At 42.3% G+C, this 144179-nt stretch overlaps 1 protein-coding gene across 2 annotated transcripts; it reads left to right on the forward strand.

Moving 5' to 3' along the window:
- The first annotated feature begins 48258 nt into the window (after window positions 1-48258).
- LOC147613571 (Protein kinase superfamily protein) lies at window positions 48259-115426 on the forward strand. 2 transcript variants are annotated; one of them, XM_086781567.1, is made up of 11 exons: window positions 48259-48715; window positions 52295-52354; window positions 52447-52528; window positions 52746-52817; window positions 52997-53352; window positions 53477-53715; window positions 54773-54899; window positions 54987-55058; window positions 55319-55505; window positions 55644-55776; window positions 114860-115426. In XM_086781567.1, exons 1-11 carry the CDS (start codon window positions 48610-48612, stop codon window positions 115118-115120), a joined length of 1695 nt encoding a protein of 564 aa, XP_086637693.1. In that variant the 5' UTR covers window positions 48259-48609; the 3' UTR covers window positions 115121-115426. The 2 variants fall into 2 exon arrangements, with proteins under 2 accessions (XP_086637693.1, XP_086637694.1); XM_086781568.1 differs by having other exon boundaries at window positions 48417-48715; window positions 52457-52528.
- The last annotated feature ends 28753 nt before the right edge of the window (window positions 115427-144179 follow it).

The raw sequence follows: 144179 nt of genomic DNA on the forward strand, positions 1-144179 counted from the left end.
GACCAAATTGATTTGGAAAATTCTAGAATCAATTTGCTTGGTTAGAGGCTCACTTTTTCCTATAAATAGAAGCCTCTCCCTTTGTAAAAGCTTAATGGTGTTTATGCAATGTTACTCTGCTCCTGTCGTCCTGAGCCATTTACATTGAATTATATTTTTTAATAATTGGCCTAATCCTCTCCAAAGTGAATTGGTGGCCATTCTTGCTTCAAACAAGAGTAGAATCCTCAATCCCTCAAGCCAAAGGAGAGCTTACAAGCTCTATGTAAGTGAATCTTCTTACTTGTTTAACTTTAAATCTAAGGTTTTCTTGATTTTCATGTTTTACAGTTGATTGAATTAAATTCAAATTCTATGCCTTTGAGGAAAAGGCCACCCCCTTCTCTTCTTTACATTCTAGCCTTTCTTAATCCTAGAAAGATTAACTAAGGGATTAATTAAACTCTTCTTATTGTTTACTCTCTTGAATTTAGAAAATTGTGTAGATTAGAGTTCTATGAATCTAAATTGGATTAATTTAAGTTAAAAATAGAATGATAAAAATGAGAAATGGTCAGCCATACAAAGGAGGTTATGGCAAAATTTTCTAAAATTTTATAGAAAAGAAAGTTTGTTTTTATGTTATTCCAAAAGAGTAATTCCCACCATTTTTTGCATCTAAAAGAAATGTTCTAATTACTCCATATACATATTCACCTATGAATATGCATGGATATCACTGATATTAATTATTAAAATTGATTTTTATGCATAGAAAGATGCATAAAGAAATTATTTTTATTTCAAAAGTGTTATTCTCATTAAAATTGATTTTTATGCATAGAAAGATGCATAAAGGAATTATTTCTATTTCAAAAGTGTTATTCTCATTAAAATTGATTTTTATGCATAGAAAGATGCATAAAGGATTTATTTCTATTTCAAAAGTGTTATTCTCATTAAAATTGATTTTTATGCATAGAAAGATGCATAAAGGATTTATTTCTATTTCAAAAGTGTTATTCTCATCATTAAATTTGATTTTTATGCATAGAAAGATGCATAAAGGATTTATTTTTATTTCAAAAAGTGTTATTCTTAAAGTTGATTTTATGCATAAATAGATGCATAAAGAATTTTTATATCAAAATTTGGATTCTCTTAAATTCTATGAATAGATGTGAATAGAGGTGATGAGATGTGAGGTGAATAGATGTGATGTGATGAGATGTGAGGTGAATAGATGTGATGAGATGTGATGTGAATCAGATAGATGTGAATGAATGGATGGATGGATGTGATGTGATGTGAATAGAGGTGATGAGATGTGAGGTGAATAGATGTGATGTGAATCAGATAGATGTGAATGAATGGATGGATGGGATGTGATGTGAATAGATGTAATGAGATGTGAAGTGCTAGGTGACCTGCGAAGGATCCTAGAGGGTGCTGACCATATGGTGCTCGGGCTTTGGGTCGCCAAAGATACCCACGCGTGCATCGGGGAAGATATTGGAACAAGGAGTAAGAGTTGTTTTCTGAATTTGGGCATAGATCTGGTTGATTGACCTTGCTGGTCCTCAACGGATGAGTCCATGGCTCTTTTATATGGATCTGCTGGTTGATCTTGCTGATCTTCAACAGAGATTCCATTTTGATTTTTATAAGTGAATATATTACCAGGTACTATGAGCTAGGAACTATCTAAAAGGCCCCTGAGTGGACAGGTGGTGAGCGTTCTGGTTGCCAATGATGCCATAGGTACACCGATGAAGGTTTTAAAGACAACTGATTCTGTGAAAAAGGCAATTTCATATTGGGTGTGTAAGTGGTGTGACTAGTTTTAAATTTGCATGAATATCCGGCTAGGGAGCCTGGAAACTCTTTTCCCTAGTACCCGGGACAAAACCTAACCAAATTCTTAAATGGATCCCATCACTACAGTGGTTGGTCAACCCACGGGAGTGGATGGGGTTAGGCTGGACTGATGGATCCCTAAAATGAGACTCAATTCTGTTATGGTACGATAGATGAAGTAAACCCCGGATAAAACTTGTTCTATAGAAAAGAATCAACGGCTGTGCCTCTCAATGAGGAAAAAAGCATTGGTCTCTATGATCCAAGTGCAATCTTTTCCTTGATCTGACTATGGGACTTATGGGTTTGGTCAGATTAGTTCAGTTAGTTAAGGCTTTTGATTATGTTAGAGTAAAATTATCTTGGAGGAATCGCCCGTGCTTTTCGGGCGAGGGAAGTTTTTTTGAGTTCGCCAGTTTTGGAAGAACCGATGGATTAGTCTCTTGTCTGGATATTTGTGGGCAAGGCTCCGAGTGAGGGACCTTGACCCGTGCAAGAAGTGCTACTTCCGTTGCTAGCACCCCTGAATTCATTGCGTGGTGGGGATAGGGATCTTTCAGTGATGGTGGAGTTGCATGCATTACCTTTAATAGTCCCATACACCAACACAAGCAAAGACAAAAGATGTGTTCCCCCCCCAAAGGCCAATAAGCATGACTCAGAGGCTAGTGAGTGTGGCACAAAAGGATCAAAGGCTCAACAAGCATGGCTTAGAGGATTAACAAGCATGGTCTTGGTAAAATACTCAAAGGTAAGCAGTAGAGTAGGTCCTGCTCGGGTGAGAAAGACTGCCTTACATTAGCATACCAAAACAACCCCCCTCGCCTAAAGCAGAGACAAAAAGGGTATGATGAAGAGGAGACTTTTATAGAAGCAAGACATTAAAAAATCCAAAAGGATCCAAAATAAATAACTCAAATTTTGGGGGACTATGCGAGCAAAGAACCCTTGACTCATATAAAAAACTAAATTTAGAAATAAAGGCAGAATCCCCCCTCGATGAACCAAAATGCTAATAAAGATCTTCTTGATGTTGTTGTAGTCTTTTATCTTCTTTATGTCGATGGTAGATGTAGCTCTTGGCCTTCTTCATCCTTGATTTCATTGTTGTAGTCTTTTATCTTCTTTATGTCGATGGTAGATGTAGCTCTTGGCCTTCTTCATCCTTGATTTCATTGTGTAATGAAATCCATGTAGGCAAAGATGGATTATTTTCTCAATGTGTTCATGAAGCCTAACATGAAGAGGATGCATATCCCTTTCAGATGATAACGCATTAAATCTGCTTAAGGGGGTGTTAGCCTTATCAATTTCTAGTGTCTTTTCCTTCTTTTATAATCTATCTATGAGCATGATAGATGAGTTACATAAAGCAAGCTTTAAAATCCCATTGTTTCAAATAATGCTAATGCAGATTTATACCCGATTTTGGATTAACAAATTGACCACTCAAATCAAGGGAAAAATTATATTTGATGCTTTACAGAGGTTTAACAACATTTTAATGTGAGATATGAACCATTAATGGCCCTAAAAACCTCATATGATTAACACTAAACAAGGTATTAGTAGTGAAAGGAATTTTTTTGACAAGTATGTAAAGGATACCCTGACTTATAGATATTAATCCCAGCTAGGATTAACAATTATGCTCCTCCAATTGAGGACATTAATAAGTGTTATGCAAAGGCACTATAAAAGTTGTAACATTATGAGATATTGGCCACCCAAGGCCTTTATTAGTAAGTTTTGGGTGCCCAAGTGTGAATAAAGGCTAATTGTATGGAAGGTATTTTCTCATAATGAATGGACACAATCCTTCTTTGTGCTATGAGAGTTCTTGCTTTTGTCTTGAGTGAGAGAGAGTACTCTAGCACATGTGCCTTCTCTATACTTGTATGCTTGTATGCTTGTGTGGAGAGGTAAGAGAGAGCAATTACTTTGTGTGGTGGTTTGAGCAACTCTACGGTGAAGCTTGGAGGATTGGAGCTTCTCAACAAGTGAGCTTGGAGACCTCAAGGGACACGAGCTCGAAGCATTGGTAAGTTCCCTGCAATAGTTGTGTTCTATTGCTTCTTCTAAAGGTGAATGCATAGAGTTCCTTCTTGGAGGTGTGGTAGCCCATAACATTTTTGGCGCCACTACCAGGAAAACACCTTTGTTTCTTCCATCGTCCTTGAGTTTCAGCTCCCATTACACAAGTTGCATCATTGCCTTTGCATTTTGGTAGTGCATTGTGTATGGAATGAATGGATAAGGTTTGAGTGGAAGTGCAGGTTTGTGAGAAATTGGTTATTTTTGTTGTGTGGGTGTGTATTGGAGTGACCTTAGAGGAAAGCTCCACTGTGTTTTCCTTTCAATTTGATGTTTGTATCACCGAATTCATGAACTTGAATGAGTAGGGTGATACTTTATTTTTGTTTCTTTGAAAAAAATCACAAAAATAAGGAGCCATTAGTTGTGTTTTGAACCTGCATTACATTCCTTATGTCTAGCACAATCATTTTGGAGCATCTGGATAGGTAATTTGCACCCAAACTCCTCTCTATCGACACATGGACTTCACCGTGAAAGTGCAAGAAAATGGTTCATGATGTGAACTACTTTCTGCTATCTCACGGTGTGAACCACTCCTGTAATCAGCGTCTCAATTAGCATCGCAAATCATAGGATTACCTTGCTAAAAATAGGTCGTCTTATCCTGACATCTCTGACACCATGGGTCCACAAAATTGTAATTTGTGAACTAGAAGAGAATGCTTCACGACATGAACGATTTAGATTTCATGGTGTGAACCATTATAGCTCACGGCGTGAACTACATAGGATCTCATGACATGAACGGTTTCCAATTCACGACGTGAACTATTTCTGCAGTTTCATGACATAACCAGATCTAGTTCACGAACCTAGTATTGTTAGATAAAGGCTAAGGAAGTGTCTTAATTGAGCACATTGAGAAAAATAAAAATAGATCAAGGTAAGGCTGATTTGTGAGTCGGAAGTAATTATTGGAGCACGTGAAAGTATATAAATTAGTTCATGATGTGAACTACTTACCATCTCACGACGTGAAGGATTCTATGACATCTCACAATGTGAGTTGTTATCTGCAGTCTCATGTTCCAAAAAACAAAGAAAATCAAATCAACATTATCTTACCAAAATTTGATCATCCCACGTTCTTATAAGACATGGAGCTCTTGATTCTATAAAGGTGTACGGAGGTTGCTAATGATGAACTAGTCCAAAATGAAGTGGTCGGACCAACCTATAGACCAGAAATGCCTAGAAGAGCCAATGTTGGAAGAGGATGAGGTCTAGGTAGGGAGGAGTGGCTCCTCAAAAACCATGGGCAGAAGAACCGACCCTTGAGGTGTGATTTTGGACACTCGAAATGGGCCTAATCCTCTGTACTTGAGTTTCTTTTTTCTAGTGCTTCCCACACCATACATGAGGACAAGGTCCCTTGTTTCTAGTTCCTTTTGTTTCAAGTTATTGTCAAACCAACGTTTTCTTCGTAATTTTTCGACCATAAGACCATGTGATGCAATTAGTTAGGTTTCATCAAGTTTCTCTAAGTCAACTAGCCTTTCGGCTAATGCATTCTTAGTCAATCATTCTTGCACTACAATTCTCAAGCTTGGAACTAGGTACTCCATAGGAATTACCACTTCAACACCATAAGCTAGATGGAAGGGAGTATATCCTGTCTACCTTATACAATGTTTGATATGCCCAGAAAGATGCCATTAGCTTATGTTCCCAATTCATTTGACTTGCTTTTAATTTTTTTGTCAAGATAGTACACAAAATCTTGTTTGTACTCTCCGCTTGACCATTATAATAAGGAGATGACTTTCGGTGGCCTTTAAGAAACCTAGCAACAAGTAAGTGATCAATCACCTCATTAATGAAGTGTGAACCCCGATCACTGACTAATTCTAATGGGCAGCCAAATCTCAAAATGATTTGTTCATATAAGAACTTAGCTGTTGTTCGTGCATCAGCTCGCTTAGAGGCTCTGGCTTTTGTCCACTTCATGAAATAGTCTGTGGCTACTACGATCACATATCGGGCTTGTGATGGATGCACAACTAGACAAATAGGTCCAACAAAATCAATTTCCCATTTCTCAAAAGATTGTCTTACAATAACAGGGGTAAGTGGCATCCTGTCCCTTTGTTGTTGTAGAATAGCAAGTCGCTGACACTCTTTGCACCTTTTAACAAACTCCACAGTGTCCTTGAATAACGTAGGCCATGAAGCACCTTGTGAGTAGTAATTTTCCCAGCAAAATTTCCTTCAGCTATCCCTGAGTGTGCTTCATCTAATATTGTGACAAATTTGTCTTCCTGCACAAATCTCCTTGAGACATTGTCCTTACCTAGCTTGTATAGTTCTCTAGCAATTAATTGATAAGGTGTAGCCAGCTTAACAAGCTGACGCATTTTATATTTGTTCAAGGGTTGTTCTTGTGGAAAACCATAATCTAGATAATCTGATATTTCTTCGCTCCATTCAGGCACCATGTCTAGTTTGAATAAACAAGCATCTAGGAGGTCATCATGAACACAAGTTGCCAGTTTCCCATTTGGAATTATTGACATATAATCAGCCAACACATGCTATGTTTCCTTTCTTACCGCGTGACCATAAAGTTGAATTCCAATAGTAATAACAACCAGCGTGTGATTCTTCCTGTGGTGCAAGGCTTGTTCACCAAGTATAATAAGGCCTGATGGTCCACAAAGAATATAAATTTTTTGGCCAATAGGTATTGTTGATTCCTCTTGATAACATAAACCATGGCCAAACCTTCTCGTTCTGTGGTGATATAATTCACCTCTGCATCATTCAATTGGAAACTAGCGAAGTAGACTGGGTAGTCCAGTTTGAACTCACCAGGCTGTGCCAATACGCATCCAATAGCAAAGTTCAAGGCATTGATGTGTACATGAAATATAAGGTCCCATTTAAGTGGTCTCAAAATTGGTGCACTGCCTAGTTCTTGCTTCAATCTATCATATGCTTCCTGGCATTCTTCAGTCCATTCAAAGACAATGAGTAGCTTATATAATGGTCTAGAAATTTTAATATAAAATATTAAGAAGCGATGATAATACCCAACGTGGCCCATAAATCTCTACACACCTTTGTAATTAGTGGGTGGGGTCAATTCCAAGATCAACCTGACTTTGCCTTCGTCAATGGAGATATTGTCCTGAGAGACCATGTGTCGTCCCAATATCACACTATGTTTGACCCAAAATTGGCACTTTAAAGGGTTTAAGGATATACGATACAATCGACATCACTCAAACACTTTTCTTAAGCGTACAAGTAAGTACTGGCATGGCATTAGGTGGTGCAGTCAATTTGAGTTTGAGGCGTATGAACCACATTCTTGTTAGGACACTCAGCTATTCGATGAGGTCCACTGCAACCAAAACATTGTAGTACCCCCTCCTCATATTTGTGTTTATGTCCTTACCTTTCCATTGTACTGTGGTTTGAAACACAGGTACTCGCGTGTTATTCTGTAAGACATAAAATTTTGGTGCAATCTCCACAACTTCCTCATAGTAATCACCATTGATTTTGGTGCAATCTCCGCAACTTCCTCATAGTAATCACCATTGATTTCTACCTCACACACCATTTCAATATCCTCTGATGGCTCCTCAATCAGTACTTGGTTGATTTTAGCTTGTGGTGGGGTTGTGGTAGAACAGGTGTGCGACAGAGGTGAAGTGTCCTATATTCGAAACATCCCCCTAGGTAAATAGGAAGGGTTTGGCTATCCTATAGCTGTAGTGATTTGCAAGGGTGGTGCTGGTAAAGCTAGTGGTGCTTTGGGTGCTGACAATTGTACTACGGTTTGGAACCTCGGATACCTACACATGGAGGTGTCATGATTCCCTAATTTTACACAATGGGCACAATAGAGTAATGGCCTTGCTCTTGACTGCAGGCATTTAGTGGTAGTGTGATTCAATTTGTACATAGAACACCATACCAAATCTCTACAAGGGTAAATATGGATATATACGCCAATGCCCAGATGTTTCTCTTCCATCCTTCACCTTCAATTTGTCCAGTATGGAATTACTGAGTTCATCCATAGTCATGTTCTCAACTTGCTTGCTCCAAGTTCCTGTTTCTTGGTGACTCGAAACTCGCGAAGTCGTTGTGCTGCCCGAAGATATTTTGACATCTTCAGGTTGTGACAATTCCAGCATATTGTCTTCATATTCAATTGCCAACTTACAATATGCATCCAAAGTAGCCGGTCAGCAGGCTAATACTAGATAATAATGCATTTTGTGGTCTAGGACTCTCCGGAAGCATGGCAGAGCTGATCATCAGTTAGCCTCTCCTGCAATTTACATCTTGAATTCTAGTGCCTTAGCCGGGACACATAGTCTCACATAGACTCAATTTCTTTCTGTTTGATGTTATGCATTTGTGCCACAGGACTCCATCTATCGCCACTTCGGGAAAAGCTTAGTACAAACACATTCTTGAGCCGAGTGAAATTGATCTTGTCTTCTAGCTTAAGGGTTAGAAACCATTGATGAGCTTTTCCTTCTAGGGTTAGTGAGAAGGCATGAATCATGGTTACATCACTTACTGGCCTACAGGTTTCACATGTGGACTTAAAGATCTCCACATGTTGGATCGGATTCCCATCCTGTGAGAACTTTTGTATGAGATTTGAAATGATGTGTGGCTTCATTTGGGATGGTGTGGATTCTAGAGCAGTGCCTAGTTCCTTGACCATTCCTAGGCCCATTTCGAGGGTTACATCAATGGAAGCAAGCTTAAAAAAAACATTTTGGACCACTGACCCAAGAAATGCTCATGCAAGAGCATCTTTTAAAATAACGAAAGCAGCTATCAAAAGAAAAAATTAAGCAAGCTCAGGAAGAGGCTAAGGCAAGAGAGGCCAACGCCAAACAGATACTCCAAAAGAGAGTATTCCATTTGAACATGGTTTCACTAACCCTCCTTGATGAGGATGAACTAGACATTGAGCCAGCATGGCTCAGGGTGAAGGTCTCTATGACTAAAAGTCATACGATGAGCATTGCATTAATAATGTAACATACCCATCTTCACTAATAAAGAAATGTTCATGTAATAGATAAATTTATGAGTTTTTATGGTATAAAAATCAATGATTTCATTATTTGAGTCATTTCTACTTAGAATATTCAAATTCTAAGCCCAAATTTAGAATTTGCATGTGATTTTACCCTATTATAGGATTTTACAGCATCCAAAACGGACACCGGATCAAGCTTACACGCAAATTTCAATCATTTTAGTTAAACAGCGATGACCTTTAAACCTTAATAAATGCACGACCGGATGAATGGTCTGAACCCCAACGACCAAGAGAACCTCCCGGACAAATTTTTTTTTTGCCCCCGGGGCGGGGTCTGGCACGCAAATCGAGGCGAGCGCCCCAAATTTGGAAACCCTGCACCAAAATTTGGGCCGTACACACTTACTAGGGCGCCCGTACGATGGTCGCACAAGAACCAAAGGATGGCCGCCCACTGTGTGGTCCACACGTACCCCTACGTGGACACCCATGCTATCCCAGACCAGATAAGGTACATGCGTACCACTCCTTTCCCTGCAAAACTGACACCGTACCTTTTCCCTAGATCCATGCAGGCCATTGATCCATAGCCTTTGATGGTACACCGTCCTTTCGTCCTTGCTTTGCGCAGTGCCCGTACCCATACCCCTCAGCTATATAAACCCCAGGGGTGCTCCACAGGCAACACGCATCTCTGTGCAGCGTATGCCCTGTCGTACCGCCGTTCGTCCCTATGCAGTGTACTTGCTGTAGTACAGCCGCCCCTTGCAGCCACCCCTCTCACACCCCCTCATATGCCTCTTTTTAGATAAGCCAATTTTTCTCCATCCCCCTCTTGCTAGGAGGCAGTGTCCTTAACTCTTCTTCCCTCCCCCCCATGTGAATAGACTTACAGCAGCCCTCAGCCCTTCTCCCCTTTTGCAAAACGTTTTTGTCTTAAGGACATCTCACAATCCCTCCCCATTTGCGTAGACTTTAATCGTAGACTTTAATAAGGGATTTTTGCCTTAAGAAAGGGTTTATGCGCTATAGTCTTTTGCTCATACGGTGAGCAAACGATCTTAAAATTGAGATCGGACTGAAGCGTTTCGACCGCGGTAGCAAGCCCTACAAGTCGACGTCCAAGATGGCCCCATCCCAAAAATGTTAGAATGTTGTCTCGAGAGGAGCACGCAACAACGAGATTAGGGAAGATGCTCCCGATGCGGCTCCAACCCTCCCTCTTCAAGCTCCTCAAGGAAATGGTGGCCAGGTTAGCTTGGTTATATTTTAAAAAAGAGTTTTTTTTATATTAGTGCTAATAAATGTATATCTTTTCCTTTTTGAAATAATGACATAAAATTGTATGAAGTTACGAATTGTGTGATGCTGTATTCAATAAATTGCATTGAGATTGTTATCTTTAAAGAGTGCAAGTTTTTCCTGGCTTCAACGCTAACTCCGTTCCGTGCTTGTGTAGCTAGGCGGCGTCGTTAGCAAAGCCCGGGAATGGCCCAAGGTATCCCTCGTACCATTGGGAGAATAAGGTTCGTCGTCGATTGAGGTGAGAGGTTATGATGCTACCTAGTTCTAAGGGCCCAGGCTAGTGCGGCAAATAAGCCCACCCTAGTGTGTAGACATCCGTCTGAGGGGTAGGAGGATCGAGCGATGGAGACTAAGAGGGCGATAGGTTGGCTTGAGTCTAGCGACCGACAATGAGGTGTATGGTCTCGTAGGGTTTTGCCCAACATGTAGAGGCTGGAAGGCCGAATTCTAGATCATCGGTAGAATAAAGGAAAAGAATAAGAGAGCCAGTTTGGCTTGTATGGAATTGATTCATGTATAAACTTTATATATATATATATATCTTGTCTTTGGCATGATTGTATTGTGTAAAAAGGTTGTCTTAACAAACCTTGTGAAAAGGGCTTTAATTAAAAAACATGTTTATTTATGTCAAATAGTGTGGTAGGATTAATTAGAAAACAAATTGACGCATGAGTAGGGTGGAAAGTGGGAGGATGGAATGCCCCGATGGCACCATCCTACGGACGGGTGGACTTGATTAGTCGGGTAGCTTTCCAACAGATTAAGTGAAAGCCCTACGCTATTAGGTTCTTGGGCAACTCTATTCTAGAAGACTAGTTCAGCGGCTGTGCCTTGCATGGATGAGGAAAAAAGCATTGCCTCTAGAAATGAAGTTTAGTAGTTGCCCAATTTATGATAAATTACCCTATGGGTGATTTGACTTTTAGAAGATCACGCTTCCCCTACGGGATAGGACTAGGTCTTACGTATGAATCGTATCCTTGAATCTCTACATGGTTAAGGTGTCGATAAATAGGAAATTTTCTCCAAGTTAAGACTTAGTGGACTATCTTAAGTGTTTCTCCTATTTTAGAAGGGGGAACCTTACAATTGGTATCAGAGCCGATTTTAGCTCCTAGGAATTGCCATTTAAGGAGTGTTTTGCAATGAATATTTTACCTAATATAATGCTAATTAATAAAAACATCCTACTAAAGCAAACAAGTTGAATTGATGTTTGAATGATTGTAGGAAGAGGAAGATGCCTACTCGAAGTTTCTAGTTTTCCAATGCATCTTCGAGACTGCTAGTCACTCCTCAAATTTCGAGTTTCGTGACACCATGGTGCAGATACTAGAGAAGATGTCCCTCCCTCATTTCTCTCGTATTGAAAGAGGATGGGGTAGAGATTTTTGGAGTCGTGGACCGAGATATTTCTTCATCCGAGCAGATCGAATTGGGAACCTTACCACCGACCTAAAGCAGATTCGTTGGATTGAAAAGTTGAAGATGATCCGTTTATTTTGGTTTGTCGGTACCCCCACGGCTGACACCTCTGTGACTATAGATGGGATTCGCATACCTCAGGATTGCTGGGTGTATGACCAAGTGATGCAGATCTTACCTACTGATAGAGTAGCTGTGTTGGGATCTACCCCAATCCAGAGTCTACCACCCTTACCATCAGTCTTAGAAACTACAGCGGAACCCCCATATTTCACCTATGTGGACCGCTCTACCCTTATGTCATAGTCAAGCTTAGGAATTTCCCTTGATGGTAAATAAGACTAATTATATTAGTCTCAGATCTTTGTAATAAAACTCGTCCTTGTAAATATTTGGAAATAAAATGATTTCAATGTTTTACTCTCCAAAAATAAACGTTGTGCAAATATGAATCTTGTAATCTTAAAATTGTTTTTACAATGATGGCCAGGACGATCACCCTCCACTTCCCAATGTGCTTTACACTGATACCCAGGAGAAGAAGCTCCTGCTCAAGCAAATGCAACCTCTCTCCTTCAAAGGAGAAGGTTCAAAGGTTGAGAAGGATGCTGAAGTCTGGAGTGAGGAAATGGACGATTATTTCTCTATCACCGGTACTGGAGTAGCAAATCAGTCTATGCTTGCACGGTTTTGCCTCATCGGAGATGCTAAACTCTGGTGGAAACAGTGGTGTCGTGACAAGGAAGTCACCCAGCATTCTCAAACGTGGAAAGACATCAAGCAGGCAGTGAAGGAAAGATATCTTCTCCCATCCCATGAATCCATAAAGATGAATGAGTTTTTTAGTCTTAGGCAGTGCAGCTTAACTCTTGAGGACTACTATTCCAAATTTATCACTCTTTGAAAGTATGCCCCAACTATGACTACTTCCCAGCAAGTGGCTCGTTTTTGCCAAGGGTTAAATGAACCCTTAGTCTCCCGCCTTGAAGCAATGAGGCCAAGCACATTACAGGATGCTCTCATACGAGCAAAGCCCCTTGTGAAAGAGATGAAGACTGACAAACCTAAGCATAAAAAGAGATCTTACCCTGAGGCAAATCCTAAAGATCAACCCTACAAGAAACCCCAAGAGAATTTCCCCTACTACAATAGAGGCCGACAAGACAACACTTTTGTCCCCCGCTCCTATGCAGCTTCTTCCAGAGAAGGCCCTCTGTGTTTTGAGTGCAATGAGCCGGGACACTTTAGACCCAACTGTCCCAAGATGGCAACATCATTCCCCCAAGGTAGCAGAGGAAATCAAGGCCGTGGAACCCCCTATCCACCAAGGTGCAAGAGGCGGTGGGCGTGGCAGAGGCTGCGGAGGAGCAGTTGTTGCTAGGACCGCCTGTATTATAAGTGAAGAACCGACCTTGGAAATGGCTGAAGAAGAGCGCGCCACCGTCCATGCGGCAATAGAACACCAAGGTCCGAATAAACAATTTGGTGTAATCCAAACCCCAGCCACTCATCATGGTAAGCCATTTCAGCTTTTGATTGATTGTGGCAGTACCCATTCATTTCTTTCTCCTAGGTGTTTGCAAAAATTAAACTTGAGTCAAAAAATAGCTAGAAGGATGGTTGTAGAGTTAGCCAGTGGGAAAGAAGTAGTATCTCGCCACTCTATAGGAAACCTTGATTTTGAGCTGGGTAATGAACGAACTCATGGCCACCTTAGAGTCTTGCCATTAGGAATTTATGATGGAATCCTTGGGATGGATTGGTTAATTGCAAACAAAGCTAGCATTCATTGTAACCAGGGGAGTATCACTTTTGAAAATGAGCATGGCCAAGTAATATCTATTCAGGGGATAACAGGAAAACCTAAATCTAGGGTAGTCAAGGCAAAACATCTTCTCAATGGAACACATAAGGGTCAACAAGTTTTCTTAGTCAAACTCAACAAAGCCATTGAACCTAGTATGGAGATAGAACCCTCTTGGCTCCAAGAATTCTCTGACATCTTCCCCCTGACAAGCTTACAGGGCTAATGCCTCCTCGAGAAGTCGATCATGAAATCGAGGTGATCCCTAGAGCTCAACCCGTCTCAAAAACGCCCTATAAAATGTCCCTTCCTGAAGCCATTGAACTTAAAGAGCAACTTTCCCAACTCATTGAGCAAGGATTCGTATGCCCGAGTAGCTCTCCTTGGGGGCACCTGTTCTTTTCCAAAAAAAAGAAGGACGGAACTCTCTGCCTCTGCATAGATTATCGAGGACTAAATCAAGTCACTGTCAAGAATAAGTATCCTATCCCTCACATCGATGAACTTCTTGACAGGCTTCATGGGGCCAAAGTCTTCTCAAAAATAGATTTGAGGTTTGGTTACTATCAGATCAAAGTCAAGGAAGCAGATATACCCAAAACAGCCTTCAATACCCGTTATGGCCACTATGAGTTTATTGTAATGTCATTTGGGCTAACCAATGCTCTTGCTACCTTCAACCGCCTAATGCAAGATATATTCCGTCCTTACTTGGATGAATTTGTGCTTGTTTTCTTTGATGACATCTTAATCTACTCCAAAGCAATGGAAGAGCATGAGGAGCATGTGCGTAGAGTTCTGCAATTGTTGTGCAAACACAAACTCTATGCCAAGAGGAGCAAATGTACCTTCTTTACTCATCAAATTGAGTATCTTGGATTCATCGTCTCCAAAGATGGCATTTCATAGACCCCGCCAAGGTCAAGGATATTCTGGAGTGGCCACCCCCCAAATCAGTTTGTGAAGTTCGTGGGTTTTTGGGAATCACGGGATGGTATAGGATTTTTATCAAAGATTATGCCTTGGTAGTTGCACCTTTGACGGATCTTCTTAAGAAGGATTGCAAAATAGTGTGGCTGCCAATCCATCAAAACAGTTTTGATCAGCTCAAGGTCATTATTACTTCTGCCCCAATCCTGAAACTTCCTGATTTCACCAAGGAATTTGAAGTGGTTTACTGATGCTAGTAGTCTAGCACTTGGTGGTGTCTTAGGCCAAGAAGGAAGACCAGTCGCTTATACTTCCCGTAAGCTGAAGCAATATGAAGCAAATTATGCCACCCATGATTTGGAGCTCTTAGCAGTTGTTCATTGCCTCAAATTATGGAGACATTATCTCTTGGGGGACAAATTCTAGCTTGTAACTGACCACAAAAGTCTAAAGTGGATCTTCAACATGCGACAAAGGAGATGGATTGAAATTCTACAAGAATATGACTTCGACATCAAATTCTGCCCTGGGAAAGATAATGTGGTAGCAGATGCACTTAGCCGCAAATCTTTCTTGAGTGCAATTTCAATGCCAAATAATCCCATACTGGTCAAGCTGGAAGAAGTCTCATCTCATGATCCAGATTATCAGAGGATGATGAAGTTAGTAGAAGAAGGGGGAAATTCAGAGAAAGAGAAGAATCTAATCAAGGGATACTCCACTCATGAAGGAAGCCTCTACTTCAATCACAGGCTATGTATCCCTAAGGATCCTGCTTTAAAGAAACTAATCCTCCATGAAGCTCATGATAGTCCTGCTACGCGACACCTAGGCTATGCAAAAACATTAAATGTCGTAAGAAGGAGCTTTCATTGGGCAGGCTTGAAAAATGATGTACTTCGATACTTGAAGCAATGTCTCTCATGCCAAAGGATCAAAGCTGAAAGGGTCAAGATGCCTGGAAAACTTCAACCCTTGGATATTCCCCAAATGAAGTGGGAGTGCATTAGTATGGATTTTGTCACGTCTCCCCACTGTTCAAGGAGGATATGACTCCATTCTGGTAGTAGTGGACTTACTTACCAAAGTAGCTCACCTTATACCAGCGAAGAAGACCTTCAAAGCTTCTGATGTTTCTCGAATATTCATCAAGGAAGTCCTCAAACTTCATGGTCTCCCAAAAAGGATAGTAAGTGATCGGGATTCTGACTTCACTTCATTTCAAGCCCTGGGAACTCAACTTTGCTTTAGCACAGCTTATCATCCAGAGACCGATGGCCAGACTGAGAGAGTGAATCAAGTAATTGAAGACATTCTCAGAGCATATTGTGGACGGGAACCAAGAAGGTGGATTCAATACCTTCCTCTGGTAGAATTTGCCTACAATGCATCTTATCATCAGTCTCCTCTAAATTTCTCTGATCTGACCATAAGAGTGGAGGCATCCAGAAAAATGCTCGAAGAGATGGAAGAACAAACCAAGGCAATCCAAAAGGATATTAAAGCTGCCCAAGATCGACAAAAGCATTATGCTGACACCAAGAGGTCTGAAAGGATCTTCAAGGAAGCAGACAGAGTTCTTCTATGAGTGCGACCCAAACGAAGTTCTCTATCACTTGGGAAATATAAGAAACTCAGCCCTAGGTATTGTGGTCCCTATACAGTTATCAAGTGTCTAGGTAAAAGTGCCTATAAACTCCAGCTCCCGGCCCATATCAAAGTCCACAATGTATTTCATGTAAGTTTGTTAAAACCATATGTACCTAGTCTCGATCATATTCTTGATGATGAACAAGTTGTAATCCCTACTCAAGGAGTCCTTGAATTACAGCCCAGTAGCATCATAGATTCTAGGGAAAGGCAACTCCGGAATAGAACTCTTGTAGAACATCTAGTACAATGGAAAGATTACCCTAAAGAGGATGCAACTTGGGAAGATGAAGCTACACTCTTAAAGGATTATCCCCAATTCATGATGAGATGAGGACATCTCGATTTCTTTAAGGGGGGAAGGATGTAACATACCCATCTTCACTAATAAAGAAATGTTCATGTAATAGATAAATTTATGAGTTTTTATGGTATTAAAATCAATGATTTCATTATTTGAGTAATTTCTACTTAGAATCTTCAAATTCTAAGCCCAAATTTGGTATTTGCATGCGATTTTACCCTAATATAGGATTTTACAGCATCCAAAACGGACACCGGATCAAGCGTATATGCAAATTTCAATCATTTTAATTAAAAAGCGACGACCTTTAAACCTTAATAAATGCACGACTGGGCATCCGATTGACGAACGGTCTGAACCCCAATGACCAAGAGAACCTCCCTGACAAAAAAAATTTCGCCCCTCGGGGCGATCCGGCACGCAAATCAAGGCGAGCGTCCCAAATTTAGGGACCCCGCCCTAAATTTTGGGCCGTACACACTTACTAGGGCGCCTGTATGATGGCCGCACAAGAACCAAAGGATGGCCACCCACTGTGTGGTCCACACGTACCCCTATGTGGACACCCATGCTACCCCAGACCAGATAAGGTATATGCGTACCACTCCTTTCCTTGACAACTGACACCGTACCTTTCCCCTAGACCCATGCAGGCCACTGATCCATAGCCTTTGATGGTACAATGTCCTTTCGTCCTTGCTTTGCGTAGCGCCCGTACCCGTACCCCTCAGCTATATAAACCCCCAGGGGTGCTCCACAGGCAACACGCATCTCTGTGCAGCGTATGCCCTATCGTACCGCAGTCCGTCCCTGTGCAGTGTACTTGCTATAGTACAGCCGCCCCTCTCACACCCCCTCATTTGCCTCTTTTCAGATAACCAATTTTCCTCCATCCTCCTCTTGCTAGGAGGCAGTGTACTTGCTATAGTACAGCCGCCCCTCTCACACCCCCTCATTTGCCTCTTTTCAGATAACCAATTTTCCTCCATCCTCCTCTTGCTAGGAGGCAGTGTCCTTAACTCTTCTCCCTCCCCCCCTGTGTGAATAGACTTACAGCAGTACTCAGCCCTTCCACCCTTTTGCAAAACGTTTTTGTTTTAAGGACATCTCACAATCCCCCCCATTTGCATCGTAGACTTTAATAAGGGATTTTTGCCTTAAGAAAGGGTTCATGCGCTATAGTCTTTTGCTCATACGGTGAGCAAACGATCTCAAAATTGAGATCCGACTGAAGCGTTTCGACCGCGGCAGCGAGCCCTACAAGTTGACGTCCAAGATGGCCCATCCTGAAAACGTCAGAATGTCGCCTCGAGAGGAGCACGCAACAACAAGATTAGCGAAGATGCTCTCGATGTGGCTCCAACCCTCCCTCTTCAAGCTCCTCAAGGAAATGGTGGCCAGGTTAGCTTGGTTATATTTTAACGAAGAGTTTTTTTTAAATATTAGTGCTAATAAATATGTATCTTTTCCTTTTTGAAATAATGACATAAAATTGCATGAAGTTACGAATTGTGTGATGCTGTATTCAATAAATTGCATTGAAATTGTTATCTTTAAAGAGTGCAAGTTTTTCCTGGCTTCAACGCTAACTTCGTTCCGTGCTTGTGTAGCCGGGCGGCATCATTAGCAAAGCTCGGGAATGACCCAAGGTATCCCTCATACCATTGGGAGAATAAGGTTTGCCGATTGAGGCGAGAGGTTATGATGCTGCCTAGTTCTGAGGGCCCAAGCTAGTGCGGTAAATAAGCCCACCCTAGTGTGCAGACATCCCTCTGGAGGGGCGAGAGGATCGAGCGATGGAGCCTGAGAGGGCGACAGGCCGGCTTGAGTCCTCGCTAGCGACCGACGATGAGGTGTATGGTCCCGTAGGGTTTTGCCCAGCATGTAGAGGCTGGAAGGCCGAATTCTAAATCATCGATAGAATAAAAGAAAAGAATAAGAGAGCCGGTTTAGCTTGTATGGAATTGATGCATGTATAATCTTTATATATATATATATATATATCTTGTCTTTGGCATGATTGTATTGTGTAAAAAGGCTGTCTTAAACAAACCTTGTGAAAAGGGCTTTAATTAAAGAACATGTTTATTTATGTCAAACAGTGTGGTAGGATTAATTAGAAAACAAATTGACACGTGAGTAAGGTGGAAAGTGGGAGGATGGAATGCTCCGATGGCACCATCCTACGGACGGGTGGACCCAATTAGTCGGGTAGCTTTCCAACAGATTAAGTGAAAGCCCTATGCTAGATAATTAGGTTCTTGGGAAACTCTATTCTAGAAGACTAGGTCAGTGATTATGCCTTGCATGGATGAGGAAAAAAGCGTTGCCTCTAGAAATCAAGTCTAGTAGCTGCCCAATTTATGATAAATTACCCTATGGGTGATTTGACTTTTAGAAGATCACGCTTCCCCCTGCGGGATAGGACTAGGTCTTACCTATGAATCCTATCCTTGAATCTCTACATGGTTAAGGTGTCGATAGATAGGAAATTTTCTCTAAGTTAAGACTTAGTGGACTATCTTAACTGTTTCTCCTATTTTAGAAGGGGGGAACCTTACAAATAAATACGGGATCAAGTCATAATATGATCTCTTATGAGACATGGGTAGCTCTATACAAACCACACCTTGAGACCACCAATGCACAAGTACAAAGTGTGCACTTGTCAACTATGAAAGTTGAGGGATTTCTAAGTGTTAATGTTTCCACCATAAAAAATAATCCCTTGGTTGGAAAGGTGTTTGTTATGCTTGCATGATCTATGGAGGAAGAAATGATCTTGGGACGATCTTGGATTTGCACTAGTGATTGTAATATCCAATGGGAAAAGAGAACGACACAAATAAATGAGGGCAACAATGTCATTACCATGCCCTTATGGAGCCCAATAAACAAAGGAAAGCAAGCTATGATTGATGGTATGGAAACACCAAGGACGGTAATAGTAGCTCACGTACCAGAGAAGGACGGTAATAGCAGCTCACGTACCAGAGAAGACATCAACCCCATAATCCATATACAAAAAATAGCCAAAGTCACCAGGTACTCAATAGTGGGCGCCTAAGGATCAACTCGGAAACCAGCTATACTATGATGCAAAGGGAGTAATTAAAGAATAACGGAAAAAAGTTTAAATTATAGACAAGGGACAAAGATGGCCTTCAAATGTTAGCTGATAGTATTCCAAATGAAGCCGCAATCCACAAGGCACTCATAAGCAATGGATTCAAAAGAAATTGCTAGCGACACAAGGCTATTACCATGGCAATACAATAATATGGGTACCAAAATCCCACCCAAAGTCCATCGTTAAAGATACCTTAAGAACAAATAAAGGAACAGTAAGAGCAACCATAGCCAATTCCTGGCTAAAACAAATGCTAGGAATGCAAAAACATTGGTGTGGAGAAGGAAGCCAATTTAATAGGATGAACTAAAGATAGCACTTCCGTCACTTGCACCCACCACAATAGAGGAGCTGGGCAATGTTTATTGAATGGAGACAGATACGAATCCCAATCAACAAGATTCAGTAGAGGCACTCTTTAGTTGGATGGAGGGAAAGAACAAGCACTCTCACACGAACAGAGGATTATTTTGCTAATTAGTGATTAATCATCACTATTCACTATATTTTGGTGCAATTGAGGGTTCAAATTAACCATTGGGTATCTGATACAGATCCCTATAACTTTAGATTATAATTCGGAGATGGTTTGATACTCCAACCATTCAGTATAGATTTGTTACCCTTGGTTTAATATAATTTTTGGTGAATTTATGCTGATAAATCTGTCATAATCATCACCTAAACACCAGATTAAGTTGTAAAAGGGTAGAAACTACCCTTGAATCTTGAAATTGGATCAAGAGGTAAGATCCCCTTCACATCATCTCATGAGCACGGCACAAGAGATAGCCAAACTTAATGGGGAGCAGTTTTATACATGGCAAACAAAAAACATGTATTTGCTCATGAGGAAAAATCTGTGGGGGGGCTAGTTGAGGGAAGAGATGAATGCCCAGAGGTGAGTGGGGAAAATGAGTGGAAGAGCAGGAATGAGAAAGCATTAGGACTCATTGCACTCAGTTTAAATGATGAAATCATTCATCACATCATAGGGATACAATAGGCAAAAGCAAGGTCTATGCTCTTCATCTCCCTCTCCTATAAATACAAGATTTCCATGAAAGCTTTGTCTCTATCTCCATCTTTCTCTCCTATGCAAAGCTTTCCATGAAGGCCTCTCTTTTTCCTCTCTTGTAAGCTATTCCCCTCTCTCTTGAAGTTTAAACCTAACCCTAGCTTCTACATAGAAGGGTTAATAGAGAGCTTTGATGTGGAAAGCTCTCTATTAGGGTTTCTATTTAAAAGCTAGGGTTAGGGTCTTGCATAAGCCATAAGCTTTCTATTAGGGTTAGGGTTAGAGAGACTTCTTCTCTTCTCCTCTTCTCCTCTTCTCCTCTTCCACTTTTCATGTAATAAAATGTTGTTTACTACTAATTTACTGTTGTATACTCATTTTTTCATCTTGGCTTAATTTTGTAGAGTCTTCTTCTACATCTTCAAGTGAAGACTTACAAGCCTCATAAGGTAAGAGATCTCTCTCTTTTATCTTGTGTTTTTTTTAAAGATTTTTATATGTATTAAGACTTCTTTATGTTTTAGGGCTTATGCATATTAAGGCTTAACCTTATGCATGAGGCTCATGTATTAACCTAATGCATGTGGCTTAGGCTAATGCATGAGGCTTAAGCTTATGTGTTAGCCTCATGCATGAGGCTCATGGATTAGCCTAATGCATGTGGCTTAGGCAAATGCATGAGGCTTAAGCTTATGTATTAGCCTCATGGATTAGACTAATGCATGAGACTCATGCATTAGGCATGAGACTCATGCATATATAAAGCTAATGCATGAGGCTAATTCTTGCATAAGATTCATCCATTAGGTTAATGCATGGGGATTATGCAAGCATTAGCCTCATACAGTATATGCATAAGTATTATGCCTCTCATTTTTTTGCAATAAGCTTTATGTTTATGGCTTATGGTTCATGTGTTTGTAGATCTTCTTTTTTTGGTATAACACCATGCCTTCCTATATATTTAGGTATGCTCTAAACCGTAAAGAATTTTTATTAATTGTACACCCTTGCATGCTATGGGAGTTTTTTTTCCATGTTACTAGTGCTCTATAAAGAGCCCTCTATAAATAGAGGGCTCTATGCATAAAGATGCCTCTATGCATAGAGATATTATGTATAAGAGTCCTATATGCATACTTATTAAGCCTCATGCCTCTCATTTTTTTATAATAATCTTTATATTTATGGTTTATGGTTCATGTGTTTGTAGGTCTTTTTTTTTTTTTTTTGTCCAACACCTTATCCTTCCTATATATTTATGTAAGCTCTAAACACCTTGTCCTTCCTATATATGTATGTAAGCTCTATACCCTAAACCCTTTCTATTAATTGTACACCCTTGGGTTCTATGGGAGTTTTTTTTTTCATGTTACTAGTATGCATAAAGGGCTCTATGCATAAAGAGGAACCTATGCATAGAGGGCTCTATGCATAAAGGGCTCTATGCATAGAGGGCTCTATGCATAAAGAGGGGCCTTAAATAGAGTTTACACTATGTTTTTTCTTCATCGAAGAGAGCTCCCCAAGGTATGACGGTGTCCCCTCCTTCTATGCATACTCCTTGAGAAGTAACTACGTATAGAGATTTGCTCATGAATCAAAGGGAAAGAGATAGAGTTACCCTTATCCATGTACCGCTTCCTTTACTTGCCTCTTATGCAAACAAACACTTTAATACCCTGGGAAAAGTGGGGGAAAGGGTGAGGTAGAGCTCTTTGCAAGCAAACTTCTTTAAAGTTCACACACACAAGAGTAGACAAGCACACAAGAAAGGATAGTTGAATTTTCCACTATCTTCTATAACCATAACATAGCGATAAGAGTATATACTATAAGGAAAAGTACTCTAGTATTAAAGCATACAAGGTCCATAGTGTGAACCTGACTATATGAGTTGGCACTATAACTATGCCATAACTCTAGTAAACCAAAGTTGCTATCACTTAAACTATAAATCACTGGGGTGGGATATCAACCACCATAAACTCACTAGCTATGCTAGTTGCATAAGTGTAAAGCTGTTATTCACGTGTGTTAACCATATCCACACTAGTATCTAAATAATCTTTTGTTGTGAAGGGGCATGAGTTTAGGCCTAGATAAAGGCTATTCTCACCCTAACCCTTTTACACAAAATTTAAACCTTGACATCTCTATGTCTATGCAACACAAGGAGATGTAGGTAACTAACTCTTCACACAAGTTCAATCTTAGTTGCATCTCTCTCTCTCTCTCTCTCTCTCTCTCTCTCTCTCTCTCTCTCTCTCTCTCTCTCTCTCTCCCCAATAAAGTAACATAATATTATAATAAAAAATGTATATCTATAAACTTTATGTGATATACTCTAGGATATTAAATAAAAAATTATTAATTGTCTATTTTATTTATATAATAATAAAACTTAATTTCTTAATTATTTATTGATAAAAATAAAATAAAATAATTTACTAATATAATATTATTATTATTATTATTATTATATTGATAATATAAGTTTATTTGAATAAAGAAGTAAAATCATTTAATAAAAACTTGACATAACTTGCATTACAAATTGAGATTATAAAATATTATCATTTTTAAATGGTAACTTTGCAACACATAGTAAAGCAAATGGTAACTCTACAACACATAGTTAAAAACAAGCAAACTTTCAAGCAAGTTCTCACCACATAAGTATCATGTCATACACCATATGGCTTTATTACAATTCCCTACAACACATATTGAAAAAAATAAGCAAGGGGAACACTTTCATGCAAGTGCTCACCACATAAGTATCATGGCATACACCATATGGATTTATTACAATTCCTTACAACACATAGTAAAGAAAAACAAGCAAGGGGAACACATAGCAAATGGCAACTCTACAACACATACTAAAAAACAAGCAAGGGAAATACATAGCAAAGGGAAACTCTACAACACATAGTAAATAACAAGCAAGGGGAAAACTTTCACACAAGTTCTCACCACGATGTCTACTTATAAGAGCGCTTTAACATAATAAACTTGATGAGATGAAACAAGGCTATCAAACTATAGTATATATAGTGTCTAGGGTCCACATGGGTGTGGGCAAACCTACAACTTGGTCGTTCCGTGAGCATGTCATGCCACACACTATATGGCTTTATTGCAATTTTCGACAACCTACAATAAAAAACAAGCAAGGGGAGCACATAACAAATGGAAACTCTACAACACATAGTAAAACACAAGCAAGGGGAACACTTCCAAGAAAGTGCTAACCACGGTTGTATAGGTAAAGAAATTGGGGACCCTATAGCATTGGTCAAGCATATTGATCTTGGTGATGATGAGGATGACAACAATCTTCTTATTAAATCTAGTGTTCAATTGGTAGGATGAGGGGATGTTATTACACAATGTCATGTACTTAGTGCAGATCAGTGTCCAAAGATACCACTTTGTAGGTTAATTCCATATGCTCGTGTGAGAGGTGTATAAGAAAGGAGATGGGTCCCTTAAAGCTTACCTTTCAATATGAGACATACTTGACAAAGAAAGGGGCATTCATTATTTCCCTTTGCAAAGACCAATGGTGAGGAGGTCAGAGTCATAGATGACATCAAATTAACCTAGTTTGAGTTGTGGAAGGAAGTGAATAAGTAGTTTGAAAAAGAAATTTCATCCAAGAAGGAATGGAAATTTATGGTAAAAAGATGTTCTTTGCTTGGGAAGGCAACCACCATACCACAGCATGGATGCAAGTCATCTTGGAGTTATACTCTAAGGACATAGATAAGCATGTCAGAGTAATGTCTACCTTGATTGATCTAAGGAGGGTTCCTAAGATCTCTTTATTCGCTTGCCTACAACAATGGACACGCAAGTTGCTTTTATGTGTGATTGTTTTGAATATTTAAGAATGATTTTCTATATTGTGAATCTAAAGACCCACATATTGGATGTGCTTGTTGTACGCTTAATTTGTACGCTTAATGAACATGTTATGATCAAGCCTACTTTGTGTGATGTTTTAAAAAACACAAATAATATATGTGAATGTGATGAAAAGACATACATCAGCTCTTTGAACCAAGAAGAGATTAGGCTACTTAAAAAAGGGGAAAGTAAGGCTGGGCAAACATGGTTTCCTTTTACATGAGGTTACTTGGCTAGGCTAGCCTTCCAAGTATGTTTTATAATATATGTGCTTTTCTTTATATGAAGAGGTTACAATATGCAAGATTACATGGCCAGCCACATTCTTACACAAAGTAAATAACATTATGTTGATGAGATTATGTAAGGAAGAATGTGGCTTACACAAAGGTGCATGAGTTCTTCCTGGAAGTGGCAACCAAAAGGACAAAAAGTACTACCGATTGGGTGAAAAAAATTGCTTGGGCTACAAACTTGATAGTCTCAGATTTCCCCACTGGATTCAAGGTGAGTCGAGAGGCACTGCAAGGATGGAATAAGCTCACAAAAGAGCCTGTTCAATATGGGCTGGCAACAACCACTATGCAGCTACATTGTCGGATAATGGCTGGCTAGTGTTATTGTGTCCTTTGGAAGGTATACTTTATTGATTTTAAATTTTATTGACACTTATTATTAGTGCATTGTTTATGTTTATTCTAATTTCCATCATGTGTATACTCTTCTTTTTATGCTAGGAGAGTGCATCACATGGGTAGAGAGGTATGTTTATGTGCAAGGACTAAAGATGGGGAGGAAGGTTATGATGGGTAGTAAGCTTGCTTATGAATTATATGCTCGTGATGGCACTACCTACATGGTATTTGATTAGTACTTTCTCTTTACTTTGAATATGCATGTCTAGTTGGATCTTTGTTGTCTTCTTTATGGGTCTATAATGTTTTTTATTCCTCCCTAAATGTCTTCTTTGATTGCATTCTTTTATGTAACTAAGGTTAACTATGATACTATTTATACCTAGGGTTGGAACATTGTCATCCTTCTATACCAAAAAGAGTAATCCTCTCTTTGATGTGCTAGAATTGAATGTAGGGACAGACTATTGGACCCATTACATGCTAGAGAGCAAGTTCACAATGGATCCCAATTCTATAAGGTACTTGCGTTGTAGGCTGGAGAGGTTTACTTTCTTTACGGATTATGTATTAGGATTATGTTGTGCTTGGTGTGGGATAGTTCTAAAGATGGGTTGTGGCTTTGTGGCTTAGCACCCACCATAATAAAAGCATGCATGGTTCAGGGAATGCAAGTTACTCATTTGATAATGATCCTGGTGTGATTGATGATGTGGTGAAGTCTCTTATCACCTCTCATAGCATGAAGATGTTAGTGAGAAAAACATTTGAAGATGAGGGCACTTTATAAGAGTTCTCGGTGGAGCCTATAGAAATCCCTTGTGACACATAGTGAGTTACTTTACACAATTACTTTTATACATGCTAGTATTTTTTTGGTTTTGAAGTTAAGGACATTGTATGGTAGTAAGTTTGTTTTGCAACATAAACTTTGAAATTCTAGAATGAAAATTTGTTATTGTTGCATATCATACTAATACATGTAGATCAATCCAAGATTGTAACTTTAATGGGTGCATTGGTATTACCTGTAGCATTCTACCTTGCTATGCTAAAGCGGAGGCATAAGCTATGGAAGAAAATAAGATGTATGATAACATGATAAGGGAGAAAAGGTCTGCTAAGAACCTCTTTGTTGAAGATGAGTGCATGGAGGAATGACCCTAGACTCTATAATTTTAGGTTATCTTTGAAGAGGTGTTTTAAGCCCCTAGTTTGGATCAAAGAAGATGTTATACTATGAAAGAAGACCCTACTTTATGAATTATGTGCATCTTGTTTTTTTTCTATGTTCTATATCTTTAAGGCTACGAGAAAGAGATTTGAACTATGCTATAATTTTTATGTTAGCTACACGAATTACTTGGTGAACGTGGGTTTCAATGTGATGAATGTAATAAGATTGGTTACTACATTACCAAATTGATCTCCTTGACCTTCAATCATCAACAAAATTTCTATAAGGCTAAACAAATTTTCTATCCTACATATCCTATTGCACATATATTAGTAAGTGCCATTATCTATGTAGGATGGAAAAATGTACCAAGCTAATGTACTTCATGTATGAAACATTACAAAGAACCTGGTTTTTTTTGGATAAATGATTGAGCAGGGCCTACAAGTGAGGTTTAACCTTTATAGATTATGTATAAGATTTCAATTACCAGTGCTGCGTGGCTGCTGCAAAGGGGAATAGAATTGAATTTTTTTTTACATTGGATGTAAAATTGCCTCAAGTGAAGGCTACAATCTTTGCACATAGTAGAAGTATGATTACAAACATTGACATTTGGCATGAATGCATTGATCATGTCAATTCAGCAGATAAAAAATATGTAAGCCCAAAGTCTTATGTTATAGGTTCAAATTAGATGGAATGCACAAAGTATGCAAAGCATACCAATTTGTGGAAAATAGTCTAAGGTGCATTTCCACATGATAAAAATATGAGTCAAAGACCATTGAATGTAATGCAACATGGCATTAATAAAAAGATGCCACTATTATGTATCTTTCATTGATGATCACACTAGGAAGGTGTGGGTATAATTCATGAAAGAGAAAAGCAACGTGTTTATGCATTCTCTGAGCTTCAAGTCTATGATGGTTGAGAAAGACAAATGCGTACACATAAAATGACTAAGATTAGATGGTGGGGGAGAATATTTCTCTAATGAATTTAGTGATTATCTAAGAGAGCATGGAATAAAGAGGCACTTTACTTGTAGGTATACCCTATAGGCAAAATGGGGTTATAAAAAGGAAGAACATGTATATTGTAAAAGGTGCACGTGTATTTATGGATGAGAAAGGAATGCCTCACTATTTTGGGGATGAAATAGTAGCAACAAGTGAAATTTATATTATGGATAAAACTTGCATTGCATGATGTTTGAATAGAGATTTACTAGTAGAAAACCAGATTTAGCACACTTTAAAGTGTTGGTGTGTTGTGCATATGTACATGTACCATCCAAATGAGGTGGGAAGAAAATTGGATCTCCCAAGATAGAAAAATGTATCCCTTGAGAAAAGGTTATAGATGTTATAACCCCACTACACATAACATGTGAGTGAGCAGGGATGTTGTATTTGATGAGATGAGTACACTAGTGAAGGATTCCCTAGTCTAAGAGGCTAATGTAAAGAACAATATGGCTACAACAAAAATGACTGGAGAGTAGTAATCACATGTCTTGAGTAGAATTAGAGAGTCCTTTAGTGATGGGTCTATTATTAGACCTTGGTTAGGAAGGTTAAGATAGAATGCTAGGAATTCTAAAACATCATTTGGTGGTACTATAGGTACTAAAAATTCAAAAAATTCACATGCATCACAAAAGAGAAAAGAGAAGGTGGGTCCGCCTTTCATAATGCCTGATGTTTCAGCAAGCCATTCCTTTATTAATGGGGTTAGCTACACCTAGTGTATAAAGAGCCAAAGTAATGTTGAGAACACATGGCAGTGATCTAAGTATATGCACATCTATGAGAGTCGGATATGGACAAGTTAAGATATGGGTATACAACAACCCATCATTAAGCACATATGGTCAAAGAAAAACAAGAGATAGAGTCCACATGTTTTGAGAAGGCACTTGGACATAAGAATTGGGAAGATGCCATGGATGAAGAGATGGTTACATTGGATGCAAATGAGACATGGGAGTTGGTGCCTTTGCTTAAGGAGAAGAAGGAAATTAGATGTAACTAGGCCTATATAGTAAAGTAGAATTTAGATGGGTTTGTGAGCACGTACAAGGTTGCCAAGAGAGAAGAAGCAAATTGGATGTAAGTGGGCCTATAGAGTAAAGAAAATTGGATGCAAGTGGGCATATAGAGTAAAGCATAATTTATATGGGTTTATGAGTAGATACAATGTAAAATTGGTAGCCAAGGGATATGCACAAACCTATGGCATTAACTATGAGAATGCTTTCAGCCCTGGTTGCTAGGGTGGCAACTATGAGAGAAATCATTGTTGCTATGGTTATATCTAAGGGATGGTGTTTACATAAAATGGATGTAAAGAATGCTTTTTTACATGTTGATTTATAGGAGGAGGTCTACATGGTGCACAACCACTAGGATATGAGGACTATACACACCCAAATTTTGTTTATAAGTTGTGCAAATATTTATATGGCTTGAAATATGCACTTTAGAGCATTGTAAGTTTCCTCCCCAGCCTCTCAAGATGTCCAGCATCTTCCCGTGTAATTAAATTCCTCTTCAGAAATATAAAATATCTTGTTTCTAACTGGTTTAACATAGAGAGAGAAAATATTCTAGAGAGAGAATATTCAGATGTTTAATATTTTTGGATAGAAAAATATCTCATCTTATTAAAATGAATTCCCCTGAAACAGAAATTCAGAAAAAACTTTCTAATGTGCAATTGGAATTAATTGGAAATGGGTATAAAGGACCTTAGCCTAAGGATCTAGATTTTCAAAAATTTTTGGATTATGGTCCAATTAAGGTTCCTATGGGCCAATAAGATCAATCCATGTGTGGGGAGGAGATAAATCCAATTTTGTAAAAGAAGATACCCAAAAACGAGTAAATGCTCACATAAGATGAAGAGTTGACTATGTACAAGGTTTATTAGTGAGAAACTATGAGTGATATTAAAAATATGAGATATTTTGGGTATAATGATTCCATTTTGACACATATGTAAGGAAGGGGAGTCCCTTCAATGCTCACATAAGATGAAGAGTTGAATATGTACAAGGTTTATTAGTAAGAAACTATGAGCAATATTAAAAATATAAGATATTTTGGGAATAATGATTCCATTTTGACACATATGTAAGGAAGGGGAGACCCTTTAATGAGGCGCCTACTTCACATGCTTGATTGAGTTTTAAATCTTCAAAAATTGAGATATTTTATCTCTCCTCTCTCCTAATTCAAGTCTAGTTCCAAAAAGTTAGCTTAACTGACATAAAAATGGTCAAAAATTGACCAAACTGATTTGGAAAATTCTAGAATCAGTTTGTTTGGTTAGGAGCTCAACTTTTCCTATAAATAGAAGCCTCCCCCTTTGTTAAAAAATAATAGTGTTTTATGCACTATTACTCTACTCCACCCAAGCCAAGAACTATGAATTTATTAATAATTCACTAGTTTTTGACATTTTCCTCTTCCAAAGATTGGTTGGCCACTCTTGTTCAAACAAGAGGTGAACTCTCAAACCATCAAGCCAAAGGAAAGCTTTCAAAGTCATTAGTAAGTTGGTGATTCTTCTTTTCACTTATTTTATAGTTTTTATGGCTTTAAATGGTTTTTATGCTTTATGTCTTCTCTAAAAATATTACAAAAAGACATTTTTCTCTCTTTTCTAACAAAACCAACCATTCTCTATTTTAGGTGAATGGTTAATGTCAACCAACCATTCTCTATTTTAGGTGAATGGTTAATGTCAAGTTTTTATAATGTTTATTTCAATTAAGTGGAAAAATGTTTACTTAGGATAATTTCAATACTTTTGGTGCACTTTTAATTAGTTTTAAAGACTTAAAAATTTGAAAAATGGTCAACCATACAAAGGAGGTTATGGCAAAATTTTTAGAAATTAGTGAAATAAAATTCATCTTTTATTATTCTAAAAGAGTAATCCTTATGGTTTCTATATTCTAAAGTATCATTTTCAGGCATAGAAGATGCATTTTGATTAAGTGTATAAAAGATAAATTTTTATTATAAAAGTGTTACTTTTACCATATTTAAAATTCATGCATAGGGGTATGCATAAAAGATGATTATTTTATTGTAAAAGTGTTACTTTTATCATAATTGAAATTCATGCACAGGGGTATGCATAAAAGATGATTATTTTATTATAAAAGTGTTACTTTTATCATATTTGAAATGTATGCATAGGAGTACCCATAAAAGATGATTATTTTATTATAAAAGTGTTACTTTTATCATATTTAAAATTCATGCATAGGGGTATGCATAAAAGATGATTATTTTATTACAAAAGTGTTACTTTTATCATATTTGAAATGCATGCATAGGGGTATGCATAAAATATGATTATTTCATTATAAAAGTGTTACTTTTATCATATTTGAAATTCATGCATAGAGCTATGCATAAAAGATGATTATTTCATTATAAAAGTGTTACTTTTATCATATTTGAAATTCATGCATAGGGGTATGCATAAAAGATGATTATTTTATTATAAAAGTGTTACTTTTATCATAATTAAAATTCATGCATAGGGGTATGCATAAAAGATGATTATTTTATTATAAAAGTGCTACTTTTATCATATTTGAAATGCATGCATAGGGGTATGCATAAAAGATGATTATTTTATTATAAAAGTGTTACTTTTATCATATTTGAAATGCATGCATAGGGGTATGCATAAAAGATGATTATTTTATTATAAAAGTGTTACTTTTATCATATTTGAAATTCATGCATAGGAGTATCCATAAAAGATGATTATTTTATTATAAAAGTGTTACTTTTATCATATTTGAAATTCATGCATAGAGGTATGCATAAAAGATGATTATTTTATTATAAAAGTGTTACTTTTATCATAATTGAAATTCATGCATAGAGGTATGCATAAAGATGATTATTTTATTGTAAAAGTGTTACTTTTATCATAATTGAAATTCATGCATAGGGGTATGCATAAAAGATGATTATTTTATTATAAAAGTGTTACTTTTATCATATTTGAAATTCATGCATAGAGGTATGCATAAAAAAATGATTATTTTATTGTAAAAATGTTACTAAAAAAATGATTATTTTGTTGTAAAAATATTACTTTTATCATATTGAATTTCATGCATAGAGGTATGAGAAAAAAAAATTTATTTTATTATAAAAATATTATTAAAAAATGATTATTTTATTGTAAAAGTGTTACTTTTATCACATTTGAATTTCATGCATAGAGGTATGCATAAAAGATGATTATTATATTGTAAAAATGTTACTTTTATCATATTTGGATTTCATGCATAGAGGTATGCATAAAAGATATTTTTATACTAAAAGTGTGATTTTCATCATAAATGGATTTTATGCATATATTAGATGCATAAGAGAAATTCTTTTATTGTAAAAGTGTAATTCCTACTAAATTGAATTTATGCAAAGGAAGATGCATAAAAGATTGATTCAAAAGTGTCATTCTGATTTAAAATGAATTTATGCATAAGAAGATGCATAAAAGATTGATTTTTATTTCAAAAGTGTTATTCTCTTTAAAATGGAATTTATGCATAAATAGATGCGTAAAGAAATCTTATATCAAATATAAGAATTCTCTTGTATTCTATAAATAGATATTGAGATGTGATAAGATGTGATAAGATGCGTATGGAAAGTGATAGGATGTGATAAGAGGTGTATGAGATGTGATAAGATGCGTATGGGAAGTGATAGGATGTGATAAGAGGTGTATGAGATGTGATAAGATGCGTATGGGAAGTGATAGGATGTGATAAGAGGTGTATGAGATGTGATAGGATGTGATAAGATGTGTATGAGATGTATGAGATATAATAAGATGCGATAAGAGGTGTATGAGATGTGACAAGATGTGATAAGATGCAATACGGGGTGTATGAGATGGGATAGGATGTGATAAGATATGTATTAGATGTGATAGGATATGATAAGAGGTGTACGAGATGTGATAGGATGTGCTAAGATGAGTTTGTATGTGATAAGATGTGTCTGGGATGAAGTAAAGAGTGTATCTGATGGGATAAGATGTATATGGGTTGTGATAGGGCGAGAATGGATGTGATGTAAAAGATTAGATGTGAAGGTGCATGTGGATGTATGAATGAGGATGTGGAAATAGATGTATGAAAAATGGATGTGAATGTGGATGTGGATGTATAGATGTAGATACGGATGTGGATGTATGCATGTAGATGTAGATGTATGGATGTGAATGTGAATGTGGATGTGGATGTATACATGGAGATGTGGATGTATGGATGAGATGTGGATGTGGATGTGAATGTATGAATGTGAATGTGAATGGGGATATGGATGTATGCATGGAGATGTGGATGTATGCATGTAAATGTAGATGTGTGAATGTGGATGTGGATGTGGATGTATGGATGTAGATACGGATGTGGATGCATGTATGTGGATGTGGGATTGGAGGTATGATGTGGATGTGGATGTGGATGTATGGATGTAGATACGGATGTGGATGCATGTATGTGGATGTGGGATTGGAGGTATGATGTGGATGTACGAACATGGAGGTGTATGTAGAATAATGAATGTGAATGTGTATGTGAAATAATGTGTTGTCGATATGAGTGAATGGATGAGAATGAGTACACATATGAATGGAATGTGGATTAAGTAATGAGGACCGAGGAGGGATAATGTGGAAAGATGAGAGTTCGGTACAGAAAGTGTATTTTGTGAACTGTTTGTAAATGACTGTTTTATGTCAAGAATGCTGGGGAATCATTATGACCGTCTTGTGGATTAAGATCATGGGAGACCTAACTGATAAAGTTGTAACTGCTGATGGAGAGTCAATGGAGGACATCTCATGTAGCAAGGTCTTGACCAGCCTTGGTTCGATTTAAATGGTGAGCTTCTGGTACGGTGGATGAGGGACCAAAGAAGTCGCGTATGAGTGAAGCGCTAGGTCACTTGCGAAGGATCCTAGAGGGTGCTGACCATACGGTGCGCAGGCTCTGGGTCGCCGAAGATACCCACACGTGCGTCGTGGAAGATATTGGAACAAGGAGTAAGAGTTGTTTTCTGAAACCGGGCATGGATCTGGTTGATTGACCTTACTGGTCCTCAACAGATGAGTCCATGGCTCTCTTATATGGATCTGTTGATTGATCTTGCTGATCTTCAATGAGGATTCCATCTTGATTTATCGGGTACTATGAGCTAGGAACTATTGAAAAGGCCCCTGAGTGAACAAGTGGTGAGCGTTCTGGTTGCCAATAATGCCATAAGTACACCGATGAATGAATGATTGGTAATATGGATTCAACCAATGATTTAGAAGATTGTCATCAGTGACATAATGGTTTCATTAAAGGATTGTTTTAAAGTTAGCTGACGCTGAGAAAAAGGCAATTTCATATTGGGTGTGTAAGTGGTGTGACTAGTTTATGTTTGCATAAACTTCCGTCTAGGGGGCCTGGGAACTCTTTTCCCTGGTACCCGAGATAAAACCTAACCAAATTCCTAATTGGATCCCATCACTATAGTGGTTGGGAGGTTGGCTAACCCATGGGACTGGATGGGGTTAGGCTGGACTGATGGATCCATAAATCGAAACTCAATTTTTGTTATTACGATAGATGAAGTAAATCCCGAATAGTAATTGTTCTATGGATAGGAATCAACGGCTATGCCTCTTGATGGGGAAAAAAGCGTTGATCCCAATGATCCAAGTGCAAGTTTCTTCTTTGATCTGACCGAGTATCTTTATAGGTGCAATCGGATCAGTTTGATTAGTAATGGTCTTGATTACGTTAGAGTAAAAAGTTATCCTGGTGGAATCGCCCGTGCTTTCTGGATAAAGGAATTTTTTCTAGGTTCGATTTTGGAAAAACCGACGGATTAGTCTCTTGTCCAGATATACATGGGCGAGGCCCCGAGTGTGGGACCCTGCCCTGCGCAAGAAGTGCTACTTCCGCTGCTCTAGCACCCCGAATCTTTTGCACGGTGGGGTTAGGGATCTCACAGTTGGTATCAGAGCATTTGGTTAATGAAGATCAACCGAGAAGCCAAATATGTCAAAAATTTATCAAGAATCACAAAAAGGTTGTAATTGTGTGATATAATTCATACAATTTGATTTTCAAACTCAAAATTCATAAATTAGTAATTGGGTCTTCAGATGGAAGTACCGCAATTCTTTAGAACCCTCACTTGCTTGAGGCCTAGACATGATGGTATTTACCTTATAGTTCCAAGTATCATGACTACCATATATACCGAGGGTATAACTACAGCTCTTTACCGGCAACACCATATTGGGGAATATGGGAATTTTCCACAAGTTTGGGACATGTGGTCAAAACTTTGGATTTTCCATAACTTGAACACCATTATTCCAAAATGAACGCTTTATGGCTCTTTAGATCCCATTTTTCAAGCTCTTTTCAATGATAGGGTTTTAAGAAACTTACAAATATGTTATCTACATCCCCCCTTTTCTAGTATTCAAAAATGGGAATTGGGAGATTCCCAAATTCACGAATATGGTGTTGGCAGTATATACGAGTAAATCTAAGACTTGAAATCATAAGCATTTATGCTATCCAGATGATGATTTCGAATGTGGTTGATATGATTTTTAATTCTGTTTGAGAACCGATGAGTTGAATTGGATTCTGATTGAAAAAACTTCCATTTGACCAATAATTCTCTCAGAATTCTATTCCTGAGAACCTTTTCTTGAACATCAAGGATTTCTTCAGGTTGGAGTTCCATCTGCCCTTGGGTTGAAGAAGTTAAGATTCATCATCAAGCACATGATTTGGGCTTGGTATATACTTTTTAAGAAGGCTGACATGAAATACATTATGTACTTTGAGATGAGGAGGCAGAAGAAGCTCGTAGGCTAAGTCACCTACTTTCTTTGTAATCAGATATGGTCCACAATATCTGGGGGATAACTTCTTATACTTCCCAAGAGATAGAGACTTCTTTTTTTGGGGCGTACTCGAATGAAGACCATATCTGCTTCTTTGAATTTTCTGTCTGACCTCTTCTTATCTGCATATTGCTTCTGTCTATCCTGGGCAGCTTTTATATCTTTGCAAATTGACTGCGTCTGCTGCTCCATGTCATCAAGCATCTGTCTGGACATCTCAACCCTAATCAATGGGTCGGACCAAGTTAATGGAGTTAATCAATCTTGTCTATACAAAGCTTTGAAAGGGCTCATCCCAATACTTCTGTGATAAGAAGCATTGTAGGCGAACTCGACTAGGTGCAGATAGCTTAGCCACTTCTTGGGTTCCCTGCCACAACATGACCGAAGTATATCTTTGATTACTTGGTTCACCCTTTCAGTTTGACCATCGGTCTTGGGGTGGTAAGCTATGCTGAGATCCAAGAAAGTTCCTACTGCTTCAAAAAATGCACTCCAGAATCTTGATGTGAATTTGGGATCTCGATCACTTACTATTCTTCTGGGTAGGCCATACAATCTAAAGATTTCCTTGAGGAATACTCTGGCTACATCCACTGCAGTGTAGGTTTCTTTTACTAGAATCAGATGGGCAACTTTGGTTAGTCTATCAACTACCACGAAGATGGACTTGTAACCTGATTGCACTGAGGGTAATCCAGTAATAAAATCCATACTGATACATTCCCACTTCATCTGGGGGATGTCTAATGGACGTAACTTCCTAGGCATTTTTACTCTCTCGGCCTTGACTTTTTGATAGGTCAGACATTGACATACATGATTAAGCACATCCTTTTTTTAGACCAGGCCAAAAGAAGCTTTTCTTCACAGACATGTAGGTTTTGATGAAACCTGGATGTCCTGCAATAAGGTTGTCATGGGCTTCATTCAGAATTTGACCCTTAGTTCCCTCATCATTTGGGAATGCATAGTCTGCGATTATAATACATAATTCCATCATTCAGGCTGTACCCTTGAACTCGGTTCAACTCCTGTGGAGTTTTGCTTTCCTGCATAAGTAGGGTAGCAATAGGGCCAAAGAATCTATCCTGCATGATCTTCTCTCTTGCTTCAATAATCAAAGGATTTGACATTACAATAATTGCAAGCGAGGAGGTTCTTTTGCTAAGGGCATCTGCTACCACATTTTCTTTGCCTGGGCGGTACTTGATTTCAAAATCAAATTCCTGGGCGGTACTTGATTTCAAAATCAAATTCCTACAGGGTCTACATCCACCGTCTTTAGCACATGTTGAGATCCTTCTGAGTGAAGATCCACTTTAAGCTCTGATGATCTGTCATCAAAGTGAATCTTTGACCCAGTAGGTAATGTCTCCACAACTTCAGGACATATACTACTGAAAGTAGTTCCAAGTCGTGGACACCATAATTCCTCTCATGCGTTCTGAGTTTTCGGGATTCATAGGCCACTGCATGACCTTCCTGCATGAGTGCACCTCCCAGGGAAAAAGCATCAGTTAGGCGGTCTTCAGCTTATCAAAAGCACTCTGGCACCTGGCAGACCATTGAAACGGGATATTCTTTTTGAGAAGATTAGTCAGGGGGGAAGCTATGAGAGCATACTTTGGTATAAAAAATCTATACCAACTAGTCAATCCTAAGAATCCTCTGACTTCTTTCACTATCTTTGGTTCAGGCCAATCTATGACTGCTTGGACTTTAGCGGAATCTGGAGAAATTCCATCTTTGGATACCAGAAAGCCCAAGTATTCAACATGGTCGACAGAGAAAGTGCAGTTGCTCTTTTTTGCAAAGAGTTAGTGCTTCCTTAGGATCTCAAGAACTCTTCTAACATGGTCAGCTACATTCTTTAAGTAAATCAGAATATCATCAAAGAAAATCATCCAAGTATTCTCTGAGAATGTCTTGCATTAATCGATTGAATGTAGCTGGGGCATTTGTCAATCCAAACGGCATGACATTGAATTCATAATGCCCATACCGAGTATTGATGGTTATCTTCGAGATATCTTGCTCATTAATCCTGATGATCTGATAATACCCTGATTTGAGATCTATCTTTGTGAAGATCTGGGCTCCACTTAGCCTGTCCAGAAGCTCATCAATTCTGGGAATATGATACTTATTCTTATAACTGTCAGCAGGCTGATTGAGACCTCTGTAGTCCACACAGAGTCTTAGCATTCCATCTTTCTTTTTCTGAAAGAGAACTGGTGCACCCCAAGGTGAAACACTGGGTCGTCTTACAAACCCTTGTTCTAACAGCTGGCTAAGTTGTTCCTTGAGATTGATGACTTCAGGAACTGGCATTTTGTACGTGCGCAGGGCTACTGGCTGAGCTCCGGGGGTCAATTCTATCACATGATCTACTTCCCGAATTGGAGGCATCTCTATTAATTTTGCTGGGAATAAATCATCATAATCACTTAACCATTCAGGTTCTTTAGCTTTTAACTTTGAGTCTACTGGATTCATTTTGACAACATAAATGAGCTGCTTCTTTCTAAGTCCTGTTAGTAACTTAGAAGCCTTTACTAACTGCAGACTTGTTGGGGATCTTGAAATTCCAGTTCCTTTAACTTTATTTTCGTGGAGATCACGGAAGGAAATGGTTCCATTATGACAGTGAATGTCAGCTTGATTTTTATGGAGCCAATCCATTCCAAGGATCCCATCAAAAACTCCCAAAGGTATAACTCTAAACTGACATTCAATTAAATTTCCATCTAGATTGAACTGAATATGATCTGTCTCAAGGTGAGTGAAAAGAATCTTCCCCCTTGCCAATTCAACTTGCATAGGTTTCCCTGATTTTTGATCTAAGACTAGCTTACGCAAGCATCCAAGGGAAATGAAAGAATGAGTACTACCTGAATCAATCAAAAGCTTAAAAGGCTTACCTTAATACTCAGCTGGAGTATGAATGACAGAGAATTGACGGTTTGGCCCTTGGTTTTCAATTGCTGCATAAATATGTCCTCTTTCTTCATCCACTACTTCTACTATTGTGACTGCTCTGGTTGCTTTTGCAGTCTGAGGCGGAACTCTTTCTCTTTGGTTGCCCCAATTCTGGGAAGGAGTTCTGAGGCTACTCTGGACAGAGGTAGATGGCTGAGCTGGAGTTCTCCTAGGATTGCCCTGATTTTGATGAGATGGACCCTGATTTGAGTGATAGGAAGGGGTTGGTCTCTACACTCTTGGTCCTTGACTTCCCTGTCCCCTTGACATGGCAGGAGTTGGGCAGTCTTTCAATTGGTGACCAAAACCCTGGCATCCAAAACACCAGTTCTCACTTCTGAGCTCATCCCTCTGAATTCTTGAAAGAGGTGGGGCTCCTGAGAAAGGGTTTTGTGGGAAGGGTCTTCCTTCACTTCTGAATCTCCTAGTATCCCGATTCTGAATTGGGCCTTGCTGCCTCTTTGGAGGAGGAAAGTTTGAAGTACTTCCCGGGGTTTGGAATCTTTTAAAGTTAGAGTGTGCAGACTTTGGCGGTACCTTAACAACAAAGGCTTTGGCAAAGTCTTTTGCCATTCTTACTGCTTCGGCCATTGAGACAAGTTTGGCATTCTTTACTAAGGTGTCCAATGGCTCGTTCATTCCTCGAATGAATCTGGCCATCAGCTGCTCTTCATCCAATTGCGGGGAATATTTGAGGAGAAGTACAAAAGCTTGATGGTACTCTTCAATTGTCCGGCTATCCTGCTTTAGTTCCAAGAACTCATTCATTTTAGTTTCAAGGAAGCCCAGAGGACAAAACCTCTTTCTGAGGTAAGCTTTAAGATTGGTCCAGGTCTGGGTATTCTGGTCGAGACGATTAGTCTCGCAGTGATTCCTCCAAGAGACCCTGGTTGTTTCCACAATCTTTAACCTGGCGAGAGCCATCTTGCTTCTCTCATTGTAGCCAGTTACATCAAAGTATTCCTCCATTGCCTCAATCCACTTTTCCACTACTTCACCTAACTGCTCCCCTTCACCCTTGAAGGGACCAGGTTGGGATCTGTGCAGGGCTTTTCAAACATCTGGATCTAACTATTCGTCGGTTAGAGGATCCGGTTGCCTTGCACGAGCCGCGCGCCTCATGACTGACAAAATGAGATTTTCGTCAACTGGTTGGATCTTCAAGGAATCCATATGGTGTTAGCACCCTCATAAGGCAATGAAGATCTTCTTCGGCACCCAACAGTGAGAATCAGTGTGTAGGGTGGAATGGTGACAAGTGGGTACCTGTTGGTAGCTAGTGGTGTTAGTAGTGTTAGTGGTATTGGTAGGCTTGGTTGGCGAGGTTTGACTTTCTATGGAGCTGGGTGTGGATGGGGCTCCTTGAGTGGATGGGGTATCTTGGTCATGAAGAGGCCTCTTTTTGGGTGGTACATTTCTATGTTTGTCGGTAAGCAAGGGGATTGTGGTTTGGTGAAGAGGATTGGTCCATTCGTGGAGGTGAGATTGGCGACTTTGGCTCTTCGTCTATCATCATAAGGACAATGACTTGCCCTGAGACCAATTGTAGTGTAGCTATCCTTGCATCCTAATCAATCTGACACTAATTGTGTCCCATCCATCCCTCATCCTAGAAGGATATTTTCTTGCATTGTTCCTGCAGCAGGCATGACGTAGAACTTGCCTTCCAAGGGGTTATTTCCAATGTGAAATAGAATGGTAAAAACACCTAGGCATTCAACAAAATGCGAACAGTAGTGATGGTTAGCTGGGGTGGGTAGTAAGGTTGGCCTCCTAAGAGAATGCCATGTGTTGTAGGACATTAAGTTGTGGTTAGCACCCCTATCAACAAGTACTAGTTTTTGTGTGAAACTTGTTGGAGCGGTCATTCCTAATCATACTTTGTAGATTTTACTTCCCAGTCTTCTTGCTCAGGTCAACTACCTGGGCCATGTTTACTATGATTTGTTGGCCTCTAAGTTTCACTTAATGTTCCTTGGCTTCATGTTGTGTTGTTTTTTTATCTCATCATGTTTATGTTTCTCCTCTTTTTTTAGGTGTATTGCCCTTAAGGCATTTTGCGTGAGTGGACCGTAGTAATGTCACAGTTAAATACCATTGAAATAACCAACCATCTCAACACCATCGAGAGTTTCAATGCACACTGTGCCTTATGGGATTATTTTGGTCATTAGTCCTTTGTATTTAAGTTTTTTCTTATGATTTTTAGTGTTGTAGAGGAGGACCATATCCCCCTCGTTCATCTCCTTGTCCTTGAGCTAGTCATCAAACCATTGCTTGCGCCTTAGTTTTTTGACTGTCATTCCATACACAGCTCTTAGATGCGTTTCATCCAGTTTCTCCAGCTCAAAGAGCCAATCTCTTAGGACATTACTAGCGAGCCTTTCATGTACAGTGACTCTTAAGCTTGGCACCAATAATTCCATAGGCATAACCACTTCAATTTTGTATGTTAAGCTGAGGGTATCATGTTGGCCACTTTATATGCGGTGCGATAAGTCCAGAGTGCAACTGGTAACTTTTGTTCCCATTTTGATTACAACTCGCCTCTACAATCTTGGTCAAGATAGCACTTAAGGTCTGGTTTGTGCTTTTTACTTGGCCATTAGCTTGGGGCTAATAGGGTGAAGATTTTCAGTGCATAACCCCATGAATTCTTGTAGCAAGAATTGTATTACTTCATTAATGAAGTGGGTGCCATTGTCACTAACGAACTCAAGGGGACACCCAAAGCGAGTAATCATACACTCATAAAGGAATTTTACCATGGACCTAGCATCAGCTTTTCTTATGGCCCCAGCTTTGACCCGTTTTTTGCAATAGTATGTGGCTACTATGATGTACCTGCTGGAAACATGGATCCTCCCAATTCTCCGGAGGTCACCCCATCCCAGTTGTGTTCCTGCCAAAACGCGCTTAAATGAGGTGTTCCACAAATTGGTCTAGCCATCTAGACCCCAAAACCTTTAGGTGTTAGGTGACCTCCGGTAATCCAATTTGTAGAAACCTCAACTTGCCAAGATTTGAACCCAGTCTCACCACGTGAGCTGGTTTTCTCTAGAAGTGTGGATTGCATCTCCAACACCCCCCCTCAAGCCACACTTTGGTTGAGGTCTTAGCTTCCAACATCATAACTTGGGCACTACCATGTTGGAAATATGGATCCTCCCAATTCCCGAGAGGTCACCCATCCCAGTTGTATTCCTGCACAAGCGCGCTTAACTGAGGTGTTCCACAAATTGGTCTAGCCATCCATACCCCAAAACCTTAAGGTGTTAGGTTACCTCTAGTAATCCAATTTGTAGAAACCTCAACTTGCCAAGATTCAAACCCAGTCTCACCACGTGAGCTAGTTCTCTCTAGAAGTGTGGATTGCATCTCCAACACTGGTATCAATTATTGGAATTAGGGTTAGGGTTTCAACAATGCACACACACAAGATAGAGAAGCTTGAGAGCACACAAACTCATTAGAATAAAATAAACAAATGTGTGCCAGATACAAAAGATACACCCCAAAATGAGTAGATAAGAGGGTGTACATACGCACGGGGGAAAAAACCTCCTAGTGAGGGAAAAAGTGCCCCGGCAGTCCTAAGTGTGTTCACACACATCACTACCATATAATGTTACAAATCCCCCCTGAAGTGATGATGTGAACATGTACAGGGTATGGCCAATCAATCTTGAAAATGCAGTAAGCCCAAAGCTTTACGAAAAGCTTTGAACTTTTCACGAGGAAGAGCCTTTGTGAATAAATCTGCCATGTTGTCATGTGTAGGCACATAGATCAAGCTGATCTCTGCTATGCTGCAGAGAATCTTTCCCTAACATAGTAGTAATGCACCTCAATGTGCATTAGTGGCAGGACTAGCATAGCTTTTGGGTCTATCTTTCGAGGGAGATTCTCAAGGAGTGCTTGGCTGTCTCTGGACCTTTGTCAAGCTCTTGGGTTTCCTTAGTTGGTTGTAAGTTTGGCATAGAGGAACTTCCCGCAGCATGTACTGCTTGAGATTTCTCCTCCAATTGAGCTTGACACTCCATGACCAACTCCTGTGCGGCGTTTAGCTTTCCCTTCTCCTCAACGATGGGTCTGGATATTCGGATAACTTTTGGGGTAGCCGATTGGGATCTATTTTCTCTCTTTCTTGAGGAACGGATGGTAGTGTCCCTTCCTCGTTAGATGAGGAAGATGACACATTGGTGGTTATCCCCTCATCGGCGGACCCACTTTTTATAACCACACTCCCTTTGCTGATCTTTGTGACCTTTTTCTTCCGAGAGCACCAAGTTGCGCATGCTTGTTCAAGAACCTCCTTAGAAGGAAAATTTCTCACACGTCCTAGGGTTTCCTACTTTTGCGAAGTAGACACTTCAGTGGGCAGTGTGAGCTGAAGCTCTTCTTCTACTTTGCATTCGAGTGACTACATTTAGATGCACAGTGTGAATGAAGCCATCTCGTACACTCAACAAGTTAATGCTGGTGCTAGGTTTAGCTTCATTTCCTTTCCCAATTGTACACGTTCTCAATGTGCAATCCTTGTACATATGGTCTATTCCACCGCTTTGTTGTGCATAAAAAGAGTTAAGGGCGAGAGCACTCACCAGAATATAAGGCATCCCTTTTTTGACCGGACACTCAACTATCCGATGAGGTCTAGCACAGTGGTAGCACTGCATAGGCCATTGCTATTCAAGTCATGTAATGACTTAGGATTTGTGGGGGTTGGCTGTTTGGCTCCGTGGACTTGAGGATGGTGTTGCTGATCGCTTCTCCCTCTTCGCCCTCTTCAAAGATCTCTGTCAGGGTCAATTGGTGAACATGGGTCACTCGAGTTAATGGTGGTTGCGGTGGGAGAACTGGGGGTGGTAAGGGCACTTCAGGCACCTTAAGGATTCCTCTTGCAGCCACTTCATGTGACTAGATTGAGGTACGTTGTGTTGTGCTAGGGTTGGCAAGGCCAACAGTTATCTTGGGTTGGGTGGCAAGGCCTATGGTAGAGCCCTTGCTTGAGCAGCTCTTTGGCGGTGGTAGCAATTGGAGGTTTTGTGATTGCCCCACCTTTGGCTATAAGCACCATTAAAGAGTGGGTCTGGGTCTCAAATGTGGACACTCCATAATACCAGTGTGGTTTGCTCGACAAATCGGACACCACACTAGTTCTCTCTTGGGGTAAAGATGGGTTACCCAACTGTCATAGCCTTGGCCTACTCTCCATTACAGGGTCATTTGTTGCATCAATTCGCTACTTCTTGTTCTAAAGAGGACTCTTTTCCCTTTCCTTCAGATTTCGTGCTTATAGTTTTGAAGGAAGCTTCAGAATTGCCCTCATGCAATTCTCGAGAACAAGTTCCCTCCTTGAAATTATCCTCAAAATCCATGGCATTTCTGCAGCACTATTAAAAGGACGTATAGGCTAGAGCATGCAGGAGTTATGCAAGGCTACATCTTCAAGGCTATCTAGGAATCACCCGATCAGTCTTTCGTCAGAGAACTTGTCTCTATCATTACAGTAAGAGTGGATGTATCTCACCTGGTTGATATAGTCCTGGATGGATTCTCTCTCTTTTTGTTTTACATTGTGTAACTGTTTGATTGGACTCCATCAAGTTCCTTGTCTTGAATATCCTACTTTGAAAGCCTCTTTTAAGGCATCAAAGGTAGCCTTGTCTTCCACTTTCAATGATTGAAACCACTGTCTTGCTTTTCCATCCAGGGTGAGGACAAAGGCACTCAATCGATGGTCTATCCATGCACTGGGTAGCCAATCCTCCTCCCTCTAAGTTAGGGTTAGTGCATCCCGTGCTTGGATATTCTTCGCTTTCATTGGTTCTGTCAAGGACTAACACCATTTAACTCCATGCTATGTTGACTGAAGGGTTAGATCTCACAGCGAGTGTGCGTAAGATGGTTCAACATTATCAAACAAGGGGTTGTTTCACACCAATTTCCCTAAGCGTAGGTGCATGACTGTGTCGAGTGACATTGCAGAATCACACTCTGGATAGGGAAATTTTTGCCCTCTAAAACCTTAGGAGCGGCCATTCGCTCATGGGGGAATGGACATTCTTTCATGAAGGTAGAGGTGTGGCTTAGTGGAAGTTGCGACTATACGTTGATGTAGGTACGATAGTGGATCTTGAAGAGAATAGGTGTTCCTTGGTGAAGGAACTAGTGACCACTTAGGAGACGTGTGGTCGTGTCTAATGTTAGTGAAAGGGTTTTCAGTGTAGGCAAGCAATCACTTCGGAAAGTCTGGGCATTCACTTGTCAAGGAACACATGTACATTTGTGAAGGTGTGGACGTATGCTCACAGACACTGGCAAGTATCTTGAATACGTCACAATGGTTTATCTTCTAACAACTGCCTTCAAATATTCCCTTGATAGTACAACTGTACTACTTTTATACCCTATTTAATGCGCTTTATGCTCTCTTTAATGCACTTTATGCTCTCTTTAATGCACATTACTCACATTGACGAGGCATATATGGGAAGATTTTGCCAGAGGAAGTGAACAGGTGCTGCTTAAGAGCATATAGTTGTACCTTTGTAAAGTGAACGGCTATTCACTTCTTAGAGAAGCAGGTCGAGATTGAGGCTTAGGCTAGTCCCAAGCTATCCAATGATGCCTAGAATGCCTAATTAAACCTAATATCCCAAGAAGCTAGTATGTACTTTTTAACTAGTTAAAGAAAAACAAGAAATTAATGGACTCAAGAAGAGTAAGGTTAGGGCACTTACTTGTAGCTCCCACTTTTGGTATAGCCTCCCAAGCTCCTCATGCTCCTCGTGCTCCTCAAGCTCCATTGAACTCCTCATGCTCCTCATGCTCCTCGTGCTCCTCAAGCTCCATTGAACTCCATTGTAAGAAGGAAAAACAAAATCAAACATGCATCTCATGACCCACTCCTACTGGTGGATTTGCATTCTATTTGGGAAAATTAAGACTTTAGTTAAGGAATAGAATGTGGAGGACCCTAAGCTAAATGCATTCCCTGGCAGTGGCGCCAAAGATGCTCAACAAAATGAGCATATTTTCTTACACAAGAGAGAGAGAGAGAGAGAAGAGAAGAGAAAAGAGACGATGCAAGGGTCGGTTTGGGGGACTAGCATTTAGCCAACCCTAATGAGGGTTAACTCCTCGAAGTAAAGCTGCTAGGGGCTCGTTCCACTACCATTTGTGTCACTCAAGTGGAGCTTTCCTCATGCTAGGTGAGGAGCAATGAGAGAAGGAGCTATGGAGAGCTCAACTCCTACTTAATATTAGCCTTCATGTATGCAAGAGTGAAGGTGAGAGAGAGCAAGACGAAGAAGAAGAAAAGGCAAGCAAAGAGAACATCACCTACATGTACACACACAATCAAGCAAGCAAGCATGCATGCACAATACCACCATAGTCGAGAGAGAGAGAGAGAGAGAGAGAGAGAGGAGGAAACTCAATTGTGATAATGAGATTGTCCCTTTTCATATTTTATAAGTCACTTTTATACATGACCTCTCTTTTTCCAATGGACGGCCGCCCATTTAACAATTGGGGGCCTATGTACACCTAGGCTTATGCTCATGGCCGACATTACATAAGTCATAAGCTTGGTCATCCCATATATCTTTTACATGAAGCGCTTTTAGTGCAGTTTACATAAAAATGAGTTCCATGAAGCGTGACCACGCTTTAAAATAATGTTAACTAGTGTGGTTAACAACTACAAATATAAAAATGAAAATTTACATTTTGTTTTTTTCTCTTGAAATGACTTTACAATGGGAGTGATCATTATTTCTAATGTAAATGGGAGTGATCATTATTTCTAATGCAAATGGGAGTGATCATTATTTTTTGTCACTAGTTTGGACTGTAAAAGTATAAAAATGGAAATTTTTGCATTCATATTTTTCTCTCAAAATGACTTTAAATGGGACTGATCATTATTTCTAATGTAAATAGAAAACCTTTAGTTTGTAGACTACGCATTGAGACCAAATTAGAGTTTTACCCTTTTTTTGGGGGTTTTGCTCATAAATTTTTATAGGTGAAACTTTGAATTGGCCATAAAAAAATAACTAAAGTTGCAAGGAATAGGCATTGTTTAGAATTTTAACTACATGCTAAAAATCAAGTGTGGTGGTTGAGCATGATTTCTATTTTATGATCTTGATGTTTGAGGCGAGTTATCATTCACTTTTGTAAACTTTAGGCAAATTAATTATCAAGCTTATGACTTTTTACAAAAGCCTTTATTCTTTCATTGATAAGTTAATTTACTTTAAACCTTCTATATACGTACAAATATCATAAAACAATTTGTTTTTATGTTTTAATGTTTATTCTATGTTTTTTAATTTTTTGCTTGATTATTGACTTGAATTGTTTTAAAATGTTATTTCTCAAAATTTATTGATTATGTAGAAGCTATTTAATTAGCTTCCGTTTTTTGGCTTTTTTTTAAAGTTATTCCAAGCACATGATGAATCATGAATTACACATGTTAAGAAAAGAGGACACCTTTTGATGGTTGTTTCAAGGATCATGTGGAAGCTATTTAAGGAGCCTTTGTGTACATTTTGGATATATTTCAAGGATTATGTGGAAAGCCTTTGTGTACATTTTGGATATATTTCAAGGATTATGTGGAAGCTATTTAAGGAGCCTTTGTGTACGTTTTGGTTATATTTTGAAGTGTGATTACTCCCACTAATCATGAATTGCATGTGTTAATAAAAGAGGATGCCTTTTGATGGTTATTTCTCAAACTTCAAGGATTATGTGGAAGCTATTTAAGGAGCCTTTGAGTACATTTTAGATATATATTTGAAGTGATGATTAAGTATTTTCCATGTTCGAGATCTAAAAAATCAATTGAAATCTCGATCAGCCTTGAAATTAATGGCCATGATTTTTGTCAATTTAATTTCAATGGATGATGTGTATATTTTTGAAAGTAGAAACCTCTAAGGTCAAAACTTCTCCTTAGTATTGGTTGAGAAAATTATTTATTTGTAAGCACTATGGGATTAATTATGCATCAAGCTTGCCAAACTAACCAACCCTAAGTTGTCAAATAACATGTGTTTTGTTGCTAATGGACAATTAAGAGCTAGTTAGTGGTACAGCTAACTTGCAAAGTTACTATGGCTAACCAACTCACGTTGAGATGAGATTAGTGAAGATGTGAAACCTTACCTTCGCTATGGCTCACAGGGCTAACAAAGCAAATCTCTAGGCCTAAGAAGAGGATGAAGCTCTCTCAAAGCTCTAAACCTTAACAATGCTCTTAATGTGGGTAGACAATGTAACAACGAAGACTTAGAGAGAAGTCCACAATATATCAACGAAGAAAGCTTGTCCAAGAGCAAAGTCCACATTGAGTCGGAGAGGCTTAGAGGAAGAGTTAGAAATTTTCAATATATTAAAGTTCCTTGGTACTTGAGCTTAAAGTAAGTTAAGCTAACCCAATCGTCTTGTGATTTACTCATTATAGCTCTCAGTGTTACCTAATTTGATTCTAACAATAAGTTGATTTGTTTAATCAACTTATTTTCTAGCTTGTTTTCACCTCATCACGTGGAATTAATCATTGGCATGACACCATGTAGATTGGAATATGCAACTTGTTCTTCCCACCAGGTCTGTGAGAGCGAAGTTGCATGAAAGGGTTGGTCTAGCTGTTTGCTATTGGTCGTATGTACCATTCATAACCTTGAGTTACATATTTCAAGACATTTGGGGCTGACTATTTTGTGCATGTTCCATACTCATCCAGGCACACTGAAAATACAGCATGAATTCAACAACGTATAGACTAGCTACTCAGAGCTCCTTCTGTCTCATTTGTTAGCTAGCTTGAGAGAAGAATCTCATCTGCCCATCTCTCATGGATGGGGAGTCTCGTCCGCCGCCGGGCCACTTGCTTTCGACGTTGACAACCCAAAATTTTCTTAGTTTGGTGCCGGTGCCCTGCATGTGCAAGGGTTCTTAGAAAGCATTCTACACTAGGACACGCACCTCGAGCAACAGAAGGTTAAGCCCCCTTTACAACCAATAAGCCCCTGGCCGTCTCCTGCTTAGCTGGAAACACTTTGTGATGAAAGTTCACTACCTACAAAGGAGCTTTCTACACGACCCTGGAGCCACTGCCGGTAGGCCATCGCTAACCGTTTGATTCTCTCACCCTAGGTAGTAGGGTGCACCCAACACACACACACACACACACACACACACACACACACAGTCACTACCTTCTTCTACTGGGAGTGCGCTTTTTGGCCTCGCCTGGTGCGGTCATGCCATCTCCATTTGCGGAAAGCCTGGGCTTTCCTTAAAACCGTGCGTGCAGGCTTCTCTCTCCCTTTCGTCTTGGCACGCACAGTACTTTGGCAATGAGGCAGCAGCAAGCAGCTGTCCCACATATACCATGAGGAGGGAGCGGAACCTTCTCTCGCCATCGCTCTTCGCCCTTCTGCTGCTCTTCATCTTCCTCCTGCAAACGCAGGCCTCCTCTTCATCTCGCCAAATAGCAGGTAAGCACTCTTTGCCCTCCATTTCCATAAATGCAGGCAGGTTTAATTCGCTGTCTCTCTCTCTCTCTCTCTCTCTCTGCCCCCCCGCGCCCCTCCCCATCCCTACACACACACACTGGATCCTGGAAGAAAGCACTCTACAGATTGCACAGAAGACCCTTGCATGCAAAATGTGGTGGGAAAGGGCTATTGTAGGTGCTTTTCCAACCTTTGAAAGCCTCCTTTTTGTCTGCCGAATGCATGTAAGTGTCCTTGTCTGGATCTCCATTAGGCTTCTTGACATGAAGCCTCAATTCTTCTGAGACGTTTTCTTTTGAAGCATGCAGGACAGTGGATGCCAATATCTCCATTAAGCTCACATACTTTGCTTCCTGAGCCCTCTCGTTACTTCTAGTCACAACATGATACATTGTTTATTTGGTTCCAACTGCAATGCAATCACCGTTACATGATGCACCCAATTATTAAGTAAACACTAAATATTCAAGCACTCATCCACACAACCCTACCAGTCTCAATGGCTATGACTGAAACATGACCACTCTGCGCCCCCGCCCCCCCCCCCCCCCCCCGACATACACTTTTTGAACAAGGATTTGAAAATCCGCATCATCCATTGTTGAATGATGCCGGAGCGTTGGTCAAACCAAATGGCATTGTTTGAAATTTCTAACGACCCATTTCTAGTGTGAGAACAGTTTTGTATATGTGGTACCCACTCTTCAAATCTATCTTTGGCTTTGTAAAACATCTTGAAAATCCAAGGCGTATGCAACTTTATGCTGTCTGTGGTATTGTTCAAGGTTTTGTAATCCATGGACGGTTGAGCTGAACCCGTTTTCTTCTCAACAAATAGAATTTGAGCTTGAAAAGTGGAGAGAGTGTTAGAATAATTACTTTCTGCAGCTACTCTTCCAATTGCTCCCCAACTCTTTTTCCATCACTTTTCTCAAGTGGCCAGAGAACTTACATGGGTTGAACTTTGATGCAGTCGTCGTCCTTCAATTGGGATGTTGGCAACCCCTTATCCAAAGAGATGACTGCAAACCTATCCAAACCTCATGTCTGTTTTGGCTTATTTGGCTCATCACATTGTGCCAACTCTTGAGCAACGGTTGACACCATGGCCACACTAGCAATCCTATGATCACGTTGAACGACCTCCTGCTCTAGCACATCTGTGTGCAAATTTACTGTGTGAATGCCATCGGATCAAGGAATCATTCATGTGAAATAATTGAATACCACCAGCAGTGCAGAGGTAAAGGTTCTATTTGTCCACCCTTGCAGTGACAATTCCATTCCTTGGACCTGTGCTGATCGTGCTAAGTACCTCCAGCTGCTAGTGGAAATAATATGTCGAGTGATTGGCAATCTTGCTGGTTCACCATGTAGGAGGAGGCAAAGTCTTTCATGCTCCTAGTGTCAAAAAAGTCTATAAATCTTTGAGCCTTTCCCATATCATTATACCTCAGCGCACCTTTAAAGAGAAACTCTTTTGGTCTTTGTGGCGTGCCCTCCTGCATGTCTTCAAATAGTTCTTCAATGACAACATTGGTATTGCCGAGTGCTGGGGTGTTAATACAGAAGTGGAAGAGTACTGATCAAGGCTAATCATCACTGATTAACTTGCTAGTCAATGCTAATCACTCATGTTGCAAATACACAAACGACAAGTCAAGCTGACCTAATTTTACTGTATATTGCCAAAATATGAAAATATAAAATGCTAACTTGATTCAAGACACGGATTTGGACTCCTTCCTATGTGCGTTTATGCAACATCTTGAAAAGTTGACTGTTTGGGCCATTCCGGGGCTATATATTGCTTCTTGGGATGCATGGCTTTGATACCATGTTCATGAACATGGTGTGAGAGGGAGGTGTGGAAAAAACATAGGGAGGATGAAAGTGGTCCATTGCACAAAAGTGAGGAAGGAAAGAAGTTATGGGGTTGAGATAAGATGCGAATGATATCAACCACAAGTAATATGGCAAAAGCTTTCTTTTCATATTAATCCATTACCATATACAAGGTTTTATAGGCTTCTTAGCCTCATCTACTCCACATCCTCTAGAACTTTCTTGCCAGTTATGTTCTCTCACAGTTCAACCATCCAATCAAAGTATTTTCTCTTCACAAGCCATTGAAAATTTGCACATACTATTGAAGCTTACATTTTAACCCAGGGGAGGAAGGAATGAGATATGATGACGAGTATCACTATCTTTTTATAGGGAAATTTTCTCCCTTTCTGCCGGTCAACTTGCTTTAGAGCTAACCATGGACACAAAAATAGCAAAATAATGCTTTTGGTCCCTTAGGAGAGATGTTTCACTCCTCTACTAAGTGTGTATATATGTATGCTCTTGTGTGTGCGCGTGTGTGCGTGGAGTGCGCGTGTGTGTGGGAGCATGTGTTAATTCCAAGTTCTACACCCACTATTGGGCACTGATGACGTTGTGGGGATGTTGTAGTATCTAGTCTATACTGTGCATGATGGAGTTGATGGTTTATTTTCTTGTGGATGACTACCATGAGGTTATAAATTGCACTTTCTTATAAGGTGAATTTGGGCATGTTCCTGGATTCATCTAGGTATATATATATTTCACTCCTCGTCTTTTCTCTATTTTGTTTGGGCTTCTAGGGGCCATACCAGGGTGCTGAGGGCTTTTGAAATCCCTACAAATGTGAATCAATCGCATGGTGATTGGGATTCTTGCATTTTTCTTTAGTTTCCATATTGCGCATGATGGGATTTGCTGGCCTTATGGTCTTCCTTGGCTTTTCTGGTCTTATTTTGCCTTTTCTTTTGTTCTTGTATTGCAACTCACTCCAAACTTTTATGTTCATCAGATATGCATTTCACACAAAGCATAGAGCTATCCGCTTGAGGACTTTACATTGTCTTCTAGAGTTCCCTTCTCGTCCATCTTCATATGGTCATTTGCCCCTAGGTGGTTCTCTCCCATCATTGATTGGGATTTTGCATTTTTCTTTGTTTTCCATATGGGATTTTCTGGTCTTGTGGGGTCTTCCTTGGCTTTTCTGGTTTGTTGTGGTCTTATTTTACCTTTTTTTCTGTTCTTGTAGTGCATTTCACTCCAAACTTTCTGTTCATCAGATACACATTTCAATTTTCCACAACGCATAGAGCTATCCGCTTCAGGTATTTAGACTGTCTTCTAGAGTTCCCTTCTTGTCCATCTTGATATGGTTATTTGCCCGCAGTGGGTTCTCTCCCATCATTGACATGTGTCTACACTACTTTGTGTGAAACCCTCACCCCAATCTTGCTGTCACTCAAACAACTGCATCCCTTTCTGAGGGTGCACAAATAGTCTACTAAGCTCTAACTCATGTCTTGGCATACTAGAGGACTGATGCATGTGACACTTCAACACGGGTTTGTTATGTGTACAAGATTGTGACGACAATTGAATTCAAAAGGAACATGTTTGAAGCCCCAGCATGATAAGCCCGATATGGACCTTAAAAGTTGATAGGGAATTCTACTTGCTAAACTAGATGCTCAGTTTCTTGGTTTCTCTGTTCACGTTGCCTTTGTATGCCAGGAAGCTGTCAAATCTGCAACACTCTCCAGCCCTTCAAAGCGTTACAAGTTTGGTTACCTTGTAAGTAGCAGACTCTGCTTTTGAATGATTTCCTTCTAAAGTTGACCATGTGAACCTATCTTGGTTTTGTAAAATTGGAGTATGGTTTCTAGTGTATTGCAGATGGCTGGGCAACAACTACTTGAGACGAAACATGCTGCCAGGATTTGGCCAGCTTAAAAACCTGATTTCCTTGTACTACCTTCTCCATTTTTCTATATGCTATGCAGGAGGCTGTCAAATAATTATCTGAGTGGAAGCATTCTATCATGTCTTGGGGCATTTCCTAAACTGCAATTTTCATAACGACCTCCTTTCTTAGTGGATGTTTAAGTGTGCTGTTTGTAAGACCAGTCTTTTCTTTCATACACTTGCAACGCATTTAGACTGATCTGATCTTGAATGCTGTCAGGATTCTTGTGAATAATCAATTGAGTGGACCATTGCCTTTCAATGAAAAAGTGCTCTCAATTGCACATATTGTGTAAGAACTATACTCTTATCTAGCAGTGCAGGTCTTCCTCAAAATTGTGGTCATGCTCCCTAGTCTACAATGTACAGCTTCAAATAAATTTTTTGAAATCTCTTTGAAGCTGTAGACACTGTGTCTTAAGATGCAGATTCTGACACATCTTTCTGCTCTTATGATGTTGGGAGGTACAGTGTCAGTGGCAATCCCGAACTCTGCCCCAGAACTTGGATGTGGCAAAATCTGTTATTATATGAATTGGTATCAACATCTTCTCGGAGAAAGCTTAAGCATGGAAAGATCCTATTAGGTTCCCATGGGTCAAGCATGAAGAATTCTGCACAAGTCCCTGCTTATGTCGTCAGTCCTAAAACAGCTGACATCGATACATCTAGATCAGGGCCACGCACAGGGGCAATTGTAGGGGGTGTGGTGGGGGCTGTTGTACTTGTTTTGATTACTTTGGTGCTGGTTTGCATGTCTCTTCTTCGCGCAAAGAGATATACAAGCCGGCAATCTGAGACAGGATCCTCTGATCATTCTGCTCAAGGTGGAAGCTTAATGGATCATTTAATTTTGGTGAAGTAGTTGTTGGATAGAAGTTTGGGACCTTTGCAGGTTATACCTTTTGCGGTTAGTTTTGTGATATTTTCTTTTGTACTTTTGTCATGCAGTGGCTTGGGCAAAGCACCTAGATAGCCCTTTGGTTGGACGTGCCCCTCCTGTTTCTGAAGTTCAAACTGCAAGGCGATTTTCTCTCGCTGAACTAGAGCATGCAACCAAGCAGTGGAATCCTACCAATTTGATTGGTGTGGGTGGATTTGGCATGGTGTATAAAGGATTGTTGGAGGATGGCACAATTGTAGCTATAAAGAAAAGAACAGGGATTGCGAGTCAAGAGTTTGCAGCTGAGGTGCGTTTTGATGTCTGGACAGATGAAAGGCTTCAAAATTCTGTTGAATCAAGTCAACTTGAAACATAATTGTGCTCAAATATTTCTGGTTTGGGGAAGGCCTTTTAGTTATGTGCGTTGAAGGTGGTGTCAAAAACTCTTGCACTTGAATGGTCTGGACATTCACACCCTCCCCCTCCCCTTGGCAACGTTAGTATGGCAGGGGGGGGGCGGGGGGGGGGGTAGGCCTTAAGGGGTTCACTTACTGAAGCAAAACATGAGCATGCTCTTCAGAGCAGATTATAAGAACAAAGCAACCGAAAGTTGGATCCTCAAGGGCATGGATTCAAGCTGGATCAGAAGTGCAGAAATGAAAGCAGCCAGGCAATAACTAACCTTGGTCTGTATAGTCTCTTAACTGTTCATACAGCTCTTCTGTAGGCCCTTGGGAGGCCACACAGGGATCTAGTAATCTCTTTTCTGATTGAATTGATGATACTGTCAAGATTAGTGGCATATTTTTTTCTCTCTCACGGCTTGATTTGTATAGATTCGGCTTTTTTGTTTTTGTTGGAGAAGTTGGAGGCATCTATCTTGGTTCCATATGCAGTTTCCGTCCTTTTTTTGTTATGTCTTGTTGAAGCAGTTGGAGGCACGTAAAGCGTGATGTACCACTCATAGGATTATTATGGTCGGTTTACTGCACTCTATCGTGAACCTAATGGTAAGTTAGGAAGAAGATCAATGAATGACCTAGGGGTTAAGCACTGGGAACATGCTGCTGGCAAAATATCTCAATCCATTTTTGAACTAGCATGTTTTTGTCTTTTTTCTTTGATGAGACACAAAACCATGGTTTTGCCATCAGATGTTTCTTAGTTTCTGGTGTTCATGTGAAGCTTGTTGCTTCAATCCATGGATGGAACTTTTGAAATTGCCATCTCAGGAACACACATTTTCCCCCTTTTGCCCTCATTTTTTGGCAGACAGTTCACATAATGAGTTCTCTAACCTGACCTCAATCGAAGGTGTTGTGTTTTGATTTGACTCGAGCTCTTTTACTTGACGGGCATTGTAGGTTGGATATCTGGCACATGTACGCCACCAACACCTTGTAATTCTCATTGGGTTCTGTCAAGAAAATGATCAGCAGATGGTTGTGTATGATTATCTCCCAAATGGAAGTGTCAACAGTCATCTTTATGGTAATGCATTATCTCATACTCTCAGCTGTGGTCTATATGACACTCATAGAGCTTCAACAAGTTATAAGTTTGTATACGGGATTGCAGATGCTGAAGGTCACTGCTTGGGTAAAATTGACTTCAAACAACGACTTTCCATTGCATTGGGAGCTGCAAAAGGTTTTCATTATACGACACATACTTTATTTTAGCATATGCACATATATATGCCCAAGAATGGATGTGCACAAATGAACACCACATGTATGCACACTGCTCTTGAAAAATGGTCTTTTCAGGTGCATCCTTATGACATTATTACCCTTTTCAACTGCGGTCTTTTCTAAGAAGACAATCTCTGAACTTATATAAGCTGACACGAATTGGTGTTTTGACTCCATAGTTATGTTTGATGACCTTGCAATGGGATATTCCTGCAGGGTTAGAACATTTACATGCATTGGTGCCTCCATTGCTACATGCAGACTTTAAAACCTGCAATGTGTTAGTGGATGAGAATTTTGTAGCAAAGGTGACAGACTACGGCCTTTCTAGATTGTTGACAGGTGGGCAGGAGGTTTCACCATCTACAAGTGGGGCAGGCACAGCTGGCTTTCAAGATCCAGAGTAAGTTCTTATCCTGCTTTTAAGAGTATAGCACTTGGTTTCTAATGACCTGTATTACAATAAATAATGGGACTTCTTTTTGATATCAATGAACCATGTGAGTTCCAAAACAGAGTTGTGGGATGGGAGTATGTGCAGGTTACTGGACCTGCAGATTATGAACGAGAAAAGTGATGTATTTAGTTTCGGGGTCTTCTTGTTGGAGTTAATCAGTGGACGAGAGGCCATCAGCACAAGTAAACCTCGACCTGAGTGGAGCTTGGTAGAATGGGTAAGTTCATTGGGGGTTATGCTCGTATCTTTTGTGCAATTGTCAATCAATCTTTTGGGCTGTTCTGTGGCTCTGGTTATGCTCATATCTTTGTGCAATTGTCAATCAATCTTTTGGGCTGTTCTGTGGCTCAAGCAGGTTTTCAGTGTTAGTTTCTCTATGTTTGCTGTTGGAATTTTACTGTTTAGTGTTAAGAAAACATAATGAGCTTTGAATGCTTTCACAAATGGAGCTGAGGGGGCTGTAATGCCTTGAAAAAAACAAGTTACTAAGAAAACATCTGCATGAAGCAGATTTCACAAATGGAGCTGAGGGGGCTGTAATGCCTTGAAAAAAACAAGTTACTAAGAAAACATCTGCATGAAGCAGATTTCAACCCTCCACAAAGGCAAAAGCAGTGCAAAAAAAAACCCCCTTAGAAGGGGCCTCACTCTCCAGCTGGCTGCTCTCGGTGTGTAAGACCCTCATCTAGCTTACACCTGCAGTAAAGCATTACAGAGAGGAAACATATAGACACTGGCATTTAGCTCACCGCCCGACCATAGAGGCAATCAAACTCACTAAGAGCATGGAGGTTAGAAGCATCAGAGATATGGCTCTATGTGCAAAGCCCTGGCAGCCCATACCACCGGGACACCCGTGACCCCCCTCCGGGAGTAGTCTCACGGGCCTCAAGTCTAGGTGTGAGGAGCGCTCTCTCAAACTGACTCCAAAAGTCACTTGTATAGGCCTCCTATAAACTTGGAGCCATAAATAGCCTATGCCTCTAAAATACTCTTAACCTCCCCGTTTAGATGCCAAACTCTCAGTCCTTGGTTAACCTAACCTAAAGTTAGAGCTGTTAACCCTATTAGGGCCTTGGGACATAAGATACTTAAGAACCATTGATGTCCTCAACAATGAATCCGGAAAACGATTCAGAGCGCGCCACTAACACCCATGTAGCCTGGACCTCAGACCACCCTTCCCACTTGATCAAGTACTCATAACAAATGGTATTCTGAGACCGTCTAGTACGTTGATCTACAACCAACTCAGGATCCATTGGAACATACCTAGTCATGTCCTTGAGGTTAGGGATCTCCTCCCATGGGCACAATCTCATCACCTTCACTCGGACGTTCTTTCAAACTTTTGACCTGAAACACGGGGTGAATCTTGATTTCAAGAGGTACTACCAACAGGTAAGCTACATCACTTATCTTCTTTGTGATCTAATAAGGACCACGACATTGTGAAGGCAACTTGTAATGATTTCCAAACTCATCGTCTTAGAGTCCTTCGGGACTTGAAGGTACACCCACATGCCCTCCTATGAGATCCTCGGAGTCCTTCGTTTGTTAGCGTAATATTGAGCGTGATCTTTGGCGCTCTCTACATTGTCCCTTGCAACTTTCAACATATCTTGCATGTTTTGCAAGAAATCCACATCTGATTGTAATTTTACTCTCCTTAGTCATACGGCTATGGATTTCGGATAATAACCATACATAAGCACAAATGGGTTGAAACCCGTAGCCGCATGCTTATTATTGTTATAAGCAAACTCAATTTGTGGGAGATATCGTCCCCACTTCGACTGTCTCTTGGAGACATATGCCCTCAGCATATCCTCCATAGTTTGGTTAGTCGTCTCTGACTCATCATCCGACTTGGTATGATTAGAAGATGACACGCTCAGGCATGTTTCCAACTTAGAAAACGCTGATTGCCAAAATTGTGCAGTGAATTTGGGATCTTGATCACTGGCAATCTCCTTTGGCAACCCAAAAGCTAATACGATTGCTCCACAAAGAGCTAAGTCAACTCATGGCTCTTTATTGTAGACTTTGTAGGAATAAATCTAGCCATCTTCATTAATTGGTCTACAATGACCTAGATTGAATCATGGTCCCTCCTAGTCCAAGGTAAGCCTACTACAAAATCCATCGAGATACTTTGCCACTTGTTGTCAGGAATTTGGAGTGCATCGATGCAATATATCCCCAGTACTAAGCCTCTTTGTTTTGTTGAGCTGGCACTAGGCACACGTCTTCACATAATTCTCTATAGAAGATTTTATATGGTGTCAATAGAAATGCCGACCGACCGACCAAGGCCAAGGTGCTCTGAATGCCCAAGTGCGGTGCGCTAGGTGCATCATGGCACTAATATAATATCTAGTTTGGACGTCCGTATCATTGGGCACACAAACTTTGCCATTTTCAAATAGTAATCCATCTAGAATGGAATATTTTGTCAATATCTTTCTCTCTATATGACCCAGATTGAATCATGGCCTCTACTAGTCCAAGGTAGCCCACTACAAAATCCATCAAGATACTTTGCCACGTGTTCTCAAGAATTTGCAGTGCATAGATGCAATATACCCCCGATTCTAAGCCTCTCTTTTTTGTTGAGCTGGCACTGGGCATGCTTTTGCACATAATTCTCTACAGAAGATTTTATATGTGGCCAATAGAAATGTGGACCGACCAAGACCAAGGTTCTTTGTGTGCCGGAGTGCCCTGTACTAGGTGCGTCATGGCACTCATACATTATCATAGTTTGGACGTTTGCCTCTTCAAATGTGTCTCTTCATCTCCTATATAAGAGACATATTGTACTTAGTTTAACACAACAAGTCAATTCAATCTTGTCTCAAGTGTTCTCCTGAAGGTTCTTGTTCTAAGTTAATTACTTAAGTAGTAATTAGTACACAATATGAAGGATTAACAACATAATCCTCACAGTGGTATCAGAGCAAATTTTTTCCTACCCGTGGGTTGTGAAGCCCTCACCCTCTCCGCGGTACTCCCTCATCTACCTCTCCTCTCCTCTCGGTGTTGTATGGAAGAAGCAGAGCGATGGTGGACTTGGCGTGAATCCTTGCTCAAAGTAATGTAAACAAGAACACAAGGTCTCACACCCATACACACGCATTGTGTGTATAGCAGAGAGGGACCCCTGCTGTATTTCCGGACTACCCTCCCTCCCTGCTAATTGGTGGTGATAAGCGTTCACAAATGGCGCCTTCGCTGTTGAATATGGAGCCCCCCCCTCTTCGCCTCGTTCGCTGCCAGTTGTCGGCCCGGAGCCCTCACCGCCGATGAGCACCTTCTCTTCGCTTAGTCGCTGCCGGTGCCCTTCAACGCGGCGCAATCCAGTCGGCGGGGCTCTTCGAAGCGGCGCATCGATTCACGGCAACGTGCCCGTCACCTTTACACCACCAAGAAAATAACCAAAAAAATAATCAATCATACGCACTGTTGCCACGTGGATCTTCAAAAAAATAAAAAAACCAAAAAACACCCAACAGGTGTACGTAACCCACCGGGCTTGCGCTGGCGTCCGTTGGGATTTGTTGGTGTGAACAGCTGCCTTGGGCGATTCAGAAACCACCCCCCACCCCCGGGCTGTCAGCATGCCGCCTTGTTCTTCCTCGCCTCCCTCTTCCCAGCGATTAGGCGCCCTTCCTCCTTGTTGTTCGTGGGTTTTCCTGGCTTTCTTGGCATGCATGTTGACTGCCTTTCACACTTCTCCGGCTACCTTGTCTATTTGCAAGGTTTCTTTGGCACGTATGCTCGTGGTAGCACATGTTCCATTGAATGGTTCTTACTAGCGCAATCAAAATGAAGGCATTTCAACTACTCTTGAAGCCTTCTCTGGCTACCTTTTCATCACACTTGATCCATGGTGAGCCAGAGCCTCCTCAAGCTCCCGGCAAGCAACTTCTTGGCGTACAACACCCACAACAGGTTTCTTGTCCTTAGCACAATTCTGTAGAGACCACCAGACATGAAATACCTTCGTTCGAGCCTCTGCATGCTCATCGCAAACATTCTCAGCATTACAACAGTTATGAGAAAGATCCATCTTTGAATCACTATCAGCAGAAGCCAAAGCAGCAATATGAAGCTTTTAGAAGATCTCCCCTTGAAGAGTCATCAATCTCTTCGAAGTGGGCTCACATAGTGGCACATATTTCCGACCCTAGTCGAGTACTCGGTCGTGAATGCCACAACGTTGGACAAGTTCCCCCTTGCGAGCCATGCCATGCTCCTCCTCCTCTGGAAGCCTTAATACCCGCTGATAAAGCTGAAGATTCAAGAGGTTCTGGTTCATGTGTGGCATCCCAAATGCACACAACTTCTTTGGCTGTGGTCCAGGCAAAAACAAAAGCCTTGTCACCGCCCTTGCAGAATGAAGTCTGTCTTTTACACAATAACCGATGCAGTTGCAATGGTGAATGAAGATTCTTCAAGTCTGAAGGCTCCAGTTCTTACCTTGAATGGTACAAAGAATAATTCTCATACAGACTCTTGCAGTATGACTTCAGTCACTGCCTCTTTGGACAATACTTGTCCTAGTCTCGATGCACTATCTTTGCAGATGAAAGAGCCTTTAAACAATACCTCTTCTTCATCTACGACAACCCTTGAAGACATCCGTGTTCCAGACAAGCCAATGGACTCCCTTTCAGATTTTCAAATGATGGTCACTAATCAAATGCAAAGTTTGGTGACACAATCCTTGATATTGGAGATTCAAGACAGTTTGCTCATGGTTTCTCTAAAGGCATATAAAGATTCAGTCTTTTCTTGGACAAAGCTCGAAGTTACCAATGATGTTAACAAAAGAGTTCGAGATATGATTCTCATACTTTTGGTAAAGATCAGACAAGTTGCAGATGCAGTTAATATTCAGTTTGGTATACGCAAGATTGTTATGGTCAACAATAATGCCATGACATGGGATCTAGCAGCTATGGATGCAGAAGCAATACAATCATTTCCCTTCTTCCAGAGTCTCAACAACTACCCCTGGGTTTTATTTTAAATGGGAGGGAATGTCACGATTGTGACGTATTTATGTATCAGATTCTCTCTTCATTGCTGATTCCTGTTGCAGATGCAAAGAGTAACCATCCAAAGGGAACCCCTACCCTCGACTGGTCGTGACTCTTTGCCAAAGGATGTACCTCTTCATTGAATAGCCACATCCCTTCGACGAATGGTTGTATCCCTTGATGAATGGTTGTGCCTCTACATCGAATAGACACATCCCTTAGCCTAAAGATGTACCCTTTCGTCTAAGGTCATGTCCTTTCGTCAAAGGACATGCCTCTTCAAATGTGTCTCTTCATCTCCTATATAAGAGACCTATTGTTCTCAATTTAACACAACAAGTCAATTCAATCTTGTCTCAAGTGTTCTCTTGAAGGTTCTTGTTCTAAGTTAATTACTTAAGTAGTAATTAGTACACAATATGCAGGATTAACAACATAATCCTCACATATCGGCTTGGACCAATTGTGAGATTCCACTAAATTGGGAATCATGTTAGCAATGCCCTTTGAGATATAGATAGAAGTGAGTTGTTATCTCAGCAAAAGCGATAGCGTTGACCTTGGGGATTCTACTAAGGGAATCAGCAATGATCGCCCCTCTTCGATAACGGATCTCAAAGTCGAACTCCTGCATGAGGTCAACCCATTTGGCCTTTCGACCCCTCAGGTCAGGTTGATCACAAATATACTTTAATGAGTGGGGATCAATCCAGACCACAAATGGAGACCCGTACAAATAGTATTCCTAGATTTTCATCGCATGGATAACAGCCATAAGTTTTTTTTTTCAACTGGCCTTAGGCCCAAGATCCTCCCATAGTTACCGAATTTCACCGTCTGCAGAGAGCCACCCGAGGCGCTTATTTATCCACCCGTAGGCAATGCCATCGAGGAAGCACCGAGGAGGGTTTTGAACCCAAGACCTCTTGGTCCTAGGCAAACACCTTCACCACTTGAGCTATCACCTCATTGGCAACCATAAGCTTCTTTTCTTGGGCAGAATACCTCATTTGCCCTTCACCTACGAAGAAGGTGATAGAAGCTCAGCTCGTTGGTCTGTGTATAAAAATTGTGTCCTCTTGGTTAGAACAATTTTTTTTATATGTAAACGTGCACCTACTCTTGGGCACTGATGACACGAGTAGGGATGTCGTAACCTTTTTTAAGATTTAAAGCAAGAATGGGATGAGGTTAATTTTGTATAAGGGTAAAAACCAAGATTACGACCTACCTTTTATGATTGACCCACACATATGGTGAGAGTCTTCTAAGGACTTTGGTGGTTTTCCTAGTAAGAGTTGGTGAAGTAAAGGGTATCTATATCTATGTTGAAACAATTTTTGACACCAACCGCAAGTTTAGATTCATCTGGCCTTATGACGGTATATATATAAAGTTTTGACACCAGTTGCACTCTTTCACACAACTTTAACTTCGCTCACCTTGTCACATGATTATAACTTAAATTGCTTAATTCGTACAATAGAAATCTTTCCACTCAAGAGTATATACATTTTTGAAGACGGAGAAGCAAGGGTGGTTCCACACCATTCCCATGCCCACACTAAGATCTGGGGTAGCCCTATGGGCTGGCCCCTTGTTCTAAACACTAACTACTCAGTGATCTGGCATCCGGTACCAAACCAGATACACAGAATCAGTGACATCATTCTAGAGGGAGACTCACAGCGCGGATTGGCACTGTTTCATAAGCAGGACAGTGCACACCTGACCTTGGACTCATGTGCAGGACAATGCACACTTGACCTCGGACGATTGAGATGGATCCCTGGGGCTGACTCGTCCCGGACTGGGCTCACATGGGACCAGTTCACTATCCCAGGTCCTGCACCTTCTGTACAAAAATGTCTATGTGGCATCCAAGTGCGGGATGCACGTGACATGCAAATTTCACATTGTGAAGTTTTTGTCCGAGTTGCGGCTAGTTGATATTGTGGTAATTCTTTCTATCTTTAGCGGTGCATTTGCCCTATCAACTACTTATTTGCTGAACTAATTCTTTCTATTTGCTACTTCCCTTAGTGCTAGGCTTCATTATGGCCGAGTCTGTCCCGCATCTTCGGAGGTTTGACAGAAACTTAGTACGAAGGGCTTTGTGTGAATATATGCTCTTATGTGTGTGTGTGTGTGTGTGGAGTGCGTGTGTGAGAGCATATCTTGATACAATGTTCTACACCCACTATTGGGCACTGATGACATTAGTGGGGATGTCGTAGTATTGTGACATGTGAGAGGTTAAGACCGTAGTAATCACAACCTTAGTCTGACTTAACTGCACTTAATGATGTTTAAGAGACCAACAGATATGTGTCAATGCAATGTAGCTATATTAGATGAATGGATGATGTTACAATGAGATCCAAATGGATGTGTACTGCTGAATATGCTGAATATATGCCGAAAATGCGGGATGAACTGCTGTCCACTCTTTCCCTTGTCTCGTGGAAGGAAACGCTGAAGGGAGGCTTTGGGAACAGATGCTGAATGCTGATGGGATGATGAAACGCAGACCTGATGGCTGAATGATGCTGCGTTTGCTGAAGAAGATGCTGATGGAGATGCGTTTGTTGACTACGAATGCTGATGAGGATATGCTGAAACGCAGGATGATCCAGAGGAGGCTGCGTTTGCTGATTATGGTGCTGAGGCTGATATGCTGAAATGCCAGATGATCCAGATAAGGATGCGCTTCACTCTGATGAGCCTGTCTCACTGAATGAAGAGGCGCCTGAATATATAGGCCAACATGCTGCTGGTCTGCCAATACATGTCTCCCATAAAATCCAATAATGCTAGTCGGCTGCCCCAAAAATGCCTATTAAAATGCATAAAATACCTGAATAATGCCTGATAAATGCTGGTAAAATATCTGATGATATCTGTGATGCTAATATGATGACATGTCACTGTACACCTGACTGGTGTGCACGTGACATTCCCCGCTGCTAAACTGTTGCTGGGTGGATACCTGGCAACCTTCGACTCTTCTGCGATCCTTCTCCTCCGAACCACTGCCCCCTTCTGTCTTCTGCTGGGACTGAGGCCGTCTGCAGGAGTGAAATCCCCTGAGCCAATATGCTATGTACTGCGGGAACTGAATGGCAAATACCTGAATGGCAAATACCTGAGTCACCCCTGACCTGCCTGTGGAAACCTTTCACCTACCATCTCCGTTGTACCTGAAGCTCTGAACCTCCTAAGGCGATGTTGGAGCAAACTTCCGTCTTCTGTGGAAGAGAAACCCCCAGTTGAAGCCAAAACTTATGTGCTTCTTTGATGATGGATGTCCTTCTTCCCTGAGAGTTCATGGGTAACATGTATGCAAGACTGACTGCTAAGATGACTGCTAAGATGACTGCTATGCAAGCCATGTGCAACCCTATATGCTGTGCAAGAATGCAGATGGATGGGTTACTGATGCATACCTAAGGAAAAATCCCTAAGGGTGGCTTGCAAAATTTTGAGAACTGGGTTTAACTGTGCGGAAGCGATAAAAATGATGACTGACTGAATGACTGATGAACTGAACATGCTCTACGGCTGGTTACCCTGTAACGCTCTGATACCAATGTGACATGTGAGAGGTTAAGACTGTAGTAATCACAACCTTAGTCTGACTTAACTGCACTTAATGATGTTTAAGAGACCAACAGATATGTGTCAATGCAATGCAGCTATATTAGATGAATGGATGATGTTACAATGAGATCCAAATGGATCTGTACTGCTGAATATGCTGAATATATGCTGAAAATGCGGGATGAACTGCTGTCCACTCTTTCCCTTGTCTCTTGGAAGGAAACGCTGAAGGGAGGCTTTGGGAACAGATGCTGAATGCTGATGGGATGATGAAACGCAGACCTGATGGCTGAATGATGCTGCGTTTGCTGAAGAAGATGCTGATGGAGATGCGTTTGCTGACTACGAATGCTGATGAGGATATGCTGAAACGCAGGATGATCCAGAGGAGGCTGCGTTTGCTGATTATGGTGCTGAGGCTGATATGCTGAAACGCCAGATGATCCAGATAAGGATGCGCTTCACTCTGATGAGCCTGTCTCACTGAATGAAGAGGCGCCTGAATATATAGGCCAACATGCTGCTGGTCGGCCAGCACTAATGCAGTCGGCCAGTACATGTCTCCTATAAAATCCAATAATGCCAGTCGGCTGCCCCAAAAACGCCTATTAAAATGCATAAAATACTTGAATAATGCCTGATAAATGCTGGTAAAATATCTGATGATATCTGTGATGCTAATATGATGCCATGTCACTGTACACCTGACTGGCACGTGACAAGTATCTAGTCCATACTATGCATAATGGAGTTGATAGTTATATAGTCTTGTGGGTTGACTACCATGAGTATATAACATGCACGTTCCTAATAGGTGAATTTGGGCATGTTCTTGGATTCATCTAGGTATATATATATATCCAAGTCAATGTCGATGTAGAGGCACGAGATCTCTGATGCCGAACACCACGGGGATGACCCACAAGAATTAATAGCTTGAATGGTCGAAAAGCAACCTTGAGCCATAAAAGCAATCTGCTTGTTGCGATATTACTCTCTGAAGTAACATGTGGATATGGAAACCACCCTTGGTCCACAAAAGCAACTTGCTTTCCACGACCAAACCGTCCAAAACATCTCTGAATCCGCTTGTCCAGTAGTGGGCAACCCCTATATAAGTTCTGGGATGTAAAGCACCATAAAAGCACGCGATAAACCTCGTTGCTTTTCTTATATACCTGCTGTCCAGCCCTGTATTCCCTGTTTTCAGCACCTGGGGAGCCCATAGAATCAACGATGATGACTGGAAACTTGTACAAACATGCGACCAACCTATGTAGGCGTGCACGCTGCCATAGGCGGCTGTTTACAGCTCTGTTCAGCCCTGGGGGGTCAGTGCTTCAGTCAAAAACAGCATGTAAGAAAGATGCTTTTCAGCCCGGGAGCCTCAGATATCAATGATCAGCACATGTGCTTTCCATGCAAGCGATCGGCCTTGAAAATCCGCTAGGAGAAGGCGAAGGTTCTTGCGGAGGCAAGTAGTGCGCACAGGTGCAGCTGCACAGAAAGCGGGCACTTTTCAAAAGCTTGATGATGGTGATGATAATGATGAAGATGTTCTTCTTACACTCCACGATCTCCTTCATGATGCTCAAGCCTTTTTATACTTGAAGAGGACTCTGTTTTTTGCCAAAAGCGTAACCAAGCTTTTGCTTTTACCTTTTTCCCTTTGCTTTCCACTTTATAATAAAATATTACTCACTTTTGTCAAAGTGTTTTAACTTTGCTTTTCTAACTTCAGGACCTTGCTTTTCGGCCATGGAGTTGCTTTTTGAAAAAGCGGCTTTTAGCTTTTTGATCCGGCTCAGTCTCCTCTTGTTAGTGGTGCCCCTAGCTTGCGGTCAACCCAGTTTGACTTTTTGCTTTTTCTTGCTTTTTGGCCAGGATTGATGCTTTTCCTTGAGCAAACCTCACGGTCCTTGTCTCTGTCCCCATGCCTTCTTCCACTTGTTTGTTGTCCGGGCAAGGGTTCTAACATGTGAAATAGTTTCTTACATCGCAGTTGTTCTCAGTTGCGGACTACAAGTGTTCCAAGCATATCCATATTTTTCCAAGTACATCCATATGTTCCAAGTATATCCATATGTTCCCAATACAGCCATATATTTCAAGTATATCCATATGTTCCGAGTACATCCATATATTCCAAGGATATCCATATGTTCCAAGTATATTCGTATGTTTCCAGTACATCCATATATTCCAAGTATATCCGTATGTTCCTAGTACTAGCCTTGTCTGGTGAGCTTGTGCATCTGGTCTTTCCTCATGTTTGTGGTGTCATCTACTCATCTGGCAACATCTCAATGTCTTTTCTTCAACCAATAGCTTGATGGTACTTCTTCATGGTCTGTCACATGTGTTAAATAAAATAAATACATACTTACCTCCGGCAAAAACTAGACAAAAGCTAGTCAACAAACAAGTATGCATCATTCGCGTCTAATGGGTATTCCAGGTACTGGCTTGGTAGTTTGGAGCCCAGTGGACTATCACATGCCATAAATCTAAGCATAGCCCAGACATCAAAAACAGCACACAAAGTCGAAGAAATTCAAACCTACATGAGTATGCAGTGCACAAGTAAAGATTCTCCTGTTCATGGATTGTCCTGTCTGGTTTCATCGGAAACCGCGTTGAGCTATGTGGCACCCGAGGGAAACTGAATTTGATTTCTATGCATAGAAAGATACATAAAGGAATTTTTTTATTACAAAAGTGTTATTCTCATTAAATTTGATTTTTATGCATAGAAAGATGCATAAAGGAAGTTTTTTTATTACAAAAGTGTTATTCTAATTAAAATTAATTTTTATGCATAGAAAGATGCATAAAGGAATTTTTTTCATTATAAAAGCGTTATTCTTATAAAAATTGATTTTTATGCATAAAGAAATTCTTTTTATTTTAAAAGTGTTTTGCGGAAAGCTTCAAACTTTTCTCGAGATAAAGCCTTTGTGAATAGATCTGCAACATTATCCTGTGTAGGGTAGTAAGATAAACTGATCTCCCCTGCATGTAACCTCTCTCTCACATAGTGATAATGAATCTCAATGTGCTTGGTACGTGCATGAAATACTGGATTTCGTGCCACGGCCATAGCACTCTAGCTATCAGTGAGAATGGTGGTGGGTGTCTGCTGACAGTCACGAAGATCAGCCAATAATCTCCTCAACCATACACAATCTACTGTAGCTGTGTGAAGACTGCCCTGTACTCAGCCTCACAAGTAGATGTGGCAATAGTGGGTTACTTTTTACTCAACCAAGATATGCATGAACTGCCAAGAAAAAAACAATTCCCACTGGTGTATTGCCTGGTATCATAATCACCAGCCCAATCTGAATCACTGTATGCATAAAGCTGCAAGCTGCTCCCTGGGATAGAACAAACCAAGATCCAGGGTACCCTGAAGATAACGAAAAATGCGTTTGACTGCTTGCCAATGCTTTGTGCCTGGGCTGTGCATGAATTTGCTCAACAAAGACACCCCAAAAGATATGTCTGGCCTCGTGTTACACAAGTAAATGAGACATCCCATTACTTGGTTGTAAATGCCGGCCTCAAAAGGCTCTCCAATATCATGCTCCAATATCATGCATAGTAAGCCGTACACTTGGTTCTACTGGAGTAGAAACGGGCTTACATTCATCCATGTGAAACCTTTTTAGCAAACTTTTTATGTACTTAGTTTGCTGCATAACAATGCCATCATCTTAATGCATAAACTGTATGCCAAGATAGTAGTGTAAAGGCCCCAAATATGACATATCAAATTCAGCTTTCAAATCAGCTTTGAAATCTGAAATCTGAAATCTGTGCTTTGCTAGTACCTATAATGAGCATGTCATCTACATACAAGATGACTATGAGAATATCGGCACCGGTTTTCTTCACATACAATGTGCTTTCAGTTGGACTATTCACATAACCTTGGCTGGTTAGATGAGCATGTATTTTATCATACCAAGCTCTTGGAGCTTGCTTTAACCCATACAATGCTTTGTGTAATCTGCATACTTTATGTTCCTCACCAGGAACTACAAAACCAATGGGCTGATTTACATATACTTCCTCATGTAAATCCTCATTTAAGAATGCAGTTTTGATGTCCAATTGATGTACTTTCCATCCTTTATGTGCAGCCAATGCAATCACTGATCTTATTGTGGTCATTCTCAAAGTAGGAGCAAAAGTCTCCTCATAATCTATTCCCTTTTTCTGGGAGTAGCCTTTAGCCACAAGTCTTGCTTTGTACGTGTCAATAGTACCATCCGACTTCCTTTTGACTTTGTACACCCACTTTGTTCCAATGACATGCTTGCCTTTAGGCAATTCCACAAGATCCCAAGTATCGTTCTTCATGATAGAAGAGATTTCAGCTTGCATAGCTTGCACCCAATGCTCATTCTCATGTGCTTCTTCATAAGAAGAAGGCTCTTCTGAATCAAAGAGACCACCCATGGCTAATGCAGACTCCCTACGATGTATATTCAATGCATGGCTGGAACTTGCCCTTGTTCTACTTGTGAGTGGAGCTGCAAGTTTGCTTTCTTGCAAAGTTTTTAGCAACCATCTTGGCACTGACTTGGCTGTGTATATGGCTGTTTGCTCTTCCCTGACAAGATCTCCACTTCTTCCATAGAAGGGGGCTGAATGGCTGGCTGTTCCACATGTTCTACATGAGGATTTTCTTGTGTAGGGGCTGGCTGATCTGAATCCCCCCTAATTGCAATGGGTAATATTCCATCAAACATGTCCTGTATGCCTGTATCATTACTTTTATACAAGCTGTACATGGGCTGTTCTGAATTTTCAGCAAATACCACATCTCTACTGACAAAAATCCTTCGTGTTGTTGGATTATAAAGACGGTATCCTTTGCTCTCATTGCTGTAGCCCACAAAAATGCATTTCATTGCTTTGTCATCTAGCTTTGTTCGGAGTTGTTCTAGCACATGTGCATATGCCAAACACCCAAATGTACGCATATAATCCACTGTTGGCTTTCTGCTATACCAAGCCTCAAATGGTGTTATGGTTTTCAAAGCTTTTGTTGCAACACATGAGTTGCATACATTGTAGCTTCCATCCAAAAATTGTGAGGCAACTTTTGTGCTTTCACCATGCATCTTGCCATCTCCATGAGAGATCTATTTTTTCTTTCAGCTACACCATTCTGCTGCGGTGTATAAGGCACAGTACATTGATGTTTGATGTGTTGGGTTTTATGCTGTGTATGCACCCAGAGGAGTGCTAGTGATCATCAGTAGATTACTGGGGCACTTTTTACTTCAGTTAGTGGAGGTTTTTTCCCCCAGTGTAGTTCAGTTTCACTTATATGCAGTTTATAAGTGTTTTGGTCCACCCGGCACATTTATGGCCGGACATGTGAACACTTATCTTTTAGGGTCACTATCATGTGGCTATTGTACTTCACTTTTCTTATCATTGAAGCATACTGGAAGTCGTGTTCACTCTTCTCTTGTTTTCCACGCTTACTTGAACGTGTGTAAACCCTAACCCTAACCCCTTATTGTCTTCAATTGGTATCAGAGCATTGAAGCTCTGCATTGCTGCTGCCCGTACAACATACGTACACCTTGTCTGCGCCAACTTCAGTACACCTTGTCTGCGCCGGCTTCAACATCTGCTGCCCGTACACCTTGTCTGCGCTGCCTTCAGCTACAACTGTGCGCTGTACAGCATTCCGTACCTGACAGCGCCGTACAGCATACTGTACCTGTCAGCGTACGTGTACCAGCCCGTACAGTCAAGCGCAGCCATACATCTGTGCGCCGCCTTCTGTACTTGGTCGCCTTCAGTCGGGTACTGCAACAGTCAAGCGCCGCCTACTGTACCTGCTTCGAATGATTGCGCCTGTCATCGCCTGTACCTGAAACAGCAGCACACGCGTATACTGTACCTGATTCGAAGACTGCGCCAGGACAGTACTGTGGAACTGGTAGTACACGACTGCAATAGTACAGTCAAAGTACATGCACAGTACAACACCTCGACTGAGTTGCTGAGTACCTGCACAATACAGAAAAGGTAAGCATTACATATTTTGAATATTGGGCATTTTTATTTTCTCTGTGAAAATATACAGGCACAACAGGCAGATTTTCTAGCAAGGAAATATACAGGTTTTTTGCACAGTTGGGTGCAGCAAATTTGGGGATTTTTGGGGCATTTTGGCATTGTGTACGCCATTTGCTGCTCTACTCAGTCATTGGTGCATTGAGCTGCACATTCAGAGGATTGAGAGTGCAGGCAGATTTGGGTGAACTGTATTCAGTGGAGTACAGTTATTATCAGGGTTTCTGCTATTGGGTTTTTTGGTAAACAGGTACAACATTGTGCGTAAAGCATAATGGCAAATCAACAGCAAAGTGATGTATTCACATATTTGTCTAAGGAAGACAAATTGGATGGCACGGACTACTCCTTGTGGAGTTTTATGCTGAAAAATGTGCTTGTGGCAAAAGGTCTTTGGGATTTTGTTAGTGGTGATGAACCACGTCCAGGTCCATTGGCTCCAGAGACTCCTCCCCAAGGGGGTGCTCGTGGACGAGGACAACAGGTACAGGCTCCAGGACAGCCATTGCCTGTTCAGAGAACAAATGCTCAAAAGACATGGGATGCCAGGGATGCACAAGCTTTGTCACTCATTGCATTGTCAGTTCAGAGGTCCATTATACCTCATATTCGTTCAGCTGGCTCTTCACAGAATGCATGGGTGACTTTGGAGCAGATGTATGCTGCTCGTAATGAGGCTAGGATCTCATTTTTGAAAAGAGAGCTGGAAAATCAGAAGATGAATGAAGGAGATGATATGTCTAGCCACTTAAACAAGCTGCAGGATTTGAGAGAGCAACTCATCAATGTGGATGAGATTATTCCTATGACACAGCTTGTGTCCACCATCTTGCACTCTTTGCCAAGATCTTACTTGGCTTTTCATACCTCTTTGAACCTCAGCATGAGGAATGCTGTTGAACCCCTCAAGTATCAGGAACTTGTTGCTCTCTTACTACAAGAGGAACAAGTGAGGAAGAATATGAATATGTACACAAATGCTGAACAAGCATTTACTACAAGTCAAAAAGGGAAAGGAAAAACTCAGCCAAAGAGTGCAAATCAAAATTCAGGTGATGGTTCTTCTTCACAGGATACCAAGAAAGGTGATGGACAGCCCAAGAAGAAGGGCAAATGTCATTACTGTAAGAAGCCAGGTCACTACATCACGGAATGTAGGAAGAGGATTGCCAAAGAGAAGGCAAAGGAAGCTGGGATGTCAGTTAATGATGCTTCTAAAGCTCCTCCAGAGACTGCTTCTTTTGTTGAGGACAGGGATTACTGTTTTTATACATGCAGCTATGATGCCTCATGGTCTTCACAGGCACTCAGTTTGACAGAGCATGCATATACTTGGTATTTTGATAGTGGTGCCTCAAAGCATATCACATCTCGCAGGGATTTGTTTAGTCATGTTGGCCCTGCCCCTGTTGGCAAAACTGTTCAGTGTGCCAACAATGCTTCATATCCAGTTCGTGGCATTTGGGAGATTCAGCTCACAGCCATTGATGGCTCCATTCTCCGCCTTACAGATGCCTTATATGTACCAGGGATAAAGAAGAATTTGTTGTCCATTTCTTCTTTAGCACATTGTGGTATGCAGGTCCACTTTGATGATGATAAATGCATGGTCAGAGACAAAGCTAATGCCTTGACCTTGATGCTTACTGGTACATTATGTCATGGACTTTATCAGTTGGATGCATTTCAGCCAGTGGATCAGTCTGCTTATCATGCATTCACTCTTACTCCAGCTATGGTTGATGTGGAGTTATGGCATGCTCGCATGGGGCATGTAAATTTTGGAAGTCTTATGCTTATGAAGCGACATAATATGTTTACAGATCTACCTCTCATGGAGAAGCCTCCAGATCATATTTGTGAAGGATGTATTTTGGGAAAAATGCACAGGTTTTCCTTCCCACGTGATCAGGCTCTAAGAGCAACTGCAAAGTTGCAACTTATACATAGTGATCTTTGTGGTCCCATGCAGACAAAGTCATTAGGTGGTTGCTTTTATTTTGCAACATTTATTGATGACTTCTCTCGTATATGCTGGGTCTATCCTTTGACACAGAAATCACAGGTATATGATGCATTTTTGGCCTTTGTAGCACTTGCTGAGACAGAGGCAGGATGCAAAGTGAAGACTCTCCGTTCTGACCGAGGGGGGGAATATATGTCACATGTGCTGAATTCCTTTCTTGGGAGTAGAGGTATAAAACATCAGTATACTACTCCTTACACTCCACAGCAGAATGGGGTTGCAGAAAGGAAGAATCCGTCACTCATGGAGATGGCCAGATGTATGCTAAAGGCAAAAAGACTACCACATATCTTTTGGGTGGAAGCAGTAATGTGTGCTTGTCATATTTTGAATCGATGTCCCACAAAGGCATTGGTCTCTTTTACTCCTTTTGAAGCTTGGCATGGTCGCAAGCCTTCTGTATCGCATTTTCGTATCTTTGGGTGTCTTGCATATGCACACATACCCAAAGAGTTGAGGAGGAAGCTGGATGATAAAGCCACAAAATGCATTTTTGTTGGGTATAGCCATGAGAGCAAGGGCTACAGGTTATATGACCCACTATCCAGGAAGATATTCATCAGTCGGGATGTGATTTTTGATGAAAAATCAGAAATATCCATGGCTGGTTATGAGGCAAATCAGGCTGAAAATGATGTGTTTGAAGGTCTACTACCCATGGAGTTTCATTCCACAGTTGGTGATCCAACTCATGAGGGTACAGGACAGCCAGCAAATGATGTAGGTGGTGCAGAAATTCAGCAGCCAAATGAGCCAGAAGCTGAACCAAATATGGGACAGCAGGCACCACAGGTCAGACATATACCTAGATGGTATTTGAGGACATTACAGGACAGCCATTTAGAGGGTCCTCTTGCTGGTCGTACTCGTAGGGAGACAAGGACCAATGAGCATGCACACATCATGGATTTGAATCTGGTTATGGCAGCCAGTTTACAGGATGATGATGAGCCTGATTCATTTGTGGATGCACGAGATAATGTGCATTGGAACAAAGCCATGCAAGATGAGATTGATTCTATTAAAAAGAATCAAACATGGGATTTGGTTGATCTGCCCAAAGGCAAGAAAGCCATTGGTACTAAATGGGTCTATAAGTTGAAAAGACATGCAGATGGATCCATTGACAGGTACAAAGCCCGTCTAGTTGCAAAGGGCTATGCACAGAAGAAGGGCATTGATTATGAGGAGACATTTGCTCCTACATCCCGTATGTCGACACTTAGGTGTGTCATTGCATTGGCTGCACATCGTGGTTGGGTTGTTCACCAGTTGGACATAAAGACTGCACTCCTACATGGGGACCTCGAGGAGGAAGTTTATGTATTTCAGCCCATGGGATTTGCAGAACATGGTCATGAGGGGAAAGTTTGCAGGCTGAAAAAGGCCTTGTATGGTTTGAAACAAGCTCCACGAGCTTGGTATGCAAAAATAGATGCTTTTCTACTCACTCAAGGATTTGTGAACAGTCCATCAGAAGCCACTCTGTATGTAAAGAAAGAAGAGACAGATCTGCTGGTCATCAGTCTTTATGTGGATGATCTCTTGGTCATGGGATCAAATGATGACAAAATTGCAGCTTTTAAAGAGATACTGCAATAGACACTTGACATGTCTGACTTGGGGCTTGTACACTACTATTTGGGCATACAGTTTGTGCAGGATAACAGAGGCATTGGGTTGTTGCAATCACGGTATGTTGTTAAACTTCTGGAGAAGTTTAAATTTCAGGATTGCAAGCCTATTAGTACTCCTATGGAGCCTGGGATGAAACTGTCACTACAAGACGACAGTGTTTCCTTTGATGCCACTACATATGCTCAGGCTGTTGGGTGCCTCATTGACTTGTGTAATACAAGGCCAGATATTCAGTATGCAGTCTCTTAGTTGAGCAGATTCATGCACAGCCCCTGGTTGTCACATTGGCAAGCTGTGAAGCGTGTATTCCGTTATTTGCAGGGTACCTTATCTCTTGGGTTGCTTTATCCTGAGGGGGGTGACATGCAGTTACACGCTTACAGTGATTCAGATTGGGCTGGTGATTTTGATACCAGACATTCCACTAGTGGAAATTGTTTCTTCCTTGGCGCTTCATGCATTTCTTGGCTAAGCAAGAAACAGACCACAGTGGCCACTTCGTCTTGTGAGGCAGAGTACAGAGCAGCCTACACTACTACTGTTGAGTGTGTTTGGCTGCGTCGTCTTATGACTGATATGGATATTTCAGTGGAGGAGCCTACACCTATCTATACTGATAGTCAGAGTGCCATTGCAGTGGCCAGGAATCCTGTGTTTCATGCTCGCACGAAACACATTGAGATTCACTATCATTTTGTTCGGGAGAGACTCCAGGCAGGAGATATCAGTCTGATCTACTGTCCTACAGATCAGAATGTGGCAGACATCTTTACCAAGGCATTACCACGTCCGAAATTTGAAGCATTCCGCAATGCTTTGAATTTGTTTCCTTTTGGTGGATGATGTACAGTGATCACATATCACTCCAGGAGGGTTTGTTGGGTTTTATGCTGTGTATGCACCCAGAGGAGTGCTAGTGATCATCAGTAGATTACCGGGGCACTTTTTACTTCAGTTAGTGGAGGTTTTTTCCCCAGTTTAGTTCAGTTTTACTTATATGCAGTTTATAAGTGTTTTGGTCCACCCGGCACATTTATGGCCGGACATGTGAACACTTATCTTTTAGGGTCACTATCATGTGGCTATTGTACTTCACTTTTCTTATCATTGAAGCATACTGGAAGTCGTGTTCACTCTTCTCTTGTTTTCCACGCTTGCTTGAACCTGTGTAAACCCTAACCCTAACCCCTTATTGTCTTCATGATGCCCTCTTGAAGCATATAATCCTTGAATGCATTTGACATGTATTCTCCACCTCTATTTGAGCGGAGTGTTTGGACTTTACATCCACACATATTTTCAGCCATTGCTACAAAGTGTCGAACGCATGCAAACACCTCTGCTTTCGCTTTCAAAGGGTAAACCCAAGCAAACCTGGAGTAGTCATCAATGAATTTGACGAAGTAAAGATGTCCCCCTATGGATGGTGTCCGCATTGGACCACATACATCACTATGTATGAGCTGTAATTTACTTTCAGCTCTAACAACTCCATCTTTGGGGAATGGTTTTCGTTGCATCTTTCCCAAAATACACCCCTCACATACATGTCTTGGTGGAGACTCAAGAGGCGGCATATTATCAACCATATGATGCTTCTGCAAAAGCATCAAACTCCGAAAATTTACATGCCCAAAACGAGCATGCCATAGGTCTGCATTATGCATAGCAGGAGTGTGGGCATCCACTGTATTTGCATCATAAGTACGCTTGTCATAGCTGTCCAGCTTATACAAGCCTTTGTATCGTGTTCCAGAAGTGACTATTTCATAACCCTTTGATGGGTCTTTTACCGAACATTTCCCATCTTCAAATTCAACCTTTAAACCTTGGTCGTTTATGGCTGAGACGACGGAGAGCAGATTTTTCTTTATGCTTGGAACATACAATACATTTTTCATACATATATTGGTACCATTGGCTGCAATAAGTATGACATTGCCAATTCCCTTTACTGGATATGTGGTATGATCTGCACATGATACATGAAGGCAAAAGGGGTGTTAGGGTTAGGGTTTGGAGATGTTGCAATCAGGCGTGGAGAGCAACAGAGAGAGAACACGACTTTAGTGTATTCAGCTTGATAAAAAATGTGAAGTACAATAGCCACATAATAGTGACCTAAAGAGATGTGTTCACATGTCCGGCCATAAAATGTGCCGGGTGGACCAAAGCACCTATAAACTGAATATAAGTGAAACTAAGCTAAACTGGGGAGAAAAACCTCCACTAACTGAAGTAAAAAGTGCCCCAGTAATCTACTGATGATCACTAGCACTCCTCTGGGTGCATACACAGCATAAAACCCAACAAACCCCCCTGGAGTGATATGTGATCACTGTACATCATCCACCAAAAGGAAACAAATGCAAAGCACTGCGGAATGCTTCGAATTTCGGACGTGGTAATGCCTTGGTGAAGATGTCTGCATTCTGATCTGTAGGATAGTAGATCAGATTGATATCTCCTGCCTGAAGTCTCTCCCGAACAAAATGATAGTGAATCTCAATGTGTTTCGTGCGGGCATGAAACACAAGATTCCTGGCCACAGCAATGGCACTCTGACTATCAGTATAGATAGGTGTAGGCTCCTCCACTGAAATATCCATATCAGTCATGAGACGACGCAGCCAAACACACTCAACAGTAGTAGTGTAGGCTGCTCTGTACTCTGCCTCACAAGACGAAGTGGCCACTGTGGTCTGATTCTTGCTTAGCCAAGAAATGCATGAAGAGCCAAGAAAGAAACAATTTCCACTAGTGGAATGTCTGGTATCAAAATCACCAGCCCAATCTGAATCACTGTAAGCGTATAACTGCATGTCACCCCTCTGAGGATAAAGCAATCCAAGAGACAAGGTACCCTGTAAATAACGGAATACACGCTTCACAGCTTGCCAATGTGACAACCGCGGGCTGTGCATGAATCTGCTCAACTGAGAGACTGCATACTGAATATCTGGCCTTGTATTACACAAGTAAATAAGGCACCCAACAGCCTGAGCATATGTAGTGGCATCAAAGGAAATACTGTCATCTTGTAGTGACAGTTTCATCCCAGGCTCCATAGGAGTACTAATAGGCTTGCAATCCTGAAATTTAAACTTCTCCAGAAGTTTAACAACATACCGTGATTGCAACAACCCAATGCCTCTGTTATCCTGCACAAACTGTATGCCCAAATAGTAGTGTACAAGCCCCAAGTCAGACATGTCAAATGTCTATTGCAGTATCTCTTTAAAAGCTGCAATTTTGTCATCATTTGATCCCATGACCAAGAGATCATCCACATAAAGACTGATGACCAGCAGATCTGTCTCTTCTTTCTTTACATACAGAGTGGCTTCTGATGGACTGTTCACAAATCCTTGAGTGAGTAGAAAAGCATCTATTTTTGCATACCAAGCTCGTGGAGCTTGTTTCAAACCATACAAGGTCTTTTTCAGCCTGCATACTTTCCCCTCATGACCATGTTCTGCAAAGCCCATGGGCTGAAATACATAAACTTCCTCCTCGAGGTCCCCATGTAGGAATGCAGTCTTTATGTCCAACTGGTGAACAACCCAACCACGATGTGCAGCTAATGCAATGACACACCTAAGTGTCGACATATGGGATGTAGGAGCAAATGTCTCCTCATAATCAATGCCCTTCTTCTGTGCATAGCCCTTTGCAACTAGACGGGCTTTGTACCTGTCAATGGATCCATCTGCATGTCTTTTCAACTTATAGACCCATTTAGTACCAATTGCTTTCTTTGCCTTTGGGCAGATCAACCAAATCCCATGTTTGATTCCTTTTAATAGAATCAAGCTCATCCTGCATGGCTTTGTTCCAATGCACATTATCTCGTTCATCCACAAATGAATCAGGCTCATCATCATCCTGTAAACTGGCTGCCATAACCAGATTCAAATCCATGATGTGTGCATGCTCATTGGTCCGTGTCTCCCTACGAGTATGACCAGCAAGAGGACCCTCTAAATGGCTGTCCTGTAATGTCCTCAAATACCATCTAGGTATTTGTCTGACCTGTGGTGCCTGCTTCCCCATATTTGGTTCAGCTTTTGGCTCAATGTGCTATTGAATTTCTGCACCACCTTCATCATTTGCTGGCTGTCCTGTACCCTCATGAGTTGGATCACCAACTGTGGAATGCAACTCCATAGGTAGTAGACCTTCAAACACATCATTTTCAGCCTGATTTGCCTCATAACCAGCCATGGATATTTCTGATTTTTCATCAAAAATCACATCCCGACTAGTGAATATCTTCCTGGATAGTGGGTCATATAACCGGTAGCCCTTGCTCTCACGGCTATACCCAACAAAAATGCATTTTGTGGCTTTATCATCCAGCTTCCTCCTCAACTCTTTGGGTATGTGTGCATATGCAAGACACCCAAAGATACGAAAATGCGATACAGAAGGCTTGCGGCCATGCCAAGCCTCAAAAGGAGTAATGGAAACCAATGCCTTTGTGGGACATCGATTCAAAACATCGATTCAAAATATGACAAGCACACATGACAGCTTCCACCCAAAAGATATGTGGTAGCCTTTTTGCCTTTAGCATACATCTGGCCATCTCCATGAGTGACCGATTCTTCCTTTCTGCAACCCCATTCTGCTGTGGAGTGTAAGGAGTAGTATACTGATGTTTTATACCTCTACTCCCAAGAAAGGAATTCAGCATATGTGACATATATTCCCCCCCTCGGTCAGAACGGAGAGTCTTGACCTTGCATCCTGACTCTGTCTCAGCAAGTGCTACAAAGGCCAAAAATGCATCATATACCTGTGATTTCTGTGTCAAAGGATAGACCCAGCATATACGAGAGAAGTCATCAATAAATGTTGCAAAATAGAAGCAACCACCTAATGACTTCGTCTACATGGGACCACATAGATCACTGTGTATAAGCTGCAACTTTGCAGTTGCTCTTAGAGCCTGATCACGTGGAAAGGAAAACCTATGCATTTTTCCCAAAATACATCCTTCACAAATGTGATCTGGAGGCTTCTCCATGAGAGGTAGATCTGTAAACATGTTATGTCGCTGCATAAGCATAAGACTACCAAAATTTACATGCCCCATGCGAGCATGCCATAACTCCGCATCAACCATAGCTGGAGTAAGAGTGAATGCATTATAAGCAGACTGATCCACTGGCTGAAATGCATCCAAGTGATAAAGTCCATGACATAATGTACCAGTAAGCATCAAGGTCAAGGCATTAGCTTTGTCTCTGACCATGCATTTATCATCATCAAAGTGGACTTGCATACCACAATGTGCTAAAGAAGAAATGGACAACAAATTCTTCTTTATCCCTGGTACATATAAGGCATCTGTAAGGCGGAGAATGGAGCCATCAATGGCTGTGAGCTGAATCTCCCCAATGCCACGAACTGGATATGAAGCATTGTTGGCACACTGAACAGTTTTGCCAACAGGGGCAGGGCCAGCATGACTAAACAAATCCCTGCGAGATGTGATATGCTTTGAGGCACCACTATCAAAATACCATGTACATGCATGCTGTGTCATATTGAGTGCCTGTGAAGACCAAGAGACATCATAGCTGCATGTATAAAAACAGTAATCCCTGTCCTCAACAAAAGAAGCAGTCTCTGGAGGAGCTTTAGAAGCATCATTAACAGACATCCCAGCTTCCTTTGCCTTCTCTTTGGCAATCCTCTTCCTACATTCAGTGATGTAGTGACCTGGCTTCTTACAGTAATGACATTTGCCCTTCTTCTTGGGCTGTCCATCACCTTTCTTGGTATCCTGTGAAGAACCACCATCATCTGAATTTTGATTTGAACTCTTTGGCTGAGTTTTTCCTTTCCCCTTTTGATCTGTAGTAAATGCTTGTCCAGCATTTGTGTTCATATTCATATTCTTCCTCATTTGCTCTTCTTGTAGCAAGAGAGTAACAAGTTCCTGATACTTGAGGGGTTCAACAGCATTCCTCATGCTGAGGTCCAAAGAGGTATGAAAAGCCAAGTAAGATCTTGGCAAAGAGTGCAAGATGGTGGACACAAGCTGTGTCTCAGGAATAATCTCATCCACATTGATGAGTTGCTCTCTCAAATCCTGCAGCTTGTTTAAGTGGCTAGACATATCATCTCCTTCATTCATTTTCTGATTTTCAAGCTCTCTTTTCAAAAATGAGATCCTAGCCTCATTACGAGCAGCATACATCTGCTCCAAAGTCACCCATGCATTCTGTGAAGAGCCAGCTGAACGAATATGAGGTATAATAGACCTCTGTACTGACAATGCAATGAGTGACAAAGCTTGTGCATCCCTGGCATCCCATGTCTTTTGAGCATTTGTTCTTTGAACAGGCAATGGCTGCCCTGGAGCCTGTACCTGTTGTTCTCGTCCACGAGCACCCCCTTAAGGAGGAGTCTCTGGAGCCAATGGACCTGGACGTGGTTCATCACCACTAACAAAATCCCAAAGACCTTTTGCCACAAGCACATTTTTCAGCATAAAACTCCACAAGGAGTAGTTTGTGCTGTCCAATTTGTCTTCCTTAGACAAATACGTGAATACATCACTCTGCTGTTGATTTGCCATTATGCCTTCGCACAATGTTGTACCTGTGTATCAAAAAACCCAATAGTAAGAACCCTGAAAACAACTGTACTCCACTGAATACAGTTCACCCAAATATGCCTGCACTCTCAATCCTCTGAATGTGCAGCTCAATGCACCAATGACTAAGTAGAGCAGCAAATGGCGTACACAATGCCAAAATGCCCCAAAAATGCCCAAATTTACTGCACCCAATACTGTGCAAAAAACCTGTAGACCTCTTTGCTAGAAAGTCTGCCTGGAGTGCCTGCAGATTTTCACAGAGAAAATAGTATTGCCCAAAAACAGAATTTTTAATGCTTACCACAGATTGACTGAGCAGGTTGTGGTACATATGCAGGTACAGTCCACCAAAAGAACACGTACAGTTGACTGTACTCTGCAGGTACAGTCGACTGTACTCTGCAGGTACAATCGACTGTACTGTGCAGGTACAGTCGACTTGTACTTTACAGGGCTGAAGGCGACTGCTGACATATACTTTGCAGGTACTGTGAAGGTACACTGCAGGCAGGTACAGTACGGGTTCACTGCAGGTACAGTGCAGGCAGGTACCACGGGTACAGAAGCAGTCGACTTAATATAGTCGACCATTGCAGTTCGAAGCCGGTTGACGTGCGCTGACAGATACAGTCGGCGCGCTGACTGTACGGAGCAGGTACAGATGTACGTAGCAGGTACGGGCGCTGACAGGTGCAGTCGGCGCTGACTGTACGGGCTGTACGGAATGTACGTTTCTGCTGACGGCGGTGAACAGGCACAGCAGCTGCAGGCGAGCAGGTACAGTCGACAGCTGTACGGTTAATGCAGACGGCGCACATTGTACGAGCAGAGTGATGATGTACGGGTTGTACGGAGGCAAAATGTGGCAGTGTACGGGCAGGGCTAGAGCAAGCCTTCAAAGCTCTGATACCAAATGAAGGCAAAAGGGGTGTTAGGGTTAGGGTTTGGAGATGCTGCAAACAGGCGTGGAGAGCAACAGAGAGAGAACACGACTTTAGTGTATTCAGCTTGATAAAAAATGTGAAGTACAATAGCCACATAATAGTGACCTAAAGAGATGTGTTCACATGTCCGGCCATAAAATGTGCCGGGTGGACCAAAACATCTATAAACTGAATATAAGTGAAACTAAGCTAAACTGGGGAAAAACCTCCACTAACTGAAGTAAAAAGTGCCCCAGTAATCTACTGATGATCACTAGCACTCCTCTGGGTGCATACATAGCATAAAACCCAACAATGTAGGGCGGCCATTTGAAGCATAAACCAAGTGCTGAAATACATCTTTGCATGAAGTGATGTGGCTCGAAGCACCACTATCAAAATACCATGATACATCTTGTCTGTCAGATGCAATGCAAGACATATCATTTCCTGAAGCACTTGGTGTGTCACTAGTGCATGTGACCAAAAAAGTGTACTCTTCCTGAATTACATTAGCTGATTGCTGTGCTTTGTCATCAGAAGAGTCTGCTACTGCATTGCCTGCTTCTTTCCTTTTCTCTTTTGCAATGCGCTTCCTACATTCACTGATGTAGTGTCCAGGGTTATGGCAGTAGTGACATTTGCCTTTCTTTTTAGGCTTGTTTGCATCCCCTTTGTCAGACTTTTCACCACCAGAAGAGGGCTGTCCATGACCAGCCTTGCTAGACTGTTGTCCCCCATGCTTAAAGCTCTTTGCTTTACCCTTATCCTTGGTTGTAAATGCCTTGTCTCCACCACGGTTGCTCACTAAGTTTGCTCTTGTTTGCTCTTCTTGCAAGAGTAAACCCACCAGCTCTTCAAAAGTGACGGGATCACCACCTCCTCTCATAGAGAGGTTGAGAGAGGTATGAAAGCCCAAGTAGGAAGGTGGTAAAGAATGAAGAGTGTTGGTGCCCAGCTGTCTGTCTGGGATAACCTCATCAATGTTGAGCAATTGTTCCTGCAAATCTTTCACTTTGGTGAGATGATCTACCATACAAAATATTATATGTAGAGTGTCCTTTCACACTTGATATCCAAGGGGAAAAACCACATGGGAAAAAGTGCCCTTGGTTAAGCCCTGTTCACACATAGCACTACCATAAGTGAGCATATGCCTACAGAATAATGATCAATTCCAATCCAATATATATACAATAAAGAGGGCTAGAGGTACAATCCCTCCCTCTTGAATCTGTCTTGATCGCAAGACGTCTATATGCTTGTACTTCAAATATATCTAAACCAATCACTTCCTCATAAGCTTGAAGTATATCTGGATAGTCCTTGAAGTACTTCTTTGGGATCCATTTCGCATCCAATAGCGAATAATTCTTGAATTCCAAGAGGAACTTTCTGACTGTTGTCTTTCCTCTTTTTCTCATAGAATGAAACTCAATCATCCAATCTCTCTGGCTTTTTTGCCTTCCTTTCTCTTACTTGTCCCGAGGAAGCTGCATCTGAGAGAGCAAGCCTAGGAGTAGCTTCCCTATCTCCTCCATGAGAAATAGAATGGGTAGCTCTAGATCCTTCTCTGCAATGGTGACTCCTTTGGTACGAGGATAAGCTTTTGCAACTTCAACTCCTTTGGCTTCAGTGGCTTGATTCTTGATGAAATCTTCAAACATTTGAGCCCTTCTTTTGTCTTGCTCCCTCTTGGTTCTCCAAGCTAGGAATTCCTCATCCTGGAGCAAACGTCTGAATTGCTGAAAATCATGGTTCTCTTCTGATGACATGGTCGCGGTCTCATGAGTGATGGATTGACCACCATGGTTCCCATCTTGAAGTCCTGGATCGGCCTCATAATTGTTCCTTCATTAGGCCCTGACATGGCTCTGTCACCCGACGAAATTTTCTTCAAGAGAAATCGTGCTCTGATACCACTATAAGACCAATGGGCATGCTGTGACAGACTCAACCACGTATCCAAGAGATAAAGATATAGATAGAGAGAAGGGATTAGGGAACTTTGCACAATACACCACAGTGGGGGGGAACAGGCCCTGCCTCCTTTCAGGAATTTATTTACGAACAATACAAGGGCACGCTAGCCAGGATCAATACAACAATGAATACAAAAGCAAACAAATATGCCAATGTCGTAGATCCAAGTCAATGTCGATGTCAAGGCATGAGATCTCTGATGCCGAACACACCATGGGGATGACCCACAAGAATCTCTCACCGGGCTAGTACCAGATCCAATATCCAATATCCAAATCTAAGTCCAAGTCCATCAACCTTCTTTCCATGATAGATCTCTCCGAATTAGCCTGTATGTTAAAAAAGCAACTCAGGACCACAACAACAGTCCTACTTTTTGCGATAGAACTCTCTAGAATAGCTTGAATGGTTGAAAAGCAACCTTGAGCCATAAAAGCAATCTGCTTTGCGTGATATCACTCTCCAAAGTAACATGTGGATATGGAAACCTCCCTTGGTCCACAAAAGCAACCTGCTTTCCACGACCAAACTATCAAAAACATCTCTGAATCCACTGTCCACTAGTGGGCAACCCTATATAAGTTCTGGGATGGAAAGCACCATAAAAGCACACGATAAACCTCGTGCTTTTCTTATATACCTGCTGTCCAGCCCTGTATTCACTGTTTTCAGCACCTGGGCAGCCCATAGAATCAACGATGATGTTTGGAAACTTGTACAAACATGCAACCAACCTATGTAGGCGTGCACGCTGCCATAGGCAGCTGTTTACAGCTCTGTCCAGCCCTGGGGGTCAGTGCTTCAGTCAAAAACAGCATGTAAGAAGGATGCTTTTCAGCCTGGGAGCGTCAGATATCAATGATCAGCACGTCTGCTTTCCATGCAAGCGATCAGCCTTGAAAACCCGCTAGGAGAAGGCGAAGGTTTGGCGGAGGTAGGCAGCGCGCACAGGTGCTCTTGCAGAGAAAGAGGGCACTTTTCAAAAGCTTGATGATGGTGATTATAACGATGAAGATGGTCTTCACACACTCCACGAATTCTCCTTCATGATGCTACAAGAGAGGTTCAAGCCTTTTTATACTTGAAGAGGGCTCTGTTTTTTTGCCAAAAGCTTAACCAAGCTTTTGCTTTTGCCTTTTTCTCTTTGTTTTCCACTTTATAATAAAATATTACTCACTTTTGTCAAGGTTCTTTAACTTTGCTTTTCTAACTTCAGGAGGACCTTGCTTTCGGCCATGGAGCTGCTTTTTGAAAAAGCGGCTTTTAGCTTTTTGGTCCGGCTCAGTCTCCTCTTGCTAGTGGTGCCCCTAGCTTGCAGTCAACCTAGTTTGACTTTTTTCATTTTCTTGCTTTTTGACAAGGATTGGTGCTTTTTCTCAAGCAAACCTTACGGTCCTTGTCCCCATGCCTTCTTCCACCTGTCTGGAGTCTGGGCAAGGGTTCTAACATGTGAAATAATTACAAAAAGACTCTAGTTGCTCTTGGGCAGTCGGCTGGAGAAAGGTGCTGATCTTGATAAGAGTGTTGTCCAACACAGAGGTGGTTGTGCTAGTGCAAAAAGAGGACTTCCAAATCTTCTCAGTGCAGGTGCAGAACACAAGATTTCCTATGAGAGAATTTTGAATCTGAGATGTCTGTTGGCGGTGTGTCGCCTTAGATCTCCCTGGTGGAGTATTACTAGGGCATGATATGAGAAGGTGGTGCTAATAAGGATGCTCACCATGCCACCTTTTTTGCACGTCCACTCATAAAATCTGTCAAGTGGGGCCATGTTTGGGGCACTAGCGTGGCAATCAGATCTAGAAAAATGAAGACTCAAGGAAGGCATGTTAAACTCCGGCAAGTGCCAGGCATCTTGTCCCCTCACATAAAGAGCAGCTCCTCCCAGATGGCACCCTCAACCCCTACTACCATGGTGTTTGCTGCCACCTTAGTGATCCTCAAAGGCCTTTATCATGTTGAAGTGAAACTGATCCCGTCAAGTGGGAATAGACTCCATTGGACACCCACACGTGTAATAGCACAACTTAAAAATCACAATTTGAATGGACAACTTAATAACAACTGAAAACTGAAATGAAATGAAATGTTGATCAATGGACACCAGCACTGGGGCCGGAACGGGCCGACCCCCCCCCCTCAATATTGATATATTATCGGGAGTATTTAAAAGATACAATGCTCCATGGGTTCAATGAACCAGATGATGTCCATGTACAATTGAGATGAATACAGCTACCAAACAACAGACTTGAAGTAGACGTTCGAAGGAGAGCAATCCTTTTGAGTAGTTTAGTCTCTACGGTCCTGTGCCTTCACTGGAATCCGCAGAGAGCGCCCCACTGGTGTTCCAAGACCACGCCTGTTTTTCCCGTACTAATGCCTGGCTCTCCCGATCTTGGCACCCATGGACCGTGGTTCTCCAGAAGCTTGGGCTACCCGGCACTGAACGGGTGTTAGCAGCAGAGAGTATCCCTTATCAGATTTACATCAAAGTCCTTTGCTTAAATCTCAATCCACCTGTAGCTCGCTAGTGGAAGACAAATACCCGAGGCGCCTAAGTGGAGCTGCTAGAGATGGACACCAGGGCGCGGCAGCCTACTGGCAAGAGAGAAGAGTGCGCAGCCGCCTGTGTCTGGGGACAGCCGTCTGTAGAGTGGAGAGGTTTATGGGTGCAGCCGCCTGTGTCTGGGTGCAGCTGCCTGTAGAGTGGGCGCAGCCGCCTGCAAGGGGGAGAAGAGGCTTGGGCGCAGCCGACTGCTGGCCAAAGAGCTCTGGGAGGACCCGCAAGGCAAGAGGATAGCCGCTTCGTGAGCAAGAGCAAGGTCGCCTACTGTGTAAGCGATGAAGAGGTCGCCTGCGCAGTCAGATCCCCCAAGCTGATGAAGTGGTCGCCCATATGTAGGTGTTGGAGAGGGCACACGTCCAACAACTGGCCGGCCCTCCCCTAGCTTGCATGGAGGCGGCCAGTTCCAAGGTGGGGGGTGGGTAGGTGGCCATGCACCCACCCCCACACACGAAGGGTTCCCCTTTACCCTCCATGACGCAAACGTGGGTGCCCAAAAATGGGTGCTCACCCCACCAAGTAATATTTGGGGAGGGTGTCCACTCATTAATGAGTGTGAACCTGCAACCTTATAAAAACAAAGGTTAAAAAGAATGCTATAAAATAAACAAGTGCAATACACTTATCACCTGTTCACATGCAACAAAACTCGTCAGAAGACAGAGCAAACTTCACGACTCACTGGCAGGCGTCCCTGCACAGTAAGTGGCACGTCAAACAGGCAAACACAAGAATACAAGTCATGCAAAAACAGTTCCAAACATTCAAAACATGAATGCATGTGCAAACAGTAACAATAACTCAGATTTGTCTGCAAATCAAAAAAACTGTCAAACTGTGTTGTCAAACTGTCAACTGCATTGTCAAACTGCACTGTCAAAATTTGCTATACTACCAAAATCTGCCATGATCCTCCTTGCTAAAGAATATGAAGGCTATTGTGAATTCTCCAGAATGTATTACCATTCAACATCTGACTTCCAAGAAATCGTAACTGTCAGTGTAACTGCCATCGTAACTGCTGCTCGGCGTCTTCTTTGCACTTATTCCTCATGCATCTGTATCCGTCGGCCTAGCTCTCAGGGCTAAAAGGGTTGGTCCACTCCCACTCACCGGGGCCCACCGAATTTGCGTCAAGGGTCCGCTCTCCCATAGCCAGAGTCTCCAGGACTTGTCCCGGGCTACCTACAATAGAGGGGGGCGGTGTGCTAGTGGTGCTCATGGAAGCCAATGATCCGAACCCTCTGAAGTGAGCCGCACGAAAGTCCTCTGCGGGGGAGGGTCAGATGCCCTTGTCATGCGACTAAGAAAATGAGAGATGGACCTTTGTCTGATCCCGCTAGAGGGATGTCGTGGTGTGTGAAAGCATCATCATCAGTTTCAGCAGCATCAACATCATCCTCATCACATGGAGGTTAGGGCTTCTGTCGGCTGGCTGTAGACAGGCTGTCGGCAGCCAGCAGAAGGCGTAGCAGCAGGTGGCTGATGTCCAGACACTGGCCGACTGGCAGGGAACATTTAATCGCAGCATTTAACACATTAAAAGGTGGTTCTTGTCCAGCAGATTTGGCCGACAGCTGGCAGCTGGCCAACCAGCACTCCAGGAGAATATATAAGCATAAATCATAATTAAGCATTGCATCACCAAGTAGTTCATCATTAATTCATCCCATAGCATCAGTAGAAGATATGTAGAAGGGACAGGGTCACCCCTATGGGGCTGACCATAGCCCTAAGTCATGTAAAAGCATCATGTAATCTTTTTGTACCATATTAATACGAAAAACTTTGATACCCAATCTCTCTCCTTTGTCTTAATCATGCTTATTTAGCATCGATGTTCTTAATCAGGCTTAGGGCTGTGGATCAGCACAGCAAGGCTTCCGCGCATGCAACATTGGTATCAGAGCACTCAGGTTTTGCCCACTAAGCAATGTCCCAAGGAAGGTGCACAGCTTTAGTAGAAAGGATACTATAGGGTAGTAGATGGAGTGGTCTGCAACAATAGGCGAAGCCAGAGGAAGCATTCCTTGAGGGTAGGTACGCATATCCAGTACCTCATTAAGCTCGTAGATCATTTCCAAAAGGCCTAGCAACATGCATGATCAATTCTGGCAGGTGACCCACCGTTGTGTCAAGGTGAAGGGAAAGCAGGCATGGGGACAGCAATTGAACAGATGGTGAGTTCTTCATCAAGATTTGGAAATGGAGATCAGGAGTGAAGGTGTTTAGTCAAAAAATATCAGTCAGTAAAGTCAAAGTCAATAGTGGGTCAAGGTCAATAGAAGTCCAAGGAGGAAGGATGACAGAGTGTCCACCCCGTCATCAAGTTTAGCATAAGGGAATGTCACGTGCACGCTCGTGCCATCTGTAACCCGCGGAAGCTCTGAGAGTCTTCTTTCAGCCCTAAACACCACTTAGAACATGCTGATGCAAAAATGCAGACAGAAGGGAGAGTAGAGAGAGAGAGATAGCTGGAAATTCACTATATTCATATGGTACAAGAAGGTACCCTAAGTCTGCAGCCATAGGCTGCCTTCTTGAAAAGGTGGAAAACACCAAAACAGTCCTACACTAAGGACCCACTCCATAAGGGAGTGAATGACTAACTCAATGAGCACATGCGCCTTTTATAGGTCTCTTGAAACATTGGAGTGCTGGTCGGCCAGCAGTCGGCCGACTGGCATATTTCTCCATAAATGCTGAAGCGCCTGCAGCCGCCTTCCTCTGGTACAGCCAACTCCCCTGTGTTTAGTCGACACCGACCAGTAGTCGGCCAGCCGACTGGCATATTTCTCCATAAATGCTGAAGCACCTGCAGCCGCCTTCCTCTGGTACAGCTGACTCCCCTGTGTTCAGCTGACAGCCCTTGTCATGCAACCGACAGCACCCTTCCTTGTCTTCCATGCCCTGCTCCAAGTCCAACACTGCCACTTCTGCACTTTATGCTCCATGTCCTGGTTCTAATCATCTTTTCCTTGGCTGCCCCTTCTGGACTAGCTCCAGAGAATGTCCATGGCAATTCTTGCACATGACACCATCTGTAGCATAAGCATTAGCATCAGCAGTCTCAGCATCAAAACCATCAGCACATAGTCATAGGGGACGGGAGGATGGGACGTGGGAACGCCATGTCGGGACGTCTTAGGAATGGGGACAGTCGGGGACGCTCGTTTTGGGCCTCTAGCCTCTCCCTCTTGCCTTGCCTCTGCGAGTCTTCAAGACTCTTGCCTCTCCCCCTTGCCTATCTATAAAAGAACAAGCACACACACAGACTCCCTCACACACACCCATAGTGACAAGGGCCATAGTGGCCCTCTTGGCCCTCCTTTTGGGCCTCTAACCTCTCCCTCTTGCCTTGCCTCTTCGAGTCTTCAAGACTCTTGCCTTTCCCTCTTGCCTATCTATAAAAAAACAAGCACACACACAGACTTCCTCACACACACACCTTCAAGCTTTCAAGCCTCTAGAGTCAAGAAAGTTAAACTGTTCAAGACTCAAGTCTCATTGCTCATTGCTCAAGCTTCAAGCCACACACACACAAGCACTCTCTCCCTCAAGCCTCTTCTAACTTCCAAGCCTCTCACACAAGCACTCTCTCCCTCAAGCCTCTTCCAGCTTCCAAGCCTCTCACACAAGCACTCTCTCCCTCAATCCTCTTCCAACTTGCAAGCCTCAAGGAGTCAAGCCTCACACTCTCTCCCTCTCTCAAGCTATCAACTTTCAAGTGACAAGCCATCTTCAACCATGGCATCCTCCTCACGTGCTGGGGCTTCCCGTAGAAGGACGATGGGATGGACATGGTGGGAGGAGGTTAACTACACCCCATCCGCTCGTGGAGATGGTTCTCGGCCATGGGCATGCAACCTTTCCCGTACCGGCGAACGGGTGGCGCCGACAAAGTGCGGGCCCACCTCTTGCATGAGAGTGGGCATGAGGTGCGGTTTTGCACAAATGTCATGCTCGAAAAGAGATGGGAACTTCTCGACAAGCTTGCCGTCTATGAGGCAGTCGAAGCAGCAAGAAGGATACTACGAGTGGCCGTGGATCCCGCGATGATGGGGAGAGGAACTTAATTCTCTACTGGAGTCATGTGGTAGATTGGGCCGATTGGCATCATGCACGCCATCACGTTCACCATCGAGTCGGAATGTTGCTCCATCCATCACGTTGACACCTCCATTTCCACGGCCTCTCAACCCTTGCGTTGCCCATGGCGACAATCTACACTTAGGGAGAATTGGAACCCCAAGTTGAAAGAGGTGGATATGGCGGTGGCCCGCTTCTTCTTCCATGACCACATTGCCTTTCAAGCGGCTAGGTAAGTGTGATCGCCAATTCATCATTCATGTTTTCATCATACTACTCCCCTTCTCATTAGTAAATTGCTTCCTTGAATAGGTCGGAATACTTCAAGGCCATGGTTAGGAAGATTGGGAAGTATGGCTTAACCTATACGTCCCCCTCATCAGAGAGCTTGCGCACTACATTGCTCCAGAAGGAGAAGCGTATTGTAGAGCAAGCGGCCGACAACACAAGCGATGGGAGAGGAACAGAGTCTCCCTCATTGGGGATGGATGGAGCGACATCCGCAAGAGGAGTATTCATGGTGTGGTTGCATATTCGCGCGGAGAGATGTACTTCATCTTATGTCATGATGCATCCGGCATTGTAGATCAAGCGGCCGACAACACAAAGCGGCAATGGGAGAGTAACTGAGTCTCCCTCATTAGGGATGGATGGAGTGACACCCGCAAGAGGAGTATTCGTGGCATGGTTGCATATTCCTGCAGAGAGATGTACTTCATCTCATCTCACGATGCATCCGGCAGCACCGGAAAGAGCGCGGATGTGCTTGCGGCGGAGTGGGCTACCACCATGGAGATCATTGGCCCCAAGCATATAGTGGGCTTTGTTGCGGATGGGGAGCCTTCGAATAGGGTGGCAGGAGCTATCCTCCAAGGTATGTATGGACATGTCACGGTGCCCTTTTGTATGGCTCATTGCCTAAACAACCTCCTCAAGGACATAGGGGCATTGCTATGGATCAGCCCGCTCATTGAGGAGGCCAATACCATGGTCTCCTTTGTCCTCAAGCACCAACGACTTCGGCATGAGTTCAACAAGAGGTTCTTTCTCTCTCTCTCTCTCTTTCAGTACTTTTTCATTTTGTTGGGATGACAGAGGATACCCCATACAGGTACTCCGATTTGTCTCATAGGCCGAGTTCGGTCTTTTGGAAGACGTTAATAAAATCTTTCTTTCTTTCTTTCTCTCTCTCTCTCTCTCTCTCTCCTCAAATAATACGACACCCAGTTTGCCTACAACTTTCTCATGTTGGGCCGGTGGAAGGATTGTAGTGGTGCTTTGAGGGGGCTTTTCCTTAGCGACGAGTTTATCAACATGCAAGAGTTCTGTACGAACACCGGCCAAGAGTGTAGGTTATGGGCGGATGACGCCTCTTGGTGCGAGAGTGTTGGATGCTATGGTGAGGTCCGTAGTCCACCTATTGAGGATTGTAGACGCTATGCAACCATGCATAGGCAAGGTCTACGAGGCCATGGATCGTATGATAGAGAAGTTGAAAGACTTCGTGCCTGATGAAGATAAATACGAGGAGATCCATGCCTTGTGTCTAGGAAGGTGGGATTCCTATTACTCTCCATTGCATGCAGCAGCTTATGTGGTGGATCAGAATTCCAAGGCAACAAGCAGGAGAGCAACTGGGAGGTGAGCATTGGGTGGAGGAGCATTTTGGACCGTCTTGTGCCTGATGCAATGGTTAGGCGCAAGATTAGGGACTAGCTTTCCATGTATAGGTCATTCCATGGTTCCTATGGTTGTCATGATGCACAGATCGACCGCTCCAAAGTTGGTGCCGCTCTATGGTGGGAGTGTTAGAATTTATGCATCTCAGTGTTTTGGGGTTGTACCTATTATTTGGTATTTTTATGTATTTTCTCCCTGTGTAGTAGGTCGTGAGCTAGTCGGCCTGTTTTAGAGCAGTCGGCCAGGTCATATATTCACTATATAAGGAGTCCTTCCCATTGCTCACTTTTTATCCAATCCCTTGCACAAGTTCAACATTCTCTTGCTAGCCAATCACCATTGTAAAGCTTCAAGCTAATATAAAAGGTGATCTTGTCCACAAGCTCTCTCTACTCTCTATCGTCTTGTTTATGCTTCCGCTTGTGCATTCTCCAACATGGTATCACTCGCTTAGGTTCAAGCTGATCCATCTACTGCAAATCTTCCTGCCATCTCTTTTGTGCATTGCATTTTCTGCCATAGCTCCTCCTGGCTGCAAATCAGTCCCATTCAGTGGCTTTTTTTTCTGGTCCAGCCAACCCTCTTACTGCTGTCAGCCAGCCCTAGGTTGTGGAGTTCTTGGCTGCGTTTTCTGTTTTGAGCATCAGTTGAGGTGAGCTTCTTGCATGTGGAGTTACCCGACAAATGGCTGTACATCTCCTTCCTCCTCCATGAGTCCCTGCCCGTCCAGTAGGAGGTTCCCGGTGGTTTCTTGGACTGTTTTGGTGCTGTCCAGCCTCCTTCTCTCTCAGGTTTGAGAGGGGGCTGATTGGTTTTGGAGCCTTGTTTCATAGGAAATCACTTGAGAGAAGTCTTTGAGAGCTGAGATCTGTGTTTCTTGTTGCTGTGGATATGGCTCCCCCTGTACGAACAAGGATGACAAGTTGAAAGGACCCAACTATGCTCATTGGAAGCTTCAAATGTGGATCTGGTTCATCCACAAGGGTTTGTAGGATATTTTTCAGGGCACTGAGAGGAAGCCCGAGCGTCCTGAGAACTCTAGGAGGTGGACTCAAGATCAAGAGGATGAATTCGTTGCAGAATTACAAGATTGGTGAGAGTTTGCACGGTTGGTGAGACCTCCTCTGTGATGGTCCGCACAAGCACAGAATGCGACCATCACTCTGGAGTTCTCACTGGCCGTGCAAACTCTCACCAGTGCTCATCAGGTATGGTTTAAATTGGAGGATCTCTTTGCTCGAGACTCGTCGATGAGGGCAGTTACCTTGCAAGGACAGCTCTACAGTTTGTTATTCCTTGAAGGCAGTTCCATGTAGTCGTTCCTTATGAAGGCCAAGGTTATCCATGACCAGTTACTGGCTATGGGTGTTGCTTTGTCCTCTGCTCAGCTGGTTGCCCTTATCCTCACCAAGCTTTCCCCGGACTATGATGTGATTTCTCGATCTTTGCGGTGCCAGGTCACATCCACTCAGTTGGATTTTGATGATCTTAGCTCCCTTTAATATTATTAGAGGAAGAGTCTGTCCTCGTTTCACAAGGTAAGTTGAAGGTGTCAGTCAACAGTTCTGACCAGTCCCTTTCCTCAGTTCAGAAGAAAGACCGGAGTCGTTGGATCTATTGCGAGTTCATTGTTCGAGGCTTTTGGGACGTGATGTGCTTTCCGTCCACTGTTGGGGATTATGGGCGCGGTGTGTCTAGCAGCTCATCATCTATTCTTGGAGTTCACTGCACACTTGTGTGGGAATTTGTTGCCAAGCAAAGTTCCTTGTTGCTCGTGGTGGCATTTTTCGAGGAAACAGGTTGGTGGATGCTCTCTCCGAGGTGATTCTAGTATTTGCGGTGCTTGAGAGTCCATGGTTGCATCTTCATCGGCTTATCTTCTTCCGACTCGTGCACACTATGAGCTGCAGAGGGGGTGTTAGAATTTATGCATCTCAGTGTTTTAGGGTTGTACCTATTATTTGGTATTTTTATGTATTTTCTCCCCTTGTGTAGTAGGTCATGAGCTGGTCGGCCTGTTCTAGAGCAGTCGGCCAGGTCATATATTCACTATATAAGGAGTCCTTCCCATTGCTCACTTTTTTTATCCAATCCCTTGCACAAGTTCAACATTCTCTTGCTGGCCAATCACCGTTGTAAAGCTTCAAGCTAATATAAAAGGTGATCTTTTCTACAAGCTCTCTCTACTCTCTCTCGTCTTGTTTATGCTTCCGCCTATGCATTCTCCAACCTTTGGTTCCGATGGACCAGAGCTACATCAGTTGGCCATTCGCATACTTAGCCAGGCCGTCAGCTCCTCTTGCTTGGAGAAACTTTGGAGCACATACAGCCACATTGCCTCTAGGAAGAGGAACCAACTTGGGGTAGAGCCAAGAAGAGCAACAAAAGGATGAGGTGCAGCAGAGCAGCATGCTAGTGAGGACAAGCTACCCATGACCATGAGGCGAGCACTTCATGTGGATGATCATTCATGGATCATGATTCATGGGCCTTACTACTTAGCTCTAGGCTTTAGCACTTTTGAGTCTTGCCATGCTTTAGCCTTTTTTGTCCTTCCACGTATTGTGCCTCCTTAAGGCTTAGTCTTGACTCTTGAGTCATTTTGTATCTACTTAATACAATCAACGCCTTCACTCTTTGATCGGCATATTTTGTTAATATCACTCAAAAGCTTACCATTTTAGTGTAAATTTGTGCTCATTTTGATGTACTTCCAAAGTAGAATTAAGTGAAGAGTAGAAAAACTTAAAAAATAAAAGTATTTTTTAAGTGCCATTCCCTCCCCCGTCCTCGTTCCCTACTTATGGCCGTCCCCCGTCCCGTTCCCATCTCCGTTCCCCGTTATCGTCCCCCGTCCCTTGTGACTATGCATGATCAGCATCATCATCAGTTTCAGCAGCATCAACATCATCATCATCACATGGAGGTTAGGGCTTCTGTCGGGGTTGGCTATAGACAGGATGTCGGTAGCCAACAGAAGGCCCAACAAGCGGCTGATGTCTAGACACTGGCCGACAATAGGGGACATTAAGTCACAGCATTTAACCCTTTAAAGGTGGTTCTTGTCCAACAGATTTGGCCGACAACTGGCAGCTGGCCAACCAGCACTCCAGGCGAATATATAAGCATAAATCATAATTCAGCATTGCATCACCCAGTAGTTTATCATTCATTCATCCCATAGCATCAGTAGAAGATATGTAGAAGGGCCAGGATCACCCCTATGGGGCTGACCATAGCCCTAAGTCATGTACAACCATCATGTAATCTTTGTGTACCATATTAATACAGAAAACCTTGACACCCAATCTCTCTCTCTCTCTCTCTCTTCACTCTCCTCTATCTTAATCATGCTTATTTAGCATCAATGTTCTTAATCAAGCTTAGGGCTGTGGATCAGCACAGCAAGGCTTCCGTGCATGCAACATTGGTATCAAAGCACTCAAGCTTTGCCCACTAAGCAATGTCCCAAGGAAGGTGCATAATTCCAGCAAAAAGGATGCAGCAAGGTAGTAGATGGAGTGGTCTGCAACAATAGGCGAAGCCAGAGGAAGCATTCCTTGAGGGTAGGTACGCATATCCAGTACCTCATTAAGCTCTCAGATCATTTCCAAAAGGCCCAGCAACATGCACGGTCAGTTCCGACAGGTGACCCAGTGTTGTGTCAAGGTTAAGGGAAAGCAGGCATGGGGATATCAATCGAACGGCTGCTCAGTTTTTCATCAAGACTTGAAAATGGAGATCAGGAGTGAAGGTGTTCAAACAAAAATCAGTCAGTAAAGTCAACGTCAGTAGCAGTTCAAGGTCAGTAGAAGTCCTCGGAGGAAGGATGATAGAGTGTCCACCCCGTCATCAAGTTTAGCATAAGGGAATGTCACGTGCTCGTCCGTGCCATGACTAAAGCTTAGCGTGAACAATCTTAATCCTTGATTAGTGCAGTTAGGACAAGCATTTAGGTCACCATCAGCAGCATAAGTATTAGCATTAATAGAAGATATGTAGAAGGGCCACGGTTACCCCTATGGGATTGACCATAGCCCTAAGTCATGTGCAAGCATCATGTAATCTTTTTGTATCATATTAATACAGAAAACCCTGACACCTAATCTCTCTTCTTCTCTCCTCTGTCTCAATCATGCTTATTTAGCATCAATGTTCTTAATCAGGCTTAGGGTTGTGGATCAGTACATCAAGGCTGCCCTCAGTCATGTACAAGCATCATGTAGTCTTTTTGTACCATATTAATATAGAATACCCTGACACCCAATGTCTCTCTTCTTCTCTCTCCTCTATCTTAATGATGCTTATTCAGCATCAATGTTCTTAATAAGGCTTAAGGCTGTGGATGAGTACAGCAAGGCTTTGCACATGCAACATCTTCCACGAGTTTGCAATAGAGTAATCACCCTCCAAGCCACCTTGGTCCAAATCTGCCGGTGGCCCACATAAAATTTTGGATCAATCGTTGAACCTGACTGAGGCATGCCGTGGAAAATGCCCAGCAAGACGTGATGTACCACATGTGGGCAAGGACCACATGGTTGGCCATGATCATGCAGCCCGACAAGGGAGATATGGGCGGTGCTCCAATAGAAGTAGGGGGGCTAGCTGCAGCTCGGTTGATATGTCAATCGCAACCTAGCGCCCGAGGTATCTGGTGTCCCTAAGGATCCACTGGAATGACTCAACTGGGCACCAAGTGGGGGGGGGGGGGGTGAAGATCCCACCAAAAACCACATTACTTGTGCCAGTTGATCTGAGCTCCCAAGGCTAAGCAGAAAGTCTTGATGGCAAGGGCTAATCTTTGAAGGTTCCCCTCCGTGTCATTTGCGAACTCCGAGTCGAGAAGCTTCTCTTGGGATCTGATGGGGGGAGACGTAGATCTTGGAGTCCTGTCTCTCGTGTGGAGAGAAAACTACTCATTGACTCAGCTACAAAGATGAAGAGGAAAGGGGCGAGGGGGTATCCTTGTCCGACTGATCTGGAAATCGAAAACCTATCCCCCTTGGCCCCTTAGATGAGGACCTGGCTATGAGGGCGGAGACACCTCTAATCTATTTTGCCGAAAAGCCCATCCTGAGCATGGTTCCCTCTAAGAAAACCTAGTCGCTTCTGTTATAGCCCTTCTCAAAGTCGAGAAGTAGAACTGCAATGTCCTCCCTACGAAGCCTGGCTGAAGTTGTCGCCTCCCAAAAGGCGAAGATATTATCCAAGATGCTTCCATCTTGGATGAAGCCGATTTGGGTGCCATGAATTAGGTGGGGGAGATGAGGTTGCAAGCGTCGGCTGATGACTTTGGCAAGGATTTTGTAAACATTGCCTAAGAGGGTGATGGGGCGCTAGTGACGAATCTCCAAACGGTCTCCACCCTCATTCGGAATCAAGTGAATCAGCCCCTCAGAAAGTCTCTCTGGCATGTGTTTTGAGGCCATGAAACCGCCTTGCAAAAAGAGAGAGACCGGTAAGCCATCCTCGCCCGGACACTTGTCTTGTGGAAGGGGATGAAATGAATCTCGCAACTCGATGAGTGAGAAGGGGGAGCACAAGAGGGCCTGGAGGGCAGGGGGTACCACCTCCCAGGTATGCTGCCAAACTCTCTCCCTCACCACCTCCACCTGTGGGGTTAGGGCATTTGCTAAAGGGAGATCTTTGAAAAAGCTTGTGGCTATGGCCTGGACCTTGTGTGTGTGATTTGGGGGTTGGGGGGGGGTGGGAATCTACCTCCATATTATCGTATGGGCCCCTCAACCTCCAAATCCTGTCTTTGTGATGGTGAGGGTGTGCAGTCTTAGAGAGGGTGACCCAATCCCTTGCGTGAGGAGGCCCTACCAGGGTACTGATATTCCACCCTCCGCTCCTCAATCGCCCGGATCTCCGTGCGGGTGGCCTCCAATTGGGACTCCACCCACGGGCTGTGTAGGGTCTGCTTAGCTTTGTTGGAGGGGAGGCTAGGCTCCTGCAGAGACTCCTCTCCTACTCTCTGAACATGGTGAGTCTGTCGCGTGCTTTGTAAAAGTGTGTTGATCCCTTGCGGTCCATAGTTGAGCGTTGTGTTGCCTCTCCCGGCCTAAAAGCAAGGGATTCCCAAATCTCTTTGACTCTTCTCACGATCTGTGGGTCCTCGACCAAGTAATCAAGGATGCAAACGCTTTGTTGATGCTTTGGTCTTCGTTTATCCTCCAAAAGAAGGACAATTGGCAAGTGGTGTCATGTGCACCCTGCACTGGGGTACACAGTGACACACTAGCATGAACATCAGTGCAAGATTTTGTACAGAAGTAGTAACTTTTTGTCATACGGTGTGACCCCATTGTGAGCCCTCAGTCCAGGGATAACTTTTTGTCATACGGTGTGACCCCATTGTGAGCCCTCAGTCCAGGGATAACTTTTTGTCATACGGTGTGACCCCATTGTGAGCCCTCAGTCCAGGGACAGTTGGGCAAGAGCTACGTAGGTCAGTCTCCGAGCCTTAGAGGTCAATCAAGTGCCAGTCCTCTTAACCCACTTGGAGAATTCATCAGATAGTACATGTAGAAGTCAGCCTTAGTATTAGGTCAAGCATTACCAAGCATGTAGAAGCTAGCAGCATCATCCATGGGCGAGTCCATAGCTTATGGCAGGCTTTAAGGGCTTCATCTAGGCCTTGGAGGGCCTAGGCAGCCTGTCAGCTGCCTCACTTTGCCCCTACCAGCAGTCGGCCAGCCTTGAAGGCCTCTGAGCAGCAGTCGGCCAGCATCAATGATTACAAGCATTGGTTGGCCAGCATAAAATGTGCTCAGCATACAGTCGGGTTGTAATACAGCAGTCGGGCAGCATTAAAAGACCTTTTTCCCATGCACAAACATTTCATGCTAAAATTGTCCATTTTGCTACTGGCCGATAGTTTATGCTGGCCGACCAGCAGCATGGGAGCGTATAAAAGCAGTTGCTTCAATCATCATTCAGTTTTTCTCAGGTATTCAGCAAAGTATACAGCAGTTTAGCATCCTCCTCATCTCCAGGCAGACAATGAATCTCCTCTTCTCAGTGGCCCGAAGAGTCTTCAGCAGAGCCTTGGATTTGGTGGATTCTCACCTGACGTACGGTCTTCGTTGTCCTTGCGTTGGGCATTCATATTGCTTGTTTACTCAAGCATTGTACAACATTCTCCAAAGAATAATATAAGCAAATACTCCTGCGTGTAGGGGGGTCCTTCAATGGGTATTTGGGACCCAATACTGTGTCGTCTTCTTCATTCTCTTTCTCTTATCTCTCTATACTCTCTCAATTGGATGCTAAAGATTCTCACCACATAGAGGTATAAAGAAGGCCTTGTTGTGGGTTATCACGATCAACCTCAGTGCATGTAACATTGGTATCAAAGCAGTAGGTTGGTGACCCAACTTAGCTACCTAAAGAAGTGAGAGCATCTGGTGGATGGTAATACTGTGGTCCGGAAAAAACACCAAGGCCTCCACCATGTTGGGGGAGAAATCACATCGAGAAGAAAGCCAGCAAGAAGTTATGGAGGCACAAAGCTTCCAAACTGAAAGTACGCTTCCGCCAAGCACAGAAGAGCTCGTGAGAATAATGATGGGGAAAATAATTTCTTTAAAGATGCAGCTTGTCGCAGAAAAAGTGAAGCCCAAAGAAGGCATATTCTATCTGCACAGATCCTCCTCACCATGGAGGAACAAAGAAGAAAAGACGAAGATAGACGTGAAGAAGCAAAAAGAAAAGACGAAGAAAGACATGAAGAAGCAAAAAGAAAAGATGAAGAACAAAAAGAATTGAGACATGCGGAGGAACAACGAGATTAAGGAAGGCACATGCAAATATGAGGAAGACCAGCGCCATTGAGAAATCGTCGACCGAGAGTTTCAGCAAAGACTCGACTAGGAGGCTATGCAAATCCAGCATCAGTAGACGATGGCACAAATTCTAGTATCCCTCCCCCAGCCGGCTCGGAATTCCTCGTCCTCTGTCATCCCTACCACCATTATCATACGAACCTCTCCAAATTTTAGTAAGTATGATGGTAGGTGTGATCATGCTACTGTTACTCAATTTATTCATCAATTTGAAGCACATTTTCCTTTAGCTAAAATCACAGATCCACAAGACAAAGACCATGTGGTAGCATTGGTCGCAACTTCACACAGACCCCATCATAGGCCAATTCCAATTTCATTGGACTATCCTTGTGGTTGACCTCAAAGCCCGTTTTCTTTCACCACAGTACATGACGAATCTTGAGGACAGGTTTTACAAACTCACTTAGGGTGGTTCCCCTGTTTTGACCTATTCCAACAAGGTCATTACAATGGTTCATAACAATGGTGCAGTAGTTGGGCATATTGGAAGAAGATAAGCTCAAGGAGTTCATCCGAGGTTTAGACACTAACATTAGGTAACCAGTTAGGAATTTTGAGTCTCAAACTTATGCACGATCATTGACCCTAACTTAGAATCAGGAATTGCTGCTGAACAGAGGTAAGCCCAAGTAGGTACACTCTTTCCCTAAGCCCCAACAACAGTCATCTACCCAAGGTAAGGGGGCTTAGAACAACAAAGACCAAAAGGACTAAAAGAAAAACTCTCAGGATCAATCGGGCAATAGGAAGGAGTCTATGGCCAAGAAAACTCCTGAGGAAAAAGCTAAGAGGGCATCACTGGAGGTTATCTCTAGCCAGATGAAGAGACACGGTACACGAAAGAGGACCGTTGTTTCTTCTGTCACATTGTGGGACATGGGAAGAAAGATTGCACTAAGTTTCAGGCTAAAAAGTCTGTGAAGGCATCCACTTCGACTGTAGCAACCATAGCAGCCCCATCCTCACCTCCGCCATTAGCCTCTATTGCCGTTCAGCTTTTGCCACCAGTGGTATTTGATGATAAGCAAGAGGGTGAGGCTGAGGGACAGACAAAGGCTCTCATTTGTACCTATGGCACTGCAAGGGGACACTAGTTCATTGTTCTCTTTGACATGGGCAGTTTTGAGGATTCCATCTCTCCGCAATTGGCAAACAAGATGTGCTGTACCTTGGTTCTTGATCATCTAGATGTGGATGGGTTCACCCCTGGTCTACGTACTGGTCTACGTACACACATTTCTCATAAAGCTTAGTAGTTTGAGTTTCAAGTCCGGAGGGCCACATTCCAATGGAATTTCATTGTCTCCCCTCTTTAAGTGTGTGACATGATCCTCGGGATATAGTGGTTTAGACAATATGCACCCATTCTTAATTGGAGACAGGACACTTTTACCATTGTTGAAGGTTTTCTTGAGTCCATCATGATTCGCGCGGATCGGAGAATTCTTGGAATTCCACTCATTTCCCACATTCAAGCCCAACGAGCCATTAGAAAAGGAGCGGAGTGTGCGTTACTATATGTCCGCTCTCAGTCTAATGCAGTTCAAATAGCGTCCGCAATGGAGCAGCAGATGGCTGGTCTTTTGTCTCAATACAGCAACATCATGCTGCGAGACGACCTCCCACCCGGTTTCCCACCCAATAGACCTGAGGACCATCACATAGAGTTGGTTCTTGGTTCAGAACCTCCTAACAAGTTCCCCTACCGCCTTTCTAAGGCAGCAGCAGTTAGCCCAACTACTCTGGTGTGGATTTATTCAACCATCATCCTCCCCTTTTTCCGCTCCCATTCTGTTTGTCGATAAGAAGGATAAGTCCGCACGCTTATGTGTGGATCACAGGGCACTCAATAAGCTAACATTTAAAAATAGATTTCCCATGCCTAGAATAGAGTACATCCTAGAATGACTCAATGGTGCAAATTTTTTCTCTAAGATAGATCTTAAGAGTGGCTACTATCATGTTCGGATCTTCGAGGCTGACATTTCAAAAACTGCCTTTAGGACCAAGCGTGGGCACTGCGAATTCGTGGTAATGTCCTTTGGACTCACCAACGCATGAGTGACGTTCAACAAAATTATGTCTCGGGTTTCTCGGGATCTCATTGGCAAATGCGTCTTCATCTTCTTAGATGACATTCTTATCTTCTCAGGGATTGCAGAGCAACATGAGCGAGATGTGGCACAGGTTTTGCAACTCTTGCAAGACAATGAATTGTTTATTAATGCCAAGAAGAGTGAGTTTGGAGTACTAGAAATCCATTGCTTGGGATACATCATATATTTATCAGGTATTAGTCTCGATCCTGAAAAAGTACATGCCATTCTTAGTTGGGAGTTCCCACTACAGCTTAGAAAATCTGCTCATTTGTGGGTCTTTGTCAAGCCTACAGCACACATGGACAAGTTTTTTGACCTTGTAGCACCGCTCATTTACTTGCTCAAGGGCATGAAGGCTCATCATCAGAAAGTATCTGTCACGGGCAAGGCTCTAGAGGCATTCCATGCAATGAAGAAAGTTGCCTCTAAGTCTCCAGTTTTTAAGTTGGCATCATGGGATGATCCTTTTGAGGTGATTACCGATTCCAGTAACCTTGCCATTGGAGCTGTTTTACAGCAAGATGGTAGGCCAGTAGCTTACTATAGCTGCAAGTTGAATAACGTTGAAAAGAATTATTCGGTGTATGTTAAAGAGCTTTTGGGGGCGATGATTGCTCTTAAACATTGGAAGCACTTTGTGTGTGGGAGGAACTTCACAATTAAGATAGATCAGTAGGCACTTAAATGGTTGCAAACCATGCCCAGTGCCCAATGGAGTGATTGGCAGTCCAGTTGGAGTCAATTGTTCCAACAAAAACAACCCCGTTGCCGATGCTCTTAGTTGAAAAGGCACAATCCAAACATTGCAGGAGTTCACTATGCTGGAAATCCAAGCCAATGACTTGGACAATATGAAGGCATAGTATCCGGATTCGGAAGAGTTTGGGACATAATATCAGCTGGCCCTCAACTCAGAACTAGGCCACTACAGTATATAGGATAGTTGGTTGTTTTTCAAGAACCGTCTTTGTGTACCCAAATAAAAGCGCCAAGTCCTTCTCCATGGTGCCCATGATTCTCTGGTTGGAGGTCATAGGGGGTACCTTGGAGAAGTTAGAGAGGTCATTCTATTGGCATAATAGCTAGAGGCCCACCTTTGAAAATAGGCCTCGGTTGGGAATGACGGAGCGATTTACATGGAGTCCTCTTGGAAGGTGAGGACCAGAGGCGCTTACTCTTGTTCATAAGAAAACAGAGCAGAGATCCAAGCAAGGCAGCTAGGGAGACTCTCCCTAGGTGCAAAAAAGTACAAATATCAGTACAAAGAACTGAGGGGCTATATCATACAATAGGAGGGGGGAAAAGCCAAACAGGTGGCCTGTAGTGCCAGCGGGGGGAACCCGCGTGTAGGGTATAGAAGGGGCCGCTGCGCCAAGTGGTGTGAAAGGCCTGGTGCCGCAAGATCGCCTCATCCGAGTCGCCCCGGATGCGGTCATACTGTCCCCGCAGGGTGTGGATCAACTCCTGCCAAATCCCCCGGATAGTCTCTGCTGGTGGCTCCAGTCTCCCCTCAAAGGCCCTGAAACACCGGGCTCTCCAGGTGAACCAGATGGTGAGGCTGCTGAGGAGCTCCCATCGTAGATCCCTCTCCTGTGTCCAGTTGGCGGACGAGAAATCCGGTGAAGGAACAAGGCGAGGCTGGCCCCTAATGAATCTGATGGCCTGGCTGTCCTGCTCCGTCTCATAGTCCATAGCACTCAAACCAACCTTCTCTGCCGTCAGATACATGCTCATAGCCTCAGCAAAGAAGAGAAAAAGAAAAGGGGCGAGAGGACACCCCCGACGGACTGATCTGGTCAACTCAAAACTCGGCCCCCGTCCTCCTGCCATCAGCACCTGGCTATGAGCTGTGGAATATAGAGCTGCCACTCCTCGAATCCAAACTAGCTCAAAGCCCAGGCGAAGCATAGTGCCCTCTAAGAAACCCCAATCGATCCTATCGTATGCCTTCTCAAAATCGAGAAGCATCACGACCAGGTCCTCACCGAGAAATCTAGCTCGGGCCATCGCCTCCCAGAAGGTGAAAATGTTGTCAAGGATACTGCGCTCCTTGACGAATCCTGTCTGGGTAGCATGAATCAACTCCCCGAGGAAGGGCTGGATCCTCAAACTCAAGGCCTTTGCTAAGACCTTGTAGACAGTATTGAGGATCGTAATAGGTCTCCAATGCCGAATATCATCTGATACTCCCTCCCCCTCGGGGATAAGAAAGATCAAGCTCTCTGAAAAGCTCTGTGGCATCACCCCAGTGTCCAAAACATACTGAAAGCCCCTGCGGAGACCTGGCCCCAAAAGGTCCCAATAGCGCATAAAAAAGGCATGCGTCAATCTGTCCTCCCCAGGGCAACTATGGCGCGGAAGCACCCTCAAGGCCTCAGCAAGCTCAACCTCTGAAAGAGGCTCACCCAGAACTGTGTGCATACGATCTGTGACCCTCCTCTGCACATGGGCCCACACACTCTGTCTGCAAGCATCCTGAGCTAGAGTGGCTGGCTCCGCTGAAAGCAGGTCTCTATAGAACACAGTGGCAATGGCTCTAATCTCCCCGGGCTCAGTGGCTACCGATCCGTCCTGCCTCCTGAGCTAGCGGACTCCTGCTCGAGCATGGCGAGGTCCAGTAATCTCAAAAAACTCCCCAGTCACTCTATCACCAAGCTGTGTCCACTGAGAGGCCTGGCGACGATAGTAGAACTCATGTCTCTGCTCCTCTGCCTCTCTAACCTCCTGGCGTGCCTGGCTCAGCTGGGATGCCACCCGCTCACATGTAGGCTGCTGCTCCTGAAGGCGCTGAAGCGAAGCAAAGCTACGTCTCAACCGACGCTCCCGCTCGCGAGTCTCTCCCAGCCGTGTCAAGGCTGCAGCGTGCAAAAAAGAGCTAAGCTCGATGAGTCCCTGGGCACACTGGCCTGCTGCATCCTGGTCAGAGCTCTGGCTAACATGCCATATCCTCTCAATGTCCTCAGCGAGACTAGGATTTGTAAGTACCCTCTCTGGGATCCTCAACTGCAAGCTGGTCTCCCGTGCCCTCTCCTCAAGTGTCAAAATAACTGGTGCATGGTCTGAAAAAGAGATGCCAGCGAGAATGCCAACGGAGCCCCCATGCTCCCCTAACCTGTCGCCACATAGAAGCGATCAATCCGTGATAGATTAGTCCCTCCCTGCCGGCGATCCGACCGAGAGAAACTAAGACTGTCCTGAGAGCGAGAGAAAGCCTCATGCTGCCATGCATCAGTGATCCTCAGTGTCATGCAAAATCGCTCCCAAGCTGCAAGCTCCGTGCCATGCACTGTAACATGACTGCCTCCCACCCTATCGGCCGGGTCCTCAAGCATGTTGAAGTCTCCCCCGACACACCAATGTGCGGCCTCTGGCAATGCATCCGTAACCTGGGTCCAGAACTCTGCTCTGGCACTAGCATGGTTGGGCACATAGACATTGAGCACGCCAAAGAGCTCATCATGCATCCTCAGAATGACATACTGTGCTCTACCAGGCACAATGATCCCGCGATCCACAATGGCTTGCCGCCATACATCCACAATGACCATACATACTCCTCCTTGCCCACCCAAGGGGCCAAACCCTGCAGACCAAAATGTGTCCCATCTACCAGGCATCACCGAACCGTATCTCCGGATCCTGCTCTCACCCAAATGGTGCTCCTGCATCATCAGAATATCAATACTGCCCCCAACCAGGCATCTCTGAAGCTCCTGCCTCAAGCAACCACGATAACGTATATAGTATGCGCCGCCAAGGCCCTGTACATTCCATGAGATGATCCTCATGGATGACCTGCTGAGGTGGAGGCTGTCTCAGCCATACGGCGGGCCTTCGCAAGCGGCTTGGATGGAGAATAGTCCCCATCCGAGCGGCTACGAATCTGCCCACCCGGTGTGCTGCAAGAATCTTGGATCAGGCGCCAGTGGCTGTGTCCCATGGCGACTGCCTCCCACTCAGACAGAGCAACCTCGTGTATGCATACATATCTAGGGTCGCGTGCTAAGTCTGCCACTATGTGAACCACCAAATGTCGAATCCCGGATGCATCCACACTCCCGGTATCAAAGAAAAAATGAGCCAACTCCCAGAGTCGGCCTATCACGTCTGTCACCTCCAGATCGCTCACATGGTGAGAAAACTCAACTGCCTGAGTCTTCAAAATGCTAAGAGCAAGATCCAGAGTCCACTCTCGGTCGCTAGGGCCACAGAGAGGGAATGAGAAGGCCACCGCTGAATCAAGTGCCTCCTCCCCTCGGGCCGGAGGTATCACTACATGAACTCTGATGGGTGCTGGCTCATGGGGGCCCTCCGCTCCAAAAAGCCGTGTGAAGGAGTAATCAAAAGCCTCCGAGCGCTGTCTAGTGTCGAGATGACTCAGCCGACTACGGATAGAGGATATCCGTGATGTGAGGATTATGTTGTTAATCCTGCATATTGTGTACTAATTACTACTTAAGTAATTAACTTAGAACAAGAACCTTCAGGAGAACACTTGAGACAAGATTGAATTGACTTCTTGTTATTAAACTGAGTACAATAGGTCTCTTATATAGGAGATGAAGAGACACATTTGAAGAGGCATGTCCTTTGATGAAAGGACATGACCTTAGACGAAAGGGTACAACTTTTAGGCTAAGGGATGTGTCCAGTCGATGTAGAGGCACAACCATTCACTAAGGGATACAACCATTCGTCGAAGAGATGTGGCTATTCGATGAAGAGGTACATCCTTTGACGAAGAGTCGCAACCAGTCGAGGGTAGGGGTTCCCTTTGGCTGGTAACTCTTTGTATCTGCAACAGTAATCAGCAATGAAGAGAGAATCTGATATATAAACACGTCACAATCGTGACATTCCCTCCCATTTAAAATAAAACCCATGTGTCAAATGATAGACATCCGTTTGTCGAAGAACTCCTGAAGAAGGTTAGGGTACTGCTGCATTTCTTCATCTGTTTGCCAAGTGGAATCAGACTCATCCAAGTCCATCCACTTCACAAGAAATTCTGTAGTCAACTTTCTTCTTGTTTCCTTCTGTCTTACGTCAAGTATTACTTCTGGAACAAGGATAATATGGTCATCTTCAATTTCTGGTACATAAGAAGATAAGTCTGGAACAGGCGAATCTCCTTGAATATACTGTTTGAGCCAAGATATGTGAAAAGTCGGATGAATCTTTCCCCATGACGGTGGAAGTTCCAACTTATAACTGACAGTTGAATTTTTCTTAAGAATCTTGAAAGGCCCATAGAAGCGAGGTCGTAACTTTGGAAAAACTGACTTCACTGTTTTGTAGCGGTGAGGTGCCACATATAATAAGACCAAGTCTCCGTCTTGAAATTCTGCATGTCGACGATGCTTGTTGGCCTGTTTTTGATATTTTTGTTTTTTTTTTTGGAATTCCACGTGGCAGTACACTTATTAATGTTGTGTATTGGTGTTTTGTTTTTTTTGAAGGTTGACGCTTCGAAGGCCGTCGCCGGGTGGAGGTGACGCTTCGAAAGCTGAATCGCCGCGTGGAGGTGACGCTTCGAAGGCTGATCGCCGAATGGGTCGCTACGAACAGTGTTGAACCAGCAGTCACTGCATATAGTAGCACACAAAGTAGGAGTGGAGGTGACGCTCAGCCACGCTCAGCATATAGTAGGCAGCCACGCTCAGCAAACAAGAGCGCCGGTTGGCAGCAACCAAGGCGAAGAGAGGGGGGCTCCATAGTCAGCAGCGAAGGGGGCAGTTCCTGCCATGTTGCGAACGCCACCGGCAGCAGGGAGGGAGGGCATTCCGGAAATACTGCAGGGGGTCCCTCTCTGCTATACACACAATACGTGTATATGGGTGTGAGACCTTGTGTACTTGTTTACATTACTACAAGCAAGGATTCACGCCAAGTCCACCATTGCTCTGCTTCTTCCATACAACACCGAAAGGAGAGGTGGATGAGGGAGTGCCGCGGAGAGGGTGAGGGCTTCACAACCCACGGGTAGGAAAAAAATTTGCTCTGATACCACTGTGAGGATTATGTTGTTAATCCTGCATATTGTGTACTAATTACTACTTAAGTAATTAACTTAGAACAAGAACCTTCAGGAGAACACTTGAGACAAGATTGAATTGACTTGTTGTTATTAAACTGAGTACAATAGGTCTCTTATATAGGAGATGAAGAGACACATTTGAAGAGGCATGTCCTTTGATGAAAGGACATGACCTTAGACGAAAGGGTACAACTTTTAGGCTAAGGGATGTGTCCAGTCGATGTAGAGGCACAACCATTCACTAAGGGATACAACCATTCGTCGAAGAGATGTGGCTATTCGATGAAGAGGTACATCCTTTGACGAAGAGTCGCAACCAGTCGAGGGTAGGGGTTCCCTTTGGCTGGTAACTCTTTGTATCTGCAACAGTAATCAGCAATGAAGAGAGAATCTGATATATAAACACGTCACAATCGTGACACGTGAAGCCCGAATGGCATGGTAAGTCTACTCTGCGGTGCTCGAGCAAGGTCGGTGCTCAGTGTTCGCCGGATTGCAGGTGACCGCCAGGGAACTGTCAGGGCCTCCCGGGGAGGCGAGGCGAGGCGCGGGGGGGGGGGGGGGGGGGGGTGGAGAAGGAGCCGCTGCCAAAACCGGAGCGGGAACGGGAGGAGGCGAAGGTGGAAGCGATGCGGGAGGGGGGGGGTGGGGGCAGAGGAGGGGGTGCTGGCATCTCCTGGTCTTCAGTCGGCGCTGGGGTCTCCTCTTGGAGGGGAGCAAAGCTGTTCCTCACGGGAACCCAGTGATGCTGAGACTGTGGCTGCTGTTGCATCGGTCTCTGGGCGTGCTGCTGTGGCTGTCTCCCTCGACGGCGCCCCTGTCCAACTGCCACTCCGAGGTCTCTGTGGACTGAGCAGGTGTCCCGGAGGCTGCCTGCCGAGCCGCATCTGTGGGCGGGCCATCGGGGGCCTGCTATTGCGGTGAAGGTCGGGGTCTCCTGTGAGGGCAGGCCTTGGCCATGTGGCCGACCTGCCTGCAGATAAAACACTGGTTCGGGAGCCCCAAAAACTCCACTCTCTGATCAATCCATCCCCCCCCTATCCTAGGTAGCTGAATGACCTTCGGAAGGGAGGAGATGTCAGGAACCAAAACTTTGACCGAAGGTAGCCCAGCTGCTCTAGCCACCACTAAAGCTGCTGTGGGGCCAGTCTCAAGCACTGAGCCCACCAATGCTCCTAGCCTTGAAAGGAGCGGAAGGTACTCACGGTGGAGTCCAGGGAAGCAAACTGTAACATGAAATAGGCGCTCTCCCTGCTCGACCGCTGCTGGGTCAAAGCCATGCTGCCAAGGTCTGAAGAATGCCAGAGCGGGGACTCATGGCTAGGACCTGAGCCACGCTCTAGGCTGTCTCGAACTCAATCTGGTAGTGTCCACGGCCCAGTAACTGAACGTCCAGGATCTTGCCCACATCTGCAAGAAGGCAGGCCTGGATAAGATCCCGGTGGCGGCGAAGAAAAAACCACGGGGGGGCGGGAGCAACGCGAAAGGGGGGTGGGGGGGGAAGAGAGGGTGGAGGCTGGTGGAGGGGGGTGGGGCGCTGAAGAAGGGAGGGGGGCGCGAAGGAGAGGAGCAGGGGGTAGCGGGCGCCACAGCACTGGGGCGGGGGGCGCAAGAAAACCAGGCGCGGGGGGGGGGGGGGGGGGGGAGCAAACGCACGGGCGGCAGAAACACAGGGCAGGCGGGGGGGGGGGGGGGGGGGGACAGACGTGAGGGCGGGAAGGGGGGAGGGCGTGCAGGCAATAGCGCGAGCAGGGGGGAGTAGAAGCTTCAGCGAGCTAATGTTAGGGATCGCCAAAGGAGCAACTTGTGCTAACACAGGACACACTTACAAATCCTATAGCCTTGTCGATGATGAAAACCCTAGAAAGCTCTTTCTAGCAAGAAAACTGATATAAAACCTGTTTTAATTGTTTTCGGACGATAAAAACCTCCAAAAAGTAATTTTTGGAACATTTTTAGGGTTTCTACAATTTTTGCTTGTATAGCTCTGTATATGTCCGTGCAGCTCCGTACACGCGTCCGTATTGCCCATGCATATGTCCATACAAGTCTAGGGCTAAACCGTACATCTGAAAAGCAAGTTGGAGAAGGTGTTGATGGCGAAGAAGAAACTCTCCATGATCATAATGATGCTCACACATACACTCCACGATCTCCTTCAATCTTCAATGATCTTGTTCATGGTACTACAAGAGAAGTCCAATCCTTTTTATACTTGTAAGAGACCGTGCTTTTTGCGAAAAAGCTTTCATGCTTTTGTTTTGCCTTTTTATGCTTTGCTTTTGCTCTTTTTACTTTTATTAATAAAATATTACTCAACTTTTGGTGCTTTGCTTTTCTAGCTTTAAGGCCTTGCTTTTTGGCCTTAGAGTTGCTTTTTGAGAAAGCGCCTTTTAGCTTTTTGGTTCGACTCAGTCTCCTCTTTCCAATGGTGCCCTTGGCTCGCGGTCAACCCTCTTTGACTTTTTACTTTTTCCTGTTTTTTGACTAGGAATGGTGCTTTTTCTTAATCAAACCTTATGGACCATGTCCTCGTGTCTTCTTCCACTTGTCTGGTGTTCGGGCATGGGTTTCATCATGTGAAATAGAGCTAGGAGGACCAAATAGTTACATTCTCTCCCTCTTACATCGCAGTTGTAGGAGGACCAAATAGTTACATTCTCTCCCTCTTACATTGCAGTTGTCCTCAACTGCGGACCGTAAGTGTTCCAAGTATGTCCATATCTTCCAAGTACATCCATATGTCCCTGGTACATTAAGTACATCCATATGTTTCAAGGTACTAGCCTGATCTGGTGAGCTTGTGCATTTGGTCTTTTCCCATATCTGTGGTGTCATCTCATTATCTGGCAACATCTCAATGCCTTTTCTTTGACCAATAGCTTTGTTCTTGATGGTACTTCTTTATGGCCTGTCACGTGTTAGAAAAAATAAATGCATAGTTACCTCCTCTAAAAACTAGACACAAGCTAGGTAACATCATTCGCGTCTACTAGGTACTGGCCAGGTAGTCTGGAGCCCAGGAGACTATCACATGCCATAAATCCAAGCATTGTCGATACATCAAAAACAACACACAAAGTCAAAGAAATCCAAATATACATCAGTATCTAATGCACAAGTAATGATTCTCCTGTTCATGGATTGTCCTGTCTGGTTTCATTGAAACCGTGCTGAGCCATCTGGCCACTAGGACTGCGTAGACTATCCTCAAGGCCATCTGGTCACTAGGACTGCCCGAGGTTCATCAATAGACATGTGGGTCATCTGGTCGCATTGACCGCCGACTATGAAATCCAATAGTCATTTGGGCCATCTAGTCGCAATGACTGTCCAACTACGAAATCCAATACAGTCATCTAGGCCATCTGGTCACAATGACCGCCCGATTGCGAAGTGCAATATATCTGGCATCGTTGCCGTCCGATGGGTCATCTGGCATCGTTGCCTCTCATATACCATCGTTGCCGCCCAATGGGTCATCTGGCATCATTGTCTCCCATATACAAATCTTGCTCCTTGGGCTATCTGGCATCGTTGCCACCCACTAGAGCATGTCAAATAACCATTATTAGTAGGGTGGTGATCAATTTTAGTCCAATATATACAATGAAGAGGGCACAATCCCTCCCCCTTGAATCTGTCTTGATTGCAAGATGTCTATATATGTACTTCAAATACATCTGGACCAACCACTTCCTCATAAGCTCGAAGTATATCTAAATAGTCCTTGAAGGCGCAAAGGAGGGGACAGAGCGTGGCACACAAGTTGGGGGTTTGCGTAGGGGGGCAAAAGGGATCAGGCAGCAAAGAGGAAGAGGCGGAGGTGGAGTAGAGGTGTGTGACATGTGAGGGATGGTGACCGTAGTAATCTCAACCGTAGTCTATACTTAACTGCACTTAATGATATTTAAGAGACAAACAGATATACAAAGAGATAGACAAGTATGTGTCAATGCAGTGCAGCTATATTAAATGAATGAATGCGGTTACAATGAGATCCAACTGGATCTGTGCTGCTGAATATGCTGACTATGTGCTGGAAATGCGGGCTGAACTGCTGTCCACTCTTTCCCTTATCTCCTGGGAAGGAAACACTGAAGGGAGGCTTCGGAACAGAAGCTGTATGCTGAATGGATGATGAAACGCTGACCTGTTGGCCTGAACTGGCTGCGTTTGCTGATGAGGAGGGCTGATGATGATGCGTTTACTGATGAAGATGCTGATGGAGATGCGTTAGCTGATGATGAGGCTGTTGGAGATGCGTTAATCTGAATGCTGTAACTGCTGCCAATGATGATGCGTTAGAGCACCATGGGCTGAATGGTACTATGCTCAACCTGAATGGCTGAATGGAGATGCTCTGCTATTTATATGCATCAGGGCTGCTGGTCGGCCAGCCTTAATGCAGTCGGCCAGCCTACTGAATGTCCACGACTGCATAATGCCACTAATAGCATAAATGCCAGTCGGCTGATGTAAAATGCCCATAAAATGCCTGAATAAATCATGATAAAAAGCCTGATGATTCCTGATGATGCTAATGATGCTAGAATGAAGCCATGTCACTGTACACCTGACTGGTGTGCATGTGACATTCCCCGCTGCTAAACTGTTGCTGGGTGGATACCTGGCAACCTTCGACTCGTCTGCGATCCTTCTCCTCCGAACCACTGCCCCCTTCTGTCTTCTGCTGGGACTGAGGCCGTCTGCAGGAGTGAAATCCTTGAGCCAAGACGCTATGTACTGTGGGAACTGAATGGCAAATACCTGAGTCACCCTTGACCTGTTCCTGGAAACCTTTCACCTACCATCTCCGTCGTACCTGAAGCTCTGAACCTCCTGAGGCGATGTTGGAGCAAACTTCCGTCTTCTGTGGAAGAGAAACCCCCTGCTGCCAGTTGAAGTCCAAACTTATGTGCTCCTTTGATGGTGGATGTCATTCTTCCCTGAGAGTTCATGGGCAACATGTATGCAGGACTGACTGCTAAGATGACTGCTAGGATGACTGCTATGATAACTGCTATGCAAGCCATGTGCAACCCTAAATGCTGTGCAAGAATGCAGATGGATGGGTTACTAATGCAGACCTAAGGGAAAATCCCTAAGGGTGGCTTGCAAAATTTTCAGAACTGGGTTTAACTGTGCGGAAGCGATAAAAATGATGACTGACTGAATGACTGCTGGAATGAACATGCTCTAAGAGAACCACATCATGCTAATGCTGCTTGGATGAGTAGTTTTTGTGATGCAGATGAGCCTGATTCCTTTGAGGAACCCCAGGAAAATGAACATTGGATGAGATCCCTTTTTTTGCTTCTTCTTTAGCCTCAATTTGGAGCTTGAGCAATTGTTCAAGCTTTGAAAGTTCTTCTTTCTTTGGCCCTTTGTTCTTTAGCCTGTTTGGCTTCTTCTTTTTGTCTTTGTTGCTCCATGATGAGAAACAATCGTTCAAGCTTTGAAAGTTCTTTAGGCTTTTCATCTCCTTGACTGTGTCCTTGGCTTTTTCAGCTTTCTTTTTGTTTTTTGATTTTTATTTTTTTTGGGGGTTTTTTCTTTGGCTTTTTTTTGCTTCTTCTTTACCCTCAATTTGGAGCTTGAGCAATCTATTTTACTCCAAAATTGCTTGGATGAAGTCATCTCACTGAAGTGCGGAAGCGTTTCTTTGGTGGTATCTTCTTTGTTGATTTCTCCTTCCATATCTTCTTGAAGCTTTCTGAAGAAGTCTCTCTTGACATTGTGGAGGCGTCTAATGGTTTTTCCTGACCCCAGTGTTACCATCCACGAGATGCCCTCACTTTTGGGTAGCTAAGTTGGTTCACAGCGTGCAGCTTTGATACCAATGTAGCATGCAATAGGTCGACCGTCGTAACACGCAACAAAGCCTTCTTTAAACCTGAGAGTTTTTCCAATCCATTTTACTCGAGAGAAGATGAGAGTTGACATTAGATTGGGTCCCAATCCCCCCCCCCCCCCCAATGCAAGCAGGAGTATTTGCTTGTATTACTTTCGAGAACTTTGTACAATGATGTGAATGATGATTGTGGACTGCCAAACGCAAGGACGAGGAAGACCATACGTAGGCTGAACCATATGCTGACACAATAGCACCGTAGAAGACTATGAAGCTACTTATGCAAGTCCAAAACTGCTGAGGATATGCACATATGCTGGCTGAAGATGAGAGGATCTGCTATGCTGCCTAGGGATGCTTGAAGGCTGAGTTGTATGCTCTAGAAAACCCGGAGGCACAGATATTCACTACCTGCTTGATAATCTTTTGTGAAAAATGAGATGATTTATGCAATGGATTGTGGGTTGCTTTTATAGTGACATGATGCTGCTGTTTGGTTATCGTATGCTGCTGTCGGCCTGTACTTACTGCCCATGACTGAGGAACATACGCATTTAATGCTGCGCATGCTGGCCGACTGTAGCTAATGGCTGGAAATGCTGCTGACTGGGTATTATAGGCTGCTAATGGTGCTTAGCACCATATTCAAGGCATCACTTGCCTCATGGCTGCTGCATGGGCTGGCCCATGTGCTTATACCTCGACATGCCTTTATATGCTTGGTTTAATGCATCTAATGAACTGACTTATATGCCCTATCCTCAGGTGACTTAAATGCTTGTTCTCCAAGCGGGTTAAGGGACCGACCCTAACACCTAAAGCTGAGAGACTGACCTGCGTAGCTCGTGCCTGACATGTCACGGACTGGGGCCACGGCATATAGAAATGTTCCTAAAAGGGTATTAATGATGTAAAATGTTATACTGAATGCTGAGCTAGTGTGGTCACATAGCACCACAGTGTAGGGTGCATGTGACAGTAATTGGGTTGTGTCATGAACTTTCCTGTTAACTGCATGTCACTGTTTACTCGTTTATGTCAATAAAGCATCCTCAGTGTTAGCTAATTTGATCTTTTTTAAGACCAGAAGTCTAGACAAGTCTTTGCAGCATGGGCATGTTACGCGATATTGCAAGCAAACTCAAGGGTGTGTTATGTGAAGATCAGATTGCTTACTTGTGTTGAGAAACTGTAGGCTCGATTCCTCTTGGAAAAGCGCAACTTGGGAGCATTGGTGGATGATACATTGGGTGACAATTTCACAGAAGAAGGGATCAAATCAATCATGGAACTATCTTTTAAATGTATAGAGATTACAGCAGACAGGAGACCTAGTATGAAGGAAGTTGTGAGAGAAGTGGAGAAGATATTGGAGAAGGAAACTGGGCTCACATCTGGTGTTGAGGGATCAGCCTCTGTAACTTTAGGTAGTGAGCTTTTCCTAAGGACAACTTGATTCTTTTGGATTTCAGCCTTGGGGTCTGCTCTACAACATGGGCATTCTCATTTTTCAAGGTGATTCTTTGTTGGGTTTCATCAAGTGTTCATACGAGTGTATTGTAACCCATTTGCAAATATATGATTGTACAGCTTCATGCCTGTTGAACAAATAAGCTAGAATTGGGAGGCTGAAGCAAAAAGCCTCATTTGATCTGATTCCGAAGGTTCAGGATCCAATAAGTTGTAGGGTGTTTATCTTAATGACAGTTGTACATTGCAAGGCTTGGATTCTTTTTGCTTAATATATTGTCCCTTAATTTAACTCCCGTTTATTTCCTTGTAGGCTTGGGATATGTATGCGGTTTAACATGGAAATTAACACAGCTTTAATATGTTGCAGTATGGCATAGCAACAACGAATACTCGAACAGGAATGTTCTTTTGTTCAACCATGCATTACCAAACTAATAATCTCTCAACTACGCCAAATCACCTCTTAATTTCTTTTCTTTCTAAACATTGTGGCATGAGTTGGAAGGCATCAAATTGCCCTCAAGCCGAAGGATCCAATTGGCAAGGGTAGGCCACAAATTGTCTCACAACAGATTACAACCCCTGTGCACACATGCGTGCACACACCCTCGTAAACAATTGGAGACATGCTTTTGCTAGACTTCTACTGAAAAGAACCATGGCACTCCAAGTAATACCACCAACCTAACTAGTAAAGAGCCAGCCTTGTTTAAGCCTTCTGCTTGGATATTCATTTCCAGTAGACTCGGACCTCATGTTAGTACATCTCGATTTGTCTCATATCAGCTTCACAAGCTATGATAGACCTCATGTTAGTACATCTCAATGTGTCTCATATCAGCTTCACAAACACGTGAAAGCTATGTCAAGAATGGTTCACACACAAAAACAAGTAAAAACTCTGTAAAAAAAACAAAGTAGCCTTTGCTATTCCAAGTGACTACTTAACTATCATGGATCACTATAAAGCTTCCAAAAAGCCTCTCAAAAGTACTAGATCTATATTTTTCGAATCATACATTGAGTACTGTCTCCTACGAGAAGCTACTCTTTCACTAGGTCATAAGTCTCTACATAGTGTCCATCCCTTATATATCAACCCTAATCCTCTTGCTTTATGACAGTTGATGCAACAAGTATTTCAATTCTAGGTAATTACTTGCATAGTAAAATGATTTTTTCTCAATAGCTTTGGAGCTTTTGTCACTGATTGTCTTGGATTGCTTAATTAAGTTAATGCCTTCATTAAGTCCAATGATTAGCATGTACCAATACTCATGCAAGAACCTCTTTTAATCCAAAAAATAGTAGATTCAGGAAGTAATTAGTACACTTCAACCATGCACAACATATTGCCTTATCAAATCCACAAGAGAAGTCATCATATAACTTCATGACATTCTCGGCTTTCTTCCCATAGTCTAAGGAAAATTGTCTTAACCCTATTGGTCATTTGGGTGCTCCACTTTGTAACCTTTTATTATAGCTTTATCTTGTTTGTCTTTTTACATAAATCTCTTCCAGAATAAAACCCTCTACAATCCATATACATGGTACTTGTTTGGTTGCCAAGCTAAAAGTCAAAAAAGTGCATAGCATGCACATACTAGTTTTTAACAATACTCAACCACGGCAAGTCTCTTCTTTTTGGCCTTTTGGCAGCCCATTCAATACAAGCACATGATTTTTGGTGGCCACCCTCATATGCAAAATCTCTCCCTTTCTTTCGTGAATAATTCTTGAAGTTTAGTGTTTTTGGCACTTCTTGTAAGAGGATGCTAAAAATATATATATCTTTTTCCATATTTAAATCAGTAATACTAAATCTCTCTCTCTCTCTCTCTCTCTCTCTCTCACAGGTTTCCACGATTTTCAACTATTTTTGCATCAAGTAAATGCTGATACTCCTTATCTTTATTGATTGTAAAAGGAGAAGAGAACTTTTGTTGTGACATAGGGAGATGAGAAAAAAAAACATGATGTCAATTTTTTTCTTAAGGTTTTAAATATTTGAATATTTAAGATTGTAGAAACTAAGTCTTGACTTTTACTAGAATGCTTGGAAAGTTGTGCATGTGGGGGAGGTTTAGAGATTTGAGAATACATTAATGTGTTAATAAGAGGCATGAAGTGCATGAACCATCTCGTGAGAAGCTACCACAATTAGTCCATCTTATTTGAATGCCCAAGTGCATGCACCACCTACCTTTCCATCTCGTGAGAAGCTACTACAATTAGTCCATCTTATTTGAATGCCCAAGTGCTCACAAGATTCAATGAGGACAATGTTCTCAAGTGTGGATCATTGGTATGAGAATAGGCATTGTCAATAGATATTGATTGACTCTACTTTATTGCATGGAAAGAACATTGCATCTCTAGCATGGAAAAGATGTTGGAATGTCAAACTCAGTCATAATTAGCACTCACTCGGAAGAGCAGTGCCTTTGAATGGGACTAAATGAAGTCATCGCCAATCACCTCAGAAAAAATATCGTGATGCCTCATTGAAGGCTAAATTTTGTTTTGTATGGAGTCCTCTTTCAATGCTCTTTCATTGCATCTAACAATGGGGATTTGGTTGAACTAGTTCCACGAAATTGGCTCCTCCTTTTGAGAATAATTACACGTTCATTCAAGGCCATTAGGGGAGATTCCCTTACTAGCTCTATGATTAGCTCTGTAATAAAGGTAGGGAGAGAGGGGGAGGAGTGAAGGTAGGGAGAGGAGGGAGAGCTTACAAGTACTCTATTGCAAGGGAATGGATATGTATTTTTAATGTAAAAAATGACTTATATACAAAAGTCTATAGGGTTGGGGAGTGAAGGTAGGGAGAAGAGGGACAACTTACAAGTAATCTATTACAAGGAAATGAATGTGTATTCTTAATGTCAAAAATAACTTATATACAAAAGTATATATGGTTTGGGAGTGAAGGTAGGGAGAAGAAGGAGAGGCTACAAGTATCCTATTGAAAGGGGGATGAATGTGTATTGCTTAATGTCAAAAATGACTTATATACAAATGACTAGCTTTCATGCTAGGCCAAATAAAACTAAAAAAAGGTCCATGGCAGCTAGTTTTAGTCTTAAGCTAGTATGTATACGAAGTTTGACCACTTCTTAGATTTTAGCTCCGTCTTACGAAGAATAGGCTTTCGTTACATGTGGGTAAGAAGGTGAAGTGCCTTATGGTAGAATGGGTAGGTGAAACCAAGTTAACTGATGGTGAAAAGTAATGCCTTCCAAGAGACCCTCTAGGAAGGTCGCAGCTAGGAGTGCCTCGCACCGTTACAATCAAGAAGTCAGTGTGGAAACTTCTCTCCAACCCCGCACGAGCAAGAGGAAGTGTCAAAATTCAGTCACAATTTGGACCAAGAAAAGGAGTGCCAAGAGCGAGAAGCCGGGCACAATCTAGGTCCGGAAAGCCCAAAAAGGGTGGAGCAACAAAACCAAGAAGAACGACCACAACAAAATCCCCAGAAAAGGTTCAAGGGAGCCATGGCGTCATTAGCCAAACAGTGTTCTCAAGAGAGAAAGGGGAAGATGCAGATCTCCATGTGAGGAGGTTTGAGCAATACTGAAAAGTGGCCAGACCTCGGGATGTGGAGAAGCTAGAGCTGAGTGAAATCCGCAGAGACACGTTCATGAATACCTTCAAAGACAGAGCCACGGAGTGGGTATCAAGATATCAAGACAACCATTTTCAAGCCTATGAAGAGGTCATGACTGCTTTTCTAGAAAGATTCCACAAGATAAAGTCTGCAACTCAACTTTGTGATCAAATGACAGAGCTCTGACAAGAGGACATGGATGTGGAAGCCTATTCAACAAAGCTGCTAAGCTTGAGGCAAAGAGTAGCAAAACAAACCCAACCCTCAATGCAAATTGTTTGCTGATTGGTTTGTCCAAGGGGTTAAGCCGGACATTCATGCAACAGTCAGCACAAAGTAAGCGAAAACTGAAGAGGAGTTTGAGGAACTGGTTGAGCTGTCCAAAATGGCAGAAAAAAGAAGTCAAGAAAGGGGAGGAATCCCAGGAAGAGTGTCACCATTGAAGAGGACGATTCAAGTGACTCCTCACAGGACACTCCAGTGACGGTAAAGAAAAAGAAAGACAAAAAGAAGAAAACTGGGAAGGCACAAGCAAGTCCTGGAGAATTGATGCTCCACGTAAAGCAACTGATGCAAGAAATGAAAAAGAGAAAAGGCTCAGATTTTCGTAAAAATGTGTTCTATTCCTAATACAAACAAGAAGGTCACCTCAAGGAGGAATGCAGTGTGCCAACTTGCACCATTTGTAACATGTAAAATCATAGTACATGGAATGCAGGTACACCATACAAAATAGACCTCCCATGGTGAATATCATGGAAGGAGTGGAAAGAAGACTCCCAGGAATGGGAAGGTATGGAAATAGAGGCCGCGACAATTATTCAGGAAGATGGCAGGCATTAAAGAACTTAGTAAGGAACTGAAGCACTCAGCAGAAGAAGAAACCTCGAAATGTAGTAATATGCAAGCCGAAGAACCCCCAACATCTAGAAATGATGAAGTGGCCAAAGTCACAATTCAATTGAACAGTGTGCTCATCAATGATCCAGTGCAGGATGGAGGATCCGAAGTGAATGTCATCACTTAGGAAAGTGCATTCGAATTGGGTCTCAATTGGGAGCCCATTCCATTCAACATAAGAATGGCTGATAATAGGGTGGTAGTACCTAAAGGAATCATCAAAAATGTCCCAATGAAAATAAAACAAGTTGACTTGAAGGTTAACTTAGTGGTTATTACACATAAAACCACACCGGATCCTACCATGTGTTATTGGGAAGGCCCTGGTTGACACATGGCAAGATAAAGCAGGACTAGGGCAAGAACAAAAGCACCATTAGAAAGGGAAAGTGGAAAGTTCATGTTGATCTTTCCGATGAATGCAAGGGGATCAGTAAAACCTGCTCAGAGGCCAGTCCATGCTGAAACATTCAACATGTCAGAAGGCTTTGATGATGATGAAGAGAACAGAATACTCTGCGAACACCCAAACCTGGTGCCTTTATACATGTTACATGTGGATGAAGTAATAAGGCATTATGCGAAAAAAAGGGTGAAAATGCGAAAGTAGCAGACAATCAAATGAAGAAAAAAGAAGCAGATTCTCAAAAAACAGAGGGCTCAAAACTGAGCAAAATCTTGCAAGAGAAAGCATTGGAAGAAATTATATGGGCTCGGAATTTGGAGCAAGAAGAAGAGATCCAGAGGATCCAAGATTGGGTGCAAAAGTAAAAGGAGAACTAGGAAAACAATGCCGCAAAAGTAAGCCGAGACAAACTACAAGAGGTAAATCTAGGGGATGGAAAAGAAGAAAAGCATGTAAAGATCAGTCTGGAATTGGAAGAAGAATTCAAACAGGAGTTGGTGTCCTTGCTAAAGGAATACCAAGATGTATTTTCCTGGTCATATGAAGACATGGAGGGCATCGACCCTAAATTCTTCCAACACAACATCAACTTAAAAGAGGGAGGGCAAAAGGAGAACCAGGAAAACAATGCCGCAAAAGTAAGCCGAGACAAACTACAAGAGGTAAATCTAGGGGACGGAAAAGAAGAAAAGCATGTAAAGATCAATCTAGAATTGGAAGAAGAATTCAAATAAGAGTTGGTATCCTTGCTAAAGAAATACCAAGATGTCTTTGCCTGGTCATATGAAGGCATGGAGGGCATCGACCCTAAATTCTTCTAGCACAGCATCAACTTAAAAGAGGGAGTGATAGTTGTTAGACAACAGAGGTACAGAATGAACCCTAATTATGCAAAGCAAGTTAAAGAGGAAATTGAAAGACTAATGAGAGTAGGTTTCATCATGCTAGTGGAAAAAGCTGCCAAAAAGAACATGAAAATCAGAATCTGTGTGGACTACCGCATATGTTAAATGCTGCAACTAACTCAGATCCCTTTCCACTTCCGTTCACGGACTCCTTGCTGGATGAGGTAGCCTGAAAGGAGATGTACTCTTTTTTGGATGGTTTCAGCAGGTACAACCATGTGAAGATGGATCCGGAAGACAGGGAGAATACCACTTTCATCACTAAATGGGGTGTCTTTGTGGCAACCGTCATGATGTTTGGCTTGAAAAATGCCCCTGCTACCTTCCAGAGAATGGTGTAGGAGATTTTCTATGACTACCTGACATATTTCATGAAAGTTTTTGTGAATGATTTCAACGTGTCCGGAGATAAGGCAAAGAACATCTATCATTTGAGGCTATGTCTGTAGAGATACAGAGATACAAGGCCAGAGTTAAATCCGTCAAGTGTGCTTTTGTAGTAAAATGCGGAACATTGTTAGGACACATTGTGTCAGTCTAAGGATTGGCCATAGATCTGGCTAAGGCGGAGGCCATATCCAAAATGTCTTCTCCTCAGAACATTAAGCAACTTAAAAGGTTCTTGGTAAGGTGAAGTCGCATGCTAGATTTTTGAAATATCCAACACATATAACTTACCCATTGTATGCACTTACCAAGAAGGATGCAAAGTATGAATGGAGGCTGGAGTGTCAAAAGGCATTCCATTGGCTGAAGATCATGGTGTCATCTGCAGCACTGATGATTAATCCCGAATGGAATCTAATGTTCCATGTTTGTGTAGATGCTTCAGACAGAGCAATGGGCAGTGCACTAATGCAAGAAAAGCAAAAAGGTTGTATGCAACCCATCCATTATGCCAGCAAAGACTTCACAAGGGCGGAAAGGAACTATAGCACAACAGAGCGTGAAGCCCTTTCAATGATCTATGCCATGAACAAGTTCCGAAACTATCTCTTGGTGGGAAACAAATTTGTTTTCTATGTGGACCATCAATCCCTCATTTATTTGGTAACCAAAGCTTTTCTGGTGGGAAAAATGGCAAGATGGATGCTCCTACTTTAAGAATTCGAGTTCACCATCTAGCACACACTTGGAAAAGAAAATGCAGTGGTGGACTTTTTGTTCAGACTGGATTCTGGAGAACCTGCTCTGGATGGAGTAGATGATCAACTCCTAAATACCAACTTATTCATAGTAGCAATAGCTGCTGGACTTGAAGAAAACTGGTATTATGATATGATGGAGTTTCTGGAAGATGGAACTTTTTCGGAAGGCTACACTGTTGACAGGAAGAAGAGAATTGCCCTAAGAAGCAAAAATTTCACCATGATTACTAGGCAGCTCTACAAAAGAGGCATAGACCAGATCCTACGCAGATGTGTCCCAGATCATGAGAAGCAAGCAGTGTTAAGAGAAGCACACTGTGGTGTCACCGGAGGACACATGGGTGGAGAAATAACAACCCGAAAAATATTGCAAGTAGGTGGCCAACTGTCATGAGGGATGCCAACAATGAAGCAAAGAAATGTGATGTTATCTGTCAGCAGATGGGTCAACCCAAAGATTTCGATAGATTTCCCATCTCACCTATACTACCGCTATCTCCATTCATGAAGTGGGGATTGGATTTTGTTGGACCTATCAAGCCACCCACAAAAGGTAGCAGATGTGTGTACGTCATTGTGGCTATACTGACTATTTCACCAAGTGGCCGAAAGCTAAAGCTATAAAGAGAAACTCTACAAAGGTGGTGGTGAAGTTCCTCTTCAAGGACATCATTGCTAGGCATGGTTTGCCGGTGGAAATAGTCAGTGACCTAGGCATGCATTTCATGAACAAAGTAATGAAAGGGTTGATGGAGAGATACCTGATCAATCACAAGAAGTCCTCAACCTACTACCCACAATGCAATGGCCAAGCGAAATCAACCAACAAGGTTCTGACCAAAATTCTAAAGAAAATCATAAAGGCTAACAAAAATGATTGGGACCAGAAGCTAAATACTGCCCTATGGGCATTCCACACATCCTACAAAGTCTCAACTGGGCAAACACCATTCAAGTTGGTTTATGGGTTGGAAGCAGTTATGCCTATGGAATTTGTGGTGCCCCAGTCTGAGAGTAGCCATTCAAGAGAAGCTGCCAATGGAAGAATCCCAAGAGCATAGAATACAAGAACTCCTAGCCTTAGAGAAAGGAAGGCAAATCAGCTCTCTAAAGGCAGAGATAGTGCAGCGGGAGAAGAAAGGCTTGGATTGATAAGCATCTAAAGCACAAGGATTTTGAGAAAGGAGACCTTGTATTGGTCTACAATTCTAAGCTGGGATCTCACCCCAGAAAGTTTAAAATCCAGTGGATAGGACCGTTCATAGTAAAAGACCCGGTCAGCCAGAATGCCTTTAACTTACAAAATCTGGATGGTACCTTTTCCAAAGATAGTAAATGGCTTTAGGATGAGAAAATACAAGGGCCAACCGGTGGTAATTACACCGAAAGAAGGAGAAGCAGAGGACCAAGAGCCGGTCCGGAGCATATGTTGTGGCATGATCTCACTAGTGGAGGTGGATGTGGAAAATTCTAAAAACCACAAAGCCTCATAAAGGTGGCTAGCCCGCAAAAGCTCAGATCTCCATAACCAATCAAAGCTAAGACATTAAAAAAGCAAGTTACCAAGTGTGCGCCAACAACCCGATCCATGTCAACAACTCAAAAGGCCACGATGTCGGCATAAGTAACTACATGGAGGACAAGTGTCACATCATTAAAACTCCACTTGCAATGGTAAGACCGGAAGACGGCAAGAATATGTTAATGCCATTAAGCCGAGAGCGGGCATGATATGAATCAAGGGTCACATCACATCAAAAATTGGAAAGCCGAAAATGACAATGCCCCAAAAAAGGAAGCGAAAAGGGGAAATCATCGCAAAAAAGAACACAAGGAGTCTAAAAACACACATTCACAATCTGCCCTCTTTCTCACAACTCTCTCACCTATCTGCAACACTCTCTCAGAAGACAGTGCCATCTCGAAGATCAACAATTCTCTAAGGCTAGAAAAAAGGCCCGAGAAAAGTCTCTACATGGCCATGATGATCCTTGACATGAGAAAGAAAGAACATCAGGAGGAGTGGGTGAGGAAGTGCAGCTTCAAAAAAGTACTGGAGCACTAGTGGGAGGAGTTGTAGGACCCTAAGGATGGGGGAAAGTTGATCAATCAATTTCTGGAGACCAACACTGTGCACATATAGGGGAAGGAGACCATAAAAGTTTCAGAGCTCATAGTGCATCATGCACTAGGATTGTCAATGGATGGAGCAATGGACACAAACTTGAAGCCGAGGTTGGAAGAAGAAATCCCAAAGGCTAGCAACATGCACCATGTGAAGGACGGGGCAAATGAAACCCAGCGAGAACAATTCGTCTTTTTCTTGCAGAACGTCATGTTCATGGGTAAGACGAAGGATATGTCCAATAAAAATTATGGACTACTTAGAGAAATAGAAGTTGGAGAAAAAATAAACTGGGCTGCCATTTATAAAGAAAATCTAACGAAGAGGGAAGCCACCTGGGCTAAGGAGAAATAGCTAATAGTAGTGCATGCGCATCTAAGGGCGATTGCTCAGGCTACCAGAATAAATGCCACAGCTAAAGCCAAAGGTTTTCACAGATGATGGCACAACAAAATGTGGAGATGCAAAAAAAGATTGCTACGGTGGAAAAGGCCCTAGTATAGTAGAAAGAGATGAGTGAGGGGAAGATCAGAGCACTCATCAATGAGAAGCACCTGCTCCAAGTTTAGGTGGAAGGGCTCCGAGAATCAGCAAAAGCAAAAAATCCAACAAAGGTCTAGGCCAACACCATCCAAGGACTGAAGGATGAATTGCTGGACAACACAACTGAGTTGGCGGTCGCTCAGTCAGAAGCCTAAGCTCTGAAGAACCAGGAAGAAGAAGAAGTTATGTGCATTCCACTAGATGCCAAAGTAGTAGTAATAAAAACAGCGAAGGCCAAACTCAGCAAGGTCTAGAATCAGGCACTGCAAGCCCTAATAGACATTCAAGAGAAGATGTCTTGCAAACCACAACAAGTCATTCATGACCTAGAGGAAGATGATGATGTAGACAGAGCCACAACAACAACAACAACAATAGCCACAATAGAGCAACAACCACAGCAACAGTCGGTAGGCCACGAGTCCCCCAAAACAAGTGCTTCTGAAAAGGAAAACAAGTAGAAAATGAAGATCAAAGTCTGGTACAAGCACTAAAGGATACTACTTGGAAAGTAGAACACTGGGAAAAGGAGGCGAAGAAGTTAGCAGAAAGAAATAAGGCATTGCCGCAAGAGTTGCAGGACGCCACACCCTCCAAGGAGTATGTAGATATACTGAGAGAAGCTCTCTAAGATAGAGACAAGGCCAAGGAGTAGGCAGAGGAGTACAAACAAAATCTTGAAAGGAGCACAAAATTTGAAATAGACACCATCAATAAGCTGAACGCACTAGAGTTGGAAATGCAGCACTGTATGGAGAATGAAAATCAGCTCAAAAAAGAAGGGTCCGGAGACTGGGAAAACTACAAAGCTGCCATCCAGATGCAAATAAAGGAGGCATGAAAAGTAGAAGAAAGGGTACAATAGACCCAGAAGACAAGGCCATAGTGGAAGCTAGAGCTAAGGGAAGCAAAGGAAGAAATGGACAGAATCCAAGCAGACCTCGCAAAGGTAAAGGCCGATGCGGAGCTAGCCACAGAACGCACAAAAATGTTGTCGCCCCCCCCAAAGTACCCAGAAAGGAGCACAGAGAGCTACAATTGAGGCTCAGAAGTTGCATGACACCAACCAAGCCCTTCATAAAGAAAATGAGCGCCTAAAAGACCGATTGGTCAATAACTCAGCAGCTCCGTGGGCTAGCCTGGACAATCCATTCTTTGAGGCTTCACATGTGATGTTCTCTGAGCGCTGTTGAGAGCTAATAAAGAGCTATCGCAATATTTTGAGAATGCAAACATAATAAGATCCATGCTTATGAGGAAACCTCTTCCTCCAGAATACCCATGCTCACGATTCTTGTTCTCACAGATGCCAGAGAGAGAAGGAGGATGCTTTCGTCTAGAATGCAACCACCTACAAGTGTTAGTGTCTGGAAGTTGGGTACCGGAGAACGGAAAGCAAAAAGGTACAAAACCCACCTTCAGATGATCCAATAGAATATGAAGAGAAGCTGTACATGTTGAGTGGAGGCCCATACCAATGGTGAAAAAGAAGATTCTAGGGCAGACCCCATTGAGACTGGTGGTAAAAGTTTTTGATTAGAAGACACCACCATAGACCGACAATAGGGGTTTGGGTTGCTTAGAAGAGCATGTAGTAAAATTAAAGAGGATGCAAAAGTCCGATGATGTATACATTCCGGACCATACTCCCCCAAAAATGTTCATAAAATTCAAAGAAAAATTTGTAAGGGAAACTAATTCTGGAGCAGAAGCTCAAGCACCGGTGTGCCAGGTGTTGCGCCCAATAGCTTAGTGTGGTGGTGGTAGAAGGCACAATCAACCCACTCCACACGTTGTGAGCACCACCTTGGTATCGCACGTGGGGAGGTGGCAGACTTTAACCACCAGAGAGCCATTGCCAAGAACAAGAAGTCTCACCTTAAAAGGGTGACTGATCACTATTGATGTATACATAGATACATAGATAGATGTAGACACGGAGAGAGATAGACACTCACATAGAATGAATGTATGAAGGATGCAGTTATTGTATGCTCTCAACTGATAGTTGATAGTTTGTGTTATGAAGCTTGTTATAGAGATAGTACTCATGAAGTGATAGTCTGTGTTGGGAAATTTCTCTGTAATAGTTTGCAATACTTTTGGAAAGTAATCAAGAGCAACGTTGCCATTTCATCATGTTCCTTTATTGCTCTCTACACTGTGTGGAGTAAATATGCAGTGTCTCTGTTTTAATAAACATGTTGTGTATGTGAGAGTGAGTGTGAGATATGTAGTGGAGAGATACGGAGTGAGAATTGAGAGAGTGTGAGTGAAGGTTTGCTCAATAGAGTGGTGTTCTGTGTGTCCCCATGACCATTTAAGAGTTGGTATTCATGCCCAAAAACTCTGGTGGGTGATTACACGTCTCCCACGACATTGCTTGATTGGTCTGTAACCCCAGGCTGCTATCTTGCCATTCCACTAAGAGGGAAATCAGCGAGAAACAAACACACATCACAAGAAGTAGGAGTCCCACTCTCTCTACAAGAGCGCATTATAGAAGTGCCTTTACCATGGAACCCATTTCCAATCTTTCTCCATTTGGACAAGGAACATAGAACACAAGGAGGTGTAAGGAACCAATGTTAGAGATTACCTCATCACAAAGGGACCCACAAGGGCATTCACAAAATGTTTCCTCATCCACATCAAACCTGTAGCCTCAAGGTCTAGTTGGTGGAGGGCAAGTGCCATTGGAAACCGTGTAGTCCAATCCCATAGGGCAAGATATCATGTACCCTAAACTAGAGGGTCTTGTGAAACCACATCCTTATGTTCCATCATCATGTAAATATGTAGAAGACATGTTGAGGATCACATTTGAAATGGGAAGGGATGTTGTGACCAACATAGCACCTAGAGGCTCAGAGTTGGGCAAAACCAAGCCAATCCTCATCTCAAGGATGATGACCAAATTTGATGGTATAGTGGAGATCCCATTTAGTACCTAGAGAAGTTCGATCAAATTTGCAAGGCCATGGGATAGATTGATGATCCCATCAAGATATTCTCATTTGGACTTTGCCTTAAGGCAAAGTAGGCTAGTAATTTAGGTCTCTAAACCCACTAGGAAAGGCTAGCTATGAGGGCTTGAGATACACTTTCATAGTCAGACTCTCACCTAGTGGAGCTAGGTGAGAAAGGCTAGCTATGAGGGCTTGAGATACACTTTCATAGTCAAATTCTCACCTAGTGGAGCTAGATGGAGCCCTATCACATAGCTCTATAACCTCAAGTAGGAGGAGGGCAAAACCATGCGGGACTATATTGCTTAAAGAGAAAGAGGCTTCATGATGGCCATCTCTACAGGTCTAGGCACTACATCTTTGATGAGTGCTGCCCACGCGCAAGCCAATAGACATGGTAGACAATCTCGAAGACAAGGATGTAGAAGTTGTCCACCCAAACTAAGAGATAGGGGATGCATCATCCAAATCCTTAATCAAGGGTGCCTAGCCAACACTAACTAGAATCCTAGTTGAGGACATGAGCATGGACAAGTTGGTAGATAGAGAGTTTGCTCAACCATTTAGACCAGCAGAGGTGGGTTGGAGGGTGCACTTCTAAAAAATCATATGTATCATGTGCATTCAAGGGGCATTCAAAAAACCCCTTAACTAAAATCCCCCCCCCCAATAAAACCACCCCTCTTTACTTAGAACTAATGGATTTTTTTTCGAAGTTGAATTAAAATACCCCTCCTATTCGATTAAAATTTTTCCAAAATTTGAATTAAAATACCCCTCCTTTTGATCGCACATGGCACACTATTTTTTTTTGAGGTGAACCCCCTGAGAGAGGTGGCAGGGACAACCCCAAGGGAAACCCCATCCACATCTATTTCAATGAGGAGACATGGTATGGTGTGCGATTTGCTACTAAAACTGTACAAGTACAAAGTGTCCAATGTTGAGACCTAGCCAGCAACAATATTGTGCTCATTGCCAATGCCCACAGGAACCATGACATAGCTCATTGTTGGTAGGCACCACTATCCCTACTGTCCATACCAATTGCTTCTCAACCGATGCATAATCTAGTGCCTAGTTATCAAAACCGTATATCGAGAGATATGTACATATAGCCACCAATGCTATATCCACCTTCGATATTATCATCGTAAACCGGTTCCTCTTGGAATTGCACCGGTGCAATAATACTAATCGATGACTTTTCCAATAAACTCCGATAGTCTAGAGCATGAGAGCTATAAGTCATATGAGCAATATGATTCATATGGATATCCAAAGCAACTAGCAATTGACTATACCTCTCTATTCGAAGCCATGGTGCAATAAAGAGCGACGGACCTCAATAATATGATTCATATGGATATCCAGAGCAACCACCAGCAAATTGACTATACCTCTTTGTTCGAAGCTATGGTGCAACAAAGAGCAAGGGACCTCAAGAATATGGCATGTAGGCCACCTCTACAATCTTTCCATTATTGCAAGGGCCATGGTGCAATAAAAAGAGAGGGACCTCTATGATACGGTTCATATGGATATCCACCAGAGAAACCACCAACCATTGACTATACCTCTCTATTCAAAGCCATTGACTATACCTCTCTATTCAAAGCCATGGTGCAACAAAGAGCAAGGGACAATAATATGGCACGCAGGGCACCTCTACAATCTTTCCATTGCAAGGGCCTACATCGTGTTGCCGAGTATCCTTATAGAACCATCACACCTAGTGCCCCAACTCTTGAATCTAGTGCCAAACCCCCAATGTCATTCCATAATACGGAGGCAATTGTTATAAGTGTGGGTTCAAACATGCCTTAAAGGACTATCCCAAACAGAGTGATAAAATCACCCCAATGAGATAGGGGCCATCACAAGGACAATTGCCAAGGAACCATTCAAGGAAAACAAAGAAGCAGAAAGCTCAAGCTAAGAGTAAGAGGTGTAAGCCTCAAAGTCTGCAATAGCCCCTAAAAAGGCTAATGAACAAGAACCAGAGATCTAGAAGAAGAAGACCTCAAAGAGCTCACAAAAACACAATGCACAATTAATTTTCAAGAGCAATGGTTGTGATTACACATTGAAAGTGGTTCGAACGATAGCTCTGAAGTTTCCTCTCTCACAGAGGCAATGAGCGATCTTATGTTCAAACCAACTCTTCCCAAATAAAAGAAACACATTGATTATGCAAAACTACCAAAGTAACTCAAGGATTACCCCAACCTAGTGTTGAAAGAGCAAATAAAGCAAGCCCACATGTTTGTGAGGAAGGTGTAGGTTGAACTAGAGCCAGTACTTGAGCAAGTGGTCGAGTGTGAACCACTCATCCTACATGAGCCGATCCTTGACCCCATCCTAGAGCCAATCATATAACTAGCAAGGGAACCTCAATGCTACTAATGGCCTTGACCAAAATTGTAACCTTTCTTAAGAGGCCCCAAAAAGAGTCACTTTCAGAACGTCTACCTCTAGAACCAATCTGACTAGATTCCACATTGCTAGAAGTAGTGAAGGAGGACTCAGTGAGAGGTGAAAGTTGGCCTTCCATGGGTCATCATAGTCACCATAATATTTTCTCTGATGTGATAGGTGAAAATTTCATTTCAACCCCATCTTAGGCACCACCCCCTAGGGAAGAATTAGGTAACATAATGTTCATTTCATCGTTTTTAAAGTAGAACCCCAGCTTGTTCATGGGCACTTTTGGCTGTTCTTTTGTCTTGGGTATAGAAGGAGAGCATTCACTGTAGCATGACTCATCCTCCTTCTCTTCAGGTTCAGGTTCAGTTTCATTTATGTGGGCTCTTAAATTCCCATTCATCCAGTTGGATAAGTCTCTCCGAATTTGAGAATTTTCTAACAAAAGAGAACTTATTAGGACTCAAACTTTTGAGGATAAGAAGGCTACGAGACTTGCTATGTGACTCGTGCAGTATTCATGCTCACTTCGCTCTCATACTCACTACTAGGAGGTGGCTCCTCACTTAGCTCGTAGTCACTCAGAGGTGGGCTTGGACCTCCTAATCTATAAGGGTAGGGGATATGCACTGTTGTTTATAAAGGAATGGTGGTCTCCACAATTTTGGATGGTGGTGCTGGTATCAGCATAATCACAAAGGATTATTGGGAGGCCTGGGAAAGCCCACCACTCGTAGAGGCACTCGCCTTGTGGTCAAGCTTGTCAACGACAGGAACACAACTAAACCCTTGGGTTTCTTACAGGATGCAAAGATTAAGACCTTTATGCTAAGTCTCCACCACCATGGGTTTTCAGAGAGAAGACACCTCACCACATCATCCTGTTGGCTCACATCACCATGTCATCATATGTAGGCTCACATTGCCACATCATCATATGGAAAAAATAATAAAAAAGGCTCGCATTGCCACATCATCACATTAGCTCACATCACCACATCATCATGTAGGCTTACGTCACCACATCATCACTTGGATTTTTTAAAATTCTTTAAAATACATTCTTATTATTATTATTATCATAATAATATGAGAAAGAGAGCAAGCAAAAAGCAGAGAAGAAGAGAGAGAAAGAAAGCAAAAGAAGAAGAGAGAAAGCACACAATAGAATAGAAGAGAAGAAGAGAGAAAGAGAGAGAAAGTGAGAGAGAGAGAGAGAGAGAGAGAGAGAGAGAGAGAGAGAGGGGGCACGTGAAAACCTCCCCCAAGAAGAGAATCGAGAAGAGCACCTAACTTGGGTGAAGAGCCAACAACTAAAGTCGGAAAAAGTGATGACTCACTCAACTAAGCTTTGCATTTTCCTCCATGCCACAACACTTGCTCCATCCGTGCTACTCTTAAAGCAAGGTAGAGATGCCCAAAACCTTGCAACAGCGCTGCATGCCAAGGTAGAGATTCCCAAAAGGTCACAACAACGTCGCATGCCAACGTCGATAGTGTTTGTCGACATTCCATCATTTCACCCCTAAGCCATCGATGCCTCTATAATGCTTTAGTTCTATCAAGAAAGTGGATAAAATAGCTACTAACATTTCAAAAGGAGGCTCAAGAAGCACTTGGATCCCTTCAGCCATGTCTGCTAAGCCATCCACAGTTTGCGGTTTACCCATGTACCTACCACATTGGGTTTCCTAAATTCTTCCATTGTCATGGATAATCTAATCTTATTCCCACCGGCCATATTGGGAGCACTAGTTCCCTATCTCAAATCATGTGTACAAGCTAAAGAAAGCAAAAAAGAAAGAAAGTAGAGTATTAGAGTTTGCACCGGTAGAAGCTTCTATAAGGGCCCACCTTTTTCCCAATGCCCTTGCATGCCACCTGCATATTTCATGATGTGCATCACAATTTTTTTTCACTTCTTGCATCTCAAAACATACACAAATATATGCACCTACAACTAACCTCGTCAACACCAACCCTCTAGGTATATCTGTAGATGGGGGGACACGAGCACAAGCCGCCTAGCCCATCGTACCACCCATCGCCTGGAGAACCCTTGACCTTGTAGGTACCTCCAAAGCACGTTAATGCATGTAACATTTGCTTTGCCTCCAACCCAACACCAACAACACCTCATGCTAGTGGTCAATGTATTTGCCCTAAAGAAACCTAATGTCTAAGCATCATGCAATCTAGGCATAATGCCCTATTCCGCCACAATGTCCCATCCACCCATGCCAATCATTTCCATGGGGTCTTGGAACTCATTCTACCAAACATAAGGGGCCGCTTCTACCAACTACCTTATGTTGAAGGGTCATAACCACTTCTACAACCCACAAAGGCCCACTATGAAGTACCTCTACATTGTCTATCACTTCTCATAGCACCTCAACAATCTACCTGCTACCATCAAGGCTGTGCAAAGCTTCCCATCACTTTTCCCTAAATCTAGTTACAGATCGGTCCCTACCCACTTAACCTCCATCTCCATTGTGTATCTTGGACCATTCACACCACCATCTTCTCAGTTGGTAGCTTCACCCACCGACTTGGGTGATGCGGAGAAATGGCCACCATTAGGAAGGGGGTTATGTTAACCACTCTATTGGTGAACATGGTTTTGCCCCGCCCAACCTACCGTAAGGCGCTTTGACATCTTACCCACATGAATGGGAACTTAACTTTTATTAGAGATGGAGCTAGAACATATAAAGTAGCATTACCATGAGCTTAATATCAAATAGGGAAAGTCTATGGAGTTAGTGTACATAGTTGCTTATAACTAGTAATAGAGACCGGACCATTTTTAAGTTTGGCTAACCTAGTGTGAAAACTATTTACTTATATATATGTCATTTTTGACAATAAGCAAGACAGAATCATTCCTTTGTAATAGTTTACTTGTGAGCTCTCCTCCTTCCCTCTTCTTGCTTGCTTGTATGTTAGATACGTCATTTTTTTGACAATAAGCAAGACATAATCATTCCCTTGTAATAGTTTACTTGTGAGCTCCCCTTCTTCCCTCTTCTTACTTGCTTGATGCTAGATAGGTTTGATTATAGGTTTTCTTCTTGTTTGCAATAGCTTCTTGTTCTCCCCTATCCTTTGTGGAGGGAGAACCATCATGAAGAACCATCTCTTGTTGCCTCCATCAAGGTATAGAGAGCTCTCCCTTTACCCCTTTGGCAAGGAGAATTTGGACGTGACAACATAGTGAGAATGTGATGCAGACGAGCTAGCACACCCACATGGGAAGTTACAAATTGTAGCTCTAAGGTAAAACCCAACAATACATGCTTCAGCAAGGCTAAGGTAAGGTATTGACTTGAACATATGATCTTAAATAGCCTAATGAACATTAATGATTCACACTCTTTGCACTCCATGGTATAATCTTAAGTGAGAAGTAAATAACATGTGACCTCATCCTAGCTTCAAACATGTGCCTTATAAATGCCAACATCCCCTTCATCCATTTACATTCACCAATGAAACAAATAGCCTTAGGGTTCAAGGCCTTAAATACCTTCATGTGTGCAACTATAATACCAAGAGTTATACTCCCCCTTCATTTATGTTAAGTACAAGATCACATTTTTAACAATGTAACTATTTTTTGAGGAACTATTTATTGTCATTCATAATCAAATCGGAGAAAACAAACTCCTCCCACTCACACAATGCGGATGTGTACCCTAAATTTTATTAGAAATTATTTGGACACACTCCCCTCTTTAACCATAGAACTTAATTGGCTTCCTTGGGATTATGATGTGTAGTAACTCCGTAGATTAATACACGATCTCCAGTCCCATCCTCCATGTAATATACATTACACTATCTTGGGTATTGCTTTCAAGATTGTATCCACAAGTTCTTTTACCATTTGATCTAATGACGCAATGAGATTTGGTTAGTTTAGTGACTATCAGTGTGGTGAGGTTATGGGTTGAAGGATTGTTCATGTTGTATATTAGGGTAAATACTTCTTAGTTATGTTTCCACTTGGTCTAGTGGCATAATGAACTTTGGTTAAATAGTGAACTGTCAGTGTGGTGAGGTTATGGATTGAAGGATTGTTCATGTTATATATTAGGGTACAGACTCCTTAGTTGTGTTTCCACTTGAGAGTTCAAAGTAAACTGTCAGTGTGGTTAGATAGTGAACTGTCTATGTGGTAAGGTTATGGGTTGAAGGATTGTTCATGTTATATATTAGGCTACATACTCCTTAGTTGTGTTTCCACTTGAGAGTTCTAGGAGAATGTAATAATCCACCTACCTATTATCTTGCTCTATATATGCAATCAATTGCCTATCAAATTTATGGTTCTTATCCTATGGAAAGCCCATTATTTATAGTATTATTTGTTCCATGTTTAAGCATCATAAATATTATCTTTGTGCTTGTGCCTTTTAATTCTCTTTCATTTAGTAATCTCATCAGATCTTTTACCAATGCTACTAACTCCTTAGCTACATTTATTGTCTCATTTAAATCCTATTGAATTTATACTACCTTCTCTTGTATTACCCCTTGTTGATGAGGTTGAGGCATCATGATTCTCATCTCTAGGTTTATTCAAAACTTGACTTTATTCAAAACTTGACCTTGTCCAATCCTTTAGTTTGGTAACAATAATTTAAAATTTAGGTTTTCTAGGTCTCTAATAGCATTACATTTCATCACAAACCATCTCCCATAATCCAATCACACACTATCTCCCATAATCCTTCATTTCATCACATACTGTCTCCCATAATCCTACAATAAAGTACCACTTTAGAGTTAGGGCACTTTACATGACTAGCTATTTTGACTTGTGAGGAATCATCATTATTCTCATCTCTAGGTTTTTTCAAAACTTGACCTTGTCCTATCCTCTAGCTTGGTAACTCTTTTAGGGTGTTTTGCATGACTAGCTAGTCATGCAACTCAAAGACTCTGGGTAATCATGCAATTCAAGGAATGGGCTACTCCTAAAAACTTTTAATTTTGAGCCTTTTAAATAATGGGCTCCCAAACCCTCCCACATTTGGAATTTCTACTAAAAGGTAGGTGCATTTCTCATCTTCCTCATTAAAACCTTGAGTTGTTATATCACAAATATTCTTAATATGTTAAAGTAAGCTAGCACATTCGAATGAAGCCTTTGAAAGGAGTTCTAAAGGTGCGTGCATCCTTCGTCTTCCCCACATAAAGCTCCTCAATTCCTATGTATGTTTTTAAATATCAAAGAGACTGAACCATGCCTATGTAAATATCAAAGAAACTAAGCCATGCCTCCATTTGTGAGTACTCACTCTCCCAATCGTTAGCTGCTTAGGGTTCCTATGGACCATTAGTTCCTATCACTTTGATATTCTTTTTCTAAATTGATTGTGTGATTTAGATTTCTTTTTCCCTCCAAATCTCTTTAACCTTTTCTTGACAAATTTCTTAAAACAATTTTAATCAAGACCTTGAATAGATTTTTATGGATGATAATTAGTTAAATCTTCTTTTGGAACGGAGTCGATATTTGAGTAGCTCCTCTATGAGTTGGAGCTCACATCCACCTAAGAAAATGGTTTCATTGTCCATGTTGAAGGTGTCAACAACCACCTCCTCTGCTATGGCAGCATGTTCGAGATACCACCATAAATCTTAAAACTACCTTAAGAGCCTGCTACATCTTCCAACAATGCTATCCCTCGCGACCTACACCTGAAACTTGTCTTTCTTCTTGACACAACAATACACATCACATCAAAACACAACACAACAATACACATCACATCAAAACACAACACAACAATACACATCATAGAAACACATGGAAATATAGCGATACCACATAGAGTAGTATAAAAAGTAATAAGCAAAATAATATAAAGAGCGCAATGTAAATACGCAAAGTGCATATAGAACAGAGAGTGGAGAGTTGATGGAACTGTAGAAAAAAGAGAGTGTGAATGCGAATACAACTCATGCACATAATGGTAAATGAAATTTGATGCATAAGTTGATTTGATCTCAGCAATGCTCCCCTTTGATGAGTTGTATCCCTTTAAGTAGTTGTACCAGCTCCAAGTTATGCCTTCCAAAAACCTTTGATTCTTGATGATGTGGAGCTTGGAAAATGAGGGAAAAAAGGATTTTTGAGATAAGTGATGTGTTTGTGCTATAATTAGCCTAGCCACTAGGTGATTTTAGTACATCGTCATATGTATAGTCACATGACATGTTTGATGGACTTGCTCCACTGGATCTTGACAATAGACACAAATAAGCTAGCAAGAGCATGATTTACAGCCAAATGGATAGCATATGGATGCATAACATCAGCCCATTGCACATGATGATGTGGATGACATTGTGAGGGAAGAGAGGAAAAACTTATAGGAGGCTAGATCAGTCCCCCAAGGTGGCTGGTCTATACTTTGCAAGAGAGAAAACTCTCTACTCTTCTTAGTAATAGGACACTGGCTAGTTCTAGAAACTCAAAAGAACCACATCATGCAGAGGCTAGTTTACTCCCCAAGTGGCTGGTTTGTACTTTGCAAGAGAGAAAACTCTCTACTCTCCTTCGTAATAGGATACGAGCTAGTTCTAGAAGCTCAAAATAACCACATCATGCTGAGGCTAGATTGCCCCCCAAGTGGCTGGTCCATACTTTGCAAGGGAGCAAACTCTCTACTCTCCTTTACTAATAGGTGGGCTACTCCTAGAAGCTCAGGAGAACCACATCATGCTGATGTCGCTTGGGTGAGTAGTCTTTGTGATAAAAATGAGTCTAACTCCTTTAAGGAAGTCCATGAAAATGAATATGGATGAGATCCATGCATGACGAGATGGATGCCATACATAAGAATAATACATGGGATTTTGTTGACTTGCCCTATGGAAAGAAAGCTACTGGGACAAAGTGGGTTTACAAGGTCAAAAGAAAGTCTGATGGTACTATTGAGACAATTACAAAGTAAGACTTGTGGTGGCAAAGGGATATGGTCAGTTAAATGGGCAAAGTGTGTAAGCTCAGGAAATCTCAAACAAGCTCCCAAAGCTTGCTATGAGAAAATACATTCTTATTTGGCCAATCAGGGCTTCGAGAATAGTCCAATAGAAAGAACACTCTATGTAAAAGAGCATCATGGGATTTCACTTATGCCTAGTCTTTATGTGGATGACTGGGGATGATGAGGATGCAATTTTAGCTTTCAAAGATAAATTATGAGCATCATTCAAGATGTTAGACTTGGGTCTATTTCACTATTATATGGGCATCAAGTTTGTGTAGACGGATGAAGGCATTATTCTACTTCAATCTGCTTACATACAAAAGCTTCTACAAAATTTTGGGTTCCAGGATTGTAAGCCCATCCCTACACCAGTTGAACCAGGGCTCAAGATGAGCATGCATGATGCAGGAGAGCCATGTGACATGAGCATGTACAGCCAAGAAATTGGCTATCTTATATATTTATGCAACACAAGGCCCGACATACAATTTGGGGTTTCATAGGCCATCAAGTACATGCACAGTCTCGATACTAAGCATTGGCAGGCAATGAACAGGATATTCTACTATCTTCAAGGCACCCAAGATCTTGGTTTGTTTTATCGTGGGGGACAACTTGTAGTTATATACTTACAATGATTCAGACTAGGGGTAGGTGACTATGATACATGGCACTCCGGTGGGAATTGTTTTTCTCTTGGACAGTCATGCACATCTTGGTTGAGCAAAAAGCAACCCATTTTTTCCACCTCTACTTATGAAGCTGAGTACATGGTAGCTTTCATAGCTATAGGGGTAGTTTGTGTATGATGGCTGAGGAGGTTACTTGTAGATCTCCGTGAGTGTCAGCAAACATCCACCATCATTCTCACTAATAGTTAGAGTGCTATGGTTGTGGCACGGAATCTAGTTTTCTATGCTCGCGCAATAAGGACATAGAGATTCACTATCACTATATCAGAGAGAGAGGCTATATGCAAGGGAGATTACATTAACCTACTGCTCTACACAAGACAATGTTGTAGATCTATTTACGAAGGCATTTCCTGGAGAGAAGTTTGAAGCTTTTCCAAAATTGGGCTTTTACAAAATTGAACAATAGTCCAATGCTTTTAAAGTATCTCATAAAAAATAAACCTTGCCCAACATATGTACAATGGGCCAAACCATACAAAATCAAATATTTAGCACACGTGCTCAACTAGATAATCTCGTCCAATGTCCACCTCGGTTGTTCCAAACTCATGATCTATACTCAACATAGTCCATAATGTTAGATCACAATTACTTTGGAATCACTCACAAAAATAATTTTGACAAATGGAAATCATTCACTTACCATGCTTCACACATAAACCATACATCACACATAATTATTTGGATTCACTCCCATGATAGTTCTCCCATTTGAGAAGACAACCATCCTCGGTTGTAACTAACAGCACACACAAGAGATTAAATACATTAATCCTTCCCACATTGGATTCACCCACAATGTCTTTTACACACGTCACACCTATCTTAGAGTTGATCGGATTCACTCACAATCAAACTCCTACATTGGATTCACTCACAATGTCTTCATACTACACATCGCACATATTCACAAAGTACACCACATGTTTCACACGTGTCACAGCTGTTTAGATTCACTCACAACTAGCTAGGGTCACCCTCTAAAGAATCAGATTCTCTCTTGATTCTTATACCACATTGGGTCACCCTCATTAATTCAGAAGAGTTGATCGATTCACTCACAATCAAACTCACACATTCCTTACATGTGTCACATATGTCACAATTGGTTGGATTTACTCACAACAAATTTATTATTTAATCACACTTGGGTCACCGAAGATAAATAGTCAATATTATTTTTCATAACATTCCCTCTTGTTTGGGTTGCAACTAACCTCAGTTGCATATTTAATTAGCAAGTAAAGAGAGTCATGATATAATATCCTTCACAGATAGAATCCCTCTCAACACTAGATTATGATAAGTTATCTGTCTCATAGATAAATATTGCTTAGATTATCCGTCCACGAACATCAAAAGAGTATCCTTCATATACACCAATACGAGTATCTTTCACAGACACTAACATGAGTATCTTTCACAGACACCAACACAAGTATCTTTCACAGACATCTCGTTAATCTTATTTGAAATAGAAAAGAGAATAATTTGAAGAAAGTATTTTAAATGAGGTGTTAAAGTTTAGAGGTTGAATGTGAAATAACAATAAGTTGCATATTTCTTCGGTGAGATCAATTGAAAAACATATGTGTATCATTGTTAGTTCACTCAAGTCCTAATAGTGAATGGTCTAATATGTATTTTCTTCCGCATGCAGAAAGTACATATCAATCATTGAACTATCTTGACCAATATATTTGAATTTAACTATAGTTTTTCCCCTCTTGCTTGGCAAGAAGGTCACCTAAGGACTCTAAATTCTTATATATATATTGAACAATGCGTAGTATGAGTTTTAGGCTACCTCTCTAGTGGTAAAAATCATGATTAGGAGTATTGTCTTGCTTAGGTTGGTCGTTGTTGTCTTTGCCTTCAATCACATTCACGACCGCAGCTCGATTCTTTTTCTTTTCTGGGCACTCATATGCATAATGTCCTTCTTTGTTGCACCTGTAACATGTAATCACATGAGATTTTTTATCCCCATTGTTGATCTTTTTTACAGATTCAATTTTCTTCCTAATCACTTGTGGACCATTGTGCCTCACTGCTTCATCTTTGTGCTGAAACTTCTCAAAATGTGTAGATCAAGAAAACTGAGGAATATGAGAATCTCCCACTATAGTGTCCCTCAAAAATCCAATTTTCTTGTTGCAGTTTGTTGCTAGAGAGATGGCATTGCTAAGAGAACGAGGATGAAACATGTTCACTTCTTCCAGCTATAAACTTTCTCCTTTTCTCTTTTTCACGCACTTTCTTTATAGCTTGAAGTTATAATAAAGTTTGCCAAAATCTGTCAAGTTAAGATGAAGTGGTCTTCTTTTCGATCTGTCTGAAAATATCCCATTGATGTTTGGCTTTACTCTTATATGATGGAGGTAAGAAATATTTCTTGATCAGCTTTTAAAATCCTTTCCATGACTTTGGTTTTGCGTTTGCCTTGTCTAATAATATTCCACCAAAGAGCTACACTACCTACCAAATGATTAGTAGCACATTTAACCTTATCATTCTCAGAAAAATTGTCTCCAGAAAAATTAGCATCAAGCTGGCTCAACCATGTGATTATGACATGTGCATCCTTTTTGCCATTATAGTCCTGAAAAGTATAAGCCTTTCTGGTGATCTTGTGTCCTTTTCGAGACTCTTGAGCTTTGAGAGTAGCTCGCACAGTCCTTTGGATAGGGTCCTCCTCATAATCCAAATAATCAAATTCTGAAAAATGCATGTCTCACTTCTTATGAACAAATTTCTGCTCTAGATCTTCTCTTTTCCTCTTCTCACTCAACAACTGAGCTTGAAGTGCATTTAGCTGATCTTGGATAGTAGGTGGTTGTGGATTTGTAGTCATGATTAAAGAAAAGAAGGCAAAATATTGATATAGTATGAATGGCGGTAAAATAAACTTAGCTGTTATTTTCAATGCTCTACCTCAAGTCGAAGTCGATGGCATCCAACAAAGAATAAGAATAATGCCTTGATGTTGACAATTTGGAAAGAAGCCCATTCAAAACCGCTTCGAAAAATCTTCAAAAAATTTGCTAGGAGATAGAACCGAAAATATTTGTTGTAAGAGGCTTCCAAATAATATGAAGAATTTCCAGTAATTTTTGCAATTTGTGGAAATTTTGAAATCCCCTTGAGTTGTGTCTATGCTTTGAAATGCTTGTAACCCTTTGAAGTTAAGCTTTTGAGAAGACAAAAGCTTTAAGTTTTTAAAGCTAAACTTTAATTAAAGCTTTAGTAAGCTACTAAGCTTTGTAAAAAGCTTCACGACAAAATGGCCGTTGGCCATTCAAGTTGCACACAAATGAAATAAAAAAAAACCCACCACATAGCACGAATTTGGAGAGGGAAGAAAAAGCTCAGCCGTCGCCTTGGGAAAGAGAGAGAGAGAGAGAGAGAGAGAGAGAGAGAGAGAGAGAGAGAGAGAGAGAGAGAGAGAGAGATGAAAAATTAGCAATTTAATTCTTCCATATACTCCAATTATCCAATTACTGTGAGACAAGAAAAACGATTTAATTTTATGCTTGTAATTCATTTCTTGAGCCCACCATAGCCATCCATTATAGGGATCGGATGTTTCCGCTGGCTTAGCAATCCAAAAATTGGACCAAAGCCCCCTTCTCATGATGGTTCCATCCGTATAGATGGAGCAGGAAGAGGCTGAGAATCCATGATAACCACTTTTTAATGAAGAGGGTAGTTTCTGCAAATCCACTTGTGGTTTTCCACCTTCTTTCCTTGCCCTTGATCTTTAATCACATCCAAGGGCTCTGAAATTTCACATAAAGCTTCTCTTCTTTGTCCAAAGGTCTTCTCCCTTTTGCCTTCTCAAAATAAAGGGTAATAGATCCCTCAAGTACATGTACTCCTTACGCTGCACAATATAAGAAAAGCCTTTAAAAATTTGCTCCAAGCCAATAACCTTTAAGTAAAAATCAATTTCTTGATTTTTCTTCAAGTCTCCATGACCCGAATTCAATACTTGAATTTTCCATGCTCTGATACCACTGTTACAGGACCATGGTACATGGAGATTAGAAATGATTCCACAAATTGAATAATAGAAAAAATAAACCATAAACACCATAGCATAATTCAAGAGCATAAAAATCAAAGAACACAAAATTGGGTGCAATCTCCCCCCGACGTTTGTCGCTCCACTCCCACATGCAGTATTTAAATCATATTATCATAAATTTAGCCCTTGGAACCATAAATAGCATAGCTTTTCCAAAATCGGGCTCTTACAAAATTGAACCATAGTCAAATGCTTTTAAAGTATCCCATAAAAAATAAACCTTGCCCAACGTATGTACGATGGGCCAAACCATACGAAATCAAATATTTAGCACACATGTGCTCGGCTAGATAATCTCGTCCAATGTCCACCTTGGTTGTTCCGAACTCATGATCTATACTCAACATAGTCCACAATAATGTTAGATCACAATTACTTTGGAATCACTCACAAAAATAATTTTGACAAATGGAAATCATTCACTATCATGCTTCACACATAAACCATGCATCACACATAATTAATTGGATTCACTCCCATGATAAAATATTCTAAACACTGGCATGGTTGGTGAGATTATGGTCGATATGCTGCCAGTGGATGACAGGATGTGTGACATCCACTTTGGAGTAACTAGAGTCATGCCATATTTATAGTGCCAGCTCATATAGTCAACGGGGGGTTCACACTATAGACCAAAAATTTTGTATGTTGTTGTAGGAGAGTAATTTCCCTTTATGTATGTACTCTTATCTTTTAGTTATATGGTTGTAGAGAAGAGAAGAAGATAGAAGAAAATTCATCCATCCATCTCTCTATTATGTTTTGCACTCTCTTGTGTGTGTGTGTGTGTGTGTGTGTGTGCGTGTTTGCTTGCAAGGAACTCAAGCTCTCTCTCTCCCCCACTTTCTTTTTACACTGGCCTTCACGTATTATTCAGTGGTAGTCCCAACACCAAAATATATAGATTGGCATTAGAGGATGTGCCCACAAGGTAATTATTGCAAAAGATTGGGTTGTTGCTCTTGTTTGGGGCAGATGCTACTAAGCCATCCACTCATTTGACAGTGAAACAAAAACCTTTATCATATAGCCATTAGGCCCACAGAGCAATAAGCGGTGGGGATAGTGAAGCTTACACAGGAACTAGTGAGGTAGTCTTTTAATTTTCCCATGGTTACAAGGGAATGGGACTTCAAAAGGATAAATAAGCCAACAGAGAAGGCTACATGTTTCAGAACGGACAAGCACAAACTGCACTAAGAGGATGTTATATTACCCCATATGGTCATGCTATACTATATGTACTTGTCCTTTTACAAGCCACATCACATAACCCAGGTGGACGTAGGGCTACTCACCCAATTTAACAGAGCTCACTTGTGCCCCAATCCCCTTCAAGCAAAAGAAAATTGGATATAGCTGATCTATGCAGAGATCAAAAGGGTGTTAGCACTAAGAAACTCAAAGGATCCTTACTTGGGAGTAGTGCCCCTACTCCCAAGGGTCATCTACTAAGCTACATACTCATCGTTGGACTAGATTCCACCACCCCTTATTATAGTTGGGTAATCTATGTAGAGATCAAAAGGGTGTTGTCACAAAGGAACCCAAAGAATTGGGAATAGTGCCCCTACTCTCACAAGTGTCATCTACCAAGCCACATACTCATCATTGGACCAACTTCCACCACCCCTTATTATAGTTGGTGCTAGTTCCCAGTAGAAGACACTCCCTAGAGAAAAGAAAGACAGGAAGGACATAAAAGATAAGAGGCCCAGAGATGAGCCCAAGAAGACCAAATTTTTTATTGATGCGTAGCACAATGTAACCGTGGAATTGAGGTCGAAGATGGAGGTTGAAATGGAAGCAAAAAAAAAAGGGCCGAGCATGGAACAGAGAAGCGTAAAGACTAGGTTGACCAAAAGGAAAGAAAACTGAAGCCAAGTTAGAAGAACATCAAAAAGCACTGCAGCTTCCAACACAAGCAATACTAACACAAAGTTGAGCCACCCCCTCTACAGTTTTCATGCAATTGCAAACAGAACAAGTGTTTTACAAATGTTCAAAGAATGCCAAACAGTTAGCCCAGTTGCGCTAATTGCAAATGAAGATGAAAATTACACAGCGGTGCCGAGCCTGGATGTAGAAGAGGGGTTACACACAAGATAGCATGGAAGACCATGTGGCCAGATCCAACAAGATGGTCCAGTAGAAAAAAGTATAGATAATCAGCAAAAGTGCAGTGCTGATCTTGCACAAGCATGTTCTAAGGTAGAT

This window comes from Cibotium barometz, chromosome 43, assembly GCF_041138505.1.
Source record: "Cibotium barometz isolate CiBa-2024 chromosome 43, ASM4113850v1, whole genome shotgun sequence".
Lineage (NCBI taxonomy): Eukaryota > Viridiplantae > Streptophyta > Polypodiopsida > Cyatheales > Cibotiaceae > Cibotium > Cibotium barometz.

Bases quoted from the DNA above. Each gene is read 5' to 3' on its own strand.
- LOC147613571 (XM_086781567.1), top strand. From the start codon at position 48,610: ATGAGGAGGGAGCGGAACCTTCTCTCGCCATCGCTCTTCGCCCTTCTG. The intron at 48,716-52,294 runs GTAAGCACTCTT...TTTGTATGCCAG, and splicing joins TTCATCTCGCCAAATAGCAG to GAAGCTGTCAAATCTGCAAC. The intron at 55,506-55,643 runs GTAAGTTCTTAT...GAGTATGTGCAG, and splicing joins GCTGGCTTTCAAGATCCAGA to GTTACTGGACCTGCAGATTA.